The sequence below is a fragment of the Eublepharis macularius genome, chromosome 6 (assembly GCF_028583425.1).
Source record: "Eublepharis macularius isolate TG4126 chromosome 6, MPM_Emac_v1.0, whole genome shotgun sequence".
In the NCBI taxonomy this organism is placed as follows: domain Eukaryota; kingdom Metazoa; phylum Chordata; class Lepidosauria; order Squamata; family Eublepharidae; genus Eublepharis; species Eublepharis macularius.
The window spans coordinates 134,887,407-135,031,585 of NC_072795.1; the positions used below are offsets into that span (position 1 = coordinate 134,887,407).

Below are 144,179 nucleotides of genomic sequence, written 5' to 3' on the forward strand. Positions count from 1 at the left end.
CAGTGTGGGGTCGGCCGGCGTCGGCGGAAGACCCTGCATGTGAACCTCCTAAAGCAGTGGCACGAGCGCCCAAAAGAGGAGTGCGGCGTGGCTGAGGACCCGCTAGAGCTCCCTGACAGTGTGCTGCCTTGGACCACTGATGCCCCGGAGTTTGAGGAGCCCAAGGTGGACCCTCAGCTCGACCCAGCTCAGAGGGCCCAGCTACAAGACCTCTGGGCTCGGATTCCCGGGGTCTTCTCCCGCAGGCCGGGCAGCACGAGCCTGATCCAACATGCCATTCCAACGGACCCGGGGCAGACAGCCCGGGCTACCTGGCGCCCCATCCCCAGGAAGCGGTGGGAGGCAGTGGAGAAGGAGACCGACGAGATGCTCAGGCTTGGGGTAATCGAGCCCTCGCGAAGCGCTTGGAGGAGCCCGATAGTCTTGGTGCCCAAGCTGGATGGGACCACCCGATTCTGCATCGACTATCGCAAACTGAATAAGGTGGCCCAGTTCGATGCATACCCCATGCCCCGAGCAGATGTGTTGGTAGACCACCTAGGGTCCGCCCGCTACCTGTCGGCCCTAGACTTGACGAAGGGCTACTGGCAAGTGCCCGTGCGGCCAGCGGACCGGGAGAAGACAGCCTTTGCCACCCCACGAGGCCTCTTCCAGTTCAAGAAGATGCCGTTTGGTCTACACGGGGCAGCTGCCACGTTTCAGCGGCTGGTGGACCAAGTGCTGGGAGAGTGCCGGGCGTATGCAATGGCGTACATAGATGACATCATCATCTTCAGCCCGGACTGGCCCACCCACCTCCAAAACTTGGAAGCTGTCATGAGGGCCCTCCAGCGAGCCGGACTACGGGCTAACCCAAAGAAGAGCCACCTGGGGTTCCAGGAACTCCAGTACCTGGGCTTTGTGGTCGGGGGAGGCCGAGTTCGCCCACCACCAGACAAGGTGGCCTCAATAGCTGATGCCCCCCAGCCCCGGACCAAGAAGCAGGTCCGACGTTTCCTGGGACTACTGGGGTATTACGGGCGGTTCATCCCCCACTTTGCCTCCCGAGCCGCCCCCCCTGACAGACTGCTTAAAGAAGGGGCTGCCCAACCAAGTCCGGTGGACCCCAGCACTAGAAGCAGCTTTAAAGGACCTGCGGTCAGCCCTCTCTAATACCACAGCCCTGTGGAACCCGGACTTTGACCGACCCTTTACGCTGGCCACAGACGCTTCTGACACCGGCCTTGGGGCAGTCCTGACTCAGGAACGTGACGGAACCGACGTCCCCATCCTCTTCCTGAGTCGGAAGCTGCAGCCCGCAGAGAGGCGCTATGCAACAGTGGAGCGGGAGGCCCTAGCGGTCAAGTGGGCAGTGGGGGCCCTGCAATACTACCTGGCCAATAATCCCTTTGTCCTACTAACGGACCATGCGCCCCTGCAGTGGCTCCACCACATGAAGGCACACAACCCCCGTGTGCTGCGGTGGTACCTCTCCCTCCTCCCCTTCCGGTTCACCATCAAGTACCGCAAGGGGGCGCAGCATGTGGATGCGGACTTCATGTCCCGCATGTTTGAGTCTGACCCTGACCCCCACAACTCAAAGCTAAGCGGGGGGGTGTGTCCGGGGTCTGGGTCCCAGCCCCCAGACTTGGTAGGAGGGAACAGCGGGTCAGCCGGGCTGACCGGCAAACAGAGGGGGCAGCCAGCAGACAGCAGGTCAACTGGTCAGCCAGCTGACAGCAGGTCAACCGGTCTGACTGGCAGGCAGAGGGGGCAGCTGGGGGACAGCAGGTCAACCCCTCCCACAGGCAAATGGAGCCAGAACCTGCCGGTGCCAGGGGCAAGGGGCAAAAGCCCAGGGCCTCAGGAGGCAGGGGGAGACGGAGAGAGGCCAGCGAGTCCCACTCCCCTAGGGAGGGAAAGGGGGCTAGGCAAGGCGGAAGGGGGCAAGGGCAGAGGGATTGGGAGCCCAGCAGTCACCCACCCAAAGACCTTACCTGAGGAGGAGAAGCAGCAGCAGCCCCAACAACCCAAAGCCATGCCCCAGCTAGAAAATAGTAGCCTGGCCCAGGAGTTGCCAAAAGCCAAGCCACTCCAGGTGGGGCTATTGGAGGCACTCTGCAGGAAGCCCTGGGCAACCAGCCAAGGAGCCGCAGCTGGACCCACCTTCAGCCATCAGCTCTGCCAGGGAGGCTGGGCTGCTAGCCAGGGGACTGCAGCTGGACATGCCTTCAGCAATCAGCCAAGGCAGGGAGGCTGGGCAGCCAGGGAACAAGGCACAGCTGGTGCTGGTCAGTGGGGCCAGATCAGCTACCCCAGCTGCAACTGCTTGGTGCAGCCCAAGGCCAGGCTGGAAGAGGGGTGGGGCAGTAGAAGGAAGCCCTATAAAAGCTGGCTGGGAAGAGCCCTGTGGTGGTGGGTGTGAGTGAGGAGTGATGATGTGGAGTGAGAGCAGTAAGATGCAAGGGTGGAGGTTTGGAGGAGAGTTCTGGAAGGAGGAGATGAAGGAGGACGCAGAGGGTAAGCAGGCCAGGTTGAGCAGGCCAGCGAGTAGACTGAGAGGGAGTCTGGGTGAGGTATACCGCCCCTCCTTCCACAGAGCAGGGTCCTGCAGAATCCCTGGCCCCCCTGTGACGTCAAGAGCAGACCGCCCAGTGCCATGCCCAGCGGCAGCGGCGGCAAGCCCTGACACTCCTTACCATCAAGCCTGGGTTGACACACAAGCGGATATCTGTACCTTAGAAATAGTCTCACAAAGCTATTCCATACAATTTGAAAGCTACCCTCCAGAACATTTTGTCATCTCTCCCTTATGCGAAATCTTAACTCAAACTGTAATCCAACACCTGGACATTCAAGCTGTGGAGCATGTTCCCCACAACAAAAGAGGACGGGGGAGTCTACTCAGCCTTCTTCATAGTCCCTAAAAAGAATGGGGACTGGAGGGCATTGTTAGACCTCAACTTTTTGAACAAGTTTATCAAGTTGCATCACTTCTGAATGGAAACTCTGCGCTAAGTTGCAGAGGCCATTCAAGCAGAAGAATACGACATCTACAGATCTCACAGACGCATACCTCCATGTACCGATTCTGACAGCCCATCAACATTACCTAAGATTTTGCACAGAAAAAAAAGTCAATTGGCAGTTCTGAGCCATCTCTTTCGGCCTGTCCACCGCACCAAGAATGTTCACAAAGCTCCTGGTCAACCCCATCGTATGTCTCAGAGAGAGTGGTATTCATATTCATTTGCACCCAGATGATCTCCTGATCAGATCACATTCAAAAGAAAAATCTCATCACAACACTCAGTTCACCATTCAGTTCCTACAAGCTGGAACACCTGGGTATGATCATCAAAAGAGTGTTGTCTGTCCCTCACCAAAGAAGAGGTCAGGAAGACCAAACAGCTGGCCGAGACTGTCATCAGAGTGAAAATCACTTCTCACGACACTACTCAAACTGATGGGTTTGCTAGTGGCCAGCAACAAGGCGATACCTTGGGGTCATCTACATGCAAGACCGCTTCAGACCTTTCTTATATCTTACTAGCAACAGATCATGGAGAAGACAGATCTTCCCATTCAGGTACCACTTCAGATCAAAAGATCCATGACCCTTTGAGAACAACAAATACAGATGCAAGCATCACAGGTTAGACACGTCTTCCTATCAATGTCTTGGAAATGTGAGCGATTTGTCTGGCCTTGTTCCAGTTCAGAGATCAGATAGTGAACTCACACATTCTGATCTGTATGGACAAGGTCGCAGACAAGACATACATAAACAAGCAAGGGGGATATAAGACCTCGAGGTGGCACAAGGAGGTGACAAGGATACTTACCTGGGAGGAAGGTCACCTAGTCTCGATCAAAGGCATATCCAATGTCCAGGCAGACTGGCTGAGCAGGTAGACCATTCAGCAAGTGGAATAGTCCCTTAAGAAAGATCTCATCTAATGGATAACATCGCACTTCCCAACACCTTTCATGGACCTGTTTGCATCCCAACACAACCATCAACTACCAAGGTGCATGACAAGGTTTGTTCCACTCACAAGCAGATGCCCTGACATCGCAGTGGCCATTAGGCCTCCTCTATGCATTACCATCCTTACCAGTAATACCCAAATTCCTGAGAAGGATCAAGTAACGGGGAGCTAAGTGCTAGTGATTGCCTCTTGGTGGCCCCGCAGACTGTGCTTTTCCACACTTCAACAGATGGTGATATCTCCACCCCTCATCCTACCGACCTCTCCGGTCACATTACAGCAGGGAATGATTTGGTCTCGCTCTGCTTAACTGTGTGGAAATAGAAAGGAAAATCTTCCTAAGATAGGAATATTCTGGAGAGGTGGCCGACACTCTCCTAGCATCCAGAAAACAGTTCATGATCAGAATTTTCATTTCCTCTTGGAAAGCCCTCACTCAGTGGGGCAGGAGGAAAGCACTGGACATTTTATACAGCCCTGACCAAACATCCATTTGGACTGGTCAAGGATGTTCCCCTGAGAAGGTTGAGAATGAAGACCATCTTCCTTATTGTGGTCACATCTGCCAGATGAATCTCGGATCTAAGCGCACCATCAGTCAGACCTGAACTCTGTATTGTTCACAATTATAAGGTGATACTTCATACTGTCCCCACCTTTCTTCCAAAAGTCTATTCCAAATTCCATAGGTTGCAAGAGATATGGCTACCATATTTCTACCTGTACCCTAAATATACTAGGGAGAGGTTCTGACACAACCTAGACGTCAGAAGGAAGCTCAAGGCCTATCTGCCCCAAACAGTACAAATCAGAAAGTCGGACTTACTGTTAATCAGTATATCTCCCCTCAATTTGGGGAAGAAAATGCCTTCAGCAGCCGTAGGTGCCAATAACAAAACGTACACTATTGAAGTTCACAACGCTCTCATCGTAGAGGTTCCTAATGGAATAACAGCTCACTCTGTGAGGAATGCTGCTACCAATGCAGCATTACAGAGGAACACTTCTGTAGAAGTCTGCAAGGCAGCAACATGGCTGTCGATCTCGACCTTGGTGAGATGCTACAACTTAAATCTATATTATTCTGCGGACACCACCTGCAGTAGAAAAGTACTGTAGCGCATGATCTTGGACGAAGACCACATCCCACTCAGAAAGTAGAAACTGCTTTTGGAAGCACCCAAGATGTCCTCCGCCTCAGAGGGAGAACAGACCTTTGGACACTTACCGTGAAGGGTCCTTCTCTTCTGAGGAAAGGAGGACATCTTGCCCTCCCTGGGTCTTCATCCTTCTCTACTCTGCTACCTCATTCTTCTACCTCCTGCGGGTTATGCTTTATTTACAGTACATATTAACACAACAATAGTTTTTTCTCTCAGTATTGACAGTTGCTGAATGATAAATTCAATGTTACTACTTTGTGGAGTCACCTGAACTGAAGAGAGAGGGTGTCCCACATGCCAGACAGGAAGAGGAAGAAAATTAGTTCCTGCCTCCTTGATTGGACGGTGGGAATCACCCAAGATGTCCTCCTTTCCTCAGAGGAGAAGGACCCTTCACGGTGTCCAAAGGTCCATTCTGCTCCAATAAATATTTCTATTATTACAGAACTCCAAAACCTAGGAAAAATTTGGAGCCACTACTGAATTTGTATGAATTGACTTAACTTGCAAGCTAATATACTGTCTAGTGTGAAGTACTGCTAGTGTCAGATCTGGGAGACCCAAGTTGGAATCTCCCCTCTGCTATGGAAGCTCACTGGGCGATGTTGGGCTAATCACACACTCTCAGCCTAGCCTTCCTCATAGGGTTGTTGTACAGATAAAATGAAAGAAAGGAGAAATACATCTGCTGCTTAGGTCTTCATTGTGGAGAAATGCGGTGTATAAATTACATAAACAAATAGATAACCATACATTTGCAGTCATAGGGGCTTGCTGAATACACTTTTTTTTTTAAAAAAAAGCTTGTGATTGGGATGTTTAGCTGTTGTTGGGGAGAAGTCAGCTGAAATTGTAGAGCAAGTCTGATTGTTGAGAGCTTTGAACTAATGATGCATGGCCTAATCTATTGTGAACTATCTGCTTTCCCAAAATTAATATTGTAATGCTTGACCTTGACTTTGTTGTGTTTTTGTTGCTGGTACCCATCCTTTGCGTTTTGCAGCATGGTACGTCTTGTGATTTGTTCATCTCTTATTAAAGAAATTGGGACTCCTAAGTGAACTGAGTTTCTTTTAACAAATGTAGCTGGAAGCAAATGTTCCTGAAATAGTCTGCTACAGAAGAGCTCTTTTATCATTCATGCCGTGTTCTGTTGTGGGATTAATTACAACTTTGATGCAAAGGCTCTTTGACGTGTCCCCTCTCATTGAGAGAGAGAGGGAGAACAAGACACTGTGTTGTTCCACGTTAATCAAAAGTAAATTACAGGATGTGCAAGAATCAGAGAGTATTTCTGTCACTATTCATCAGCAAATAAATATCCAGAGTTATTTAGGCTTCTCCAGTATCTGGGCAGGGGTGAACTGAACTCAGCCTAACTAGTTTATTTTAACACCCTAGGTTGACAAAAGTATTTAAAAAATTTCTCTATATGTAGGTGCAAAATAACTCTCTGGAGGGACATTCTGTGTGTGTGTGTGTGTGTGTGAGAGAGAGAGAGAGAGAGAGAGAGAGAGAGAGAGAGGAAACCACGATGGTCGATATTATTTTAGCTGAGGCCATGCTAAGGTGTATACGATGAGAACTGAAGCTCACTTTCTGACTTAATTGACTTACTACTTAGGAGATCTATCCAGGATTGCTTCCAAAACAATCAGTTCTGTACCCTTTAATCTTTTAGCGATCTGTACTTCCAACCTTATAAGGGAAACACATGGGGGCTCCTTGGGCAATTATCTTCAGGACCATTTCAATTTTCCACTCTGCCATTCATTCACACTTCCAATGCTGTAGTTGGAAGGAGGCAGTCGTAGACTCATCCTCACACACATTGTGATGAGTTGCTGCTTTAACCAGGGCCGGCGCGCCCATAGAGGCCAGGTAGGCGGTGGCCTCAGGCACGGGGTGCCGGAGGGAGCGCCGGAGGAGGTGCGGGGGGTGGGAGCGCGCGCCACAAAGCAGCAGCCTCCTATCCCTCCCGCCCCGCGCCGCCGCCGCCACCGCTGCCATCACAAGCCCTTGGCCGAGTGCAGCCGCCGCGGGCAGGCATCTGCGGCGGCGCAGGCAACCGAGCAGGAGATCTTGGAGGCCGCCCGCTGCAGCGATCGGGCCAGTGGCGGCGGATTGCAGGTGTACAGGGGGGGCACCCGGCCAGCCGGCTGCGAGCACCGCAAACCCTTGCACCGCCCCTGGCTTCAACCCTCCCCTCCCTCACCCCCTCAGTCAGAGCAACTCTTGCAACTGGAGTTGAGAGATCCTACCTCCAGCACATCATCCCTGGGCAACAGTTGGCTTTTGTTACTCGCCAGTGCTACAGAATTCCCCCCTCCCCCAGCTTCCAGAACCACCGTGGGTACTTAGCCTGCCAGGTACCTTGTGCCCTTGGCCTCATCTCTCCACTTGGGTTGTCATGGGCCATGCTATCAGCCAGAAGCAGCAGATGGGATGTTAGCAATCTGCTCCGAACGCCCAGGCCGCCTCCATCCCCCTTCTTTTAAACATGCAATGCAGACCGAATGGGAGCCTGACAATCTGGTCTGCGGGCTCCACCCCATCCATGATGTGTAGCTGGTGAAATGGGGGGCGGGGGGAGGAAGCAGAAAGCCCACGGACAGAGCCGTTGCTGGGCACAATTGCCCACGGCCTCCTGCTCCTTAACCCTCTCTCCACCTGGAAACGGTTTAGGCTGTGAGCTGGCCTTCTAGTGTGCGTAAGACAGACATGAAACGGGGACTGCAGATGGTATTCCAGCTGAGGCCGTGCTGTAGGTTTATGTGATGACATCATGGTCCTTGCCGTTTTACTGTCAACCCATTTCATATTTAACTTCTTTGAGGTTGCCTTTTTAAGACTGAAATGAGTAGACGGTTTTCAGCTCTGTTCTGCCTACTGATCAAAATCAAATTTGTTAAATTTGACACTTTCCGTTTTGAGTTGCCTGGCATTTTCCCATCTTGGAGCGATCTTGAGTAAGCCTGTCAGTTGAATGTTTCCTTTAGCTGTAGTTTAAGTTCTGATTCTCCCTTCTTGAAATCCATGTTGTCATGCCAAAAATTGAAACTGAGTAAAATGTGGTACAACCAGGGCTTTTTTTCAGCTGGAACACGGCGGAACAGAGTTCTGGAACCTCTTGAAAATGGTCACATGGCCGGTGGCTCCGCCCCCTGATCTCCAGACAGAGGGGAGTTCAGATTGCCCTCTGTGCCGGGGCCTCCAGCCATGTGACCATTTTCTCCAAGGGCAACCCACTGAGTTCCACCAGCTCTTTCCCCAGAAAAAAAGCCCTGGGTACAACACTATAGGGGAAAACCTACAACTTCACACATCTGCTGATAGGCTACAAATTTGGTTCTCTTGTAAAGAAAATTGTAGTGGAAAAGACTGTAGGTCGCCATGTTGGGGGGGGGCAGCGATAAAGTTACCCAACTTTTATTAGTGGATCAGCCAAATTATCATGAAAGAACACGAGAACTCATTGAAAAGAATCAGTTGCATTTAGCCAGTGATTCTCAAACTTTTTGAAATAAGATACACTTCTAATGATATTGTTTGTATCTACTTGCATAGTATCTTCATGCAACTTTCCCCAACTTACACAGAATGCATAGGAATCTCAGATCAGCCTGTGGGAGTAAGCAATGGCTAATGGGCAAAAAAGAGAAGAAACCCCTGCAAGAAAGCAGCAAGGGCTGGTCAGATGGGAATGTGAGGTCAGCACTACTTTTCCTGATAAGTGTCCTTCCTTGTCTGTTACTCTCAGGGCAATATCCTCCTAGGAAGAGTATAGAACTCTCTCAGCTAGCAAGGAGGAAACCAGTTTAATATTCTATTTTCCATCCTTAGTGTTTTTTAATAATACCACTCCTGAGCTACAGGCACTACATCACCGCCATTTTGCATATTATCTAAAAGAAAATCCCAACAGCTGCTGGGTAGGATTGCTCAGGCAGGGCTGCCAACTCTGGACTGGGAAATGTTTAGAGATTTGGGGGTGGAGCCCAGGGAGGGCAGTGTTTGGAAAGGGACCTCAGTGGGATATAATGACAGAGTCCACCCTTTAAAGCAGCCATTTTCTCCAGAGGAGCTGATCTCTGTAATCTGGAAATCAACTGTAATTCCCAGAGCTCTCCAGGCCCCACCTGTAGGTTGGCAACTCTGTGCTGTGTGGGCACAGGAGTGGGTTCTGCCCAACTAAATGGACTGCTGCCAAGTGGCCTATAGCAGCAAGTCTGAGACTTCTCTCTTTAATGAGCTGCTGCTTCTTCTGGTACAGAATCCTGCTATTCAAAAGAAGTGGTGTTGCTAGGGCAGCAAACAGACAGATGGTTGGTACCTTACAGTTGCAATGCCCTCCTCTCCAAGTAAGTGAATACTTCTTTGTGATGATGATGAAAATGAAATCCTGCCCTCAAGTCATACCTGACTTATGGCAACCCCTGGTGGGGTTTTCATGGCAAAAGACCAACAGAGATGGTTTGCCATTGCCTGGATCTGCCACCCTGCTTAGCTTCTAAGATCTGACCAGGGCTATCCATGTCAAAGGTATATTCTGAATATATTTGTGAATAAGATGTTGAAGTTTAAGGTTCAGCTTTTTGACTGTTTTTTCCTTGCCTCAGTATAAATGAGATCCATTGCTGCCTGCTTCGTGCCTGATCGAGGCTGGGTGAAGGGAGGCGGGCATTGCTGCCTACTTCAGGTTTGATCCCAGCTGGGTGAAGGGAGGGCGGGCATTGCCACCTGCTCCGCTCCTAATCCCAGCTGGGTGAAGGGGGAGGGAGGCATTGCCACCTGCTCCATGTCTGATCCTGGCTGAGTAAAGATGGGAGGCAGGCATTGCCACCAGCTCTGCTCCTGATCCCAGCTGGGTGAAGATGGGGGTGGGTGGGAATTGCCACCTGCTCCACTCCTGATCTCAGCTGGGTGAAGGTGGAGGGCGAGCATTGCCACCTGCTCCACCCCTGATCCCAGCTGAGTGAAGGTGGGGGGTATTGCCATCTGCTCCACTCCTGATCCCAGGTGGGTGAAGCTGGGGGGCAGGCATTGCCACCTGCTCTGCTTCTGACCTCATCTGGGTGAAGGTGGGGGTCGAGCATTACCATCTGTTCCACTCCTGATCCCAGGTGGGTGAAGATGGGAGGCAGGCATTGCCACCTGCTCTGCTCCTGACCTCAGCTGGGTGAAGCGGGGGCAGGCATTGCCACCTGCTCCGCTCCTGATCCCAGCTGGGTGAAGGTGGGGGTGGGCATTGCCACGTGCTCTGCTCCTGACCTCAGCTGGGTGAAGGTGGGGGTCGAGCATTGCCATCTGTTCCACTCCTGATCCCAGCTGGGTGAAGCTGGGGGGCGGGCATTGCCACCTGCTCTGCTCCTGACCTCAGCTGGGTGAAGGTGGGGGGTGAGCATTGCCACCTGCTCCACTCCTGATCCCAGCTGGGTGAAAGTGGGGGGTGGGCATTGCCACCTGCTCTGCTCCTGACCTTAGCTAGGTGAAGGTGGGGGCAAGCATTGCCACCTGCTCTGCTCCTGATCTCAGCTGGGTGAAGGTGGAGGGCGAGCATTGTCACCTGCTCCGTGCCTGACCTCAGCTGGGTGAAGGTGGGGGGCGAACATTGCCACCTGCTCCACTCCTGATCCTGTGAATGTCTGTATTAGCCAGCTTTCACCCAAATAGGACCCAGCCAGTTTACTAACCAGTCTGATCCGTGATGTCCTAATAACAGGCTGGACTCCCACAGTGATTTACAAAGTTCGTCAATACAGTTGGTTAGCTAACATAGGTGATTGGAAAGTAAATTGAATATAATGTTATATCTTTTAATATCTTGATTGCTAATGACTTCCTGTTTGGGATCCATGGAGGTCTAACACAGCTCTGGGAGCAGAGCTGACCGGGCTGCCGTTTTTAGTGACCAGCGGGGGCAAACAAGCCCGTGGTCCCCTGTTCTCAGGCGGAGAACAGGCTTTGAACGCTCAAGTACCTCAGGGTGCGTCGATCTCGGGCGAGGGGGGTTTCTGCGCAACGGATTCTCCCCCGTCCCTTGAGGTCCCACCCTAAGACAGGTCGGCCTATATCTCTGCGGCAGTTCTGGGGCCAGTGACGGCTGGCATAAGATCTACATGCCCAAGCATCAACAGGAGGAAAGAAGGTGAAAGAGAACCTGAGTTTGAAGCAGTGATTACAACCCAGAAAGACGTTTGAAAAGGTAAAGATCACTATCTCTTGAAACGGGATGAATTACTTAAAGTAAAGAAGCATTAAAGGGGACTTTTAAACTGCAACAGTTTGATTAAAAGTAGAGGAAGACTCGGCAAGAAACAGATTAGTAAAAGGACTAAGCTAAAAGAAGTAATTAGAGAAATTGGAGGATTGTTGTTCATACCTGTGGTTGTGAGGAGATAATAAGACTGTGAGAAAGCTTCTACCATCGCGAGAGCTGCTGTGAGGAGACGGGAAACAGGAAGTACGTAATTGTGATAGAGCTGCTGGAGAGAGATGGCCCTAAGGCAGACAGGAAGAGGGCAATCGCCATCTTTGAAGAGGGAAGGGCACGGGCTTCAGCAGAAGAGGAAGTATGCCATATTGGATTACAAAAATATAGAAAAACCATAGAGAAAAGACGCCCGGCATTTTGGATCTTGTAAGTGCTTTTTTTTTCCTTTTGAAACCGGGGCATTTGAATTAAATTAAATTAAAGGGACACTTAGCCAAGCGCCACGGAGTTAAGGAAACGAGCAGATTCGTGGGAGCGAGGCAAGTCAAGCCCCACGATGTCGAAAAAAGAGTGGCAGACGGCTATGGAAAATTTAGACAAAAGATTTTCGGAAATGTTAAAGGTCCAGCAGGAGCTGGTGAAAGAGATCAAAGAAGTTAAGGAGACAGTTAAAAGTGAATTGGCAGAAATGAAAAAGGGAATGGAAGCAACACAGCAAAAAGTTAATGTGGTGGAGAAGGCGATGGAGAATCTCTCAGACACGCAACAGACAGATATGAGGACGATGAGGGGCAGAATGGCTATTGCGGAGAGCAAGTATATGGAAAAGCAGCTAAGGTTTCGCGGTTTGCCGGAGATGGAGGGAAAGACAGCTCAAGAGCAAGTTGCTGAAGTGTTAGCTGGATACCTGGGGAAGGAAGAAGAAGAAATCGTGGCTATCCTAGATGTGGTGTATCGTATAAACTCAAGACTTGCGACCCAGAGGAAGTTACCAAGAGACGTGATTGTGCAATTTACAACCAGAAATATGAAAGAAATGATTGTGAGCAAGCAATTCCAAGACCCATTGGAGGCTGATGGCAAGACGGTGATTATTATGAAGGAGTTACCTAGATCGGTGTTGCTTGATCGGAAAAAATATAAAGCCAAATTTTGAAGGACATGAAAATAAGGTATAGATGGGAATTACCGGAAGGACTGGCATTTGAGTTTGGAGGAGTGAAAAAGCGCATCAGATCTGAATTTGAAATGGAAGTTTATGAGGGACAATGAAAAGGACTTACCAGCAACAAGGCTATGAATATGGAATGTAAGGTTATATCTTGGAATGTAAATGGACTTAATTCACCCAATAAGAGAAAAAGTACTTTTCACTGGCTATTAAAACAGAAATGTGACATTGTTTGTTTACAAGAGACTCATATTAGTAAACAGGATGTAAAATATCTAAAACTGAGCAAATTGGGCACTCATTTTGCAGCGGCCATAAAAAAGAAAAAAAGGGGAGTGGTCTTGTATATTAGAGAGGAGCTGCAGCCAAAGTTAGTGTTTAAGGACCCAGAAGCCAGATTTTTAGCGGTGGAATGTACATGGAATTTAAAGGAAGTGCTGGTGATTGGAATCTATGCACCTAATGGAGCAAAAGAAAGCTTCTTTGAGGATTTGAGGAAGCAATTAGATGAACTTTCTTACGACCAGATAATTCTTGCAGGAGACTTCAATGGAGTTACAAATTTGGAGCAGGACAAGAAATCAGCAACTGCACAAAAGAAAAGAGGACTACTACCAAAAACTTTTTTTGCATTAATGCAGCAGGAAACTTTGGAAGATGTATGGAGAATACAGAATCCCAAGGGCAGACAATTCACATTTTTCTCCACAAGACACTCTACTTTATCACGAATCGACATGATCTGGGCCTCAAAGGACTTAGTGTTATGGACTAAAGAGGTGGAAATAATGCCTATGGTAGGCTCAGATCACAATCCAATTATGTGGAAGTTTGGGAAAAGAACTAAGAGGAAAGGATGGAGAATAAATGAGGACTTGTTGCAAGAGGGAGAAAACTTGGAGATGTTGAGAAGGGAAACTAAGTTCTTCATACAATACAACATGAATCGAGAAGTACCAACCAACAAGGTATGGGATACCTATAAGGCAGTAATTAGAGGCATACTAATGGACTTAAACGGAAGAGTCAGGAAAAAACAAGAGGAGAAGAGACAGGAGATTACAGAGAAAATAAAAGCCAAAGAAATACTACTAAAGAAAAGACCAGGGAAGAAGAAAGTTTACCAAGACATTAAAATTTTACAAGAACAGTTGACAGCAATGAATAATAAAGAACTGGAATGGAATCTGAAGAGAATGAATCAAAAGTCGTTTGAAGGAGCAAATAAACCTGGGAAATATTTGGCATGGCAATTGAAGAAGAGAAAGGAGAAGAAGACAATAAATAAAATATGTGAGGATAATAGAGTATATCTGGAACAGACTGCCATTAGTAGAGCCTTCTACAAATTTTACGCTAAATTGTATAATAAAAAAGAGGTGAATAAAGATTCAATAGCGACATATCTGGGGAAAATGAGGCTCCCAGTGATCTCGGAAGATTGGAGAAATAAATTGAATAGTGAAGTGACAGAGGAAGAGATAAGGAAGGCAATACAGTCAACAAATCTGGGTAAGGCGCCAGGGCCTGATGGACTCACAGCTAAATTTTATAAGGTAATGGTCAATGAACTGGTGTCATTCCTAAAAGAAGTGATCAATGGTGTTATGAGAGACCAAAGAATTCCAGATACTTGGAGTGAAGCTAATATATCATTGATCCCTAAAGAAGGACAGGACTTGACTAACGTCAAAAATTACAGACCTATTTCCTTACTTAACAATGACTAGAAGATCTTTGCGAAGATCTTAGCGGAAAGAGTAAAGGGATGGCTATCCGAAGTTATTGGGGAAGAACAAGCTGGTTTTTTACCGAATAGACAAATCAGAGACAATTTAAGGACAGTTATAAATGCTATTGAATATTATGATAGGCATTGTGATAAGGAGGTTGGGTTCTTCTTTGTGGACGCTGAAAAAGCATTTGACAATTTGAACTGGGATTTTATGTTCGCCACTATGGAACAGCTACAGTTGGGAGAAAGATTTATCAGAGCAGTAAAAGAAATCTACAGAGACCAGAGTGCAGCAATTGTGGTGAATGACGAGGTGACTAAGAAATTGACTATAGGCAAAGGTACAAGACAAGGTTGCCCGTTGTCTCCACTGTTGTTTATAATGGTTTTGGAAATTTTGATGATACAGATCCGAGAAGATAATGCAATCCGTGGAATAAAGATAAAAGACTTTTCCTATAAGGTCAGAGCATTTGCAGACGATATAATGTTAATTGTGGAAGATCCAATTGAAAACATGCCAAGGGTAATAGAAAAAATCACAGAATTTGGAGATTTGGCAGGTTTTTTTGTAAACAAAAAGAAGTCAAAGATACTGTGTAAAAATATGACTAAACAAAAACAACAGCAACTTATGGAAATAACAGACTGTGAAGTAACAAATAAGGTGAAATATTTGGGAATTGAACTGACTGCAAAGAATATAGATCTATTCAAGAACAATTATGAGAAACTGTGGACTCAAATAGAGCGAGACTTGATTAAATGGAATAGATTGAATTTGTCATGGTTGGGAAGAATTGCAGCAGTCAAGATGAATGTGCTGCCAAGAGTGATGTTTTTGTTACAGACAATACCAGTTATTCGGGATTCCAAGCAGTTTGAGAAATGGCAGAGAAAGATATCGGACTTTGTTTGGGCAGGCAAAAAGCCTCGAGTGAAAATGAAAGTGTTACAGGACGCGAAAGAGAGAGGCGGAATGCAACTGCCCAACCTAAGACTTTATTATGAGGCAATCTGCTTGGTTTGGCTGAAGGACTGGATGATGCTTAAAAATCGCAAATTGCTGGCCTTAGAGGGATACAAAAAAATATTTGGATGGCATGCATACTTATGGTATGATAAAGTAAAAGCGGATTCTATGTTTTTACACCATTACATTCGGAGAAGCCTCTTCACAATATGGAAAAAGTACAGGGATTACCTACAAGAAGGAATTCCCTCCTGGGTGGTTCCTTATGAAGCGATAGATCCGAGAACTGTTGATAATGAACAACAGTGTTTAACGTATAAGGAGATAACACAAATAGAATTTTCTAAATTAAGAATAAAGACGCAAGAAGAGTTGTCACCAAACTATGACTGGTTTCAATATAGACAGCTCAGAGACCTTTATAAATCGGATTGTGCCAAGGGAGGGATAAGAATGGAAAACTCGGACTTGGAGGAAGTAATTTTACAAGAAGACAAAAAGGAAATTTCAAAGGTCTATAAAGTGTTGTTAAAATGGTATACTGAAGAAGAGGTAGTTAAGGTGCAAATGGTGAAGTGGGCTATAAATTTTAATAAAGAAATAACAATGAAGGCGTGGGAATATTTGTGGAAAAATACTTTGAAGATTACGACATGCACTAACATTAAAGAGAATGTCTATAAAATGATCTATCGTTGGTACCTGACACCAAAGAAAATTGCGCTAGGGAATGTGAACACGTCTAATAAATGCTGGAAATGTAAAAAGCATGAAGGATCTTTGTACCATATGTGGTGGACTTGTGAGGTAGTCAGGCAGTACTGGGGGGAAATAATAAGAGTAATAAGTGAGATTTTACAGTTTCAAGTTAATAAGAACCCAGAACTCCTGCTACTGAACTTGAGAATGGAAGATATTCCAGCACAACATAGGACATTGCTTTTTTACATGACAGCAGCGGCTAGACTTTTGTATGCGCAAAAGTGGAAAGTACAAGAAGTGCCAACTATCGAGGACTGGATTCACAAATTGCTGTACATGGCGGAGATGGATAAACTGACAAGAAAACTAAGAGACCTTGATCCAGGACAGTTTAACACAGATTGGGAGAAGCTGAAACAATATTTGGTGAAAAAATGGGAGGTGGGAGGAGAACTGTGGCAGTTTGAAAATTATTGAAGAAAAACAAAAGGAGAGAGAAGTGACTATACCGGGGGGGAGGAGAGTTAAAGAAGAATTACTAAGCAATTATTCTATTTGATTATTCTATACAGTATTAAGTAATAGTTATTATGTGATATATAAGAATAGAAATTAATCAACTAATTATGTTGCTGGCAGATAGGGGTGTAATTGAGAATTAACAGAATTAAAATTCATGAATACAAGAAGGGGGGGAATGAGAAGTAGCATATAGAATATAGGTTAAATTGATTGACTTATGCTGAAGGTATTTTTGGTTATAGCGACATTCAGAAATGTGCAGAACATGGGTCAAATTGATTGACTTATGTCGAACGTATATTGTGTTTATAGGTATATTTAGAAATGTGTAGAATATGAGTCAAATTGATTGACTTTATGTTATAAAGATAAGAGATATAAGAGATATAAGAGGAAGTAAAGAGTAACATATAGAGTATAAGTTAAATTGGTTGACTTATAAATGTATTCATCACTTATGAGTACTCAAGTTATGTATAGGGAGGGATAAATTGTTTGTCCCATATTGATGACATTAGAATGAATAAGTTAGAGTACAGGATATTGAGAATATTACCAGTATTATTACTATTGAATAACATGCCAGGAATGTATTAGTTAGTTGATAAGTGAAGGGAAATTGATTTAGTACTGTGTTATAATAGACTAGCTTAGAAGAGTGTGAAAGTATATGTTTAATTGACAAAATAAGTTGAAATGAGTAGGGGAAGAATAGACAAAGGGTTGGAAAACTGTTGGAAGTCAACAAACGGGGGGGGGGGAAAGGGAGGGGGTTAGAACTGGAATATTAAAGTAATCTGATTGTTATAAATGACAAAATATTTCTAATTCCAATAAAAATTTAATAATAAAAAAATATCTTGATTGCTAATATATATTATTATGCCAGTATTATTTTATGTAGGATATGTGGTTTAATTGAGGCATCCAAAGGGAAATTTATATTATAGAGTATTTTTAGTAGAGATTAAATAAGCTTAGAGAAAAGAGTATTAAATGTGTGTATAATAGGATATATGAGATATTACGTAATTAAATAATAAGATAGACTTAGGGTTGGAAAACTGTTGGAAGTCAACAAAAAGGGGGGAGGAAAGGGAGGGGGTTAGAAAAAGATCTATAAGGGGGTAATGTATGTTTTGAATAATATTATAATCTAATCCAATAAAATTTTTTGGAAAAAAAAATACAGTTGGTTAGCTAAGACTGTGGTCTTATATATTGTTTGTAACACCACTTTTCAACTAAAAATTGTCTCCCCGAGCAACTTGTGACATTTAAGAACGAATAGCAATCTCAGTTTTTAAAAAGTAATTGTCATGTTCTCAGAGAAGTTGCTGTCCAGACATGATGAGAAGGTTTGCCTGTCTGCTGCTTATCTTCCTTCTGGATTTGCATCTGGTAGCTAAGAGTGGGGGGAGGGGCGTGAGGGGCTGCTGTCATTGGGAGGTGGATTGAGACATGATGTGAGGATGCTGGAAGCAGCCTCTTGTGGCCTGAGTAATAGTAATGGGTAGTTGGGATGGGAGACCTGGTTCCAGAGTCAATGATTACTAGACAAGCTTTCTTGATTAAATGAGCTGGTATCTTTAAACTGTTGGAAGAGGAGGATTCAGCGCTGTCCCTTTCCTCAAGTTTCAGAGGGGGTTAGATAGAGTTAGATAGAGAGGTTAGGGGGCACTCTGTTTGCTTTTTATTGCTCTGACTGTCCTTTTGATATGTAGATTGCTATTCTCAGGATTTCCTCCTCCTGACTTCCTCCCTCTCGCTTCTTCTCTTCCTGGCATTGTTCCAGGCAACACCTCTCTCCTTCTCCTCCCTCCATCTCTGCAGCATGGATGCAGGCCTTGTCCTGGCATCCATGTCCATCCTTAGATTAGATAGGTAGCTAGGATCTGTCTCTCCTCCTTTCCTATCCTACAATAAAGAACTCTTATTTCCTTTCTAAATATAAAGCAAGTGTATGATTTATTATTTTCTCTCCTGCACACAACACCAGCCAGCAGAACGAGCTCACAACCGCCTATAATCACGCTTCCTATGCCAAACGATAGACTCTAATGGCCCAGACATGGAATCCTTTAATTAGGTTTCTGGGGCTTACATAAAAATTTATTTATCAAAAACAGTCCTGTAGGGTTGGCTGACATTATGTATCCTTCATTACAGATTAAGGATGAGTGCATTCTCATGCCTGAAGTTTCATCTCATTGCTAAGATCTGAACTGGAAACTTCTCATCAGTGCACTTTATCTCTACGTTTCACCCGCCTTCCAGTTGTCCCATTGTAGATGTTTGCCACTACAAGCTGTTTAACTCTTTTCTGTGGTCTACTTGCTTGCATCAGGATTTGAAAAACAAACCTGGAAAACCCGACTTTACTATCCTGTATCCAGAGTGGGGAAAGGGACAACAGAGCGAACCTAGCCAGGTTGACGCAACTTCAATTTTATTAATGCAAGTACATCGAGTCAAACACAGAATATCCTGCTTTATGGTACAGCTTTTATATGTAGCAATTTCAGCTCCAAATAACAGAACACAGACATTGAAGGAATGTATCAAATGAAGAAAAACAAAATAATAATAGGAAGCCATGTAGAAATGGCACTATTTCAAGTATATACTAGAACCAATTGACCACTGGAGGGCACATTCATGTGAAAGCTTTTTTTCTTCTTAAATATGCATACACAAAAAAGTGTTCCAGAACTGCATTTCAAATATATATCTCTGAAATTTAAAGCATCCCTTTGTAAATTTTCAAATACATTAACAAAGCTGATATACAATCCCTTTCATAGTGTTTGACAATGTTGCTAGCTAGGACATCTCCAAAAGTGCAAAAAACCCCACTGTAATAATACAGTATAAATATTCTCGTATTCTACTCCAATGCTGAAAATCAATGCTTCAGCACAGGAAAATAGCAGCAGGTCACAAATAATAAAAGCCACGAATTCTGTCTGTCTGTCTTTGGGGATTTTCTTTCTATTAATACACAGTATTTCTATTTCTGCTTTCAACTTGTATAAACTGATTCCATTGCATCTGCTTAACTTGTTTGGCCCTGGCCTTTGACCATTTTTAATGGTGGCAGCAACACGCTTTGGCGACAATTGTTTGCTTTTTCCAAAAAGATGGATGGGCATCTTCAGAGATCATCATGATACCAATCAGTAAACAAGAATGGGATGGATCAATATAATTTTTTCAGAAATACCTTTTAAAAAGTTTTCTAATGGGCAACAATCTTGCAAATACCACTTGATGTTAATGGTACAATTCTAGCCATTGCTTTAATTGCTATAGAGAAGATAACAGATGTATGATGATATAAAATTATCATCTCATTAAACAAAGTATTATTTTAGATCTAATGTTTGGCAGGCATTTATGTTGTTTTCTTTGTAGGAAGTCGAGTAGCTTCCCCCCCCCCCCCAAGCAAATGAGAAATCCAAAGCCTCAGGGAATTATCCATAACTTTGAGAACCATTAGATGTTAAAATTGGCTAGTTTCATTAATTTAGAATAGGATCCTAATTGTAGTTTGTAGGGATTATTCGATCTTCCTCTGTGAATCTGACAAAATCCTTTAAAGTTGGCTTCATCTAATGCCAGTTCTACAAAGTATGTAGCTCTGCTAATACAGGCACGATCACTTGATGGTTAAATCATCAAAAGATGATCATTTGGGTGAGCAACTCAAATGAAATATTTTTGACAAAGTCAGTTCAGACGTGCACTGCTAAGTAACCAAGTGATGCCCCATGTATGTGTGAACCAAACATAACATACTGCTGTAATTGTACTAGAAATGTGGTTCCTTCCACCCCATCAGTTCAATGACAAGGTTCAAAATTTCAACAGAAGTTGGACAATGAAAGGTGAATTCATGCTGATGTTATGATTACAGGCAGGCCTTTTTTTCTGGGAAAAGAGGTGGTGGAACTCAGTGGGTTGCCCTCGGAGAAAATGGTCACATGGCTGGTGGCCCCGCCCCCTGATCTCCAGACAGAGGAGAGTTTAGATTGCCCTCCACGCCGCCAAGCAGCGCGGAAGGCAATCTCAACTCCCCTCTGTCTGGAGATCAGGGGGTGGGGCCACCAGCCATGTGACCATTTTCAAGAGGTTCCGGAACTCCGTTCCACCATGTTCCCGCTGAAAAAAAGCCCTGATTACTGGTATCAGTGACGGGACTGGGGAAAAGTACAGTTGATAACTCCGACAGTTAACATGCTCACCAAGGAGAGCTTCCTAAACATGTTGTTGTAGAATGGTTATTATTAAATAAAAATCTATTTTCCTAAAAAAAAAAAATCTATTTTCCTAAACATTACCCATGCTTATATGATGGTATTATCTTCAACCTGAATTCACCCTGTCAGAGAGTCTTCTTTAAAAATTCCACCTTTAAACATTAGCTGGGTTATTAACACATTATCTTTTGCCACCAATATCAGTATTTATTATCCAGAGCTAGTTTTTAAAACACAAACCATTGCCAATTTTGACAAGATTGTAATGATTGTATGCATTGATTCTCCTCCCCCCGAAAATCCCTGATAAACAAAATGTAAACTAAGTAGTTCTCAGAAGTAGTAAAAGTGGGGGCTGAGGAAAAAGAGAGATCGAGCCATTTTCCCATTTTTCCTTGTAAACAAAAATAAATCTTGCTGCACCGTTATTATGTAGACAGGTATACTCTTGTTGATGTGCTGTTATCTTCCAGTTTATTTACAAAGATCTAGCTGGTTTTCTTCTTCTTTTCAAAAAAAGACATCCATATCTTTATTTTGCTTGTTTCCCACCAAAGCTGTAAAGGAAGGTACGCTAAACAACTTCAGTACCTTGTAAGGCACTATTATCTGATGTAAGAGGGAAGCAGCTCTGCAGCTGCAGTGGTTTAAGGCCAGGCTAATGGAGACAAGGAGTCCCTGTGCCGAACTGTTTCCTTGCAGCCGCGGGTAAATAGAGACCATTGCCAAGAGCAGCTGGGTAAAGCTGGGCCCAGTCTTGTCACCTGCAGCCTAAAGAGGTATGAGGCTGTATCTTTGAATGCTCCTGATGAAAATAAATTTGCTGCATATAAAGCTGAAATATTGAGGAGAAAAGTTTAGCTTTGCCTTCTCTCTCTTACGTGATTTTTCTATCTGAACATAGAGCCCCCACTCTAGGACAACCATACCACTTGATTCTGCTGCCGTGTATCTACGGACCCTAAGAACACTGTTTTGAGTTGCTCCATAAAATGAGGCAAGAAGGGAAGCATCCCCAAGGGAAAGAATGGAAAGCGAAGAGGGGCAGTCCCACGGCTGTGGGGATCTATTTCAGAAGGGCTGTGGCATTAAATCTCTGGCAGTAAAAATGACAGATTCTTGCTGCACTACAAGCTAACGTATTCACAGACAATAGTTTCATCAGATGCCACAAGGAAATAATGGGAGGGGACTTGGGCTCCCCTCCCAAAAGGCTGGGAACGGGGCAGGCTTCAAGTTTGACAAGGCCTCTGTGCTTATAGCTGATTTAGCATAATGGTTCAGCCTACGTGTGTGTGTGTGTGTGGTGCCCTTAAGTCAGAGTTGACTTATGGCAACCCCTGGTGGGGTTTTCATGGCAAGAGACTAACAGAGGTGGTTGGCCATTGCCTGCCTCTGCAACCCTGGTCTTCATTGAAGGTCTTCCATCCAATTACCAACCAAGACTGACCCTGCTTAGCTTCTGAGATCTGACAAGATCAGGTTCACCTGGGCTATCCAGGTCAGGGCACCACACACCTATGGTAGTGGTGGGGAATTACCTGATACCTCTTTAGGTCTGTGGAAACCTTGTTGATTCCAAGCTCTTCAGCCTGCATTATGACATTTATCTTCTGATTCAAGGCGGACTGGAGCACTGAGCTTGTATGTGTTGGATCCCTTTGAGAGTGTGCGTGTATTAGGTGTGGAAGTGAGCAAACATGAAAATAAAGATCTGGATGTCATTTGAACGAGACGTCTCCATGGACACTCCCCCCTCTCCCCGTTATCCAATTCATCTCTGAGAACAGGGCCCGGCCCTTGATTTTTTTTTAAATAGTTTAAAAAACAAAATCCTTCATTTTTAAGTGCCTTAAAGTCGATGCGAAATATTGAGCACGTCTTTTCTTTTGTAAGCCAAAAGGTATCGTATGTACAAAACAGACCCCAACCAGTGAGGCCTTCCTTGTCTCGAACTGAGTCATTCAGGATTTAAAAATAATGTCCTTAGTGTGTGCTTCAGAATCTGGAGCAAAGTCCAAAACTTCAGGCTCTGTTGAGCAGAGTTGTTCTAAAGATGAAAAGAGAAAGATCAAATCAGTAAATTATCGTTTTTGCCACGAATAAATATACCCATCTTAAGTCAAAGAAGGCAGCTACATGAAGGTAATCATGTCCAATCAAGACCATGCTTAGGGTTTGTTCCTTTTGTCGCTTATTGTAGAGCCAAGCTGTGAGACTGTCTTCCTCTTTAACCTTGACTAGCAATTCCTGCCTGGTGAACGAAGTTCCTTGTTCTCGCTGCCTTGACCAAGGTTGTCCTGCGTACTCGTTTCCTTCAGACTGCTTTGCCAACCCTCAGCCTAGATGATGAAAACTAACCACAGATCAGAGCTCTGCTCTTACCTCAAGTAGCTGAAAAGCCAGAATGATTCTGACTGTATTAACTAGGGTTACTACTAGTCCCCCGCTCGAGGCGTGGGATTGTCCTGTACCCACCCTCCACCCCCTGCCACTGCTTACCCAGTTAGTGGGGGGGGGGGCGGGAAAGGCGGAGGAACATGCCTCTTATGCATTCTCCTGGGTGGTGGCGAATGCAGGAACGCACCATGGCGGGCCAATTCGGGCCCATTTGGGGCTGAAATCAGCCTGCTGCAAAGTGCAGAAATACTCCAGGGTCCTGCACGATGATGTCACACTGCCCTGGCAGCGCTCCCGCGCTCTGCAGTAGGCTGATTTCAGCCTCAAACAGACCCAATTTGGCACATTGCAGAGCTCTAGCGCTTCACAGGGGGCCAATTTAGGCCCCAAACGGGCCGACAGCAGCCTGCTGCGGAGTGCGGGAGTGTTTCCAGGGGCAGCAAGATGCCCTGCGCGATGATGTCACTTCCTGCAAGCAATGTCATTGCTCAGCTCAGCTGAGGATTGCCACAAGAACAGTAAATGCAGGTCTCCCACCTCTCGCCGGGAGGGTAACGGGACCTGGCAACCCTTGAACTAACAGTGGTCCTTTTCCGCATTGTCAGTTTACAGTGATTCGGATTCCATTCTGCTTCTCTCACTCTGCAGAGTTCCACAGAAGAAAAGGAGGCATGTAGAACTGAACTTTCCCTGGTTTTTCTCCAACTTCTTTCCCTGTGCACATACAGTGACTTTTTTTAAACCACTGTTAAATCACCATTAAAGGAGCAATCCAGAATTCTTCTACCTTACTGTACTGTCTCGTTCTGCATAATATGTAGCTCGCTCTTGTTTTGTATTTTGTAAGCCCACTGATATATGCAATAGTTCATTATATGTACAGAAACAAGAGGTTAAAAAAAGGATATTATTACCTGAGCGTCTTCCAGCTATCTTTCTCCATGTGATTTTCTGGACCCTCACTTTCAAAGGACGCAATAAACAAAGCTGAGGGAGGAAGCCAGACAGACATTTAATAGCTTTCTTTTTATTATGACAATGCTCTTGATTCTTGAAGCTAGTTCTTCATGCAATTACAATTTTGCTCTAAGTAGCCAGTATGATGCAGTGGTCAAGGGTGTTGGACTAGGGTCAGAGACATGGATTCAAATCCCTACTCTTCCATAATATGCGCTGGGTAGGCTTGAGTCCATAACACCCTCAGCCTTCCCTACCTCTAAAGATGTGAAGGCATGGAAAATCTGGAGGGGACCACCCCCCATATTCCCCCCAAAGATTTTCCTTCAGTTTTTCCAACAGGAAAAACCCCTAGAAATTTTGGAGACTACTATTTTTTTTCTTTTTAAATTAGTAAAATTCTTTTTCTGACACATTGTTCCTTAAAATGTTTACTGTGAAGATTTTATTTTAAAAAATCTGTGTCATTAGAAAATGATTCCTGTATATACTGTAGACATACATAATATTTTCATTGATAAGCTTGTTAAATGGACCTAATTCTCTCCAGACAGATCAAGATGGGTAGCCGTGTTAGTCTATCTGTAGCAGTGGAAGAGAGCCAGAGTCCAGTAGCACCTATAAGACTAACCAAATTAGTGGTAGGGTATGAGATTTCGTGAGCCACAGCTTCTTCAGAGCTCACGAAAGCTCATGTCCTACCACTAATTTTGTTAGTCTTACAGGTGCTACTGGACTCTGGCTCTCTTCCACTAATTCTCTCCAGTGAACTCTCTCTCAGAGTTCAATGTTTCTAATGTTCATACATTTCAATTCTATATCTAAACCACTAGTCCTGTTTTGACTGTTTGAAACTATCCAAATCATATACCTCCTTTTGTTTTCAGTTTTTAATTTTTTCACAGTTTCAAAACAGCAAGACTAAGATATAAGTGCTAAGTTGCCATAAGGTGTGGGCATTAGTAGCATTTTCTGAAGTGTTGGGTGAATTTACAGTTTTGCTTGTAGAAAACCACAGCTTTTAAATTCTGTAAATATTCCAAATAGTACAATGTTATACACAAATAGTTATCAATTAGGTATTTAGGTTGTTAAAGCAGTAAAAGGTTTACGTTTGAGAAGCAAGTAAGATTTTTCCAAAATTTGTCCCCCCCCCCCCCCAATCCCAAGGATCAATAATATATCTTCCCGCAAAGGGCTTCAAGATTACCAGAGATTTTACATATCTAACTCTTATGGGATTGTGAAATAAAATGTGGAAGGAAGAACCATATACACCACCCCTGAGCTGCTTGAAGGAAACGTGTGATTTTTTTAAAAAAATGCTCATTATTAAGGTTTGGACCCAGAAGAGAAAAACAAATTCAGAGATACCATTTTTCCATCTGTGTGTGCATAAGTCTGCCTATTTCAGATCAGAGTCCCAGTTGTGGAAGATTATACACTGGACTGGAATCTTAGAATATTGTCAGGTTACTGCTTTAATTGGCCTGTCCAGGTTGCAAGTAACTCTTTTGATTTCATGTTTTATCCAACATAAATAACACTTACTGGTGACACAATCCAGAGAACAGAACCAAAGGTTTCTGAGTAGAAAATGGTCACATTTCGCAATGACTGGGGAGAAGGGTCTTACCTTCCTCACTATAAATAGGTGCTGTGAGTAGATAACTCTGAATTTTCTTATCCTTCTCAAAAGGACACTCAACCTGCTTCCATGTCATGAAGTCATGAATTTGCCTTGAGATTTCCCAGAACTTCTGTATGAGAGAAACAACAAATGGCACCATTTTATATGCAATCACTGAATTAAACCTGTATCACTGGATGTCAAACTTACATTTCTTCAGGTGCCAGCCCCAAATGTTATCTTTGAGGGTTTTACCTGAGTGTTTCCATCTTTAAGCACCGGAGGACTGTGTTATGACTGAGTATCATATTTTAGGCTGCTGGATGTTTTTGTTTTTTAATACCTCTGATTTGTTTTTACGGCTTTTTAATTATAATTTTGTGGTTGTTTTTATTTATTATTTTGTGAACTGGCTCAGGTGGGCCTCTGTTGAGAAGGCACACTTAAAAAAAATTATATATATATATATATAAAAAACCCAGCTCTTTCCTGTACCGGGGATGGAAACATAACACCTCCCCCGCTGCTTCCTCCCTGAGAAAAATCTTCTCAAGCCCTCTATGTTTGATGACATCAATTGAATGCCAATTAGCTCCATCTTAGCATATTTTATGATCCTTTTTGTTCAAATAATCAAAGCAGACAATAATGGCAAGAGTCAAGTTTATTTTCTCGCCCATTTCTTTCACGTTTGTGTGATGTGTTGGTTTTGATCTATGCTAGGATAGACTGAGGGCCAAGCTAGAAATGACAAATTACACTTGAATGGCAAGTGAACAGACTCACATGTATTCCTCCCTGTTCACTTGCGCTCCACTTGCACTTCACTCGATCAGTGGAGTGCAAGTGAAGCGCAAGTGAACAGGGAGGAATACATGTGAATCTGTTCACTTGCCGTTCAAGTGTAATTCATCACTTCTAGCTTGGCCCTGAGAGATAAGCAGGTATAGAGATACCTCACCTCCATTACCAACACGTTGTGCAGTAGCTGCTTTTAATGTCTCATAATAGGAATGTTGCAGAAATAGATTTTCTGTATAATAGGCCTGACTTTTAAGTCCTGTTAAAATGCAAGCTAATTCGAGGATAATTGTTTTAATCAGTTGCCTGCTCTAACTTGTGATGAGCACCCCATGATAGGTGGAGACACACTTGTCGTGAAAGCACGCAAAGCAAACAGACTGGTTTTAAAATGCTGCAGTGCCTAGACTTCCTCCTTCTGTTTTACTGGGATAATTTTTTTTAAAATACTTGCAACACCCAACACTTAATGGCATGTAACTTCATTCTATGCTGACAGAAGCTTGCTTACTTTGAAGTTTATCTGGCCATTGGGCAAGTGGTTGGTGTGTATTTTGTGCAGGAAGTAGATATCTTTAATAAACAGGTTGAAAACGGGGATGACTATCTTCTCCCGGCTGCTGTGTGCTGTCTGGGATCTTTGTGCAGCTCCTTGAAGGGCTGTTCGATAGTTACAGAAGTTGCTGGATGGGTCCATGTGATGCTGTTGAATAAAACACAAAAATTGTCATCTGTGAGGATACAGAGGCCTGGTTTGAGATACTTTTTGCCATCCCACACAAGGTACACCTATCCCCTCCTGCATCTACCTCACTGCTGGACGGGTCCAAGCCGTTCTGTGATTCACACTTTCTCCAATCCTATGTCTTTTCAACTGCAACGTTTTCCAAAAAGCCATGGTGCACCACCAGAACTGATGAGCCAAATTGGTTTGTTGCATATTGCTCGCTCTCTCATACTCTCTGAAGAATCTAGGTTTGCTGTGTATACCCTTGGAGGGGAAGAGTGGTGGATATTGGTGCTATGGTCAGAAACCTATACCTGCACAGTTTTTTCAGTGGGTTCATAGCAGTGTACTTGTCAGTTCCTGGCAGGTAGATCCCTCAGCCCCTCTCCAGTGAACACACATTGGTTCCAGTAGAAAAGCTTTATTTAGGATTTGACAGTTCAGGTCTGAACTCCATCACGGAGCTTGGTAGAAGTGAGAAGGCAAGGCAAGCAGTTCTATGTTATACTTGATTTTCCTGCGCCCAAATAACTGTTAAGGTTTTGGCGCGCAATCTACACGGGTCCTGTGAGAACCCTTTTAGTTATGGCTAGACATTCAGTATACAATCATACATTCCCAGCATCTGGGCAAAGTAGCAAGAGCTAGCATCTGGATGCTCCAAGGTCAGTGCTAGCTTAGAGGAGCATATTTCTATTAGATAACAGGAGAGGCCCATTCTGGGTCTCAAAAAGAAACACTTGTACTAAGGAGAGAATACATCAGGTTAATAATGAGCATTGTGGTCACAACATACAGACAATCATGGCATGACTGAACACAGACATGACATTCTGCCCCCTCAAAGATCTTCTCCTCTCACAGGGGCCCAGGTTTGTCAGGATACAGTTCGTGGAATTTCTTGATGAGTCTAGGGGCCTTCATGTCAGAGTTTTTAATCCATTCCTGGTAACTAGGGTTAAAATATTTCCACCTTACCAGGTAATACAGTTGATTGTGCTTGAGCTTAGAGTCTAGAATGCTTTCTATTTCATGATGAACTTGGCTATCCACCAGGATGCAGTGAGGGGCTCCCTGTTCAGGATGCCACTTGTCAGAAGGGGGAGCTTTCCTTAGAAGACTGAAGTGAAAGACTGGATGGGTTTGATGTAAGTTCTTTGGTAATTCCATCTCTACTGTCACTTCATTGATAAGTCTTCACAGGAAAGGATCCTAAGAATTTCCACCCCAGTTTTTTACTAGGCTGCTCCACCCTCAGGTTTTTTGTGGAGATATATACAAAGTCTCCTGGTTGAAGCTTCCAGAGGGTAGAGCATTTTCTGTCAGCAATTTTTTTATAATCCTCTTTGGCTTTGTTTAGAGTTTTTTGAATAAGTTCCCATTAGGATGTTAGAGCAGTCCACCATTCTCCCAGATCTGGTTGTTGAGATGGTGGGGTTTGAGCAAAAGGCATCGCTGTTCCTTCATAGCCTTGTGCTATTTTGAAGGGGGAGCCAAAAAATCACTCCAATTATCCTGCTGATAATTAATGTAACATCTTGGGAATTGTTCCAACACTTGTTTGGTTTTTTCTGTTTGTCCATCAGTCTCTGGATGATGGGCGGAGCGAAGTCCTTGTTCAATTCCTGTTGATTGGAGTAGCTCCCGCCAGAAGTTGGAAATGAATTGTACTCCACGGTCGGATATGACCTTATTAGGAAATGAGTGCAGCTGGATGACGTGCTGCATAAACAAAGCTTCAAGCTTCTTTGCTGTGGGGATGGTGGTGCAGGGTATGAAATGAGCTTGTTTGGAAAACAAATCCACCACCACCCAGATTACCGAATTCTCCTTTGGAGGGGGTAGGTCAGTGATAAAGTCAATCGAGATTACTGACCAGGGTCTAGCGGGGGGTTTTTTGCGCCAGGTGCAATGTTTTCAAATATCTGAAATGCCCAGCCAATGGAGAATCGTGGCATTGTTTCAGTACTTCTCCTCTAAGGCTGGCTGGGATGTATAATTTGTTGTTTTTGTACCAGTTGCCATCTTCCCCTTCTTTCAGATTGGCTTTTGGCACATTCTCCCCCTCTTTCTCCACTTCTGCCTTAATTCCCCCCCCCCACTCGGAGAGGTCAGGCATTTGAGGGGTTTTGCTTTGCACTTGGCTGCGGGTAGTTACTGCCCCTCCCAATTGAGTGGGCAAAAACAGTGTCGATCACCTCCTTCCTTTTGCTTTCATGTTGAGGCATGCGCGAAAGCACGTCTGCTAGGAAATTTGTTTTGCCGGGGAGGTGTTTCAACGTAAAGTTGAACTTGGAGAAGAACGCCGACTGCAGTTGCTTAGCACCCAGTCTGTGGAGGTTGTGCAAAGCTTCTAAGTTTTTGTGATAGGTCCACACTTCATACGGCACTTTTGCTCCTTCTAGCCAGTGCCTCCATGTAGACAGCAATAATTTAATAGCTCCTGCCTCTTTGTCCCAGACTGCCCAATGGCGTTCAGTTTCAGAGAACTTTTTGGACACAAAAGCACAGGGGTGGAGTTTCCCTGCGTCATCTGCTTGTAACAAGACTCCTCCCATCCACTTGCACAATGAATTTACAGTTCGCATTGGGGTGCTATAAAGCCGGTTCAGAAGTGAATGCTTTTTTTACCTGGTCGAATGCATCCTGGCATTCTTGTGACCAATTCTACTTTGCACTCAGTTTTGTCCCCTGTAGCCCTTTTCCTTTGGTTTTGAGCAAGTTAGTTAGTGGCAGGGATATTTGGGCAAAGTTTTTAATAAAGGGGCAGTAGAAGTTTGCAAATCCCAGGAAGGATTGCAACTGTCTCTTGGTCTGGGGGGCTTCCCACCCCAGTACTGCTTGAATTTTTGGTGGTTCCATTTTCAACCCCTCCCCAGAGATTCTGTAGCCTAAAAAGTCCAATTCCTCTTTACGGAATTCACACTTGGACAGCTTCACAGGCAAATGATTGTCTTTTAGGACTTTTAACACCTTCCTGACCAGTTCGACAAGTGATTTTTTTATCGGGAGAATAGATCAACACGTCTTCTAGGTAAACAACCACACCTTTGTACAGGTGTTCATGCAGTACTTCATTAATTACATTCATAAAAACACCAGGAGCCCTTGAAGTCTGAACGGCATGACCCGGTAGTCAAATTGCCCCAAAGGGGTGTTGAAAGCAGTTTTCCATTCTTAGCTGGAAGTAAGCATCTTTCAAGTCCAATTTAGAGAAGATTTGGGTGACCATGCTTAGCAAATCTTTGATGAGGGGTAGGGGGTATGTGTTTGACACGGAAACAGCATTTATTCCTCTGTAGTCTGTACAGAGTTTCAGACCCCCATCCTTTTTCTTGTGGAACAAGACTGGAGCAGCATGGGGGGAGCTGGCTAGGTGGATGAATCCTCACGCCAGGTTTTTGTTAATGAACTCTCTGAGCTCTTTCCGCTCTTCTCTGTTTGTTGAGTATAGTTTTCCTTTTGGAAGTTTTTCCCCTGGGATGAGTTTGATAGTGCAATCTGTTGCACAGTGGGGAGGGAGCTCATTGGTCTCTTTCTCTTCGAACACTTGTTTCAGATCCCGATACTCTGGGGGGATTTGTTCCATCTGCTCCTGTGTCAGCAACACTGGTTCTAAGGGGGGGAGCGTTTTGGCCCCATTCCGGAGCCCATCTGTGTGCTTGACAGTCCCCTTTTTTGAACATTAACAATCCTGTCTTCCAGTTGATTTAGGGATCATGATCCCACAGCCTTCTGATCCCTAGTACCAAAGGATAGGTAGTGGCTGGGCTTACTATGAAAGTCCTGGATTCCCAGTGATTTCCCATGCCCATGGGTGTGGGTTCTGTTTGATAGTTAGCAGGCCCCCCTTTCATTTAGGACCCGTCCATTTGCTCAAACACAATAGGTTGCTCTAGTTCTGTTGTGTTTAGTCCCAGGCCTGTCACCAGAGCAGGGGCTATTAAATCTCAGCCGCAGCCCAAGTCTATTAATGCTTGTGCATGTATGTGAGTTCCCCTTTTTGGGTTTACTAAAGTCACTGGCATAAAAAGTAGGACCCCTTTATGTCTCACCTTTGGTGTTAGTGGGGTTGGGACCTGCCGTCGGGGCCTCTTTATGGCAGGCCGTGGGTGTTTCCCAGTTGTGAGGTGGTTTGCCCTTCCTCCTCCTCAAAGGGTTGCCTTGGTGCCCTCCTCTGCGACTTCCAGGCCCAGTTCAGGTTTGGTTCACTTCTGGGAAGCCTTCTTTGGCGCCGGCTTAGTAGATGGCGGCGTCTTTCATGGAGGTTGGGGCTTTCTAGGGGGACCTCTCCTGCTTGGGCATTCTGCTGTGAAATGTCCAACCCCCCCACATTGTACACATTGCCCTCTCTGCCTGCACAGACTCCTTTCTCCAACTGGAGGGTTTGGGGAACTAGGCAGTGGTTTGTCTCTAACTCCTATGGTTGGGCGCGCCGGTTTAAGTCCTCCTTATTGTCGTGATCTTGAGTTTCACTATCTGGTCCCGGTTTTCAACTTCACATGCCAGTTGAATCCACCCCAGTAGCATGTCGGGGTCATCTTGCACTAAGGCTTTTGCAACCAATTCGGTGCTTAGTTTATCCTGGAAAAACTCTACCTTCATTTCTTTGGTCCTTCCATGTACTTTGGCGGCATACCGTCTGAATTTGGCTGCATATTTGCGCACTGGCCTATGTCCTGGTCAGATCATTTTAATTTTGGTTCTGGCCCTCTCTTCCTCGAGGGGGTCTTCAAATTGTGCTCTCAACGCTTGCTCAAAGGCATCAAGGGTCTCTAGTTCAGGCGTCTCAACTTCATAAAGGGTCACATACCAATCAGCCGATAACCCAGTCATTTGCGACGCCAAGAGACTTACATGACTGTATTAGTTGGGGAACAGGTGGCTCCAGTTCTGGAAGAATTCCTAAGTCTGTACCATGAAAAATGCCAATTTCTCTGGGGCCTCTTTGAAACTTGCTTCTAGTTTCAGTCAACTGGGATTGATTCTCTGCGTGACCAGCACTGAGTAACCTGGTGCTTGTGCATCTTGGGGTCCCAGTGGCGGAAGGACTGGCCACCCATTGGCTGGTGGTAATACAGGCCCCCCCTGTTGTGGTCCTATGTGAGGTTGATATGGAGATAACCCTACAAGGGGTTGTAGGGGAGGGATGTACCATGGCAGTGGAGCATCCGGGGGCTGTCTTGGCCTTCCTGGGGCTGGAGCTTTTGGTGGTGGGAGGAAATGATGTTGGCCCACTTGAGTTCTGACATTCCTGGGTTATATGGGTCTGGCACCCATTCTCTGATCCTGGGGTCTTCCCAAAGCTCCCTGGTTCCTTGGATCCTGCAGTGATGCTCACCTGGGAGCACTCACAGGTGGCCCTTGGGTGCGTCTTGGTTTCCATGGTGGCACCGCCGCAGCGGCTCCTAGCATAGAGCTAGTCAGTTGGGTTGTCAGGGCGAATCTTTGGTCTCCTCACTGGGATATATCCTTTGGTGCCCTCCCAATTGGAGGTACTTGTATTCCGCTCTGCTGTGAGGTAGCAGCACCCATTTGTAATCCAATCTGCTGTGTGGTAGCAGGTCCCATTTGTAATCCACTTGTTTGGGTGGTTTGTGTCGGCATGTTGATGCCTCCCTGTTGGGTAATAGCAGGGAACATCTGTAGTCCTGTGGTCCAACAGACTTGGGAAGATACTGGCTGCCGTGCTATGGTAAAACTTGCAGGGGGCCTGACTTGTTGCAGGTGGATAGGGAGCGGGACACTTCTTTGAGGGTTTAGCTCTTCCTCCCCCATTGTCTGTGCTGGTTCTAATCCCGTTGCGCCTGTGACTGGGTGGGTTTCACTTCCCATCACCATTTTCCGCGGGTCCTGCACTAAGGTCTCCATATCTCGCCTGAATTCATCCAATTCAGCTCTCATAATTTGCAATTCTCTTGTCTCTGGTGTTTCTTCCTCTATGATATCGTATGGTGACTCCGACTCACCGGACTCCTCATCCGTGGTTTCCTCATCCTCGGTGATCCCTGTCGTACCATAGTGTCTCAAGATGAGGCTCCATCGAGGAAGTACCAACTCGGTGACCAGTGCACCAATCTTACTTGTGCTCCCGGTGTACTCCCCAACCAGAACCCATGTTCCATCAAGCCTGTTGGGACAGCAGGGGCTCCGAAGTTACTCGACACAGGGTGAAACAGCGTTCCCTGCCACCTTAGTCTTTTGTCTTTAGTCTCTAGGGTTATTGACCATTGCGGCATCCACTCTTATGAAGTTGCTTGGGTCCATTTTCGATGAGTGGTGCTTTGCTTTGGTCTTGCTCCCCATTCTTCATAGGTTGACAGTGTCCCGGCTGCTCCGAAATTCTCCATCACATTGGGGTTTGCATTGAACATGGTAGTTGAGTAATCAGTAGGGTCCCCAGCCACCCAGTCCACTGAGGTGAGAGCCAGCTGGGGCTCAGAAATTGGTGGGAGCCCTTCAGGCTCTGTCTCCTCTGAGTCTACATCATACGGCATGATGCTGGTATGTAGTTCTCAGAAGTGGCGAGTCAAGAAGGGGAAAAAAACGAAGGGACTTCTACCAAAATGTCAGTTCCTGGAAGATAGATCCCTCAGCCCCTCTCCAGTGAACACACATTGGTTCCAGTAGAAAAGCTTTATATAGGATTTGACAGTTCAGGTCTGAACTCCATCACGGAGCTTGGTAGAAGTGATAAGGCAAGGCAAGCAGTTCTATGTTATACTTGATTTTCCCGTGCTCTAATAACTGTTAAGGTTTTGGCGCGCAATCTACACGGGTCCTGTGAGAACCCTTTTTAGTTATGGCTAGACATTCAGTATACAATCATACATTCCCAGCATCTGGGTGAAGCACCAAGAGTTGGCATCTGGATGCTCCAAGGTCAGGGCTAGCTTAGAGGAGCATATTTCTATTAGATAACAGGAGAGGCCCATTCTGGGTCTCAAAAAGTAACATTTGTACTAAGGAGAGAATACATCAGGTTAATAATGAGCATTGTGGTTACAACATACAGTCAATCATGGCATGACTGAATACAGATATGACAGTACTGCTTTGTGGTTTGAAATGTACATGCTCTTCTCAGGCTTGGTAGAACATAACCCATACAGGGCAGGACAAACCTTACAATCCAATTTCTCACACAAAGTTAGGAAGTCCAGCAGCCCATGCTCCTCTGTCCTTCCCCCAATAGCCTTAACAGTGCTGAACACTTTTAACCAGCATCTGCTTCAAACCCTAGTAAAGGTAGGAACTTTGGTCAGAGTTACCCATGGGGAAGGCAGTGTAAATTTTATCTTGACCATGGCTTAAGCCTTTGGGGGAATTAATCTGAGAGATGTGAAGGGCTGTAATAGGGGAGAAAGAGGCGTAGCGATCTTAAAGCCTGATCTTGAACTTTTAGCTGGAATTAATATTCTGTCTGTACCAACCCATTAAGGTGATGAAGTTCTCAAACCGCATAGTAAACGTGATGCAATGATTAGAGCAGCATACACAATCCACAGCCAAACTTTTCCTAAATGCAGAGAACTCAATTGAACTGATAGGTTTGAATTTGCTTTGCATAAAACCTGTTCATATATACTGAAAGGGAATAAACATTGCCTGCACCAAATGATCCCCTCTTCCAGTTTTCAGGGGTGTGTAAACTATTGCACTAAAAAACTTTCTTTGAGTCTTGTAGCCATGCAGTGACCATTGTGGTGACTAGAATTGCCAGATGCCAGCAAGGACCAACAAATTCCCCACTAGCATTCCCCATTCCCCCACCAGTGCTCAATGAAATAGTGATGGTACAAATGGGGGGGGGGCATCATCTAGAAACCCAGAAGCAACATTGCTATGCCATGTGGCGCTCTGGGGATTTCCCCAATTTTTATGGGTTTTACCATAGAGATTTTGAGAAATCCTAGAGCACTGTGTGATGCGGTGAGGTCACTTCCAGTTATGCTGCTGGAAGTGATGCCATGATGATGCATGACAGCATTTTGCCAGGTCTCTCCCACCTCCATCTCCTACTGGTTGCCAGTAGTCATCTGGCAACTTTAATTGGTGTCACAATACTATGTAGCCAATCAAATCTGGCTGTATAATTCCATCACTGAGGGCAGCTGAGAATACAGGCAATGCTTCTTGCATCAGTCACATAGACAATCCTGTACAATATCCCCAGTAGCCCTCATTCTGAAATGGTGAAGCTATTTGCAGTTTTTGTTTTTTTGTTTTTCTTTTTACAATCCCTGAAAAATCACTAAAATGGCAAAGGTGCTTTTCAACATTCCTGAAGTGTTTAAGAAAAGTATTCTTATTCCCTTTCAAATAAGCTATTGCTGTACATTACTAAGCGCCTGAGCCTAGATAGACATTTTTTTTTTTACTGTGGCATACCAAGAGGAGTTGGTGTTGTCAAATATGGATTATTCTTCTCCACCAGATGGCAGGCTTTAATTAGGAATGAAGAGAAAGGGTTTCCAAAAATTCTCCACCTATCAATCCTTTATCTGTGAAGAGGAGACTGCCTGGCTGGAGCCATTACATGGGCAGAGACTGTGAGGCCCCCATCTGTTTCAGGGACGTTCCAAGTCCCTCCCTTGAACGTTCAGCTTCTAATTTTTTAAAAAATAATAATCTATTAAGTAGCTATTAGTGATGGGGAAAACGTGCAGGCACTTGTATGCGCAATTGCTCGGTAAAAAAGTGCTTCCACCTTCTAGAGCTCTGGCCAGTGAGCCCCAAACTACTGACTGATAAGCAAAAATCATTCTAAGATTCAAAGAGGATTAAAATTAGTGTATTATACATCTTAACGTGGAATGCCTTATTTGTTTATAGGTTTCTTTGCTTTCTTTCAGTGCCCTCACTCTCACAATACAGGGCAGAAAGCGATTACTGAATGTATACTGCTATATACTCTGCATTGTAGCAGTTCACAAAAATATTTACCTCCAAAACATCAAATTTGGCTGTTTTGACTTTGGACCAGGTTTTCTTTAGCCGTGCCACAGGGCTTAAATTCATACCAGCTGTAAAACAAAGTGAAAACAAATGGAAAAATTTAAGCAAATGATCTAAAATATTCTTGCATGATTTCTTAAGAGGTTTCTAGCAATGTTGGTAGTAAATAAATTCTCATTCCAGACTTCTGCAGAAAATACATTGTTAAAAATGCGGCAATGGTCTTTCCTTTTTCATGTTGTGCAAGATATGCAGTCGCCTGCATTACCATCAACAATGAACCAATTTTATTTGTTTTGTATTACCAAACTACACAGATCTAACATGGGAGGTCCAGGCTGCCGGATCAAGTGTTTCTTCCTACCAGACCAAATTCCTCTTGGACCAACAACTTCACTTAAACATTACATCAGTACTGGCATTAAGCCTACCTTTGATTCCCCGTTTAACCAGAATTCTTAACCAGCTAGAACCCTAGATAACTCTTAGTTTAACAACAGTTACAAGCTTTCCGTACACACAATATATCTGTCTACAAGGCCAACACACAAACAGGGGGAATGAACATACTGCCCCTCCCCATTCACTCTTACATGTGTTTGCCCATGTACAGGCTTGTGTCTGTTGGATCCATCCCATGATCGATACTTATCCATTTATTCCTGACAATAGGGGTAAAGGCAACAGAGGCACACTTGTATGTGCACATAGAGGGAAATGTGGAGGAGGGCTAGCATGCTTGCTGAGTCACAAGCAGGGGCAGATCCAGTATGCTTGTTTCTGTGTCCTCTCTGTTGTGCTAGCCCTGTACACAGGTAAATTGTATGTACTGGACAAATGCTAACATATCCCTTGACCATGGCTGCGTGGGAAGGAGAAAACTACTGTGGGAAATAATCTTGCAATGTGTTTCCACGTAGATTTCTTGGTGTGGCCTGTGCCAGCCTTCATAGTTAGAAAGCCAAGAATGCTTTCATTTTTAAACAGCGTGATGATCCCTCAAAATATCATTACCTAGTCTTTGGGTTTATCCACAAGTGATTTTTTTAAGGTGTACACCTTCACTGTTTTAAATGTATGTTATAAAGTGTAACGTGTAAGCAACAGGAGAGGGCAAACTTGTTTTTGCAGATTTGTCTCTCGTGCACGCATTAGGGAGCTAGGCTTGCCTTTAGCTCACTAATCAATATACTTTAGGTGGCAAACCTGGGTTGCTGCTGCGTAATGTAGGAAACGGTCCCATCCCTATATACAGTTGCAGGCTACATTTTATTTTATTCCCCACCTCTTTATCCCCAGCCCTCTTTGTGTTGATCATTTGAAAGACACTTCCTCTTTTTTTTTGCCTTTTTCCTCAGTGAGAGTTTTCTCCATTCGGGACTAAACTAGGCATTACGGTGGACACAGGTCCAATCAGCCCGTGGTTGCTAATGCCATTTTAGAGAATTTAGCTGTTTAAAAATTGCCACAAGGCACAGTGGCACCATGCGATCTTGTTTCCTTCCCCAGAGCTTTTCAAGTGCCAAAATAACCGCTCCCCCTCCATGACTATTTCAGCACTTGATGCAGGGGAGGAAACAAGATTGCATCGTGTTCCTATGCTACGGGCTCTTGTGGCAATTTTTAAGCATCTGAAATCTCCAAACTGGGGTCGGTGGCCCTGGGTTGCTGTGACATGTCGTTTGGCTCTGATACCCCACTTCGCTGGCGCTCTCACCCTTAGGTGCTGGCTAGCAGCCTTACAGAAGAGTACTCACAGATGATAGCCATCATGGAATTAAAGTTTCCAATGTTGAAGCACTCTCTTGCCACGTCAATAAAAAACTCCACTATTCTCGTTCGCTGCTTTTTCTTCACAACCTGAAATTTGGAAAAGAGACTTTTTCAAAGAGAGGCACTTGCAAAATGAAACACCTTTAATCACTCCAAACTTGGAGCATTCATTTGGAAAGGGTATTTGTGTTTAGAAGCTTAGCAGGGAGAGCCCTAGTTAGTATTTGGAAGGGAGGCTACCAAGCAAGATCAGTGTTGCTATGCAAAGTAAGGCAATGGCAAACCACCTCTGCTCCTTTCTTGCCTTGGAAATAACAATAACAACAACATTCAATTTATATACCACCCTTCAGGATGACTTAACACCCACTCAGAGCGATTTACAAAGTATGCTATTATCTCCAGGGCTCATTTTGAGGGGGAACACGCCGGAACGCAGTTCCGGCAGTTCCCCAAAGAGGTCACATGTCAGGTGGCCCTGCCCACCTGACTCAGCCATTTTGGACCCGTTTCAGCCTACATTGGGGTTGAAACGACCTGGATCGGGCCTCTGATGGGTGGTGGATCAGTCTCCCACTCAGCAGCGGCCCGATCCTGACCATTTTGGGGCCCTTTTCAGCCATTTTCAGCTCCTATTTGCCATTTTGGGCCCAATTTTGGCCCTGAATGGCCAGGATTGGGTCCAAAACAGCCAGGATAGGTGATGTCAGGGGGTGTGGCATACGCAAATCAGTTATGCCAATGACACTTCCGGTGATGTCAAGGGGCATGGCATATGCTAATGAGTTATTCTAATGAGCTATGTTAATGAGTTCCTCCAGCTCTTTTTCTACGAAATGACCCCTGATTATCTCCAAAACAAAACACCCTGTGAGGTGGATGGGGCTGAGACAGCTAGACGCTGTGACTGACTCAAGGTCACCCAGCTGGCTTCAAGTGGAGGAGTGAGGAATCAAACCTGGTCCTCCAGATTAGAGTCCTGCGCTCTTATCCACTACACAAACTGGCTCTCATGAGGGGTTGCCATAAGTCAGCTGTGACATGATGGCACAGTTTAAGGTGTGCTTTCATAGTGCTATGAGCTGGCTGTTTTCAGAAGGAACCATCAGGCAGGGATTGAATGGGGACTGAAAATAGCCCCAGAATACGTCAAGCTGAGTGGCCCGTGTCATGCTGTGAGCCAGTGCTAGGGGCAGCTTGGCTCTAACCTGGCTGGCAATAGGTTGGCCCAGTGCAGCCATTCCCGCCTCCTGCATTGCCACGGATCAACTGAGCCGAGTTGCCCCTGCTGTGCCATCAGAACTCTTGGAGCACGGTTCCGCTTCCTCCTGACGTCCACAGGCCCTCCTGAGCAACTGCCCCGATGAAACGCCCCCTGTAAGTCTGTCCCTCCCTTCAGTTACCTGAGCTTGAGATCCACTTTTTTAAAATTAAAAAGGAGGCCCAAGTATCTTTGGGCAATTATGTCAATGTTTGTCTTTTATGGCATGCTGGAATTCCACAGCCTTATGTAAGATAACAATTGGGATGTTGGGAAGAGCTTGTCAGGAAAAACAGGGTTTGAATTCATTTCCTTGTGAGAGATGAAAAAGAATGCAGGGGGGGCGGCTCTAGCAAGCAGAATATCAAACTGGTTTAAAACATTCTGCCCTCAAAGGTTGCTTCCAGGGGGCAAAAAGTTTCTGTGTAGCTCTCATTGCTGCTGTAACTGCAAGGCATTTGTAGCAGCAGCAGCGAAAAGAGGGTCCGTATAGCAGTTCCCCCCTGCATTTTCCTTGATTCAGCCCCCCACCAGGCTTAAAAAAATGGTAATGGTAATTGCTGTAGCACTATAGCATGATAATACTATAGTAATTACTGATTTTTTTAAGCCCCCAAAAGGCTTCCAGTAGCACCAACATGGGGAGACGGCAACTGCCAAGGGCTGAAACAAGGAAAATAGCATAAATGCCCACCATCTTATTCCACACAACATGCAAAAATGCTTTCCCAAGAGATTGTGTCTAACCAGGCCTGTGAACGATTGGAGCAAAAAAGAGGGAAACCTGACAAGCGACTAATGGAAGCACAACTTTATACAGATGCCCCCCAACTTGCTCCCCTTTGGAAACTAGACTGCAGCAGAAACTCTGCGGGGCATCAGTCCAAGACGGAATGCACCAAATATGTTTTCCAGAGGAGCTCATGAATCAAGCAGACTGCAGAGTGGGGGCAAGGTTTGTCTGGTGAAGGCAATTGAAGAGCTGAGATCCAGCTTTTTAAAAACGGTCAGCCTGGTGTGGGATATTGCTGGCCTCTGCATACAGGATTAAAATCTGCTCCAAATATGCAAAGACACAAGCCCAATCAACTGAAGAGCTGACTTGGTTTCCCTGGTGAATGAAATGATTGCACGTTGTTGGCCTGTACCATGTAATTTGTATCTCCTTATTAAATTTCTCTCTCTCCTTTCCTCCAAGAAGCTTTGGGATGGTTTTAGATCCCCAAGCACCCTGAGAGAGGCAGGAGGCTAACTGCAACCATGAGCTTCAAGGCTGACCGTGGCTGTCCTTGGACAAAGTCCAACCTGCTGTCCGTACGCGAGGTGACCTTGGGCTCCCAGGCTAACCCACCTCACAGGGCTATTGTGAGGCTAAATAGTCAAGTGGGGTGGGCAGGTGGGAAGAACATGTATGCTGCTGTGAGAAGGAAACAATTAAGCAGTGGTTCATGACTATTAGCCACAATGGCTAAAAGGAACCTTTGTGTTCCTACTTCCGACCCTAGGCACACCCACAACCACCCCACACTTTCCCCTTCTTTTTCATTTCTCGGCTTTTGGGAAACAGGTACAAATGAATAATTAAATTAAATTTTGACAGTGCCACCTTTTGGAAGTAGCTTTTGCACAGCCTGCAGTGTGATTGCTATGGAAACCACAGCCACTTCACACCTCCACAGTGTGTGTTCTTGATCAGAGCTGCACTGTTTGTTACCAAGCATGGTGTGTGTTTACATCACTTTCTGTCCCTTATACATCAGCCAGTGTGGAATGGCTGCCACCCCCCCCCCCATGTCTCCTTCCCACACTGCTGGCAACAGATCAGAGAATCACACACCATTGAAACCAAATGCTCGGTTTCTTAGTGCAGACAATCCCAATTAGACCTGTCCAGCCTCAGCTTGAAATCCTGCAGTGATGGAGGCATTCCAGTGTCAGATTGCTCTCTTCATTAATAATTTTCTCCTAACATTCAACCAACATTTACCAAGCACATCAGATCTTGTTGTGTCCTTTGGACCAGCAGAAAACAAGTTTTCACCCTCTTCCATGTGATAACCTTTAAGGTAGCTGCAAAGCATAACCTTGTCTTCCTTTTGCCTTTTCTAAATGTACTCAGTTCCTTCCAAATTTCCTTATATAACTTGTTTCCAAACTCACAAATATCTTGATTGCCTTCCTCCAAGCCTATCTACAAAACTGGACTTAGTATTCCTACCCAAAACTGGACATAGTACACCTGATCAGATCTAACTACTGTGGAGGAGAGAATGAGTACTACCCATGACTGGGGTACTAAATTTCTATTAATGCAGCTAAAAATCGCATTAGATTTTTTTTTTTTGCAGCTGCATCACACTTCTGATAGCTGTTTGGCTTGTGATCGACTGCACCTTTGAGATCCTTTTCTGATGTACTGCTCCTGAGCTGGTGTTCCCTCCTTGTAATCTATGAGTTTTATGTTAATTGTTTCAATGTAGAATGTTGAGTTTATTTTTGTGAGTTTCAGCTCAGATTTCTGGCCTTTTGAAGTCATAGAATGATATCACTTGGGAAAGAGAAAACCACATAGGACTTTGCCATGCCAAGGGCTGTTGCTCCCTAGAGGGCTGCAGTGGTGGTGTAGCATGGAATGGAGCTAAATAGAAGAGGCAATCATGCTGCCAAGACAATGTCCAAATGGAGTGTTGCAGATATCCAAACAGAGGTTGACTTCTAGTGCCTACAGAAAACTCTCTGCACAGACTGTTTTAGGCTGGAGTCATGCATGCTCCTAAGTTAGGCAACAGATCAGAGGAGTTACTTTGCAGGCTGCAGCTTAGCCTTCAGCCAAGTCAACATGGAACTACTTGTTCCAGAATCTGACATGCCACATGTATGGAAGCCAGCTAATTCATGAACCCATTTCACTTGCTTGTCTGTACTTGCCTTACAAATCTCTGTGGCCACCAACATGCTGAGGCAATTAAACCAGTTGTCATAGGCTTCTAGGTTGTAGGTCTTCATAACGTCGCTTCGGCACTGGAAAAGAAAAGGTGCGGCATGAGTACTGTTGAAGCACCAATTAAAACAGGACTGCAAGTCTTTCCTGGAACACAACACACACACGAGGAAGTGATTTGTGTTTTGCAAGCACAAATATGTAATCCTTGAAATAGGTATGTTTGCTCCTGAGAAATATTCCTGGCTGTTTCTGGACATATTCAAGGACTTCAGAATCCGTACAGTCCCAAATTCCACCCCATATGTAGTTTTTCCCATATATGCTTTCTTTTACAGGGTGAATTTCTGTCCTGAGTTTAGAAAATTACATTTTAAAATAGCCCGGTCTTGGATCTTTCTAGTAATCAGAATATTTTTGGCAGTGCATGTAATGATTTTTTAAAAATATATTTTATTTTTTCAAAACAGATAAGGGGGTCCATAAAGGAAAAGGGGAAGGGGAGCAAAAGTTACAATTCAAAGAAATTGAAAGATACACATTACAGGGACTTCCAAAATTCAGTAATCACATAACATTTAAAATACGGTTTTCAGATATACAACACAACCATATTCAACCTCTCTCTATGTGTGCTGATTTTTTGACCTTCTGGGTTGTATGGAAGTACCCTAAGAACTTGGATTCCTGAGGGAGGGAATCTGAGCGACTAAAACAAGAGGAAGAAAGTAACAATATTTCCAATGGTTTTCTTTTCAAGAGGTACTCATGAAGGTGGAAAGGAATTGCATTTTGGGGATGTTAGGGGAAAAAATGTTCATATGGCTTGCTCAGACTGGGTGCAAAAGCCTGAATGCATTTTAAGAGATGGTCTGCATATTTTTTAAAAAATTATTTACTTGATTTATGCTCCACCATTCTGCCCAATGGAGACCCAAGTGGCTTACACCATTCTCCTCTCCTCTGTTTTATTGTCGCAACAACCCTTTGAGGTAGGTCAGACTGGGTGTCTCTCGCCCATGGTCTCACAGTAAGCTTCGATGGTGCAGTCGAGATTTGAACCTGAGTCTCCCAAATCCTGGTCTGACACTCGTAACAACTACACCCCACTGGTTCTTATGTGAGGACTAGAGATGGGCATGAACTGGGAAAATTCTGAACCAGGCAGTTCGTGGTTCATCGCGTTTCACGAACCACGAACTTTCATGAACTTGCCCTGGTTCATGAACCAGCTTGTTCGGTTCGTGAAAACGTAACTGCTGGGTCAGCAGAAGGTCTGCAGAGAGCCCCCCCCCTTGCCTATGAAACTGATTGATTGGCGCCAGGCTGTCTGCAGTGATGAACTGAAATACAAACCAAATGAACCAGGCTAAAATTTGTCACGGTTCATGAGAAACGAGCTCCCATGGGCCACTGGTTTGTGAACCACAAACTGGCCCAGTTTGTGATGAACTTCAGTTTGTATTTTGGTTCATGCCTGCCTGTAGTGAGGACCTTAATTACTGCCGGCGTCACCAGGAACACACAAGTATGTTATATACTCTCTTTCACTTACTTATTGCACTTATCAACTGAAAACCTGTAATTGTCTTTCACCTTGAAGGGAAGCTAAAAACTAATATTGTGTAATATTTATTGCCCAGTTGCTTAAGGATGGCAAGACATAAAGTTCAAAATAATAAGTACTTGTGTGAATTATAGTCTTTAATTTTTTCTAGTTATTATGTCTAGACAGACCAAGTCTTAAAGGAGATTTCCTTGACCATAATTGCTAAGTTGCAGAGAGGAACTGCTACTTAGGGTGCCCTTTAGCTGTTCTTTCAACCTCGAGAGGGTTGCTTGTAGAGCAAGTTGCCCTCCCCCTGCACAGCTGGGAAAACATCTGCTGGTCATGCAAGAGAGAAAGGGGAGCATGTGAGAGGCCATTGCAGGGCCCCCCAAAATAAAAAAAAAATGTGGATCCTGACACTCAAACCTTGTGAAGCATGAAAGTGGGGTTTGGTTTGGCATTCAGTAAGTCTGGGCTGTGAGTAAAAATGTAATACAGCTAGCAAAGAAGATACTGCAGCAGGCCTAGCCAGGGACTGATATGCTGCTCCGCCCCGCCAGCAATCTGCAGTTCTGTTGTTTTCCAGTCCAGAACGCATGGAAAACATTCCTGAATTAAGTGGCTAAAGCCTGTGGGCTATAATACTGCTACTTTTTTGCATTCCATTCTCAGGAGAGTAAATCACTTGACATGCACCATGCAATATTTACTCTTTGCTACTGTTTGGCTTCCTGCTGGCAAGAGCTCGGAAAAGCAAACTAATTGACATGGGAAGCCTGGCAACAAGTTCGAATTTTGAAAAAAAAAAACCACTTTTGAGCTAATGTGCCACAGCGGCTAAGAGATGGAGTTGTGAACTGGTGGACTCCCAGTGCAGACTCGTCCGCAAACTCACACCAGGTCCTGTTGTTCTCCCATCAGGAGGGGGGATTTGGTACTTACTGGGAAGTAAGTGGTTAATAGCCATTGATAAAATCACCAAACTGGCCCACTTTCCAGCCCTTGCCACTCACCCCCCATGCCAATGCAGCCTCTGATTCTCATGGGATGCAAAAGAGGGAACGGTTTTTTAAAAAGGAGTTAAAGCATTAAACTTCTTGAAAGGCTATGGAAATCAGTAACCAGTTGAAAATTGATAAACATACTGCAGCACTATCAAGATAAGCCTTTAGATTCCCTTCTGAACATTTGATCCAAATTTAGGGAGTGTACTTCCCTCTGTGGGAACACCTAAACGATAGACATCAGGGAACTCTAACACAATCCTTAGCACTCTTACAAAACAAGTTCTCAAATTTGCAGGGAGATAGGGGTAGCCACAGCAGCTAATCTCGCACTGTAGCATAGTAAGTTTGTGGTCTAAATATTCCTTGTATTTTGCACACTCTTAGATGTCTTGCACACAGGAGTGTTTTACCTGTGGCCCTGTCTATGCCCTGTTGCCATTCCATTCGCACTTGGGTACACACCTTGTGATTATCCAGAGAGTCGACATGGCTGACAATTTGCATGAGGTCCTCAGGGTAAATGTTGCTCACTCTCTCCTGAACACAGCGAGACAGAAAAGATGATAAAGGTTACAACTTTGAGCCTGTAGAAGAAAAGAGCAGAGCTGTGGATTGGCAATTTTGTGCCTGTAAAAGGCCACCTCTTCATTCAAACTCGTAGAAGAGAGCAGGCCCACGGGCATCTCCAACACTCTGAGCTTCTGAGCACCTTGGAATTCTAACACAGGGGGATGGGCGCTACCATAAAATGGCCATCGCAGGAAGGGAAGCCAACCACAGAGAAAGCCCAAATGCAGAAGAGGGGTAAATTAAAAATAAATTGGGGTGAGAGAGAATAAAACAAATACCATGGTGGCAGCTCCAAATGAAACAAGGCTATTTTAATCTCCACAGCCAGTGACCAATCTGAAGCCCAGCTGGGCAACAACCCTACCTGGCCCCACCCACTTTTCAAAAACACTTGGTGGGCACCAAGAAAGGTGTTGGCGGGCACTGTGGAGCCTGTAGGCACCACACTGGGGGCCCTGGAATGGAAAAGGTTTTGCTTTGTTCTAGAGTTTGGGTCCTTCCTGTGGGCTTGTCAGTTTTTCGTTTCAAAGACCCATACCAAGAAACCATAACCAGCTCTCCTGTGACCTGTTTCCGTAGCCACCTTTGTATCGCCTCCGTTGAATCTTGCAATGTCTCAATCGGTGCTTGTGGAAAGGGCAAGGATGGGCCAAAATGGATCAGGCAGCTGGGCAAAACTTTCCTCGACAAGACTGAAATAGCTGCGTCTTCACTTCTACACACTCCAGATTAGCTTAAGGCTCAGTGCAGGGGGATTTTTGATGTGTGGGAGAAATAGACTCTGGGAAACATTTCCACTTCTATTAGCCTCCTCTAGATGGTTGTCTTTGCCTAGCTCTGAGAGAAAGTGTCATGAAATATGAGGAGGCTGCCCCAAGACCTGTAGTGCAATGGTGGTTATAGGGAATACAAACAGGGGATGAATGAAAGCTTGAAGAGTTAGCAAATTAAAGGTATTCTACTTGAGAGACTCCCCTTTCCCTATTTTAAGGTATTCCAGGTCAGGAGTAAGAGTTCGAAATATACCAGGTGTGAGCTGGAATCTGAACAGTTCTATGTAGTTCTAGCTGAGCTGCCAACACCAGGTTAGGAAATTTCTGGGGATTTGGGGGTGGAGAAGACTGGGGGGGGCAGGGTTTGAAGAAGGGAGGACCTCAGTGGGTGTGACGCCATTGAGTCCACCCAAAGCAGCCATTTCCTCCAAGGAAAAATGATCCCTATAGTCTGAAGATGGGTTGTAATTCTGGGGTATCTCCAGGCCTCCACTGGTCTTCAGAGTGCCCAGCGCTGCGGCTGAGATGCCTTCCTCCTCCAGAGGAGCCATTATCTTTCTAGCTGCAAGTGTCCCTTTCCTCCGTTACCCTCAGAAGTTCTAGAGTTGCTTTCCTCAGACATTGGGTTGCAGTTCAGAGGAGGCCCAGTCAAAACACAGTCCGCCTTGAATCCATCAAGTCTTTGACTGAAACATTATATTTAAAAAAAGGCCATTGAAGACCCACTCACCAGTTCGATATGTGTTAGCTGCTGGGCAAGGACTAACGGATCACAGCAGATGCTCAGAATGTCCTTCTGCGATGACTGAGGCTTCGTTTTAAGGATTGGGCCTTTGTCGGTGACGGGTTGGCGGAACTTCTCTCGGATCTCCTGGTACTGATTCCGTGCAGAAAGGGTCACCAGCAGATTCTGGGTCATCTGACTGATTATTTTCTTGACTGTTCCGTTTTCCTAATCCATAAAACAGTGGGGTGGTGTTTGTTGGTGGGTTTAGTACATTCTAGATTGCCTATCAAATACAAAGAGTTGAGTAGCACCTTTGAGACTAACCAACTTTATTGTTGCATAAGCTTTTGAGAGTCACAGCTCTCTTCGTCAGATGCATCGTCAGCTTTCGAGAACCACAGCTCTCGTCAGATGCATGGTCATGCATCTGATGAAGAGAGCTGTGGTTCTCGAAAGCTGACGATGCATCTGACGAAGAGAGCTGTGGTTATTGAAAGCTGATGATGCATCTGACGAAGAGAGCTGCGGCTCTCGAAAGCTTATGCTACAATAAAGTTGGTTAGTTTTAAAGATGCAACTGGACTCTTTGCTATTTTGCTACTGCAGACTAACACGGCTAACTCCTCTGGATCTATCAAATACAAGCATTTATTTGAGGAATTTCTGACTGGTATTGCACATTCAATGTCAAGGAACTTCATATGCTGAATAATTTGTAATGTTTGTAAGCCTTTTACAGGTACAATCATTAAGCATTCTAGATTGGCCTAAGCATAACAGTTGATTTGAGGCACCCGCCCAAACCAAAACACAATGGGTAACTAGCCCATTGAGGTCTGCGGTTGCTTTCCCTGTGTAGGTCTAACTGAACTCCTCAAATCTTGAAAAGAAGCTCTAGTGTCATGATGGGGCATTAGCAGGCCTGACACCAAAGGGGAGGTGAAACCGACAGAGACTTATGGGAGGCGATATGAAATTAATCAACCTTTTGAGGAGCAATCTCTGCCCGCTGTCTTTTTAAACTACCCTCCTGTAGAGAGGTGAAATTGACAGAACCTTAGGGGAGGCAAAGATGAAATTAACAAACTCTCTGAGAAGCAATCTCCGCCAGCTCTGTCTTTTTAAACTACCCTCCTGTAGAGAGGTGAAATTGACAACGCTTTTGGCTCTGTCATTTAAAACTATGCTTCTCGGCTAATATTGTGTCTCCCTACACTTGCACATCCCCGTGTTAAGTTGTCTCGTGTAGAGAGACTCATGCGCTGGCACCATTTCTACTTGCTGTTACTAGATGTTAATTTGGTTCCTTGCTCAATGTTGACCTCAAATGCCTAGTCATGAATCCTGGCGCAACTAGTCATGCTGCTTGCATAGGCATGCATACTCTTTCATCTTCCTTCAGTCATTCTTACCGGGTTGAGACTGACAAAAACTGCCTAGGCAATATACCTGGGCGCTCCTTCCACCTGGCTCTTTTGAGCTCTGGCATACTTTACACTTTTGCTTACTCAGGCAAAATTCCTAGCCCTCTTATTGTCTCCAGATGGCTAATGCCAGCACGATTACTTCTAGCACGTATCTGCTCACTTTTTTTAAACATCAAGGACAGATTGGGCTGGCAGAAAATCTTTTTAAAAAATCTGTTTGGTATTTTATTAGAACACACAGTCCTCCTGAGCCCAAAAAGGGGACAAGTAGAACAATGCAGTGAACTGCCTTGAATTCCTCTTTAACATGGGCCAAAAGCAATATTTTGACCAGGGCTTTTTTTCAGGGGGAACACGGGGGAAGGGAGTTCCGGAACCTTTTGAAAATGGTCACATGGCTGGTGGCCCCGCCCCCTGATCTCCAGGCAGAGGGGAGTTGAGATTGCCCTCCGCGCCGCTCAGCGGCGCAGAGGGCAATCTCAACTCCCTCTGTCTGGAGATCAGGGGGCGGGGCCACCAGCCATGTGACCATTTTCTCCAAGGGCAACCCATTGAGTTCCACCACCTCTTTCCCCAGAAAAAAAAGCCCTGATTTTGACTATTGTTATGGGTGGCCGTATCTACAAATGCAGCAGAGGCCAGTGATAGACTGCAGTCAGAGGATTGCATTATTCAGTGCTGTCCCACGGGGGGGGGGGAAAGCTAAATTTCCTGCAACTAGAAATGCAGCTCCTGGAGGTGGGAAGTGTGAGCCTGACCCTCTGTCTGCTGGGCTTGCTGGCCAGCTCAAGAGAGCTCTAGGGGATATGCAGAGCTAGGGGGGAACGTTCAAACTGTGATTCCCCCTTCCTGTCACAATAGTTGCATGGCAAGTGATGACTCAGTCTATGTTTCCATGACGCTGCTAGTTAGGGATGTGGGAAGTTTTCTTTATTTCCAAAGATTCTGCCGTCTTCTGGGAAAATACATCTACACAAAAAGCAATTTTTACAAAGATGGGATTTTCCAAACAGTTACCAGTTTGCAGCCTTGTATGACTGCACAATGTTAGCTATTTAAAGGTACAACTTTTCACTCTGGAAATCAGTGGTATTGTTATATTTAATTTTTTTAAACATTTTTTCCTTGTATATAAATTTGCAGGCACATATGCACACATTCTTCCCATAGTTACGTAGTTGTACGGGACTTCAAACTCTCATGCTGGCTGTTTCTAGGCCCATTCCACTGACTGATACACATAGCCCTCCACTGAGAGAACTATTTTTTAATATTATTTTTGTCCAGGAGGTGGGATATTTCCTCTATTTTAGGGAAATCCTAATCTGAATAATTAAAGTTGAACATCAAAGAATACTGAAAAGTTTGTTTTCAATGTTGGACTCGCACATGCACGCACACACACCCCATTTGAAAAGTAACCAAATAATTTTAATCACATCCTCTTGCCCTCAGCAAGGAAGTTGTGGCGTCATAAAATGCCGGTAAACAGCGCTGCTGTCAGACTGGTACTCGGCAGACCTCTCTTGGCAACACCTTTAACATCTAAGCATTCACTGCTGCCACCTGCTACGCTGTCAGGCGTGTTGCTCTCCAGCCTTTGGCCATTATTTCACAAGCACATACCCAGTCACTCTGGAAGTTTTGTGATCAGTCTCTCAAAATATATTCAGAACTTTTGTGTGTGTGTGTGTTTTTTCTCCCCTCCACATTCCTGAGGGACTACTGGACTTAATTTCCCCAGCAGCCAGTGCTTGCCTGAGACAACAAGGTCTCATGAGATTTGTGATAGAGAACACATTTTCTGTGCAGGCATTTCAAGAAAACAGGGGATCCTGAAAAGTTGAGAGGTGACCCCTTTTGCTCCCAAGGCACCTTTTTGAGGACAAGATATGGTGCTCACAGCTTCAGCAACTTGTTGTCTAGGAAACACGTATCCAATAAACACTCGCCACCTGATAAGATACATTCTAGGATGCTCCCAGCAGTGGTGGCTCTTTCAGCTGCATGTGTTTTTTTACTCCCTACCTCATCGCACTGCGTGATCCTGTGAGCAATTTCCTTCAGCTCTTTCATAGATTTCTCATCCTGGAAGTCATAGGGGAATGTTTCAGTCCATTCCTTCAAGAGCTGGATAATCTTGGCAGCAAAGGACTTGAGCTTTGCCTAGGAAAGAACAGAGCGGTTAATCGGTGCCCGGAGACCTTACTTGACTCTGACTTCTCTATGAAACTGGGTGGCACTTTAAGCGCTTCCTGGCAAGCTGTTGCACTGGGCTTTTTTTTCGACAAAAGGTGTTTAAGGTGTTCAGTTCAGCATCAGCAAGGCAATGCAACTTTGCGTCATTGGATCTGTAGGGAAGCAGTTTGGTGTGTTTTCCTGGGAGTATGCCTCGCTGAGTGCGCTCGGAGTAGGATTCTGAGTGGACCAGCTTACGAGGGCACCGCACGTGTCAACTGAGTGCACGAGCACAGCAACAGAACTGGTGGAGAAATGTCTTTTGTATAAAGTTGAATACTTTTCTGACCTGGATAGCCCAGGTGAGCCTGACCTCATTGGATCTAAGAAGGGTTGGCCTTGGTTAGTAATTGGATGCGAGATCTGCAATGAAGACCAGGGCTGCAGAGACAGGCAATGGCAAACCATCTATGATGGCCTCTTGCCATGAAAACCCCGGCAGGGGTCGCCACAAGTTAGCTGTGACTTGAGGGCACCACACACATCTTGTTTTGCAGCTGCTGAGCCAGGAAGCTCCACCACCTCCTTCGACTGAGCAATGTGGTCTTTCAATTTGTTTTCTTACTGATTTGTAGACCAAAGCCTGTCACAGTGGAACGTTCTGCCTCAAACGTGTTTTATTTTTTCCATACAATTAATGGGATGTAAAAATCTCCAGATTGTTCCTCTTTATTTTTATATCTTCTAATGCTCAGTTGAAAAGTGGCTTTTCAGAATATTAACATAAATTAGGGCTGTCACGCAATTACAGAAATTTTAGTTGCTCAGTTAATTCTGCATATATTTGCATATAAAAGCAATATTTCTAGAGGTAAACAATCTTTTCTTTGCTTTTAGATCATTCACACTCATCACAGCAGACACCACAGAAGTGTTTCCTCTTGCATGTTAGAAATAGGGAAATGCCTGATATAAGATAGTGTCTACCACCAGTTTTTGTACTGTACTAATATGTACTACCACCTCAATCTACTGCCTAGTTAATCAAAGTCACCTCTTTATTTGCTCAAAAGCATGCAGAATTTAAAACTATTTAAAAACATAAAATTTGAAAATACACATAAAACAAAAGAGCAGAGAAGCAGGAAAACATGCTGCACAATTTACGCTGGAAACCCACAAAAGGACATTTTTGTCCAATTTTTAAAAACTTGCAAAACTCCCGTTAAGGCAAGCTTCTAAAGTGGTGGCATTGCCTTTCATAGGGCCTCCTCTGAAAATCTTAATCATAATGCAAAGGGGAAGAAATCCTTATTTGGATGCTCTGTGGCAAGGCCCTTTAGGATTGTAAAGGTCAAAACTAGTACTTCCCCATCCCAACTGGGGCCTGGAAACAAACTGACAACAAAAACAAATTATTTCGGTGAGGAGATACGGGCCATTTCCACTCGCTGTTCCAGGGACGGCCCACTCATGGCCATTGTCCGCCAGTGAGAGATCTGGATCTCTCACCGTGGGGAACTGCTGTCCCAGAAAAGGTGCTGAAAAAACAGAAACCAAACAGCCTGCAACTGTTTTGCAAATGGAGATGTCTGGAGTCAACGGGAAAAAGCTGCCAGTGTTCTGCGAGTGAGACGTCTCTATAAGGATGTGTGGAAACGGCCATGATCTCCTGGCAACGAACAGCTATCAAGAGCCTCATCCCTACATTAGGAACCTGTTGTTTATTCTGAGTCCATGTCATAATTCCTGCAATCCAGTGCATCTCACAGACAAGGAATAAATGCATCTTTTTGTGATGAATTTTTCACTTCTAATGGTTGGATGAATCTCATTTCAGCAGCTTGGAAAAAAAAAAGGAAGCAGCAACAATTTCCAGTGGGATGTTATTGAAGAAAGATGGGAATTGCTCTCCCCTTAATAATAAGTCATTCTGGTTCCGCTTTGGAAGGTGGGAACTTCCTAAGTACTTCTTGGTCGCAGACGATGTTTTTTGGTACTTCTAATGTCTTTTGTTGTTAAATAGTAAAGAGACCAGTAGCACCTTTAAGACTAAACAACTTTATTGTAGCATAAGCTTTCGAGATGCATACGCATCTGATGAAGAGAGCTGTGGTTCTCGAAAGCTTATGCTACAATAAAGTCGGTTAGTCTTCAAGGTGCTACTGGACTCGTTACTATTTTGTGACTACAGACTAACAGGGCTAACTCCTCTGGCTCTTTGGTTGTTGCTGCTGATACAGCCTTTCTCCCGCCCCCATATTAGTACAGACACATGACACTTAATTAGAATCTAGTTCATAGTGAGGGGAAACAGTTTCATTTTAGCTCTGAGCAGGAACTGAAATGGGGCTCTTCATGACGTTTGGAGGAGAGGCAATTTCCTTTGTCGTACTGTGTCAGCAGAAAAGAAGTGTTCTTCCCCACTCCACAGTCCCTTCAGTACGAGTCTGGGAAGGCTAATTCCTGCTGTGATTTCCCCTTTGGTCTGGAAATTTGCACTGCTCTAGGGGATTCCGTTCCAATAGTACTCTCTTTAAGGGAAAGCGGAAGAAGAATACAAAGAAAGCCATCTCTAGTTGCCTGCATAGCATTTTTAATAACCCAGCAGCTCTTGACTGATTTTTTAAAACAACTCACTAAAATGCAGTCTACTGGAGACTTAAGCAATTTGGGGGGGATGTGAATTGATGGATAAATTCCAGAAAGAAGTCACTAAAGGACATACACACGTGAACACCTGAAGCTGTCTTATACTGTATCAGGCCATCAAGGTCAGGATTGTCTGCTCAGACTGGCAGCTGCTCTCCGGGGTCTCGGGCGGAAGTCCATCCCCCACTGCTAGATCCTTTTAACAGGAGATGCCAGAGGGGGGTACCCTTAGCCTGTGTAGAAAATGCTAGCCTGCCAGTGTTTGATTTTAAAACTTGTTTTTACAAATAACTTATCAAAGTGTGTGTGGTCTTTGTGTATTAGCATCAGCTGTCATGCGCTACTGTAAGTTTTGGTCAACAACAGAAATCGATCCAGTGGAGAGTTCATGGGATCCAGTGGAGAGATCCTTCCCCACATTCTCCTGCTTCAAGCAGCCAGCTGTTTGTCCTAAAAATCTTCTCTAAGGGTTCGGAGAACCTCACAAAGAAAAAGCACCACTGTTCATACACAACAAGAAGAACGGCTGATGCATGCACACCCATGGAAAAAGGACGGGGTGGGGGTGGGGGGCAATTTTATCTGATTCCCCCTTATTACTGTAGCACTCTGCATTGTGATGCAACTTGTTTGTGAGGCACTCTTGACCCTCTGAAAGGATTTTCGGGACAATCAACAAGCTGTTGTTGTGGGTTTTCTGGGCTGTACAGCCCGGAAAACCCACAACAACCATCATTCTCCGGCCGTGAAAGCCTTCAACAATACAATCAACAAGCTGTTTGGGAAAGGCGAGGAAAGATTTGCTTCTAGAAGTTCCTCTTGTGCTGGATGTGATTCCTTAGCAATTTAGTGCCCTATTTGAAATAAGAATGGCTGTACTTGTGGGAAACATTCCCAAAATGTAAACTGCACTTCTGTAATGAAGCTTAACCTGAAAAAAAAATCCCTCTTCAACAATTGTTTCACTATATTGTGTTTAGCCAGTGCCGTTGGAAGGCTGGGAACCTCTGCGAGTGTGTGCTATGCGACTGCACTGCCCGAGGAAGAAGAGAGCTGACAGGAAACAGGCTCTGCTTTAGCTTCAGGGAGAGCTTTGACTGAAGAAAGATGGATAATGTTGTCCACAAATATGAGTTATTAATGACACTCAAAACGGGCCCTCCCCCCTCAATCAAACTGCGCCCTGTGCAACTTCCCACACAACCAAACAATGACCATTTTCAGTAAGGTCAGGTTACATAGCCTCCTCCTAGGAAAATAACAGCCTTGATACACCATCATTATGTAATAACAATAGGCAACTCCTTGTCTGACAGTGAGGCAGTCTTTTTAAAAATGTTATCTTGTAAATTCAGATGCCAGAAGAAATGGGGTGCAACCCATTCCTATTCTCTGTGACTTTCCCCATAAACAGAAGAAATGTCCTTTTTTTTTTTTTACAGGAACGCTATGGCCAATTTAAAAGCGCTTTTTGTGTTAAAGGAGGTTACATCCTGAATCTATGCAGAGATACTCCAGCTCAGGCCTTCTGATTTCAGTGGAGCAGCTCAGCATCCCAAACATGGACTAGTTTTAGGGTTGCCAACTTCCATGTAGGAAACGGAGATCTTTCAGAATTGCAATTGATCTCCAGACAACAGAGATCGGTTTACCTGGAGAAAACGGTGGCTTTGGAGGGATGGTCTCTAATGCATTACACCCTGCTGAGCTACCTGCCCTCCCCAAACCCTTCCCTCCCCAGGCTCCACCCACAAACTCTCAAGAATTTCCCAATGCGGGGTTGGCAACCCTAACTAATTTAGATTCCTTGCTTCGGCCTTCTTAATGATAAGCTGAATTTACATTAGGGCACTGCTGTGTTGAGGCAAAGGTGGCCACCTTCTGAAGATCTTATAGTTTGACTCAAACCGTAAGAACGCCCAGTACAGCCCCCCCCCCCCCCAGGCTGAAATGTACAGACTCATGTTTCGAGGAAGATTTGTGAGACCAGGTTTATAGAGATGTCGTTGTGATGCCCCAGCAGTGCTGTGTGAAGCAGCTGGCATGACTCACTCCGGCGTGCCAACAAAATTATGAGATCCAGATCTCTCACTGGCAGACAATGGCAAACCACCTCTGCTAGTCTCTTGCCATGAAAATGCCACCAGAGGTCGCCATAAGTCAGCTATGACTTGAGGGCACTCTCCACCATAGATCTCTCACTAATAGCAGTGATCTTGTGCCTGTGTGTAACTGGGTGCCAGTTACTAAGCACACGGAAAGCAAGCAAGCAAGCAAGCAAGAATGCTATCACACGGGACTGTGCCCATATTAAGCTATTATATCCATTTGTAACCACTTACATTGATTTCACTAAGGAGGATAAAAATAAATTGTGTCGCTGCTTTAAAGCAATGAGAAGCTGCAGCCATCCCGTACCTTGTCTGTTTCGACTCCAGCCTCCAGTTGCTGTTTCTGTTTAAGGCAGATTTGTCCGACTTTAGCTAGGAGCTCATGGGGGTGGATGAAGACTCGGGAGCTCAGCAGAAAGGTGAAGATGTATGTCCTCTGTGTTGGAAGGAGAAAGAGCAGAGGGAAAAGAGTGAGATGAGCTGCAGATTCTTCCCTGCCCCCAAAGATAGTGACAATACTTTGCCTGTATGCACGGAAGGGTTAGATCAAATGGTATCGTTTTGACACTGTCTGCCAATATTGACTAAGCTATGGATTATTCAAACATTTAATAAACAGACATTGCTTATTTCCTCCAGAAGCCACACACAACATTGGCTATGTTCTCAGCAATCTTTTGGGCCGATCCAAAACCATACATGACTTGAAAATATAGTCTGGCTCACACATGCATGTAGGTTGCCTGTACTACAATCCTAAACAGTTATTACCGTCCAAGGCTCTTAACTTTAATGAAGTTAAAAGGAGTTAATGGAGTTAGAAATCTCTGCTTAGGTTTGTGCTGTGGATTTCTCTGTCTTTTATTGATATATGGCAGAGTCTGATGAAAAGTATTATTGTGTGTGTGTTTGTGCGTGTGTGTGTGTGTGCACACACTTGTGATGTGGCCCATTCAGACAGGTAAGATATCACTTGATAGAGTCATTAACTGAGAAACACCCATGTATTACTCCTGGAGCCCACTGATACCAGTAAAACTACCTAATATATTTTTCTTTTGCATTTTCTACAAGGGCTAAGGGTACTCCCCTCCTCCATTTTCTCTCACAACAATCCTGTGAGGTAGGTTAGGCTAAAAAAGAATCACTTCCTAAGGTGAACTTCTGGGAATGTGCCCAGGATGGCGCAACAATGTCACTCCTGTGCATAGATCCAGAGGAGTTAGCCGTGTTAGTCTGTAGTAGCAAAATCAAAAAGAGTCCAGTAGCACCTTTAAGACTAACCAATTTTATTGTAGCATAAGCTTTCGAGACTCAAGTTCTCTTCGTCAGATGCATGATCCGAACTGGTCAAATACAGAAGAGGAGGGGAGGGGAAAGAAGGGGACATATATCACAAGAGGACAGGATGCAATTAGTGTGAAGGCAATCAAAACATTCCTTTGCTTGTAAATGTAAACATCTCCTTTTGGTGTGACTGACTCCACACCAAAAGGAGATGTTTACATTTACAAGCAAAGGAATGTTTTGATTGCCTTCACACTAATTGCATCCTGTCCTCTTGTGATATATGTCCCCTTCTTTCCCCTCCCCTCCTCTTCTGTATTTGACCAGTTCGGATCAGGCATCTGATGAAGAGAACTTGATTCTCGAAAGCTTATGCTACAATAAAATTGGTTAGTCTTAAAGGTGCTACTGGACTCTTTTTGATTTTACTCCTGTGCATGACATCATTGCACAGCCTTGGGAGCACTCCCAGCCCCTGAAAAATGATGTCACTTTCTAGAAGTGACATCATCACACCATCCCAGGAACATGCACACAAAGACATCCCCAAAGGTGAGTGCCAGGTACCTCACCCTCCCGCCAGGAGAGTAAGGGGGCCTAGCAACCCTAGTTCCCATTGGGAAGAAAAGCAGAGTATAAATACTGGAATAAATAAAAATAAATAACATAGTATATGAACAGTACAACTCCTGAGTAATTTCTCATAAATTGTGTAATAATGTGGGCCAGCACCATTGGTCATGGGAACAAAGCCACATACTCTCCAACCCCCAACTCTCATCTGCTACGACATCTCTCAGGGAATGAGGATCCTGGCCTCCTTTTATCCTTTGGTCTTCTGGCCAAAGCCACAAAACTTTCAAGGGAAATTTTGCACTGTTCTCTGTGGCCAGAAGCCTACCGTAGTTAGGATGTGGAATAGGGTCAAGGTCAGGGCTTTTTTTCGGGGAAAAGAGGTGCTGGAACTCAGTGGGTTGCCCTAGGAGAAAATGGTCACATGGCTGGTGGCCCCACCCCCTGATCTCCAGACAGAGGGGAGTTTAGATTGCCCTCCACGCCGCTCAGCGTGGATTTTTAAAATTTTTATTATTTTTAATTTTATTTTTATTTATGTAATTTATCATCTGCCTTTCTCACGGAGAGTCAAGGCAGATTACGCAGTGTGAGATTAGTAGAGTCAAAATCAAGGACATTTCCATAAACAATGCCATAAGGTAAATAAACGCAAGTTTACAAAGACGTAGCATTAGCAAGAATCTGATACAGAGTTGAAGAAATGCTGAAACAGAACACAAGCAATTCCAGGGCTGACATTTGGCCACATGAAGCACATATTTAAATCAACAGACAGTATGTAAGGCAACATAGTGGTGAAATCTATGATCCCTAACTCATTAGTGAAACATCTGAGAGCCCCTTCCTACAATATAGCTCTCCTATCAGAATAAAAAGCATTTTGTTTTCAGTATCCTTTCGTTTCATGCGCTAGGTCTTAAATATCAGTAGATCAGCTGACTTGTGGCATTTCATTAACACCCCTCCCCCCTGCATAATTTTCTGTAAATAGTACTGTGTAAACTGAAGGGTCATTTTACCCTTGTGGCACTGAAAGGGAAACTGAAATTGGCATATAGGGTAAAATTGACAAAATTGTACTTCCTTATATTTTCTCTCTGTGGCCTTTGGTGCTGTTATATTCCTCAACTGCCAAAGGGAAACATTTAATCAAGTATAGATTTAATTTTTCGCAGCTCGTATCCTGAAGGTTCTTTATTTCTGTGATTTACCTTGGGGTCTATTTGACCCCCGCATTGGATTAATAAAATACATTTTGGTTCTGCCTAGAGTTAAAAGATATGGGGCACAGGATCTTATATATTATAGCCACACACTAAGTTTTGATACCTATGCTATCGATATGTTCGGCTACAGTCTGCTGAAAGCTTGCATCGTTTTTTGCTTCTTTCTCAGAAAAAAGAGGAAGTTAATTGGCTTTTGTTAAAGAGCTACATAATGCAAACACCCCCCTCCCCGGTTGCTTTAAGCAAGTAAGAATAAGGCAGGATAATTTTTGTAAACTGTAATCATTGGCTTTTCTTTTTCATTCAGCCTGTAAGTAAAGTGATCTGCATAAACCCAAGTATTTGGATAGCGGTTTGGCTGATGCAAATCTCCACCTTTGACCAGCCCACAGCTTGTGAAGATGTTACAAGTAATATTTGTTTATTACAACGGCCTTAGGCTGCCAGAAATCTTAATATAAGAAATAACAGAAATGAAAAAAAAAATACAAAGACCACACAGAATTTAAAAACACAAGAGTCAAGCAGTTCCCAAAACATAAACATTTATGATAAAAGAACAATAATGTTTGAATTTCCTTTCCATAAAACAAATTGAACTTCAATGAACTGGGGAATTTTACTACCAGCCAGAGACAACTCTGCCCATCACCAATGCATAGAAAGAAACCATATAGATTACATCAGAGTCTATGTCAGATAATACGTAAATTATTATCTCCATCTCTGAGCATAAGTTTAAGCAGATTAAATTTATTAACGGGTAATGTTAAAAGTGCTCCTTTTTGAAAATATGCCACGTGTTGCACTTAACTTGTACATTCAATGGACAATTATATATTGGCTGTTTTTTCCCTCTCCTTTTAAGAGCAAGTCAGAATTGAATTGATCTGGTTGCCAGATCGCACCTAAAGAGTGCTAGTTAGTGGTTCCTCATCCTCTTGGAGAAGAGTGACAAGTGGAGTTCTCTGGGGATCAGTCCTGGGACCTGTTCTGTTCAAAATTTGTATAAATGATTTGGATGAAGGAATAGAAGGAATGCTTATTAAATTTGCAGATGATACTAAATTGGGAGGGTTAGCAAATATGGTTGAAGACAGAGTCAGGATACAGGATGATCTTGACAGGCTGGAAAACTGGGCTCCAACAAATAAAATGAATTTCAACAGAGATAAATGCAAAGTTCTGCATTTAGGAAGGAAAAATCAAATGCATAATTATAGGGTGGGGGAGACTTGTCTTTATTTTATTTTATTTTTATTTTATTTATCTTCGATTTTTATTCCACCCTCCCTGCACCAGCGGGCTCAGTCTTGGCAGTAGTATGTGCCATACACTTGGCAGTAGACCATACACTGAACATAAGTCAGCAGTGTGATATGGTAGCTAAAAAGGCAAATGTGGTTTTGGGTTGTAATAATATCATAAATATAACATTCAATTTATATTCCACCCTTCAGGACAACTTCATGCCCACTCAGAGCGGTTTACAAAGTATGTCATTATTATCCCCACAACAAAACACCCTGTGAGGTGGGTGGGGCTGAGAGAGCTCTGAGAGATCTGACCCAAGGTCACCCAGCTGGCTTCAAGTGGAGGAGTGGGGAATCAAACCTGGCTCTCCAGATTAGAGTCCTGCGCTCTTAACCACTACACCAAACGGAAGCACAGTGTCCAGATCTCAAGAAGTGATGGTATCGCTCTACTCTGCTGTGGTTGGACCTCACCTAGAGTATTGTGTTCAGTTTTGGGCACCACAATTTCAGAAGGATATAGACAAGCTGGAACGTGTCCAGAGGAGGGCAACAAAGATGGTGAGGAGTCTGGAGACCAAGTCCTATGAGGAAAGGTTGAAGGAGCCAGGAATGTTTAGCCTGGAGAGGAGATGACTGAGAGGTGATATAATAACCATCTTCAAGTACTTGAAGGGCTGTCATATAGAGGATGGCACAGAGTTTGAAACAGGACCAAATATGATCTAGACAACCCATTAGAGGACAGGTATCAACGTTTCTGGAACCTGTCACAGCCACTTGGAGTGGTTTCCGCTGGAGTAAATATTTCCTGGACTCTTCTCCTTTTGGATACATAGTGCTTATGACCTGTATATTATATAATTGTGTTGTGCTAAGTTTGTTTTTGTACTTTATAAGGGATGTGCAATCATATAATTAATAGGCACTTTAGCACTAGCACTTTATATTTATATTTTAAGGTCTGTAATAGTGTAGCACTTGTATGAATTATTACTCCAACTGTGGGTCTGAGTTCTTATAACGTTATTGTTGTGTATAAAGAAGCTCCACTGTGGACTTTAGTTGTTGTGAATTACGATTAAATATCACATATTTGTACCTTGATTGATATATTAATTCTTATTAGTAAATTGACATGGGATTTTCTCTGCTTTTGTTAAATCATTTGTGGCATGGATAAAACATCTACTCAGTTTGTGAGACTTCATCATTCTTCTCATGGTGAATTCACCTGCATTTAGGGTGGGGTGGGGTCCTTCTAATTTGTCTATTTGGAAATGTTAGCTTTATTTTGTGGGCATGGAGGAAGGGTCACTGGGGCAGTGGGGGGGTAGTTATGAATTTCCTGCATTGTGCAGAGGGTTGGACTAGATGACCCTAGAGGTCCCTTCCAACCCTATGATTCTATGACATTTCATATATGAAAATTCCTTTCTATATATTTGAGAACAGCCAGTAGTTCATGATTAACCCATTTAGCTAGTTGGGGAGATGGAGGGGTTGCCAGACTCCAGGTAGTGGCTGGAGATCTCCTGGAATTACAACTGATCTCCAGGCCACAGAGATAAGTTCACCTGGAGAAAAAAGCTGCTTTGGAGGGTGGACTCGATGAAATTATACAATGCTGAGGTCCTTTCCCTTCTCAAGCCCTGCCTTGTCCAGGCTTCAACCCCCCCCCCCAGATCTCCAGCTTGGAGCTGGCAACCCTAGGAAGGGGGCTGGCTGCCCACACATTAGAAGGCTATCCATTTATTGTTTTTTAACAAGTGGTTTCAAGTAAAAAATAGTTACAGCCTTTGGCCCCAGACAGGAAAAGAGTCATCCTCTGATCTGTCTGTTTGCTGAGCTACGTAGATGTGACAAGTTATCTCCACTGACCCAGCTGATGAAGATAGGAGTAGAATTCTGTGTTCGTAAGTCATCAAGGGTTTATTTCGGAGTGCTTCTCACCCTTCTTCTGCAGGCAGGCTACACGAAGGTTGCCACTGAAGATGGCAGCTTTGTGGTGTGCTCTCTCTCTCTCTCTCCCCCCGCCTTTTCCTACACTACCTTGTTGTCATGATATTATTTCAGTGGACATTCCCCCACCTACCAGTTCATATTATTGGCTGGTAAAGTGATGAAGCGCACATCATAATGACGTGGGGCATAACCAGGCACTGCAGAAAGGGTATGCAACACAAAACTGCCATTTTCAGCAGTAAAGCGATGTCCTTATGTGTGCTTCTACCCTTTACTAATCTGGCTGCAGTTTGAAAGACTTTATCCCTGAAAGCAGACGTTCCAACTTCCACTATTTCCAGGAATAGCCTCTGTTTTCTAGGTGGGTAGCCGTGTGGGTCTGCAGTAGAAAAGAAGGATTTAATTCCAGGGGTACCTTAGAAACCAACAAGATTTTCAGAGCGTAAGCTTTCGGGAGTCAGAGCTCCCTTCTTCAGACACTGAAGAAGGGAGCTCTGACTTTTGAAAGCTTACACTCTGAAAGTGCAGGCTTTTGAAAGTAAACTTGAAAGTTTACACTCTGAAAATCTTGTTGGTCTGTAAGGCTGGTCTCTATGGTTGTTGGTCTCTAAGGGATCACTGGACACGAACTCTGTTTTTAGTATCTATCAATGATAAAGCATGTTGGAGATGTCTTTCTAAAGCTGGGTTAGTATGCATGGATCCCGCAGTTGCAAAGTTTCAGCATGCACGCCCCTTGGAACTTCCTGACTCTGAACTGAAAAGTAGCCCTGGGGACTAGCAAGTTGGGCAAAAGAATAACCAGGAAAGAGGTAGAAGAATCTGTTTCGCTCTTTCCCTTCTTGTCATCTAATTGCTCAAATTCTCATTCCATGTTGATCCACTTGCCAAATCTGCTGTCTTATCACAATGTTTCATTGGCCTCTCGAAAATATTCAGGGATTTCATTTTTTTAAATTATTTTATTAAAACAGAAAATAGCATTGGACTGGTGAAAGAATATCAAAAGCAGACTATATAAAGAAAGTAACATTGGAGAGTAAACATAATATCAAAACAAAATATGTAACGAAGTATTAAAACTACATACTATGACAAAAAGTAACATTAAAGAAAAAACAATATTAAAACCAGAATGTATAGCAGATTATTAACACTACATAACATTTCTCCTCTCCATCTCTTCACTTATTTATGTTAAAATACATTATACTCGACTTTTATAGTCAGCGCATATTAAGAAAAAACTTATCTTTCAATCACATAGTCAAAAAAGACTTTCAATTTTTCCTGAAATTCTGAATATGCAGTAGGGTTGCCCGCCTCCAGGTAGTGGCTGGAGATCTCCTGGAATTACAGCTGGTCTCCAGGCCACAGGGATCAGTTCTCCCGGAGAAAATGGCTACTTTGGAGGGGTGGACTCTATGGAATTCTGCCATGCCAAGGTCCTTTCCCTCCCCAAACCCCACTTTCTCCAGGTTTCAACCCCCAGATCTCCAGGAATTTCCCAACATGGAGCTGGCAACCCTAATATGCAGGGATTTCATTGGTGATCTTCAATGACAGAATAACCTTCCCGTGAAGCTGCACAAAGCACCTTTTGCATTCTTTTTTTTTTTAATTATACAAATCAGTTCGTTGGGGAGGGGGGGGGGTTGGTCTGCCATTGCGAAATAGGTTACATTGAGAGCTTTGCTGTTGTGATGGCTATTCAGAGCGATCTGGTCTATTCAGCCAAACTCTTTCAGTTAATGTGATTTTAAATGCCTTCAAATTGTTTTTTCTTTTTTTTATTTGGAAGCCATTTTGAATGTTTAGTAAAGGGAGAGAGAAGTCTTAACACATGTACTATGTGATCTTTGGTTTGGCCTTTGAATCTCTGTCTTGGGGGGGAGAAGAAGCATCTTGAGCTTAATGCACATGGGTGTTAACACATGTACAGTAAGACAAAACGTCGGCTCTTGCTTTTCTTCTACCCCGAAACCACCATTTCTGGAGTGGGGGGCCTTGGGCAGGAATCTATGGTTTGAGAATAATACGGTGGTCCCTGTTTTTCATGTGTGACATGCTGGAAGGTGTATGGGAATGCTATATAGGTTGCTGAGGATGTATACATTCATTTTTGAGTAACAGGTCAATGGCCTGCGGCTCTGTGCCCAGGGGCGGCACCAGGGCTTCTGGCACCTGGGGCTGCTCCTACGTGCCCTGCACATAGTGCACGCCCCTGGCCTGCGTGATGACGTCACCGCGTGATGATGTCATCACGCAGCAAAGCCGGGCCCATTGGCTGGCGGGTGGCTGGGGCAGCATGCGGAGGCTGCCCGTGCTCCGCATGCCGCCCCGGACGCCTGCCGTGCCTGCCTGCAGCTGCTGTGCCCATGCCAGGGGCGTGTGGTGGCGGCGGCATTGTAGGGCTGGCCGGCTGCAGCAGTTGCGGGCCAGGCACGCCAGCTCCGTGGCATGCACCTCCGCCCCCAGGACCCCCTCCGGCACCCCAGCACCCGCAGCACCCACCTCACTGCCTCAATGGTGGTGCCGGCCCTGTCTATGCCACCTCCCAGGCCGCTCCTGAATATTAGGAATGACTTTAAAAGTTTCTCTTAAGCAACTGAATGCATTTTGGTTTCCCTCTTTTAGAAAAAAAACAAGGGACAACAGTGTTGGCATGTGTTAGATAAGAGCAGGCTGTGCTTCACATAAGCTGCTTTGCCCTGACAATGACCCTTTTGAAGCAAGCGTGGCCACATTCTTTTGAGGTCGCAGGGTACAATTTAGTCTTCTGCGCTAATTCTACTCTGTTCTATATGGCCTGTATGATGTAAGAAGTTGTTGATCTACAGTTCTGAGATAACCCAAGTCAAAATGCGGGCTCTGAAGACAAGCAAGGTTGTTAATACAGGATGACTCACCAACCGTATGTATCATGATGAGAGAGGATTCCAAAGACACAGTCCTAAACAGTTACACCCTTGTAAACCCAATGGGCTTAGAAGCCTGTTACTGTCAATAGGATTATATGGATAATGGGGAAACAAACACTGAAAACATTTTCTTCTGGTACTTTTATATGAATTGCACCATGAATTGCACCCTCATTGTGTTTGTTTCGCGCTATGCTAGGATGCGTGGAAACGGTCCCTGAAAAGCTTTCCGCAGTATGGGGTCAGAAGATCTCTCCAAATATGTAGCACATGTGGCAAGATAGGTGTCATGCTAGGATCGGGGAGATTTGGGTTGAAATCCCCACTACTATGTGAAACTTGCTGGATGGCATTAGACTGAAAGTAATTGGCCCAAACTGCTTTACAAGGGTTGTTATGAGGATTAATTGGATAAAAAGTGCAATAGTGAGACATGTCTTGGACTGAAAGACAACAGCCTGTGTTCTATCCTGAGGCCTCTGGTTTACAAAAACAGAACAGAATAGATGCCTTGGGAAACTATTCTAGCCTGACCTTCTCCTTGACACAAACATTTTCAATATGTAGAAACTTTTTGGAGGGGAGAGAACATCCCAACATATCCATCCCCCAATCTGAAAGAGCAGCGCCTGGGAACGATGCTTAAAATTAACCTGCTGTACATACAGTACAGAAGTTATTGGCTTCTGGAGTGCTGTGCTGCTGAGCCCAGTATGTTTTTGTCCCGCTCTACACATAGTTAATGGCTAGTGTTGTGTTGGCAAAGTAAAAAGCCACAAAGGCTTATGTGGTATTTTCCTAGCATTTGGAACACTTGCAGAGAAAAATGGGGAAAACCAAGACAAATCATTTATGTGTTTTAAGAGAGGGAAAGAGGAAGAGTAGCATGCAAACATCACAAACTTGTAATGAATTAGAGAAGAAGCCAAACCTGACAAAATTCAGTGCTAGCTGGAGTTCCTTAAATTCATGTGGAGCCACTTCTAGCCTGTTGAATTAGGACCTGGGAAATCCTGTTTCAAATCCCCTTAGAACTTAGAAACTCACAGGGTGGCCTTAGGAAGTCACTTGGCTAAAGCTACCAGCCAGGGTTGTTGTGAGGTTACAGAACTGCCCCACACGCCTGGAGGAAAGGCAAATGTACCAAGGAAATGATCGTGAAGGGTGACATCTGACCTGGTCTTCTCCCAGGGCTGTACAACTGCAGAATGCATGTTGGATAGCAACATCTAGAAAGTGCCCCTTTGACAAGATTAGAAGCCCTCACTTTATTTTATTCACTTCATTTATACCTTACTTTTCTCTCCAATGAGGAAGTCAAAGTGGTTTACAACATTCTTCTCTCCTCCATTTTATCCTCACAGCAACTCTGTGTAGTAAGGTAGGCTGTGTGACTGGTCCAAGAACCCCCAGCAAGCTTCCATGGCAGGTTGGGGGTTCAAACTTGGGTCTCCTAGATCCTAGCCTAGCACACTTAACCTCGACACCATACTGGCACTTGTGTTCTTTCTTCACGTGAGGAGGTTTTTCTGTGCAGTTGTCCAACGTGCACTGTGAAGCGAGGCAATCCTTTCAACCAACTAGACTACATCCTTCCAACTCCTATGTTTAAATTGGCTCTCCTGTGTAGATCCTCTTGTACCTGGGCAGACAATTTAGAAAGCTTTGCCCTGGAGCCCTACAAAACATGAAAACCAGCCAACTCCATCAGTTACTATGCCAATGCACCAATAACTGAGGCAGTCCCAAAGCTACACTTACTCATTGCAAAATATGAGACGGTGCCAGTGTTGTCTACAGACATGCTGATGCATCTGTTTAGGAAAGTGGTGTTGAAGTTTTGTGCTTAATACCTGGGATAATTCCTGCAATATTTCTCTAGAGTAGGGATAGAAAACTGGTAGCTTTCAATCCAGCCCCAGAGTTCATTGTCTAGGCCTGAGCTTAGCGCCTGATCCCAAGAACCTCACATCTTTACTATGCACTTTCAGAGATGGCCAGTGGAATATCCTCGCTGGTGTTGTCCAGCTCCCCTGCTAAGATTGGCATCTGAAGTCCTGTTTGTGTTCCCACCTGTGGAGGGAAGTTGAATGGAGGCCAGAGATAGGGCCTTTCAGTAGCAGGTCCTTTGTGTCGATTGCCATTTTCTTCGAAGCTTGCCCTATGCGTACTGTATTAACCATGTGAAAACACTTCTTTTGGCCCAGGTTTTATCTGAAAATGTTACCTCATCTTTTCCCATTTTACTGATATTGCCTTGTTTTCCACGTTTGTTGACATTTTCATGGCCTGCTTTCAGGTTCAATAATATTTTATGCTTTTTAAAATGGTCTGCTAGTTTTGATATACAGATTAGTTGTATCGAATTTTTAACTGTTTTATTGTCTGTTTTAAATTGTATTTCTTTTGTGATTGTTAGCTGCCTCAAGCAGATATTGAGAGGCAGGATACAAATGTGCTAAATATTGTCTCCAAAAAGCACGCTAGCTGCTGTCGCTAGCTGTTGTTAAGTCATTTCCATCACGCTTTACCTTGGGACCAGCCATCCAAATCTCCTTGCCTCTGTACTGTCTAGAGAAGCCATAACAGTTAACAGAGCAGGAAAAGCTCTGAGCGTCAGAGGCTGGGGTCAAATAAAAGGGGGTCCATAGGTTTTTCAGAGGTATCTGGCTGGCCACCGTTGGAAACACAATGCAGACATGAGTAACTTGGCCAAGTCATCCAACAGAATGCAAAGGCAGAGATAAGGGCCGATTCCAGACGACTAACCTGAAGGCGCTGCATGCCGCCATGTTCCGGATCGCGATGGGGAAAACGCGAAATATCGCGTTTTCCCCATTGCGATCCGGAACATGGCGGCATGCAGCGCCTTCAGGTTAGTCGTCTGGAATCGGCCAAGGTCTGAGACCCAAGGATGAAAGCATAGCTTCTCTGTGCATTTGGCAACTACAATCTATTCCCAGTTTGGAGATGACATATCTGTGAGGTGAGTGGTATGCCCCAGGCTAGACAACCAATCAATGACTACAAGACACGGGCAGATGAGACCCAGACACTGACACTCTTCAAATACTTTCCTTTTTCATTTAGTGCTGCCTCAGTTTGCTTCCCTGTCCCAGAGCCCTTGAAGTTTCATTTCACCCCCGTCCATTCTCTCTGGTGGCCCCTCTCCTATGGAACGGGCTGCCTGAGGAGGTCAGGGCAGCCCCCACTCTCCTGGCTTTCCACAAACGATGCAACTGAATTATGTATTGTAGGGAGGGGGTCTCAGGTGCTTCGCTAATGAGTTAGGGACCATAGGCTTCACCTCTATGTTGCCTTACATACTATCTGTTGTTTTAAGGATGTGCTCATGAGCTACCTGTTGCTTAAGTATGACTCTACTGGGTAGTTCTATGTTGTCTAAAGTCAGCCCTAGAATTACTTATGCTCTGTTTCAGCATTTCTTCAACTCTGTATCAGATTTTTGCTAATGTTCTGTCTTTGTAAGCGTGTATTTATGCATCCTACGGCATTGTTTATGGAAATGTCCTTGATATTGACTGTACTAATCTCACACTATATAATCCGCCTTGAGTCTGTGAGAAAGGCTAACTATAAATAAATAAATATGTCCACCATTGCTAAAGAATGGAAGCAATCACTTTTTCCTGACTCAAGCTAATATGGCAGCCTAGGGCAGCCTGTTGTCCCATTCAAAGTGCAATCCCAAGCAGAATCATACCCTTCTGATTCTATTCTATTCTATTCTATTTCTAGCCTGCCCTCCCCACAAATGGGCTCGGGGCAGGTTACATCAAGCATAAATACAATTAAAACCACAATAAAATCATACTGGCATCAATATATTTAGAAGGGGGATAACTATCAGTTTCTTGCCATGAAAACCCCACCAGGGGGTGCCAGAAGTCGACTCTGGCTTGAGGGCACTACACGCGTGCGCGCACACACACACACAGTGTAAGAAGTGGGGAGAACAGAGATGCTATAATTTTGCAAAAAGGCCCACTGAGCAATTGGCTGCCAACCTCCCACAGTTGCCTGCCAGCCTCCTCCATTCCTCCATGGTCTGTGCCTGCTGCCTACAAAGCACAGGTGTCTGTCTGCAGGGCACTCTACTCTTAATCTTTAGGGAATGGTGCATGTTTTGTGAACAAGTTGTTCAGCATGCAAATGAGATAGCTGAGGAGCTACTTGTTTCATTGGCTAGTAATTAACATAAGTGGAATGTCTTTCCCACAGAATGGCATCATACAGTGCATCTGACAACACGTGTGCTACTCCTCATTAAGTGTCTTCTCACTGTACGGGGTTCCTCTGAAAATTGTTATCCTCACAAAGGGTCAAAATTAAGTCAGGTTTCAAATAATTTTGATGGATGAAGCATAAAAAGCTGTGGGAATAATTTGGGTTCTCTTTTAAAATAGGCTATCCCACACCATTTGTTCCTTTGGAAGAGTAATAATCCCTTTTGGAAGGCTATCTCTGTAACCCTGTGACCTAGAAATGTGTTCTTTTATTTTCCAAAAGAAAAAAAAGGAATAATAACAACAAGAAACTGCAGCCTGCACAAAATCACTTCAGCAGCTGTGTGTGGGGTGCACATTGTTTGCCCTTTTAATAGTTGTATATATATATAGAAGGCAACATTCTTCTGATAGCGTTCTCCTAACAACTGAAACTAATCCAACAGCCTCGCAGATGGAGGCTGCTAGATTGTATAACTGGATTGTAGGTGGAGTCTGGTAGCTGGTGGCTCCAGGATTGTCTCTCCTCCCTCCTTCCCACCCCCCACCCCCCGCTGGTCAAGTAAGCAGGATGGGGGGGGGCTGAAAGCTGGTTGCCGAAAGCTGGGGGCAGAAAATTTCCCACCCTGCACCCACCAGGGGGTTGGTATCACTATCGCCACCATTCCTGTGGAGTGGGCCCAGGTTCGTGTCTTCTAAGGTTGCCAGCCTCCAGGTGTCCCCCCCCCCAGGAGGGGGGGACATGATTGCTCTCTTTAAATATTTGAAAGGCTGTCATTTGGAGGAGGGCAAGGAGCTGTTCCAGTTGGCAGCAGCGGGTAGGACGCGATGCAATGGGCTTAAATTACATGCACAAAGGTACCGGCTGGATATTAGAAAGAACTTTTTCACGGTCAGAGTAGTTCAAAAGTGGAATCAGCTGCCTAGGGAGGTGGTGAGCTCCCCCTCACTGGCAGTTTTCAAGAAGAGGCTGGACGAATATTGGTCAGGGATGCTTTAGGCTCATCCTGCACTGGGCAGGGGGTTGGACTAGATGGTCTGTACGGCCCCTTCCAACTCTGTGCTTCTGTGTTTCTGTATTTCTAGTATTCTCCTTGGGGAAGGCTTCTTCACAGTTAGCCTCCAGGTGGTGGCTGTAGATCTCCTGGGATTACAGCTGATCTCCAGGCCATAGAGATCAGTTCCCCTGGATAAAATGGGGCTTTGGACGGTGGACCATATGCCATTATACCCTAATGAGGCCCCTTCCCTCCCCAAACCCTACCCTCTCCAGGCTCCAACTGCAGATTGATGAAACACACCCAAATACAATGGAAACCAAGCCTCAGTATTTCTTCTGCTCTGTATTGGATTCTTGCTAATGCTATGTCTTTTAAAATTTGTATCTATTTACCTTGTGGCATTGTTTATGGAAATGTCCTTGATACTATATGGAAATGTACTTGATACTAATTGTATTAATCTCATACTGTGTAATCTGCCTTAAGCCTCAGTGAGAAAGGCGGACTATAAATAACATAATAAACAAACAAACAAATAAACAAATAAGTACCCCGCTGTCCCCCACCCCCTGCATCCACGCTCGGGCCCTGGGACCCCTGGCAACCATAGCCTGCTTTTTGTTTGCACGGAGTAGAAATAAGGGGGTGAGCGTTCATTAGGGAATCTTCCATCTGCAATTTGAAAAGGAAAAGGTTGCAACACAGGATTCTGCTGACATTACAGAGAACACAGACTGTGTCCTGTGTAATAGTGAGGTGTGGCTTGTGGATTCTCCTCAGTCCCCGTGTCTATGATGCCTGATTCAGACCAGAACAGTGGCACACATGGAGAATACTAATACTAAAATAATAACATTTGATATATATACCATCTTTCAGGACAACTTAATGCCCACTCAGAGTGGTTTATCCCCACAACAATCACCCTGTGAGGTGGGTGGGGCTGAGAGAGCTCTGAGAGAGCTGTGACCGACCCAAGGTCACCCAGGTGGCTTCAAGCGGAGGAGTGGGTTATCAAACCTGGCTCTCTACATTAGAGTCCTGCCACTTCTAACCACTACACCAAACTGGTTTCAGGTCCCTTTCCATGTCATTTTTCCAATCTGACATGGTTTGGGGAATTGTACGACTTGGCCTGCTGGGTGGAGACCCCGGTCTAGTCTGTATATTCTGTTATGTGTAGAGGCAGAAATGTTTTGACTTAGGGACAGTTCGCAGCTATGTTGTGTAAGCTATACTTCTGCCCCCTGAATGTAACATTTCATGCTTCTATCCAAGTGGGCTCTGGCACATACCAGTTCATGTGATTATATTCTTGTTAGTGTAAAGTGTCATAAAACTCTTTCTTATAGTATTTAAGCCACTCTTACTCCTGTGTGGGGCTATAAATGCAACTGCCATCAACTTCTTTTAAAATTGCTTTGACGTGAGGAGGCAGAACTGCAGGACAATTTGGGATTAAGTCAGGAAGTTTGTGTTGACACATCTCATGAAACCATACTTAGGACTAACTGATGTTAATAAACCAACTTCAGACAGATCCTGGTTGGACAAACCCTAATTAAAGAGTGGTTTATGATCAGACAATTGCACTACCAATATGCCATGGTTTCATGTTATAAAGGGTTATGCCTTTATTAAAGATTATTCCCTTTGCACCATTTGCTGTTTTTTCTTCATTCATGTCTGAACTGAGCCACAGTGACCCAAAGATGAGGTGCTCAGTATAAAATGCTATTCAGCCCCCAAATAAAAGCCTAAAATTACTTTAATTAGAAAAGTTATAGTCTCGCCCCCCACATACTTGGGCTGAGTTTTTTCAGAACAGCCACACTTTCTATCTGGCACATCAGGAAAAATTATATGGAACAAAACCAGGAAATCTTTAATTTGGGGCTCAAAAATTATGCTCTATTTAGTTTTTGATAGCTGAGAAGAATATGAGACAAGGGAGAAAAAGCCCTAGTATTCTTAGAACAGCTTAACATTCCACAAAAGGAAGTTTGGGGCATTGAAAAAAGAAAAACGAGGGGGATTCCCATCGTGCTTAAATGTGTTGCTAAGAGACATGTTCAATTACAGGGATGGGAAGCAGAGAGCAAGGAAGACTAAAATAAGAACTGCTACTTAAAGACCAAGAATGCGGTGATATCTTCTAGGGACGGCGAGAAAATATTTTCCCCCTCAGCTGGTTCTGTTCAATCTGGAACATTTTGTTTGAATATTTGCTGAAATGTTTGCTTGCAGTGGGATGGCCCTGGAGTACATTCCATTCCTAACCTCCAGAAAGCTGCTGTCTTGAACACTCACATTTCCCTCTGTGCCAAACAAACCTCTGTAGGCAAATCAGTCTCCGTGGAGTCGCATAGAACTTTGTTTTTAAAAAAAACCCACTAATGTCTCTTGCTGCCTTTTTGCTCCCATTCAGCACAGGAAAGAGAAAAAGATCTTGCTATGCTCAGAAAGAAACTTTCATTCTTTTAGCACCTGCCTGGAAACTTCAGAGTGGCTGGGGGGGCATGAGTGACAGTTTTGCAAGCTGTGCACTGGGGACTGTTAAGGATTGGTGCAGAAGGGATCCTTCGTGATGGCATGCCAGTGAGATGTGCCCAGGACTTAGGGTAGTCTACCTCCAAGTGGGGCCTGAAGCTTACAACTGATCTCCAGACTACAGAGACCCGTTCCCTTGGAGAAAATGGCAGCTGTGGTGGAGCGACTTTACGGCATCATCATCCCCCCTGAGATCGCTTCCCTCCCCAGGCTCTGGATGCCACCTAAGAGCTGGAAATCCTAGATGCAATACTTTTTCTATATGATTGGGATTTCATCTGTTGCCCAAATAGATATAGGCCATTTTCACACCGCTTACCAGCCACAGAACATCACACCGAGCACCCGGAACGACAGCGTCTTTCTGGTGCGATTTCGCGCTAGAACTGCTGTTCTCGCACAAAATCGTGCCAGGAAAACACTGTCATCCCGGGAGCTTGGCACGATGTTCCGTGGCCGGTAAGCAGTGCGAAAATGGCCAGCGTGCAAGGCAACATAGTAAAGTCTGTGGTCCCTAACTCACTAGCGAAGCATCTGAGACTTTATCCCTACAATACCGCCCTCCTATCTGAGTAAAAAGCCTTTTTGAATAATTGTTTTGCATCGTTTGTGAATCTCTCACATTCTAGTCCAATGCTCTAGCCACTGCCTCACAAAGGATCTATCACTCTCCCCCCATCAAAACATGGGGATTATATGGATAATGGGGAAACAAACACTGAAAACATTTTCTTCAGGTACTTTTATATGAATTGCACCAGGAAGACGCACTCATTGTGTTTGTTTAGCACTATGCTAGGATGCATGGAAACGGTCCCTGAAAAGCTTTCCGCAGTATGGGGTCAGAAGATCTCTCCAAATATGTAGCGCATGTGGCAAGATAGGTGTCATGCTAGGATCGGGGAGATTTGGGTTGAAATCCCCACTACTATGTGAAACTTGCTGGATGGTATTAGACTGAAGGTAATTGGTGCAAACTGCTTTACAAGGGTTGTTATGAAGATTAATTGGAAAAAAAGTGCAATAGTGAGACATGTCTTGGACTGAAAGACAACAGCCTGTGTTCTATCCTGAGACCTCTGATTTACAAAAACAGAACAAAATAGATGCCTTGGGAAACTATGCAAGACACAAACATTTTCAATATGTAGAAACTTTTTGGAGGGGAAAGAACATTCCAACATATCCATCCCCCAATGTGAAAGAGCAGAGTCTGGGAATGGCCGTTCTTGCACAAAATCACACCAGGAAGATGCTGTCGTTCCAGGAGCTTGGCACAATGTTCCATGGCTGGTAAGCAGTGTGAAAACAGCCATAATATCCAGGAAGAAAAAATGTATGTGTGTTCAGTGTTTATGTTGTGAGTAGTGATTAGAATGACTTAGTACAGATAGAGGCACAAAAATGGTTTTCCTTCTGAGGCACAGAGTCATCTACATGAGATGCCTCAGCACATGTTTGTCAAGTGTAGGGAGACGCAATTTTAGCCTGGAAGCATAGTTTAAAAATACAGAGCTGACAGAGATCATTCTTCAGAGGGCTTGTCAATTTCACCCCTCAGAGGGTTTGTCAATTTCATCTTTGCCTCCTGGAAGGCTCTGTCAATTTCACCTCTCCAGTCCAAAAGTGTGTGGTATCACAACCAGAGGGCAGTGAGGAATGGAAATGGGCTAGAGCTGCCTTCCAGAGCTGGGCTTGGACCTATAGAGGTTATAATGGGCTGAAGTTTCCCTTCTGGCATTTCACAGCCCCTACACACAGCTCCAGTGTATAGCAAAGCCTTTGCCCTGCTGCCAGCTTTGTCTTTTTAAACTACCCTTCCCGGTTACCATTGCATCTCTTGACACGTGTTCTTCGTGTGTCAGGTGTCTCATGTAGAGAGATTAATAGACAACTGGGACTAAAGGGAGGTGGAGGAACATGTTCTCAAAGAAAGGTACTGAAGCTAGAGAGTGTGGAGGAGCCTGAGCAGTTGGAAGAGAGACTGAGCAATATTTTTATTATATTTTTATCCTACCATTCCTCCATTGAACTGATACTTCTCCTCTCGCCTGGGCAATAAAATTAAGAATGCGGAAGATCAGAAACAACAACAAGAACTTCAGAAATGTTCACAGTTTGGCCCAGGTGAGTTGGAATGGATGGAATGGAATGGATGTGCATTGAGTATGTCATCTAGCTTATTTTTAAAAATCACATTTTTGACATGGCTTGCCTCCAAGGGGCTCAAAGGGGTATTTTATCTGCACAACAACCCCGTGAAGTAGTTCAGCTGGCCATGCCACTTGGTGAGCTAGGCTTGACCCTGCGAAGATACTACAGTTGCCTCCACGTTCTCTCAGAAGTCTTGAGTGGCTGGATTTGAAGGGCAGGGCAACATGGGTCAACTTGCCCTGGACACCAGTCATTCGGGATCATAGTGCCAGCAGGGCCCCTCGAGTGTCTCGAAGGAAAGAACAAACTATGCCTGTGATGTTCACTTGCATTTAACAAGCTTAGGAAATAGCACAGCCAGTGGGATTTAGCAGCATCAAACTAATGGGTGACCTTCTGAGTTTTGCAGATCCCTAGGAACGCTCTGTCTCCTGAGTGCTAGTCAATTACAGTTGAAGCAGAACTTGTTTGACAGACAGAATTCTAAGAACGTTTTCTCCTTTGCATCACAAAAGCCGAGCATATTTCTGACATTCTGCTGCTTCCAATGTTGGTGGCTGCAGCATGTGTATTGTCAAATGGGGCGGGGGGAGGATGACTTGCGTGGATGAAATTTTAAAGGGTGATGTAGCATGATTCTAAAATAAGGGCCTGTGCCAAGAAAGTGTGTGCACATGCTTGCATTACCAGACAGTTCTTTTTGCACCAGTCTGTAAGTAGCAGGCGCCATTTTAAATAAGACTTAGTAGCATGCAAACCAAGGGGCTTATCCCAAATGCCAAGCTTGATCCCAGCACGAGTACAAACTCTCCACTGTATCTCAGATGAAAATACACTCATTTATTTTAAGTTTGGGGAGATTAAATGCTCGTTGTGCAAATGGCACAAACAGATTACTTTGGGGTCTGGTGGCCAGCCTTCTCCAAAGAATGTCAGAAGCTTCGGCTGTTTTCACACTGCTTACCGGCCATGGAACATCATGCCGAGCTCCCGGAACGACAGCGTCTTCCTAGCGCGATTTCGTTCCAGTGTGAAAATAGCCTTTAATACATATATTTCCGTCACATCAGGAAAGTGCTTTAAAAAACTCCAGCTGCAACAACTCTGTGCATTGAGTATGTCATCTAGCTTATTTTTAAAAATCACATTTTTAACATGGCTTGCCTCCAAGGAGCTCAAAGGGGTATTTTATCTGCACAACAATCCTGTGAAGTAGTTCCGCGGGCCATGCCACTTGATTGCCTTCATAGCGGAGCAAGGATTTGGACAGGGGACTTTCCCCATCCCAAACCAGGAATTATAATCTTCAGCATATATGAATAAAGTTATATTTGATTACCAAATCAAGGCCACCAGCCAAATATATCTTACACTGATTTTGCTGAAGGTCTTTAGCCCTATCCCCCAAAGCTTATTTCCACGGACTCCAAGAAAAAGGGAATGATTATTCACCCTCTTAATTCAGTAATACAGATAAACTCACAGTAATCTCATGGAAGAAAATACCTTTCAAGTTATAAAACAAAGGAACAAGAATCCTTTTTCAGAGCAGAAAATTGCTGTGCTTTCTGCAAACTCCATTTAAGAAAAGGAGGGACGTCTATTGAGTACGAGTGTGTGAAGTTCCACCATCCAGCAAGAGTTGCCAACTCCATGTAGGGAAATTCCCTGAGATTTTGGGGTGGAGTCTGCAGAGGGGTGGGGTTTGGGGATAGGTTGGACATCAGCAAGGTATGATGCCGTAGACCCCCACCATCTAAAGCAGCTGCTTTCTCCAGGGGCGTTGATCTGGGCAGTCTGGAGATCAGCTGTGATTACAGGAGAGCTCCAGACCAGGCCTCACCTAATTCTAGCAACTGCAGGTGCCCTTAAGGTAAGGCCCATTTATTTGCAAAAGACAAGTCAAGACTCTAACCATTTACTTACATCAGGATAGTAGTCTGTAGTGGGTACCAGGCGCTCAATCAGGGCCTCCAGTGATCCAGAGACGAGACTCCCCTCCTGATAAATGGGATCTCCGCTTCTCTCTCCCGTATCTGGCTGTACTTGCCCACTACATCCAGAACCAAGCATGCTGGAAAATATTGGCGTCTGGGGCATAGTTTCCTGCAAAAGTAGAGGGGATGAGGGAATAGAATGAATACGAGCCATTTCAAAGGGCTTTTTAACAGCATTCTTTATGCCTTCTAAAAGCCAAACAGTCCATCTTTTATTAGGACCAAACAAAATGACACCAAATGCCATTCCCAATTAAAAAAGCAGAGCCCAGTCCTATAAAAAGTGAAGCACGCCTTAAGCCTATAGAGATCAGTTATATATAGGATCGGGTGTACATGTATTGCATATTTATTTATTGGTACTGAAGAGGAAAATTGGGTTCCTATCTACCATCAGTTAATATGGTGGCTTGGGTTTGGTTTAGAAAACAAAATCACACATTCCTCATTGCTTGATGATAGGATGACTTGCTCCACAAATAAAGGGTTTGGAAATAACTGACATAACTAGGGGAGAAATTCTTCCAGGAACAAACTGAATATGCTGTACATGTTCTAAAATTTTCTTTCCCAACTTCCTTTCATTGTTGGTGATAGAAAGTGCCTTCCAGCTATAACTGACTTATGGTGACCCCCTAATGGGGAGGAGGTTTGACATTGCCTGCCTCTGCAACCCTGGTCTTCGTTGGAGAGCTCCCATCCAAGTACTAACCAAGGCTGACCCTGCTTAGCTTCATAGATCTGATGAGATTGAGTTTGCCTGGACTACCCAGGTCAGGGTCTTCCTTTCATGACAATGGATAAAACAGTATGCAACAGTACAAATAAAATCACAACTGTAAATAATAACCTCTTTTTAAAAAAACACAAGTGCAGATAAAAAATCGGTTAAAACAACAACTATTAGACACCTTGGGAACCACTCCTAAAGGGTGAGTCTCAAAAATATACAATATATTTCTCCATACTAAAAAAACCCTTAAAATCTTAAATTTTCAAAAAAAAAAAGGTATCAAGATTACGATATAATATCAACAAACGAACAATGGAATGCAGTATGGTCTTTGAGACTATTTAACTCTTCAATAACCAATACTAAATTGTAAATGTATTGATAATAACCTGATGGCATCTCACTCCTAAAAAATTGGCTGTAATATCCTCAAGAAAATCCCCTGCTGGAAAGGCTGTGGTAGGATTGCCAGGTCGCCTTGTACTCCTGACGGGAGTTGGGGGCCCAGCACCTACCTTCTTGGTGTCTCAGTTATGTGCGTGCCCCTGGGCCTGCACAATGACATCGCTTCCAGGAAGTGATGTCATCAAGGCCATAGCCACACCACGAGTGCTTTGTGCTTCATGGGGGGCCCAATTTGGGCTCAATTCGGCCTGAATCAGGTTGAATTTGGCCCAGATTGGGCCCAAATTGGCCTGGAACAAATTGGCCAATTCGGGAAAGCACTCCCCTGCCCAGCAGTGGCCTGATCTGGGCTTTTCAGGCCCAAATTTGGCCAAATCAGCCCCCCATTGGGCTATACTGGGCCCAAATCGGCCTGGAACGGGCCACTGCCACATAGGGGAGCACTCCGTCGCCCAGCAGCAGTCTGATCTGGGCTGTTTTGGGCCTGAATTAGGCTGAATCAGGTCTGAAACAGCCTGGATCAGGCTTGAATCAGGGGAGCACTCCCCCATGCCACAGCGGCCCAAATCCAAGCTGTTTCCGGCCTACAGGAACACGCTGTGCTGCCTGAGAGCATGCTGCATGGCCCCGGGAGAGCGCCCATGAGGTCCATGTCTCCCCTGCCGGCCAAGTAAGCAGGGGTGGGCATGGAGGGTGGGAGCAAGGGATCACCCCGCCACCAGCGGGGACTGGCATTGTTGCCACATATGCCCGTTGCTGGTGGAAATGCAAGCTCATAGAAGAATTTTGGAAAGAAGTTCTGAATCATATATTTGATGGATACAAAATACCATTGAAACCAGAATTGATATTTCTTGACCAATGGCAAAACTTACCTATCCCTTAAATTAGATAGGATCTTATAACAAACTTACTAGTGGCAGCTAAAACTGATTGCTTCAAGATGGAAAACACATACACCACCCACGTTGACAAATCGCTACTTAAAAATCTGGGATCATTTTATATTTGAAAAGATCACTAATGGATGTTATCAAGCAGAAAATTATCCTAAAACAACAGGTTTTATGGAAAAATGGCTTCCATTTTTTGACTGCATCAATGTTAACATGCAGCCACCAAGGATACCATACCAAGCAATTTTAAACCTATAAAAATTGGTTCAGTATTGACTAAATCAAAACAAAGTTTTCTAATCATGATCCACTATGTTAAATCAAAGAAATTACATCAGTAAAAGTATAGAATTACATAACACCAACTTTTATGTTGAAATGTAACTAGAAAATGAAAACATATGTGAAAGGAATGTTTTATAATATGAATAGATATTGGTGTAAATAGTTCACTTTAATTAACAATTGTAATTTAGAAACATCGTTGTATTTTGAACTTGGAAAAAAGTATATTCATTCAGAAAAAAGAATTGGTTAAAACATACAGATTAGACACTTGCAAAGTTAAGAGCTGGGCAGAACAGTCTTCTTTTAAACTGATGATAAATGTAAAGATGTCAATCAGAGGGCATTGCTAAGAAGAAATGATAACACAATTCCATGTGGAGCCTCTCCTCTCCCATTGATTTTAAAAAGAGGGGAGATTTTTGGGGGGACACAGCTTTCCCAAGGAGACCCAGTCAAGGCATTTATGAGAGAGACTGAAAAGAAACTGATTCTATTCCGCTGGAAATGATGTATACCTTGACAGCAATACATCTTGTTTGCCCTGACTCTGACATATTAAAGGTTCTAGAACTAGTGGAGAGGCATCTGTGGTGAGCTTGCCACGCCATCTGCCTCTCCGAAGGCAGTCTGATGAGGCAGTTGGCTTCTGGAGCATCAAGGGCCCTGTTGCTAGGGTGACACTATCAACAGTGGTGATGGAACATTGGGCAGAAGTGACAGTTGGGCAAAGAGAACAGGAGGCCGAGCCTGGCAGCTCTCTCTGGGCATGGGCACCAAAGGCCCCTCCTTAAAAAAGTCCCATATGAGCCAGCCTACCTGCTTGTCCAACTGCTTCCTGGTGGTGTTTTCGTTACAGTGAGTGTAAACACAACCTTGCGTCATTTTTTTTGTTCTTGTTCCTGCCTCATTTCATGGAAGAACAATATAACCTCAATACAGAGCTGTTGAATTGGATCTTTTATCTCCCCTCCTCTGGCTATCAAACGAAAGCACGTGTCAAGTCAACAACTGCAAATATGTGCATTTCCAAAGCAAATTTGCATGGTAGGCGAAAACAATTGAATTGCTATGGTTTGCTTAAATCGCAGCTACTACTAAATGTGAATGTCAAAGTGATTACACTTTGGGCCCCCTCCATATGGCTTCTCAACAGCTCCTGTTCACTACCTTGAGCGCTCCAGGTTGCTAAGCTGTGTACACGGAAGGCTGCTGAGGGGAAACATGAACCTGCTGAGGGGGCATCGGCGCTCTCCCTTCAAGCTTCCATCAGATTGTTGTACAATCTTTGGCTGATCTTTACAGAATTGCTAATTCGTATGATTACTGTCTGTAAGATTAGGTTCCTAACATATATGAATGCTCAAGGCCTGAAGCCAAATATGTGTTTTTTTAAAAATTTTCAAATCATTGATTCCTCTGCAGTGTATCTCCCACTCTCTTGCACTTTAGCCCATTCTTTCTCCCAGGTCCCCCTCCCTCTTAGACCCTGTGCCATGGCTTTCTCTTTCCCTCATTTCTCTAAACCTCTCTCTTTTCCAAACCTCCTTTCCTAGCTCTGCTGTTTTCTTTGGCCCATACTCATAGTGTCAGTAGTGAACAGATATCCTCTAGCAGTACCAGATTTGCTGGCATGGATGGCCCTTGCTAGCCCAATCTAATCAGAAGCTAAGCAAGGCCAGCCCCGGTTAGTACTTGAGTGGGAAACCAGCAGGGAAGACCAGGGTTGCTAGGCAGGGGCAGGCAACTTGATGGAGCTTTACACCGCCTTTTTTCATGCCATGCCCAGCAGATCAGGAAGAGATCAATGGATTTCCCAAATCAAACTAGAAACCAAGAGGGGTGTGTTAATCTAGCATTTTCATCTCTATCCTTATTCTCACAAGCCCAGTACAGGTGACCCTCCACGATAGCTGGGTGGGGGTGGGGGGAGATAGTGGCCATGAGTTTCTCTCAGAGTATCTATAGACATCTTACACGAGTGAAGGAGACACAATGTTAGCCAGGAAATGTAGGAGACAGAGAAGAGGGCTTCGTCACTGTCACCTCTCTACAAAGAGCTGGGAGATCGCTCCTCCAAAGGTTTATCTCTTCTTTGCCTCCCCACACACAGAGAGGTGAAATTAACATAGTCTTCAGGGAGGAGAAGGGGAAAGGGGAAATTAACAAGTCCTCCCAGGAGCCATCTCCTGGCTCTTTGTAGAGAGGTGAAAGTGACAAAGCCTTCTGCTCTGTCTTCTATGTTTCCGGGCTTACATTGAGTCTCTCTTCACTCGAGCATCCTCAGGTAAGTTGTCTTGTCTATAGAGACTCTGTGTCTCTCTACATGAGGCATCTTACATGAGGATGCTCAAGTGTAAGGAAATGGAATGTTAGCCGGGAAGCGTAGTTTAAAAAGACAGAGCCGAGGGCGCTGTCATTTTCACCTCTCTACATGAGGGTAGTTTTAAAAGACAGAGCTGGCAGAGATCGCTCCTCAGAGAGTTTGTTAATTTCATCTTTGCCTCCCCTCTGAGGAGCAATCTCTGCTGCCTCTGTCTTTTTAAACTACCAGCAGAGAGGTGAAATTGACAGAGCCTTAGGATAGGCGAAGAATGAAATTAACAAACCCTCTGAGGAGCAATCTCCGGCTCTGTCTTTTTAAACTAGGCTTCCCAGCTAACACTGCATCTCCCTACACTTGAGCGTCCTCTTGTAAGATGTCCTGTGTAGCGAGACACTCTGTCTCCTGCATGATCACAGACAACGAAGCGATTGCACAGAGGCAGGGGGCAGGGTCAGCATGCTCATGGCTGCTCTCCCTCCCTGCTTAATAAATCAGTGTGTGCAGTGTGTGTGTGTGTGTTTGTACCAGGCTACACTCTGTGTCTGAACTGTGTCCCGAGCTTCAGAGCTCTGTCTTATTGGTGGCAGTCCAGTCAGTAGATGAGGACAATGACACCTCCTCCAAAGTAACAACGCCACCCATTTTGGGGCTGCCTTTGAACAGCATGCTGATAGCTTTGTGATATCCTGCGTTATCAGAAGATTATTAACTAGGATATCATACAGTCCAGGGTTTTTTTTGAAGATCTTACTAAGGATATGACACAGGCGAAGCCGTATGTGGGGTGTGTTTGCTGCAAAACGTGTAACGGGGTTCCCATCCTACACAGGCCGTACTCTCCTTTCCATACATGTCTAAGCAACACAATTGGTGGTTTTTCTCCTGACTCAGTGATAAGTACGAGTGTTTGTAGCAATACATTTTTGGTCTCAGTTGTCATCCTACAGCATTCTAGGATCAGATAGTGCAATCCTTAAAGATTTTCCCAGTCACGGCATCTCCTCCTTGCTCCTTTCTCACATAATTGAGAGAAAAGGGAATCCTCAGGGACAGTTCAATATGGCCCCCTGGTGAGGTAAACCCCTCTCCCCCTGGGCCTGCACAACTGTTGGCTGGACTGAAGCCTAGCCCCTGTGCAACAGTGCTGAGGCTTGGGTTAGTCTCGGTCGGCAGTGACCCAAGCCCAGGAGAGGAGGCAATGCCAGTCATTTCACCTGCTGTTGCTGACTGGGAGCCACCCAAACCTCTGGAGGGCCCCTTCTGTGCCCCTTCTCAACATGCTGCTTGAGTAGTGGGGCCCTGGGACTCAAACTGGGGCAATCCTTGAGGAGGGGATATGATCCCCTCCTCCACCTTCCAGGCAGCACTTAAAAGAACAATAGAGCCAGAGCGTAGGGTTACCAGTCCCCCAGTGGGAGTGGGGGAGCCCCCCACTCCCAGCCTCTGCTGCCTGCCACCATTCCCCTTTCCAGCGGGGAATGGGTCCAGGAGCTCTACAGCATGCTCCTGCATGCTTCGCAGCTCTTCCTTGTCGCGCCAGCAATGACATCATTCCCTGTGTGACAAGGAAGGAAAGGCCCCCACGTAGGGCTGATTTGATGAAAATCAAAGTCCCCCTGTGCCCCCCCAATCCCTCCGTCCCCCAGGTTGGGCTCCAGGGAACCTGGCAGCCCTACCAGAGCTAGTTCCGTCACTGTCCTCCCTTCTTGCCCAGTGCAATATTAAACGGGAGCCAAATGTTAAGTTCCCTTTTAAAGAAAGCTCTTACAAAACCATCCTTAACATTTGGCGATGCATTTGGGAAACTTGTCTGAGTTGCCTCCCCCAGCCCCTCAGTACCAGTAACTTGTCCTTTCTTTTCTGTTTTTAAATTGTTCTTACCAGAGCCTCAAGTAGGACAGAATCCTGTCCAGCTGTTTACGAGTCAGAATGTGGAATGTCCTTAATAGTAAACAGGCCACTGTTTGTCATTTTAAATGTTTTGGAGTGACTCATATTGAATTGGGAGAGGAGACAAAATGTACAGCATCTAATTGGCATCTAATTGAGAAATGAGACATGGCCATTCAATGCAAAAAGAGCTTCCTCGGTGATCCTCTGTGGAATTTCACCAGTTTAGTCACAAGGTGTCATTTTGGGAGTGCGTGACAGTTTGACAAATGAGCTGTTCCTTTGGGAAGGGAGGAAGTGATAGAGAAGGCCGCCTTGCTGTGTTTTTTTACACAAGTTCTCTCTGTTTCTTCCTTTTAAGGTAGATGACGGTAGTTCTTAATGAGCCACTAAATGGACAGTACATGCCACCTGGCTGTTCATCGAAATGCATTACCCAAACTGCAGACTACAGGAAGGGGGAAGACAATTTCTCTGTTTCTCTCTCTTGTAATGTTAGAACAATGTGTCATGATAGTTTGAGGGGGGTAGCTGTATTATCTTGTATCTGATGAAGGGAGCTTTGACTTTTGAAAGCTTATACTGTGGAAATCTTGTTGGTCTTTAAGGTGCTACTGTACTCGAATATTTCTAGTTTCCATATGATATTCACTGATACTAGATGTGGAGAAGATCAGTAGCAGAGACACTTTTTCTAAAAACATCAGGCAAATTAATAGACCACAGGTCTAGCAAGGGCCATAAGCCATTTTAAGTGCAACTTCCATGTTTAGAGGCAGCACCCCTCTGCATTCCAGATACTAGGACTTGTAGCTTCTGTGTGTTTCCCAGGGACATCTGATGGGAGGTTGATGGAAAGAAAATTCTGGACTAGTGGATCCAACAGTCAGCACAGTGTGCGACTGCCATAAAAAAAGCTAATGCTATGCTAGGGGTTATTAGGAAAGGGATTGAAAACAAATCAGCCGGTATCATAATGCCTCTGTATAAATCGATGGTGAGGCCTCATTTGGAGTACTGTGTACAGTTCTGGTCGCCACACCTTAAAAAAGATATCATAGCACTGGAAAAAGTACAGAGAAGGGCAACTAAAATGATTAAAGGGTTGGAACACTTTCCCTATGAGGAAAGATTGAGGCGCTTGGGGCTCTTTAGCCTGGAGAAAAGACGACTGAGGGGAGACATGATAGAGGTTTACAAGATAATGCACGGGTTAGAGAAGGTAGAGAAAGATGTGTTTTTCTCCCTTTCTCACAATACAAGAACTCGTGGGCACTCTATGAAATTATTGAGCAGTCGGGTTAGAACAGATAGAAGAAAATACTACTTTACACAAAGGGTGATAAACACATGGAATTCGTTGCCACAGGAGGTGGTGGCAGCTACAAGCATTGCCAGCTTCAAGAGGGGACTGGACAAATATATGGAGCAGAGGTCCATCAGTGGCTATTAGCCACAGGAGATAGATGGTATTCTCTTTGTGGGGAGGTGGTGCTCTGTTGTCTTGGTGCTGGAAGGAAGGCAGTGGGAGGGCTTCTGGTGTCCTGGCCTCACTGACAGTCCTTTAGATGGCACTGGATTTCTAGCCACTGTGTGTGACAGAATGTTGGACTGGATGGGCCACTGGCCTGATCCAACATGGCTTTGCTTATGTTCTTATGTTCTTAACAGAGCAACTGTTAGATTCATACAATTCCTTTTTAGACATTATCTGTACTTTTTATATATTTTTTGTAGATGGAAGAGTTAAAAACAAAATCCCAAACACTGGTGCTCCAGCAAGCTAGGCAGGGTTATGAGTGGTTAGGTACAAGGTCTGAGAGCCGACTGCTGTCTTCTAATGACATGGGAACAAAATATTCCTGCAACTGCATGAGTCAGGGTGAACTGTCAAAACCGTCCCCCTGCTTCCTGTGTTTTCACTTTACGATGAAGATAAACCTCCGTGGCCGGCATCAGTTTTTTTTCACTAGGAACTCTGTGTCAATCCAACCAGTTTTTTCCCTTATCAAAGTTTGTCAGCTCTTTCCCTATTTAGGGGAAAAAATCTTGTAAAATGACCAATGAGGAGACTGATTGGCATCAAAGTAAAATCAACAGTACCTGGATTGTGGCAGTTTAACAAATTTTTTCAGCTTACTGTATTTATTTCCATCTCACCTTTCCCAGATCAACTTGGGAAAAGTGTATGTAGGATTATCCAATTTTCTTCCTGCCATAATCTTCCAATGTGTGAGCGACCATGTTTTTGTACTCTAGGGATGTAGTAGGTTCTCCCTTACTGGCGGTCTTCAAGGAGCGGCTGTGACAATACTTGTCGGGGATGCTTTAGGCTGTTCCTGCATTGGGCAGGAGGTTGGACTAGATGGTCTGTAAGGCCCCTTCCAACTCGATGATTCTATGATTTTATGACACTCTCAATACCGACAGTGACTTGCCCAGAAACTGCTCTATAAGCTTCATGGCCTGATTGGGACTTGAATCTGAATTTTCCCAGTTGAATACTAAATCCGTTTCTCCACACTTGTGGCTTCAAAGCCATTGGGGCTGACACTTGACAGAGCCGCATAAGCAACAGGCCTGCCTCCTGGCCCCTTAAAGCTCAGTATGTCTTAAGTGTCAAGTGTGTGTGGGCAAGAGTGAATGGACAGCGCACAACCAGACCTTACACGAGAGAGTTACAGTTCTGTTGCAGTTCCCTGTAACATCCAGTATAACATAACACATTGTGTGACATAACTCCTCTTCCCCATCTCGCACCACTGGCTGGTGAGAGCAGAGAAATAGCCCAGTTCAATGATCTCTTCACTTGCACGAGTATCTTTTTTTTTGGTTTAGTCTGTTAAGAGATGGTTGTTTAAAATCCGCACCGCTCCCCCAAGTCAAGGCTAAAAGCCTCCCGCGTTTATTTGGTCTGTCTCCTGGCAAACGCTGGAATGCAGCCGAAGAAATGCAACGGCTGATATCTTATTTCTAAACGAAACAAATCTGAGGGAATACTTTTCACCAGCAGTCTCTAAAGCATTGGATATTCCTGACGCGGGTCCAATTATATTTATGCCACAGCAGCCAAATGCTCAATCTAACCACAATCCATGTTTACTTTTTAAAAAAAATATGTCATCAAGAATTTATTTTGACCAAATCCCAGGAAGACAAGAAGTGCTCCGCCAGCTTTGAAGGCGAGCCATAATTTCCCCACCCCACAGCAGAAACCTTTGATGACATCCACCGCCTATGCCTACATCTCGTGGGACCGCACAGTTCCATCGCAATGGAGCAGCCACAGCCGCCCTTCAGGTGCCTTGGCCAGGATATTGCTATGCGCGAAGAAATACAATGTTTCCAAGAGAAAGGATGAGAGGCTCGTTCTTACCCTCATTGTTTTCTGGAGTATGTACATAAGCTTGCGGCGAGTGGAGATCCCGGTCGCGTTCGCAAACGGCTCTCTTTGCTAGCCAGGCATTGCCGTTGCAGAGGAGAGGCGGCCGAGAACTCCGCTCCGGCTTCAGCGCCTCTTCCCGCCAGCTCGGCTCTAAACAAACAACTCCGGTTCGTCGGAGCAACGCCAGCACGCCCGCGAGCTGCCCAGGCTGGCTCTGACGTCAGCTGCTGGCTCGGCTGGCTGTTGGATAGCAGAAAGCTTGTCTGGTTTCAAAAGGAGCGCTGGTGAAGTTTACTACCGCTGCCTTTTGTGCCTTTTGTGCGTGCAGCAGGCCAACTTTGGGAGGAAAGACCCGCCCTCGCCTTTCCTTCATGGCAAGCTTTGCAACAGGTTTGAGCTGGGGGAGAATGGTTCCCCACCCCGCCGTTGCCACTGCCTCGGTAATCGAAGTGCAGGGAAGCAAAGATGACCAGTTCGTCGGAATGGTCGAGGTTTGTTGCTTTTTTCAAAGAACAGATCGGGCGAGGAGGGCTCAGGGGATTTCCATAATAAAAACAAAAATAACCCATCCACTTCTCCACAGAACTGACCCCGTTGCTCCGAACTGGTTCCCTCTTGCTTGGAACAATGGCTTTGGGGACTGCTTCTCAGGGCCCAGCTGACAACAGCACATTTTGCACGAGGGTGAAACCACAGTGGGTATACCCGTGACTTTGTCCATGCTGTTAATCTATTTATACAGCACCATCGTGGCTTGTGGTGTGGCTAAACTTCTGGAAGCAAAAACTGGATCAGTTCTGGACTCCAAAGAGCTTACAATTTAAGTGAAGCAATGGGTCCTCTGAACATAACTGCAAATTTACCCCCCTCCCCGCATAACGTTCATGTCATGCAATGCTGCCCCATAAGGAAAAGGTCTACATATTCTACTAACTGAAGTTGTGTCTCATCCCCGCCCCAAACCAAGCAATTCCTCCTTTCCTTTTGCCCTGCCTTCTCTCTGTTTGTCTTTGAATACATTCCAATCGGAGGCTCCTTAGGAGCAGGCACTGCCTTTTTCTTGCTTAAATGTGACTATGTAGCACTGAAGGATATATAAATAATGCCAGTGTATTAGACATGGGTATACTGTGGTTGCAATAAGCTGCCAAGCACCTGGCTCAAAGAGAATGGCCTTTCTTTGTGGATATTCTACCCTGAGGTATGTTGCCAGGTGACGTTCATCGTTCCTTTTGGTCTTGAGCTCATCCCTTCAGAATGCAGAGAAGGGGGAACAAAATTAGAAAAGGACCTGTTTAAAAGGGAATGTACTTCCTAGCCCACGTAAATTTCACAATTGACTTGCATGTGCAGGAAATGCAAAGAAAAATTTAAGCATCACCTGAGAGAATGGTCCTAAAAGCACTATTCCATCCCCCAATTAGAGCTCCTATTCCTACTGCTACCTTGGCAAATGTGGAGAGAGTTTTTTGGGAGGGGTGCTTGGGGAGGGTGGAGATTGGGGAGGATGTGATGTCACTTCCAGGTGATGCTCTAGGATGCCCCCCCCCCCGGGCCCAGTCTTTATGATCTTTACCATACAGTCTAGGGGGAATTCCTTTTTTGGAGGTACTTTTGTGTTCTCGCATGTGTGCATTAGTGCACCGCACAGTGACATCACAACTGATGTAACTGGAGGTCCTGTCATCACACAGGGTGCAGGAGCACATGCCTGGCCATTGGCTTGGGCTGCCTATTTAGGTGTTTGGTTGTGGGATAACTAGCACTGACACTCGCAAAGGATGGAGAGGGCACAGTTCAGAAGAGAATTTTTACCCGGTTCCACTGAAATCAATGGGACTTAACTGTGGCCATTTCCAGACGGCTTACCTTCTGCCGCTCCATGCCACAACGCCGTGGCTTGTGCTGGGGCAAACGCGAAATATCGTGTTTTCTCACGTGAGTTTTGCGCAATCTTGTGCAAAACTCGCGCAAGAAAACATGCTATTTTGCGTTTTCTCTGGCACGAGCCGCGACATTGCGGCACAGAGCGGCAGAAGGTAAGCCGTCTGGAAACGGCCTGACTCACAAGTTCAGTGCTGGTGTTTTTTCAGTGGAACCTGAAGCCCAGTCTTTTGTGAGTTTATTCAGGAATAAGTTCATGGAGTTCACTCTGCCAATTCAAATGGCTGGAAGTGGTCTATCCTGAAAAATCTTTTCTATATCCTTCTCAGCAGGGCTTTTTTTCAGCTGGAACGCGGTGGAATGGAGTTCCGGAACCTCTTGAAAATTGGTCACATGGCTGGTGCCCCCGCCCCCTGATCTCCAGACAGAGGGGAGTTTAGATCGCCCTCCGCACCACCGAGCGGCGCGGAGGGCAATCTCAACTCCCCTCTGTCTGGAGATCAGGGGGCGGGGCCACCAGCCATGTGACCATTTTCTCCGAGGGCAACCCACTGAGTTCCACCACCTCTTTTCCCAGAAAAAAAAGCCCTGCTTCTCAGGCTTCTTTGTTCACCTCCTGTTCCTTTCAACAGGCATTTACAGTAGACTTTCTTGAGGCATTGTGGCAGAGACCTTTTATTTAAAGTGGAATTCCTAGAAATTTATTTATTTAATTTATAGTCCACTCTCCTCAGGAATCAGAAATTTAAAACAATTTAAGACATTGGTAGCAACCATAAAATACAGCATAAACATAAGCAGGCAGCTCATATTTGCATTCTACATAGCACCTCAGGCCCACGGGCAGGGCGGTTAAAAACTCGGCCAATGTAGAGTTGGCACATATCTCCCCCTCCCACCGGGGGGATATTTATTTTTAAGGTAGCCAGTTTTCGAAGGAAATTTATGATGTCAAATTACTTAATACAACTACAAGAATACTTCCCCCAAAAGAAAATGTTGCAGCAAAATAGCCAAACTTAATAGCCAAAATAAAGCAAATTCTAACTATTCACAGTGTAAACCAGAGGTGTTTAGTACTTTATTTTTCCATGGAATTTTTCCATTTCTAAAGATTAATTGTTTCATAAAATCACAAAGAATGGATGCCATTATAAATATAGCATTAGGCAAGTTTGACGGTTTCAAGGTTATAGCATTTTTTTTAAAGGTAATGATCCCTAGGAATTGGATGTGAGAATATGGGAGCAATCCTAAACTGGTCTGCTGTAAATACCATTTTCTTCAATGCGATTAGGTGTTTTAAAGATTGCTGTCATAGAATCATAGAATCATAGAGTTGGAAGGGGCCATACAGACCATCTAGTCCAACCCCCTGCCCAGTGCAGGATCAGCCTAAAGTATCTCTGACAAGTATTCATCCAGCCTCTTCTTGAAAACTGCCAGTGAGGGGGAGCTCACCACCTCCCTAGGCAGCTGATTCCACTTTGGAACTACTCTGACCGTGAAAAAGTTCTTCCTAATATCCAGCCAGTACCTTTGTGCATGTAATTTAAGCCCGTTGCTTTGGGTCTTACCCTCTGCTGCCAACTGGAACAGCTCCCTGCCCTCCTCCAAATGACAGCCTTTCAAATATTTAAAGAGAGCAATCATGTCCCCCCTCAACCTCCTCTTCTCCAAACTAAACATTCCCAAGGCCCTCAGCCTTTCCTCGTAGGGCTCAGTCTCCAGACCCCTGATCATCCTCGTCGCTCTCCTCTGCACCCTCTCGATTTTGTCCACATCCTGTCTAATAGGTCTACACACACACACACTCAAAATCACACAAACACACAGAGCCATCATGTCTTCACAGCTTCATTGCATATCCCTTCAGTCCAGGATTTTCTCTATTTTTTCCTCCGCTCTTTTTGAAGTCTGTTTTCTTCCGATTTCAGTGGCCCTGGGCTACAATCCTGTGCACACACTGACTTGGAATAAGACGCACTGAAAGTGAGACTTATTTCTAGAGTAAACATGTTGGGTCAGGCTGTACCAGCCACTGTACTCCCATGCTATTGTATATGTGCAGGGTTTTTTTTCTGGGAAACGAGGTGATGGAACTCAGTGGGTTGCCCTAAGAGAAAATGGTCACATGGCTGGTGGCCCTGCCCCCCTGATCTCCAGACAGAGGGGAGTTGAGATTGCCCTCTGCGCCGCTCAGCGGCGCGGAGGGCTATCTAGACTCCCCTCTGTCTGGAGATCAGGGGGCGGGGCCACCAGCCATGTGACCATTTTCAAGAGGTGCCGGAACTCTGTTCCCCCACGTTCCCGCTGAAAAAAAGCCCTGTATATGTGTGTGTACATAACTCTTCAAATAGCAATCACTTTGACAAATACACACACAATACTGGGAATAGAGAGATTACTCAATGCATTTTGAGAGATGGGCGATGGTAGTACTACAACCAATTTACTTAAAGGCAATGTTATAAATTGCATACCTTAATTCTACAGGAGTGGAACAGGTAATTACAAAAGCATCAATTTACATTCTTTAAACCTTAACTGCCGCCTTCATTACAAGGGGAAGTGGCTCTGACATGTAAAGTTTACATCCTTTTATTAAGTTCTTCTAGTAATTCTTGGGCATGTTACGTGCAGACTTGTCTTGCAAAGTGTGATTTCATAAAATATCACTAGTGTGTGCTTTAAGCACTGTTTTGGAAAAAAATGGGTTTGGTGGACTAGAGATAAGGATATGCCATAGGAAAAATATTATTTTCTTACCCTATATATGGCTTTAGGATTGCCAGCTCCGGGCTGAGAAATTCCTGGAGATTTAGGGCTGGATCCCGAGGAAGGTAGAGTTTGTGGAGAGACCTCAGCAAGGTAAAATGTCAGAGATTCCATTCTCTGAAGCTGTCATTTTCTCCAGGGGAACTGATTACTGTCTGGAAATCAGTTGCAATTCTGGGAAATCTCCAGTCCTCAGCTAGAGGCTGGAAACCTTAGCTTATGATAACCTTCACAATGCAATATTCACTTTTTTGTTGTCACTAACAGTGTGGGGAACAGCTGAGAGCACCATTATCTTCTACTCAGGGCTTTCTTTCTGGGAAAAGAAGTGGTGGAACTCTGTGGGTTGCCCTCAGAGAAAATGGTCACATGGCTGGTGGCCCCGCCCCCTGATCTCCAGGCAGAGGGGAGTTGAGATCGCCCTCCGCGCCACCGAGCGGTGCGGAGGGCAATCTCAACTCCCCTCTGTCTGGAGATCAGGGGGCGGGGCCACCGGCCATGTGACCAATTTTCAAGAGGTTCCGGAACTCCGTTCCACTGCGTTCCTGCTGAAAAAAAGCCCTGCTTCTACTGCAGCAGATCTTTGGAATTTCTAGTCTGTACATCTTGAACACTGTGCTGTCAGTTGCATTGCTAAACACATGCCTCTTTGGAATGTAGCGATCAGAAAATAAAACAGTGGAGGAGGTGACATATTGCATTGTCTGTCGTGCTTATGCAACAGCACGGCCTGTCTATAAAGAGAAGCATTCTTGGAATGTTCATGATCTTCAGCAAGCTTTATAAGCTAGTATATCCTAAGGCTTCCTGGTTACGTAGGGTGTGGAGAGGTGTGGAACAGAAACCTTTGGCTCATTTCAGCATATTAGGTACCGCATTGCAGACCAAACTGGCTGCAACTGTCACCAAGCCAACTGCTACAAGTGTGACCTGGCTGCTGTTGTTTTCTGGGGTCTATGCTGCAGACAGCATCTTAATGCTGGACGGCAAGTCTAGTGTTTTCAAACTTCTTACTGTTAGAGGCCTTTTTACATCAGTCATTGAATCTGTATGTGGCATAAAATTCTGGGGAGCATTTTGATATCGGTTTCCATTCAAGGCAGGGCGCTTGAGCTGTGCAGGCCTGTTTATGGGGCTGAGCATTATTACTCTCTGCAAATTGGGATTGTGGCTGAGCTAGGGTTGCCTACTCTGGGTTGGAAAATTCCTAGAGATTTGGATATGGAGCCTGAGGAAGGCAAGGTTTGGGGAGGGGAGAGAGCAGGGTATAATACTATGGAGCCCACCTTCTAAAGCAGCCATTTTCTCCAGGGAAATTGATCTCTAGGCTTTCCAGGTGCCTGCCCGTGGCAGGCAAACTCTGAACAAAATGTCTTTTTGCCCAGCAATCACTGGCAATTGGCGGGGGAGGCAGGCCACCCACCATCAATAGGAAGCCAGACTTTGCAGGGCTCGTATGTGGGGGCAGCATGGTATAAATCTAATAAAATAAATAAATGAATGAATAAAGCTCAGGCAAATGGTCATGCACACACTCCTGCGTGATGACCTCACTTGCAATTTTCACTGTTTGCAATGCTGTCACTTCTGTTGTAAACTGTTGTAAACTGAAGCAATGTCATTGCATGGGCGCATGCATGTATGAAGAGAAAAAGGATACGTATCTGTGCCCCCATGCCCCCCAAACCTCCCACCGGTTGCCAGGAGGGACATGGCAACCCTATTGATCTCTGCTGTCTGTAGATCATTTGTAATTCTGGGGGATCTTCAGGCCCCACCTGGGTGCTGGAAACCCTGCACTGAGCTAGTGAGAAATGCTCAACCTAACCTACTTCCACAGAGCGGAGGTGAGGACGAAATTAAAGATAGTAGAATGATATAAGCCACTTCGGGTTCTCCTTGGAGAGAATGGTGGGCCATAAGTGAAATAAAATAGTAAGAAATAAATAATACCCTCACTGACCCTCAATAGCTGAAGACTGGTAGTATCTGTCAGAGTAGGAGGTTTCTCTGCTTCCTCTGATGGAACCCTGGGCCCCTAGGAATGCAGTGTGAAAATCACCAGCCTTCTAAGGCTTATTCAAATCTTTTTGAATAAGTTCTGCTGTAACTTAAGCTAGGAATAACAACAATAACAACAACAATACTTGTGGGGCTTTGATTTTTGCTGTTGTCACAAATCAGGGTTCATAGCCAAAACATTAAGATGGGGTTGAGGTGAAACAACACTGAAAGGTCACGTGAAACTGCAAAACTTAAAATTCAAGTAGTTTGATAAGTCTGAATAATACAGAACTTTAAAATCAAACTAAGTGCAAAGTTCTTGCCATTCATCCCAGTTCCTTTGTGCAATCTGGCCAGAATCCCAGAAGGTGAGAACAGGTTTATTTCATGCTTTTTGAGAGCAAAATAATTCGGTGGTTGTGTATGTCTGTGTTGGAAAAATTCTTTATGATTTTGGCTTTGGAGACAGCCCCTTAATATCTGATTTTTAATTTTTAGATGTTGCAGATTGCCACCTTGTTTTATAATGATTGGCTTTACCCAAAGCTCTTTTCTTTCCTCCTAATGGGCCTCAGCACTCCCGACGCTGTGTTGGGTTGTGACCTTTGAGAATGCCGGCATAGTGATAAACAAGTTTACTCAGCCCTGGGTTGGTTTCAAGCTGAGGCTTTAGTTCTTGGTGTACTTCTTAATCACAACTTTGGAAGGGCAGGGCCCAAACAAGTCATTACCAACAGAAGTATGTAGAATGAGGTGGCAGGATGGAATGTGGAGAACTTTAATCTGAAATGCCCTTTAAGCAACAAACTATTAATAGCAGGTAGTTAGGTCTGAGGCCTCACAAGAATGCCTAGCTTTATGTAAATACCATGTATACGTGCTTCACTATTCGACACCAAGTTATGTATAGCAAGTCCCCAACGTGCTCATGAGCACCACGTCACCCACCAACAGCTTTCCTGGTGCTCACCAATTTTTTGGAAAGTGGGCAGGGCCAGATGGAGATTTTGTCCCGCAGGACTTCTGATTGGCCATTGGAGAGCGAATTAGCTATGCAGATTTTTCAAAAGTTGGTTCAGCAGCAGCTGCCACCGTATCACAAGTCTTCTTTGCATGACTTATGGTTGCCAGCTCTGAATTGGGAAATTCCTGGAGCTTTGGGGGGTAAAGCCTGCGGAGGGCAGCGTTTGGGAAGAGACCTCAGTTGCATACTGTGTCATAGAGTTGACTTAGCAAGGCAGCCATTTTCTCCAAGAGAACTGATCTCTGTTTCCTGGAGAGTCATTGTGATTCTGGGAGATCCCCAACCACCACCTGGAAGTTGGGAACCCTAGCCGACTGAAGGCAAGCTTCCTGTATGCAAGAAAACATTTCTAAACAGTACGTTAAAAGACATCCTGTTAAATAGAAAACCTGCCTGAAATGTTGAAGAGTTACTTTTAGAGTTATGCATAACCTCACTCCATGACATTTTGTGGTTATCTCCGCCTCATGCAACAGCCATTCTGTGGTTGCAGCTTGGGGATGCCAGACCCCCGGTGGGGGCGGGGGATCCCCCACCCCCGCCCCCACTTACCTGGCCAGCGGGGGGGGCGCACCTTTCATGCATGCCCCCCTGCGGTGCTGCATGCTCCCGCGCACAGCAGCCACCAGGATCGGGCCTGTTTTGGCCTGGATTGGGGCCACTGCGGAGCGCGGGAGCGCTCCTGCGCTGCACAGGAGCCCAAAATGGGCCCAATCTGCGTCAAAATGGGCCCGATCCATGCCAAAATGGGCATGGATCGGGCCCGTTTTGGCACAGATTGGGCCAGTTTGGGGCCACTGCGGAGCGCTCTGCAGTGGCTCAAAACAGGCCCATTTGGGGCTGCTGCGAAGTGCAGGAGCGTTCCTGCGCTCCGCAGCAGCCCCCAATGGTGCAATCCAGGGGCTGCGTGATGACCTCACTTCCTAAAAGTGATGTCATCACGCTTGCAGGAGCGTGCACGTGCGCTTCGCGTGCACACACACACACACCCTCAGGTAAGAGCCAGGCCCCAATCTCCCGCTGGGAGATTGAGGGGTCCTGGCAACCCTATTGCACCTACACCTTGGTCAGAGTTCCAAATGTGCCTGCATGCTCAAAAAGTTGGGGATTCCTGATCTATAATAATACATTTTATCCATACTTCCTGGAAATAACTTTATCCAACACAGAGCTTGACTGCAAGTGTCACAACTGGGTTGGCCTTCCCTAGCATCCTTTTTAGACTCTCTTGCTCTGTAAGCCAAAAACTGCCCAGGAAATTGAATGTGCAAATTACTTCTTGGCATAAACACATTAGCAAATCAGGAGAAGGAATATGCATGTCTTCTGGTGCTAGTCTTTAGAAGTAGTTTTTTTTATATGCTTCCTCTTATTCAACAACAACATTATTTTTGAAATCTTTCCAAGCCGCAAGTAACCAGAAACATCAACACACAAAAATGAAGAGGAGCAAGTCAATTTGCACTGTGTGTGACAGGCAATTAGTGGCACCTGTCTGTGCTACGAGAAGCTGGACTCCAGTTAATTCTTTTATATAAGTCTGGAGAAGAACTGCATTTGTGAAAGTGATAATGAGAGAAACAGAATTAATAAAACTTGGCCACGTTAGCCTTGTGTTTATTATCTCAACAGTTTCAGTGCAAACATCAGCAATAAAAATTTCCAAGACAAGGTTCCATTCTGAGTCATGCCTCAGTCCGGGCCTGCAGAAAATCTCCCCCGGGGGTGGTGAAGCAGTTTGTTCTCTGTGCATGGACAGAGCCAAGCACATTCATGCAGTAACATCAATAAAGATATTTTTTCCAATGGACCCCCTGTTTCGACTGGCCAAATTCATATGCTGGAAGCAGCTTCGTTTTTTTGTTCTCCTCGGTCTTGTGTTATCTGGCATTACAGTTGTTGTTGTCATGTCTCTTTCTCCCTCATTTATCTCCAGGATATAAGGACAGATGGACTCGCATGCTGGCTGTACCTGAAGAAGTGAGCTGTGACACACGACAGCTCACATCCTACCACAAATTTTGTTAGTCTTATAGGTGCTAATGGACTCTTGCTCTTTTCTTTCTCTCCCTGTTAGAGATCACATTAGGAAAGTTGTGGCCTAGGCTGGGAGCCGAAGGAGCTACTTGGGCCTACGTTGAGCTGCTCCCTCTTCAGGTACAGAAGAGAGAAGGTCTACACTGTGAGTTTTGCAGCCTGGCACCTAAACTAACCAAAATTACATGCCCACCAACTTTTATTAGGTCACTCATTCATATACCCCCTAATGTAAGTACCACCCTTTGCTGTTTATGATTTAGGTTGTAAAAACAACAAGAAGTAAAGAAAGAACCACCTTTCGTCCAGCTATTCTGGCTGTTTTCCTGTAGAAGATTGTGACTTGCCACTGGTAGGGTCACCAGCCTCCAGGTGTTGACTGGTGATCTCTTGGAATTATAACTGATTTCCAGGCCATAGAGATTGGTTCCACAGTTTAGGGAACTTTTAGATGACCCCAACCTCGACTTGTAAATAGCCAATCATCTGTTTACTAGTGTCATGTCTGTCCCCCATCCATGCCATTGCTTGATGCTGACCTGTTGTTCTGAACCAATGTTTCATGCTATAACTTGATGTCATATTGCCAGTGCCATAACTGTTTTTCTTTCACAGTCTTATTGAAGCTGCAGGTGTCTTATCTAATGGGCTGTAGAAGCTCTCAGTGGTTCTGACCTTGTACACTGCTCACTCCCATGCACTGCTATGTTTCAGCTTTGATCTCCTGCTTTCTCAGTGTCTAGACTTGATAGTACAAATATGTGAGATATTCTCAGGATGTGTTCACGCCAAAAGTCCTGTTTTGCTGATGGGAGGGGGAAGGAGCAAACGTGTATTAAGAAGAAGGATTTTCCCACATGTTGCCATTCCTGTCAACTTGTTCTTACTACTTAGTTGCTTACCTTGCTTCTAAGTAATTCTATGGACATACCTGTGGAAATGATCTGATTCCTGAATAAAACCTTCTAACCAAGAGCCTGGATTCTTGCTGTGATGGTACAGGCTATGGTCTGCCATAGCCTGTCATCCATAGCCTGACAACTAGTGGTAAGTCACAGTGGAGGAGGAGAGTGAAGTCAAGTCATAGCTGACTTATGGTGACCCCTGGTGCTAGTTCTCAAGGCAAGAGGCTAACAGAGTTGATTTGCCATTGCCTGCCTCTGCACAGCAACCCTGGTCTTCTTTGGAGGTCTCCCATCCAATTACTAACCAAGGCTGACTGCTTAGTTTCCAAGATCTGATGAGGTCAGGCTTCCCTGGTCAAGGCGCCAATAATATTATCATAACCTTAATCATTGCTTGCACTGTGTCTTCCAGAATTTTTTAGTCTAGTTCCAATACTTGTAATGTGTCTCTTTTGCAACAATATCAAACCAGGCTGCAGGGCCACTGTGTAGCCATCTTAATACAATTTTCCTAGAGAACAAAACAGTGGAAAATCTTTTTAGCGTTCCCGGTTTGCAAATAATGGTTGGATAGAATTATGCAAGACTGATCAGTGACTTCTCTTGTGGCATGGAAGATGACAGAAGTAAATGGATTTGCATCTATTCCCCCCTCCCCTCACCACCTATATTTTCTCCGCCCAGTTTCTTCTTACCCTCCATGCATCTGATGAAGAGAGCTGTGGTTCTTGAAAGTTTATGCTACAGTAAAGTTGGTTAGTCTTAAAGGTGCTACTGGACTCTTTCCTATTTTGCAACTACAAATGAACACGGCTAACTCCTGTGGATCAAAGAGCTGTGTGTTAACCTTCTTCATCTCCACACAAGGACTGATGCTATCAGATATCTGTAGATGTTGTCATTGTGGCAATGATGATTGTACATTTGGTCTCTGCAGGAAACCTTCCTTTGTATGGCCTGCACTGATAATGAGTGGTGGAAATACAAGACTGAGCTCAGCGCATGGGGCCAAAGCCGAAGGAAGTCTTAGCCAGATGCATCCTTCTTGCTGTTCCAATCAATCAGGACCCCCTTCCTGTTCTGGATCCTAGCCTTTTCCACAAAAATATGGACAGTCCCACTAGCCCTAGTAATACAGGATGGTAACGTCCTTTCTCGCTTAGAGATCAGTGTGTCTTGAAACGTGGCCACTTGAGATAATCAATCTTTGGCCATTTCCACACATCCTAAAAAGAGCAGCCCACTCACCGAACGCTGGCAGCTTTTGTGCGGGATTTCCGATGTCTCCATTTCCAAAGCAGATGCAGGCAGTTTTGCTTCCACTTTTGTGGCACCACGAAAACTGCCTGCATCCATTCTGCAAACGGAGACATCAGAAATCCCGCGCAAGAGCCACCAGCGTTTGATGAGTGGAGTGCCCTTTTTCAGACGTGTAAAACAGCCTTCTTGCACTTAAGGAGGGCAATCTCACTCCCCTTGTTTTTGGGCCACACAGCACACATGTAGACACCCCAGAGTCCTTGATACCTGTTTACGAGGTACAGAAATGCTCCCCAAATGTCCTGTTTTTTGTAGTTTAATAGTCAGTGTATCCAGGAGGAGACCTCTGACTTGGCTAAGTGTAAGATTGCCAGGCTGGAATGGAGAGACGGCCCGGGTTATTGACACAATTGCCACCAAGCCCCCTTTCTCCGAGACAGGCAAGCAGTCTCCATGGCTCACGGGGGAACTGAGGGTGATGAAATGGGAAGGACGACAGCTAGGGCGCCTCCGTTGGAAATCCTGAAGTCAGACTGAGAGATCACAGCATAGAGTTCCTATTGGAGTTCTGTGGAGGTGACAGCCGCCTACTCCTGTCACAGAAGCGATGATGTCACTTCTACAAGTGACATCATTGCACGGGCAGTGGGCATACTCTTCCATTTCTTGCGGGGCAAATTCAGCCCCTTTGGGGGCAAAAACTGGCCCCTCTGAAGCGTGGGAACATGCCCACCACCAGCACAATTATGTCACTTGAAGAAGTGACATAGTTGCATCCTGCTAGGAGTGTGCTTGTAGCCCTAGAGGTATTTTGCCTCCCATTCCCATTCCCTGCACCTTCCCTTCCCGCTGGCCAGGTGACAGGTAGTGGGGGGGGGCGGGGAGGCAGACATCTGGGAACAAGGGATCCCCTGCCCCCACTGGGGGAATGGGATCCCTAGCTGAACTGTATCTAAAGGCAAGTATACATTTTCTGCTTCTAAAACGAAAATGATCATACTTTTGTTTTACCAGTTCCACTGTGTTAGAACCCCTGGAAATAGTCTAGATGTTACCATATGGAAACATCTCACAGTTGGTGGAACTAGAGATATGTGGCCATATTTTGTCCTCAAGGCAACTTACACCTAACCCACCCACCCACCCTGGCCTTTGCTCTCATTTCTTCTAACAACAGTTGGGATACAACAGTTATATAGATACCACCCTTTGGGGTGACATTGATGTGAAAGGCATAGTAACTGACTCATTAAAAGGTGGTCATCAGGGCGTTTTCTGGGAAAAGAGGTGGTGGAACTCAGTGGGTTGCCCTCGGAGAAAATGGTCACATGGCTGGTGGCCCCCGCCCCTTGATCTCCAGACAGAGGGGAGTTGAGATTGCCCTCCGCATGGGAGTGTGGAGTGCAATCTCAACTCCCTTCTGTCTGGAGATCAGGGGGCGGGGCCACCAGCCATGTGACCATTTTCAAGAGGTTCCGGAACTCCGTTCCATCGCGTTCCCACAGAAAAAAAGCCCTGGTGGTAATGTTTGGTAGAAGAGAGTAGGGAGAGAAAAATAAGAGTATTGTATATGCAATAAGCCAGTGTAGTATTGTGGTTAGAGTGTCAGGCTAGGATCTTGGAGTCCCAGGTTCAAATCTCCACTCTGCTAATAGAAGCTCGCTGAGTGACTTTGGGCCTGCCACACACTCTCAGCCTAACCTACCTCACAGGGTTGTTGTGAGGATAAACTGGAGGGTAGGAGAATGATGTAAGCTGTTTTGGGTCTCTGCTGGGAAGAAAAGCAGGGGTATAAATGATGTAGGTATGCAAATAAAGCTAAAAATTCTAAATTAAAAAAAAATTATGAGTGGGTTACATTTTACATGTTACGGATACGGGTGAATCCTGGATCTAAGAAAGATCAGAGGCTACTTATTTAGAGTTCCTGTTGCGCAGATTCGAGTTCAACATTTTCTCGGGCAATTTTCATTGGACAAGGCATTGGACATTCATTTTCTGTCCCTCACAGAGCTGCATCACAAGATGTCATTTGCATCAAGAGAATGGGGAATGTAACTTGTACATGTGTGGCAAACAATTTTCCTCTCTCCCATATACAAAGCAGACCCCCCCCCTCCCAAATTTCTTTCATCCATATTCTGCTTGGCACCAGGGTTTATGCAAAGAGCTAATCCCTTATTCACCAAAAATTTGGGCCTAAAATCCAAATTAGAGATAATTGGAATCTTTTCCCATTGTTTATGTCCACACATCAAGGATCAGCCACTTAGTTTGATGTGCTTTGTGTGTTTTGAAGCTACGCTAATTCCCACCCCCCACCCCTCAGAAGTGGTTTCCATAATGGGATTGCTGCATTTTGGCTTCCAGCCACCACCTGAAACTCAGCATTAGCGGAGAGAGTGGGAAACCCCATTGACTTCAATGGCATTTGTATCCACTCCTTCACAGGTCAGCATTGGATGCTGCAAACCAGCGATGAGCATGATGGCACCCGAGAGAGGCATCGGTTTATCTGACCATGAACATTTGTAGGCAAGGGTCTAGTTGATCAAATGGAGCAAGGCCATACTTTGTATATATTTAATTAATTGTGTTGTGTGTATCTTGTTCTGTCTCCTTTTGGGACGTCTCATTTCCCCCTCCCCACCATGTCCTCTTCCCCTTCCCTGCCCCCCACAGCCTCTCTCCTTTTCCTGCTTCCTTTTCTCCTTCCCACCCATTTTTGTCTCCCCCCCCACCCTCGGCAACCTCTCCCCTGCGGCCCAGTTGCATGGTGAAAACTCTGCAAGGACTTGTGACGGGTACTTCACTTTCCCCTGTATCCCCTTCGCCACACTATTTCCTCTTTCCCTCCTCCTGGCAGCCTCCATGTGCTCACCTATTGTTACGTCCTTCTCTCCTTCAAACCCACTAAACACCTTTTATCTCTTCCCTCCCGCCTTAACCTATTTCTTAATTTACTTCTTTTATATGCTGCCTTGCACTACAATGGGGACCCAAAATAGCTTACATCATTCTCCTTCCCTCCATATTATCCTCACAACGATGCTGAGAGGTAGATTAGGCTGAGAGTGTGTGACTGTATCAGATTCAGCCAGTGAGCTTTCATGGCAGAGTGGTGATTTGAATCTGGGTTTCCCACACCCTACTCTGAAATTCTAACCACTGCACTACACTGGCTGCTTTGGGGTGGGTGGCTGCTGCTGCTGGTCAGTAATAAGCAGTCAGGATTGGGTGAGTCATGCAAGTCATGTGTTATCAAGTTGTCTGGTGGCTGCTTCCGGGGCCTGGCCCTAATGAATCTTCTCTCAAAGGCCAAAAGAGCCCTGGAAAGGCCCCCGCTCCCTACTCCTGCCTTTTACTGAGAGAAACCAAGCCTGGAATACTGGCTGAACTGTTATGGTTGCCTAGCAACAGCCACTAAGGGCATCTGATTAAATCTATAGGAGCTCCTTTTATCATTTTTTAAACATTTTTTTCAATTTAATATTTTTCTGCAAACCTGGGGCATTTTTCAAGTGTGTATGAAGATCTGTCTTGTCTGTCCATGGTTCTAGTCACTATTAAATAATCCACAGATCAGGGCCACTTCACTATTAGTATATACCCACAGCAACTCTGTTGAGGAAGAACCTGATGAACTTCAGGATCTCCCCAGGGAGATCACCTGAAGCTTGGGAGAGGACATTAACTCTTAAGGTACTTCCCATAGCAGAATGTGAGGTGGAGGCCTAGACTTTCAGAGGGCTAACCAAGACAACCAAACACTTTCATAAGGTTTCTTTAGATAGGGGGACAGAATTTGACATATTAGGTTATTTTTCCTGCATACAATGGTGTTCCCCTAATATGCCGTTTTCTTTCTTTTTTTCATGCATGGCCCTGCTTGCAGAGCTTCCACTATCTTCCCATGGCCAGGTCTTGGATATATTGATACATGTGGTGGTGGTAGAAGGATTATACCTACTTTCCCTGCACTTGATCTCCATACATTCACTTGAATCAGTACAGACCTCAGTTGTACAACAACTTGTACCTGTGTGATCTCTACAGACAATCCAAAAACAAACAGCGAAACAACACCATTCTTAAATTCAATGCGGTGAACAAAATGCTCAGAAGCTATAACAACAAAGCTGCTTTCTTGTCTATAAAGCTGTGCTGGATTCCTACTCCCGCCCCCCCCCCCCCATGCACAAACCACAATACCTTGCATGGATGTGCGAGGTATCTTTAGACTTAACAATGCAAAGTCATTGCCTTCTCCAAGATCATTATTAGGAGGGAGAGAGAGAGAGAGAGAGAGAGAGAGGAGGCAAATATCTTTCTGCCACCCACTCAAAACCTCTTTCCTGGAAATACAAAGACAGCCAACTCTCTCACCTCCTTTATTCCTTATTGTATCTGTGGTTAGGCAACTGCAAAAATGATAGCCATTATATTTTATAGATTTCCTCCATGCCCTGTAAAGCTGTACCGTCCTTTTCATGTAACTTTAAAAGGGGAAAAAGAACTTTGAGGGAAGAAGTCACAAAGGCCGAGAACTGTTCGTTGCAGACTGTTCTGGATTTAATCCCCCCTCCAAAAGTAGGAATGTATCGACTTCTAGTCCTGTTGGATCCTCAACAGTAAAAATTCTGCTTCAGTTTAATGTGTGCATTGTCCTTGCTCGTAGATTTCAGTGGGCTATTTCCCATTGTTTTCTATGGAAGAGCATGTTTTTAAATAAATCCCATTGATTTCAGTGGAGAAAAAAACTTAATGTTATTTACATTAGAACATTTATACTATGCTTTCCTATTTTTTTTAAAAAAATGGGCAAGGCAACCATTTGGTAGGGGTCTGCACTGTAAAAATTTCCATTTCAGTTTCGGGGAATGGATAAGCTCTGTTCCATTACTGGTTGGTTCTGGTGCTGGCCCCGATCTGATCCATTTAGGGTTTTTTTGGTCAGTTTCAGTCCATCGAGCACGTTAGTTGCAAATGTGCAGACGCATGCTGTTCTTTTCAAGGAGGTTAGGAAAACGAGGCTCTGGGGCAGCTGATTTTGCACTTAATGGCACCAAAATCTCTCAGAACGCAGTCCTCTCTCTCCAATTCATTGACTTACCCACTGAGTTTGAGCAAAAACATAACAACGGGGTTGTCACTCTGAAGAATGCTTGGGGGAAAGTGTCAAGGCAAATGTCGGGGCTACAGGCATGAATGCTGTTCTTTTCAAGAGGGGAGGGCAGAAGAGGAATACGGAGCTCATGCCTATATAATACCTTTTATTAAGAGCAACTAAAATAACACAAAACAGTGTGCAAGTTTTTGAGTTCTCTAGAACTCTTTAACAAGCTGAATCTTGAGGGAGGGGAAAGAAACACCGATGTTTCAGGCCTGACACAGCTGAACAGCATACTCAGAACTGCTACTGCACAGGCTTTGGCTGTTTTCACACGCTTCTGTAATGCTCTGGAAAATCGTGCAAAACTCACAGCATGAAGCATCCTCCTAGCGCAATGACATCAGAAATTGCACCATTAAACGGAATCATGATGGGAAATCGCACTAGGAAGAAGCTTTGTGCCGTGAGTTTTGCACTATTTTCCGGAGGTTATAGGTGTGTGAAAATGACTAACTCCAGATTTTGATGCAATGGTTCAGAGCAAGAGGTGTCAGTTATCAAAGGCTGTTAAGTGAAGGAAATACTGTAAGAATGTTTTAAGCACGTTTATATTTTGAGTTAAAAATTATATTATTCATTGGGTTTGCTTGTGTTCTTTATAAAGTTTATATCTCCGGTAGCCAGCATTAAGTTTTATGGTACACATGACCGAGCCCAACAAAGTGATCTTCTTGTCAGATCTGTCCCTTGTAACAAATGAGTTCAACACCCCTGCAATAGGATATAGGTGGCAGAAATCCGATACGGAGCTGAAATAATGTTGAAACCAACATAAGCAATTGGACACAACTATAAACACTATGGAAACAACCCAACAGGAGCATATAGTAACAAACAGAGCATAGTAGTATAGTAAACAATAGCTATCCCTTTACCAATGCTTGTCTTTGAACCATTTCCTTATAGCATAGCCCTATTAAAAGCCCTCCTGAATAAGGAACCAATGCTCTTGTTTTTTTCTCTTCCGCAATCTAAGCTGAGAGATCTCTTTACTACTTTGTCAGCAGCAAGGATACTAAGAAGAGGCTAGGAGTTTGCACACAGGCTGTACAGAACTGGCAGCATCCAGCAATATTGATCACCCTGTATTCTCCTTTCACCCGTTTCTTTACGTCATATAAGCAAAATAACATGTGGGGGAAGGCAGCCAGAGTAACCACTTTAAGAACATGTACATAACAATTGCTTACCTTTCAAGCTATATCCTGTTGCCAAATATCCACCCTACAGATGTGTCTGGAGTCACCAGCTAATGAAGTTTTCCTAACACCTATCTAGTCTTTTGGCTAACCTGCTGCTAACTTCAAGTTCTTGTAAAATGAGCAGGCAAGATTCAGGCTTTGAGTCAGGCAAGGAATTGAGCAGCTTTGCCTGCTGAGTGGGTCTGGAAAAGTGTGTGTGTGTGTGTGTGTGTGTGTACATGTGTGTGGAGGGGGTCATTAATGAGACAGGACTCTGTCCACCTTCTGAAATCCTGAAGCTTGCTATGATCTGCAAATCTCTCAAGTTTTTCCCTTCCAGGACTCCAATTTTGCATGCCCCCTCCCCCTTCAAATCAAAGGTGATAAAATGGTAAATTCTGCTACACTTTTTATGCTTCAGGAAGGTTGTCTTTTATGTTTGCTTGCCCTTTCTTTCAAAGAAGGGGGAAAATTATCTTGTGTTTCTCTGTTTTTTGTGGTGGCATGGACCTTGTGTGACTTTGCCATTTGTGGTATGTGAAAGTGCTTCAACACAACTCTTTCCTGTACCGCAAATGTAAACTCACAAGCTGCAGGTGATATCAGAGAAGTCCATGTGCAGCTCCTTATTCAATTTTTGCTCTGCAGAAAGACTGTCAGAGTTCAAATGCATGTATGCAACCAAAGAGACTCCATATTAATTCTTTCAGTATTCTAAGTGCTTCATTCACAGGTGCCAGGATGTTCCCAACAGCTATCTCACGGAAGAGGATTGTTTTGGCTAGCTTCTCCAGCCTTGGAAAACTTTCACTTTCTCAGCTTCAAAGAGATTGTTTTGAGAACTATGGGGGGAGGTTGGGTCTGCTGGATTTTGATACTTTGTACCTCATGCTTTGCCTGTCATTCGTAACAATACACGTGTACCAGCCTGGATATTGTATCTGGGCCCGTGGACTATAATGAATTCTTTCTTCAGTAAACTTTTTGAAAACAACGGACTTTTGTCTGATTGCAGAAGGTAGTCTGGAGTATAGACATTATCTAGCCACAGTTCTGACATTTTGTTACGAATTATATTTTCCAATGCCTAAGCCGGAGAAGACGGATTCCAAAGCTGTACCCGACAGGGACCCTTTGTTCGATCCATATGCCTCCCCCGGCTCTCAAGGACTGGAACCTCAAGGACCTGTTCAAAGAGGGACAGGGTCCTCTGTTACTACAATCTACACCCTCGCGCCCAGTAGGACAGATACCCGGCCTACAGCAGCCGCTGACCCGCTAATTTCCTTGCCGACGCTGACCCAGTGGGGATCGAGGCCAAGGGACGCGAGGGAGAGGAGAGCAAGCACGGTGTATGTGCAAGCCCCGATGGAAGGCCAACAGAGTCTCGAGGTGATTGCAGAGCACTCCAGTAGTCAGCCTTGGTATTATTGGAATCAAGAGTCTGACTAGCTGGAATGGGATCGAAGAGCCTCGGAGAGCACCCACACTTGGGAAATGTCGCACCACGATGTGATGAGTTGGGATTATGCAGAGGTCGTTCCATGGACGGGGCAGCAAGAATCGAATGAACATGCATGGATACAATTACAAAGCCGAACCATAGCTGTGGATGCTGGAATTTCGGTGGTTACAGGATTGGCGAAAGGAATCCTGGCGGGAAGATCGCAAGAAGAGCAAGGTGCGGGGACCCAAGGCATGGGAGAGATAAAACCTTGGGCCAGAGCAACCTGTGCAGATTACCATACGGAATACGGTGAGGCCCCGCAAGAACCCGGCGGAAATCCCAACCAGGGCACGGGAACTGAAACCACCATAGAAGACTCGAGCCGGGTGTGAGTTTTAGAAGAGAGACTGACGAGCATGGAGGAAGGTTTGGCCCATGCCATCCACTTACTCTCCGTTTTAGTGGTTGGGGGAACAGAAGGGAATCCAGCAGTCCCTGCAGATTCGCAGACTATTAGTCAAAGCCTGGCCACTCTGCAGAAAATCATTCCTCAGGCAGAGATGGCGGACGCCAACCCACCGCTTCCAACCCCTGATGATCCAAATGAACAGCCACCCAATCCCATTCCGAGTCAAGAAGAAGAAGAAGAAGAAGAAGAAGAAGAAGAAGAAGAAGAAGAAGAAGAGTGTGAGGATGATAAAGTAGAGGAACAACCCCTGGAGGAGCCTCCTACAACCTCATCCCAGTTTGGGGGTACTCTGCAGCATCCACCTCGATGGACCCCGATACTCACGCCAACCACGAATCAGCCTCAGGGGCCACCACTAGACACACCAATAACGGTCCAGCTGCAAATAGTACCGATAAACCGGACGGGAGAACGACTGTTTTTGCCGAGACTCGTGGCTCCAATACCAAGAGGCACCACTCCTCGGCACACCCCGATGTCAGGGCCGAGGATAACTCCTCTGCCCATTCAGCCAATACCTGGGGGAACCCCTCAATTACCTCCTCCACAGCGACTTCCAACTCCAAGGGGTCCGCTGCCGAGACAGCCGACGCCTACAGGACCTCCTCCACCGCTACAGCCAGGACCTAGAGGACCCCCTCCACCTCTACAACCAGTGCCAAGGGGGCCTCCCCCGTTGCAACCTCAACCGGGGCCCCATTACCCTCCGCAACCTCAACCGGGGCCCCATTACCCTCTGCAACCTCAACCGGGGCCCCATTATCCTCCGCCACAGCCCCAACTGGCACCAATTGACTATTACCCCCAACCGGCACCGGTCGCCCGAGCCCCGGAACTGCCAATGGGGTGGGTGAAACTGGAAGCCACGTTCGATGGGGATCCTTCCAAACTAGGGTTCTTCCTAGTTCAAGCCTTACAATTTTTTAACCGTTGGGGACATTTGTTCGGAGACGAAGCCAGCCAAATCAAATACTTAGGATCTCGTCTGCAAGGAAAAGCGGCGGATTGGTATGTAGGTCTTTATGATATAGGGCCCCCCGAGTTAAATACTCTTCAAGGGCTAGTAGATGCGCTACGAGCCCAATACAAAGATCCGTTAGAGGAAACGAGAGGCAGGACTGAATTGCAGGCTATTAGGCAAGGCAGCATGTCGGCTAGAGACTATGTTACAAAATTCCGACAGCTGGCCGCCAAATGTCCAAGGTGCGAGGAGTCCACCAAAATAATCCTGTTTAAACAAGGCATGAATCCCAAATTGTTGGACAGAGCCCTTATGCAAGATAATCCCCCCACCCTCTTGGGGTGGATTCAGTTGGCTTGCGAAGTAGAAAATCGCATGCAAGAAGTGCGCTTAGTCGAACAACAGCAAAATACTGGGCAAAGGCGCTCTTCAGTACTGGTGAGAGGAAGTAGGGGTACTGGGTAGGCTTCCAGAGGAGCGAGAGATGCTAGATGGCAACAAGGATTGTGCCTGCAGTGTGGACAAAGCGGTCACTTTGCGGCGCAATGTCCGTACCGGCCTGTGCAAAGAACTCCGCTCCAACTAAGGCGCCCAGCCCCCGCCGCTCTACCGGCGCCAACCCGCCCGACACCAGCCCCAAGAGGAACGAGGGGTAGAGGGACTTTCTGTAGAAATCCTCCCGAGAGAGGGTTAGAGTTAGAAGAAGTCATGGACTATGGTTCAACAGCTCTAATCGGGGAGGAGAAACCAGAGAGTCCTGCCTCGGGAAACGAAATGGATCTGTTGTAAAAGGACCCAAACGGCAGATCAAAGATCAGTCAGTTCCTACTTTGAACAGACCTCATGGGTCCATACTCTTCATACCAGTAACATTGGTCAATCCAGAAAGAAAAACACATGTCCGTGTTCAAGCTCTCATTGACTCGGGCTGCTCTAGAGACATTATTGCACCAGCCCTAGTAAACGGATTAGTACTTCCCATTAAAGAGCTGGAAACTCCGGTCATCTTTGAACAAATGGATAGCACCAACGTGAATCCTGTCACTACTGAAACAATGCCAGTCATCACAGGCATGGGACAGCATTGGGAGACAAGATCATTCGTAATTAGTGCCACCGCCAAATATCCGTTAATTTTGGGAAGCAGATGGTTGTGGGATCACAACCCCTACATAGACTGGGCAGTCGGGAGCATCACTTTTTCCCATGATACTTGTAAAAATCACCGATGGAACCAGAATTGGGGCAACAACCCAACCCTCATTGAGCAAGCCCTTCTAACTCAAGAAGAAATCAACCAAATACCTAAACAGTACAGGGCATATACCCAAGCTTTCACGGAAGAAGAAGCCAACTCTCTACCTCCCCACAGGAGGACAGACTGTGCCGTGGAGATATTACCGGGTGCATCTTTACCAAAGGGCAGACTGTATCCCATGAGTCCTAACGAATGTGAAGAGCTTCGCAAATTCATTGATACAAACCTTCAAAGAGGGTTCATCCGACCAGCTAATAGCCCGCATGCTGCTCCAGTACTTTTCGTTAAGAAGAAAGATGGAGGACTAAGACTTTGCACAGACTTTAGAGGACTAAACGCAGTGTTCTTCAGCAACGCCTACCCCATCCCACTCATCCGAGATTTACTCAACGTCGTAGCGCAAGGTAAGATCTTTACAAAATTGGATTTAAAAGATGCTTACTTCCATGTTCGTATCAGAGCAGGCGATGAATGGAAAACCGCTTTCAATATGCCCTTCGGTCAGTATGAGTACTTAGTTATGCCTTTTGGCCTGGCCGGGGCCCCTTCGGTTTTCATGTCCATGATCAATGAAGTATTGCATGAATTTTTATACAAAGGAGTAGTAGTGTACCTAGATGATGTCTTAATTTATTCAGAATCGGAAGAAGAACATATAGAGCTAGTGAAAAAAGTTCTGACTACCCTAATGTGTAACAAATTGCCCATTAAACTGTCCAAATGTGAATTTCACAAAACAGAACTCACTTATCTGGGATATTGCATCTCTAAAGATGGTCTAAAAATGGATCCAGGCAAAGTACAAGCCGTACAAAACTGGCAAACACCCGCTACCTGCAAAGAATTACAATCCTTCTTGGGGTTTGCCAACTTCTATAGAGAATTTATAGCGAACTTTGCTCAAATCACTCTCCCCCTAACCAAACTGTTAAAAACCAAAGACAAGGGGGACCAAGCCAAAAAACCAAGTGCCAAATTGTCCTTAAATCACCTTAAAACCCAATTCATTTCTGAACCCGTCCTCCAGCACCCCGATGAAAATCGTCCCTTCATAGTACAGGTTGATGCCAGCAACACTGCGATTGGAGGCGTCCTCTTGCAAAGGGGGGAGGATGATAAACTTAAACCTTGTGCCTTCCTATCTCGAAAATTTTCTGAAGCTGAAAGAAATTGGAATGTTTGGGAGAAGGAAGCTTTCGCTGTAAAAGCAGCACTTGCCGCTTGGAGACACTGGCTAGAAGGCGCCCTTCATCCTTTTGAAGTGTGGACAGACCACAAAAATTTAGAAGCCTTACGCAGTCCCAGAAGACTAAATGCCAAACAGCTGCGTTGGGCGGAATACTTCTCTAAATTCAATTTCACTTTAAATTTTTTGCCTGGCAAAACTAACTTCCTTGCCGATGCTCTATCACGCATGCCCCAACACAAAAGCAAGAGGGAGGAGACGATAGACACCGTCTTTTCGCCTACACAATTAGGGGGAGTGGTTACAACGTGCAGCCACGCAACCCAACCTCCCCAACCCGATCAAGGGTGGAGACTAAAACTGAAAGCTGAGGTGGAAAAGGAGGGGGGGAACATACCCAAAGAAAAATTGCAACAATCTGAGCAAGGGGAATGGCTTTGGGGAGACCGCTTCTATGTACCCAGCAGTTTAAGGAAAGAAGTATTACAACGCTGTCACGATGCCCCTACGGCTGGACACTACGGATACTTAAAAACACTTCATTTAGTGCAACGACAATTTTGGTGGCCGGGCATGCGCAAGGACATTTCTCAATATGTAGCGTCATGCCCCATTTGTCTTAGTGCCAAATCCCGCAAAGGCAAACCGCCGGGACTGTTACAACCTTTAGAAACGCCAAGCAGACCATGGGAGACAATATCCATGGATTTTATCACCGATCTACCCCCCTCCAAAGGTCACAATTGTGTTTTGGTCGTAGTGGATTTATTCTCCAAACAAGCTCATTTCATACCTTGCACCACTATACCTTCGGCCCGAAAACTAGCAAATATCTTTCTAAAACACATTGTAAAACTGTATTCTTTTCCATCAAAGGTGATTTCGGATCGCGGCGGACAATTCGTTGCCAACTTCTGGCGGGAGCTTTTACAAATTATGGGAATCGAACAAGGTTTAAGTTCAAGCCATCATCCTCAAATCGACGGACAGTCCGAAAAAACTAATCAAATCTTGGAACAATTCCTCCACTGTTATATCAATTTCCAGCAGGACAACTGGGCTGATTTGCTTCCCCTAGCAGAATTCTCGTATAATAACAGTGTGCATGCCTCCACCGGAGAAACTCCCTTTAAAGTCGTTTATGGCTTTCACTTCAAACCCTTCCCGTTTGAAGCGCTCCCCCCTCCTAATTCAGCAACCAAGGACGTCTCAGACTGGTGGGGGGAAGCTGCTCAACAATGGACTCTAATTAAAAAGCATCTAGACAAAGCCAAACAGGTTTACAAAAAATACGCCGACCGCCATCGTGTGGCCGAATGGGAACTACAACCAGGAGATCTCGTTTACCTCTCCACAAAAAACTTAAAAGTAACTCAAACAAGCCGCAAACTTGCTTTAAAATTTCTGGGACCCTTTCCTGTTCGTAAAGTAATCAACAAGGTAACTGTTGCCTTAGATTTACCAAAGAACTTGCACCATGTGCATGATACCTTCCATGTCAGTCTCCTAAAGAGGGCCCCACCAGCAGACCACTGGCACACTCGAGCCCCTCCTATCCCAACCTTGATCGATGATCAAACCCATTATGAAGTACAACAAATTCTAGACTCTAAGCTTAAACGAAATCAACTGTTTTATCTTATCAGATGGAAAGACTTTGACTCTGGGTTTGATGAATGGGTGCACTCTGTACATGTTCATGCTCCTAGGTTAATCAAAGCATTTCATACTCGTTATCCACATAAGCCTGGGGGGGGCGTCTTAGAGGGGGCAGAATGTCAGAGTTCAAATGTATGTATGCAACCAAAGAGACTCCATATTAATTCTTTCAGTATTCTAAGTGCTTTGTTCACAGGTGCCAGGATGTTCCCAACAGCTATCTCACAGAAGAGGATTGTTTTGGCTATCACTTCTCCAGCCTTGGGAAACTTTCGCTTTCCGAGCTTCAAAGAGATTGTTATGAGAACTATGGGGGGAGGTTTGGCCTGCTGGATTTTGATACTTTGTACCTTATGCTTTGCCTGTCATTCGTAACAATACACGTGTACCAGCCTGGATATTGTATCTGGGCCCGTGGACTATAATGAATTATTTCTTCAGTAAACTTTTTGAAAACAACGGACTTTTGTCTGATTGCAGAAGGTAGTCTGGAGTATAGACATTATCTAGCCACAGTTCTGACACAGACAGGGCTAGAATGGGGGTGCATCCACACAATAAAAACCCTCCATTTTGTAGGCGTCACCATTGCAACTGTAGTTAGATTTGGATTCACAAGACAGCTTCCATGTGGGAGTTTTCTGCACACTGTTGTCCATAAGCCACTATTCCCCCCACCCCATGTCCCCACACGCATCACCAGAGAGCTTTTAAGAACCAATAATTGTGACTGCATTATAGCAAATACTGATTTTTTTTAAAGCCCTCCCATGGGAAATGACAGCTGTGAGAAGCTGACAGGAAAAGCACCAGTCATGGGTAACGTGCATGCTTCCTTTCAGCTGTGCTTGGACTGCACTCTTCCTAAAAAGACTGGAGAAAAACTGGTTTGGGGAAAGAGTATAATGTGGACAGGGACTGGACAATTAAAGCATCACATCCTGCACTCTTTCTAGAATTTGGAAGTAGAGTCTCTCTACATGAGACATCTTACGCAGGATTCTCAAGTTTAAGGAGACGCAATGTTAGCCAGGAAGCGAAGTTTAAAAGGGCAGAGCTAGCGGAGATCACTCTTCAGAGGGTTTGTTAATTTCCTTTTTGCCTCCTGGAAGGCTCTGTCAATTTCACCTCCTCTTTGGGGAGGTGAAACTGAAATTTACAAACCCTCTGAGGTGCAATCTCCCCTGGCTCTGTCTTTTTAAACTATGTGTCAGTCCCTGGCAGGTAGACCCCTCAAGCCCATCCACAGTGAACACACATTGGTTCCAGCAGAAATAGCTTTATTAGAATCTGTGCAGTTCAGGTCTGTACTGCATCACAGAGTTTGGCAGAAATGACAATTCAAATCAAGCCGTCTTTGTTATAGTTGATTTTCCCACGCTCCAAATGACAGTTAAGGTTTTGGCGCGCAAGCCTACAAGAGTTCTGTGAGAACCTATTCAGCTATGCATCAGGTATACAATGCCTGCTTTCCAGCATCTGGGAATAGTAGTGAAGGCTGGCATCTAGACACACCAAGGTCACGGCTAGCTGAGACTCGCACATTTCTCTAAGATAACAGGAGAGGCCCTTTCTGGGTCCCAAGGAAGTAACATCTGCAACATGGTTACAGAAGATCAGAGAGAGTTACATATCAATTTAGTAATAATGCAGTATAGCTTCAGCATATTGTGGCACAAGCAATATAACAAACAGACAACCATGGCATGGCTGTACACAGACATGACACTATGCTTCCCGGCTAACATTTTGTCTCCCTACACTTGAGCATCCCAGTGTAAGAGCCAAGCTTCAAGTGATTCCTGACACAGGTTGGACACTTGTCAGATTACCTCAAGTGCTGATGGGAAATGTAGGCGTCCTGGTCTTTCAGCTTGGCTCTCCATTTAATTGAAGTTTACAGAACACCCCCCCCCCCACACACACACACACAACCAGCGGAGGGGACAGGGGCGTCCTGTGAGAGCCCGACACCTGCCCTCCCCTCCTGACTGCATGTTCTCCCTCCCATAAACTGCCGCTCTGTAAACTTCAATTAAATGGAGAGCCAAGCTGCAAGACCAGGATGCCTACATTTCCCATCAAAACTTGAGGGAAGCTGACAAGTGTCCAACCTGTGTCAGGCGTCACTTGTAGCTTGGCTCTAAGATGTCTCATGTAGAGAGACTCATAGAGAATAACCTTTACATGGAAACAGCCTAGGAAAGTGTTCCAGTGCGACCCACTCTCATGGCCTGTGGATTCTGAAGAATCTTGAAATAGTAAAGAGAGTCCAGTAGCACCTTTAAGACTAACCAACTTTATTGCAGCATAAGCTTTTGAGAACCACAGCTCTCTTTGTCAGACGCATGGAGAACTGTGGTTCTCGAAAGCTTATGCCACAATAAGATTGGCTAGTCTTAAAGGTGCTACTGGACTCTCTTTACTATTTTGCCACTACAGACTAACACGGCTCACTCCTCTGGATCTATGAAGAATCTTGGCATCAGTGGCTCCTGCACTGCAAACATAGCACAAGCCTAGACTCTGATGCGCTGGGGGACTACAAGGGTTAGGGTTGCCAGGTCCCCTTAACCCTCCTGATGGGAGGGGGGACCTGGTACTCACCTTCTTTGATGTCTTTGCCCCATTTGGGGCCCAAATCAGCCCATTGTGATGCGTGGGAGCATGCCTGGGAGGACTATCCCCCCACCTTCCCCCCCCCGCCGGCCAAGTGTGTAGTGGTGGGGGGCAGAGGGTGGGAGCGGGGCATCCCCCACCCTCACTGGGGATTGCTACTACAAGGAGTTGGGGTTTCCTTTGCTAACTTGCTACTTCTGTAACACATGAACTGGAGCTAAGAGAAAAAAGAAGACTTTCTCCCTATTTTATGTGTTTTGCCTAGTTTAACAACGTGACCAGCCAGGTTGCCAACCTATTTTTGGCACTTTTTTGGATCAGTGGCAGATCTCTAGATCGAAAGCAAGGTAAGTGTCTTTCTATCACCCCCTTTGAATAGCATGATGGATGGAGTGTATACACCTGCCTAATAAATATACAAGCAGATGCTTTTTAAAAAAACAATATCCCTGTCAAAAATTTTCACAGATCAATCAGAAGGGAAGTCTGTTTGATGTAAATTTCAGGAGTGTTGGTTTGCTTTCTCTGATTGTGAAATGTCACCAGGGCTAATGTTCTTGCTGGTATTCACACTGGCACTTGCTGTCCTTGGAAGTCTGTGTTTATACTGTGTGCATTTGGGAGATGGGAGCAGAAGGGGTTGTCTTGAAATCTAAGAAGTGGATGAGATACGCTCTTCAGTCAAGAATGGAGTCTACAGTGCAGTTCTGAGTAGAGTTATGTCAGTCTAAGCCCACCCAATGGCAGTTAATGGACTTACTCTGGAGTAGCTCTGCATTGGATTGCAGTACTAATAATGTGCTTGGTCGTGCTTATCCACTGGTGTTGATTTCAGTGGCCTGGTGCACATCAGGGGCGCAGCTGATGGCAGAACCAGCACCAGCTCTGGTACAAAGAATGCACAGCCGTTGTATCTGAAGAAGTGAGCTGTGACTCACGAAAGCTCATACCCTACCACATACTTAATAAAATTGTGTCTTGTGGTGGTGGAGAGTGCCCTCAAGACATAGCTGATTTATGGTGACTCCTGGTGGGATTTCCTGGCAAGAGACTACCAGAGATGGTTTGCCATTTGCTGCCTCTGCAACCCTGGTCTTTGCTCTCCTATCCAATTATTAACCATTATTATTAACGAGATCTCATAAGCTTAGCTTCTGAGATCTGACAAGATCAGGCTCACCTGGGCTATCCAGGTCAGATTAAAATTGTGTCTTTAAAAACCATTAAAACCAACAACAACAACAACAAACCACATTGTTGATTAAAACTAGAGCTAAGATACATATGCAAGAACATAAAAACAACAAAACATTGGGGAAAAGTATCCTCCCCCTCCATTTCTCATGGCACTTTTCTTCCTTGGAGCTCCTGTGAGTCTGAACAGCCATTGGGAGACCTCAAGAGGTGGCTGCAGGAACTGGCTTTGTAGCTGGCAAGTACCTTCTGTTGGCACTTCTTGGGATCCAAGTTGTAGCATGTTCATTTCTCTTTCAGATTGTTCAAAGAACAGTATTATGATTGGAAGTCCGTTGCTAGCCTGAGGCCACTACTGAATTTGTGGGTAAGGGCTGAACTGAGAATATCCCAGCTGATGATTCTTAATCTCTGTGTCTTGAGGCCAGCTACCACTTCAGTCCACACATTACATTGAATGCATGCACATCCTGTGTGCGCACATGCATACACGTAAGAAAAAGTCAACATGTGTTCCCTTTGCCAATATAACCAGGATCCAGTATGTAGATGAATGTGGGCAGGGCTTTTTTTCTGGGCAAAGAGGTGGTGGAACTCAGTGGGTTTCCCTTGGAGAAAATGGTCACATGGCTGGTGGCCCCGCCCCCTGATCTCCAGGCAGAGGGGAGTTGAGATTGCCCTCCGCGCCGCTGAGCGCGCGTAGGGCAATCTCAACTCCCCTCTGCCTGGAGATCAGGGGGCGGGGCCACCAGCCATGTGACCATTTTCAAGAGGTTCCGGAACTCCGTTCCACCGCATTCCCACTGGAAAAAAGCCCTGAATGTGGGGTTTCAATCACACATTCAGCTGTACATGCATTGAATGTAACATGAGAATGGCTCAATGGATGTGAAAGGTTAAGTGTACCCTCTACATGGATTGTATGTGGATTCATTGTAACTTGTAAAAAAGACGACTATATCTAAGCATGGCATATGTCACAAAACTGTGATGAGATTAACCTCGCCATATGCACCCACAAGGTCTTTGGAGCAGCAATGCAAACATGATATTTATAAAATAACCATAATATACACAGGGGTGTGTGTGTGTGTGTGTGCTAAAGGAAGATTCATGCGGATGTTGCCAGCTCGATGCTACTTGTTGCATCTGGTTTCTATGGTGACTGATTAAACTGCCTGGTGAAGAACGGTGGGAAGAAACACTTCTGGCTGAGAACAGCCGATTCTCAGAAATTCCTTGCCCTGCCTGCTTCCTGACATGGTATCATTTCTCTATCCTGTATATGAAGGAGCTGAGCTTCCCTTGCTTAGCCAGCTATTCTTTCGCACTTTTAAGATGTAATAGAAGTTAAAGTGTAAATAAATCTCATCTCCATCTTTTTGTGTTCCAGCTTTGTTTGGCTTGGAAGTGATTTTTAAAGAGATTCCTAACACCCTCTAAACCTTTATTTCTAGATTAAAGTTTTCAAAACTATTTCTTCCTCTTTCATACTATAGTTTGAAAAATAAAATCTCTCCTAAATGGGATTGCCAGTCCTCTGCTGAGGGCAAGGGATGCCTCCTCCCACCCTCCACCCCAAGTCCCTGCTTACCTGGCTGGCAATGGGGGGGGGGAATGTGCCTCCTGGGGCACAATCCCAGGGCATGCAGTGAGCTCCTGCGTGCTGCAGTGGCCCAATCCAGCCCCAAATCGGGCCAAATTGGTCCAGATTCAGGCTGAATTGGGCAGAATTCAGCCCAAATCGGGCCTCTGTGGAGCGCAGCAGTGCTCCCACATGCCTCAGCAGCCAGATTCAGCCTGATTCGGGCCCAAATCAGCCCGAATCATGCTAGATTCAGCCCGAATCAGGCTGCTACAGCACGTGGGAGCACTCCTGCACTCTGCAGCGGTCCAATTCTGGCCAAATTGGGCACAATTTGGCCCCCTGTGGAGTGTGGGAGCACTCCCAGGGTGGCCTGCGGCCTGCACGATGATATCACAGTTAAGTGCCAGGTCTCCTGCCTCTCACTGGGAGGGTAAGGGGGACTGGCAACCTTACTCATAAATGATCATCTTCAGTGTTTCCCCCTGGAAATTATTAAATGTTTGAGATTTATATCCAAAAGATAATTTGTCTTTTCAAACCTCAATCCTCCTGCATTAGCTACTTATGGGTTCTGTACCTCAGATTCTACATGTAGTGCACAGAAGTCGAATTTTCCAGTTCTACAACTGTTTTGCTTTCCTCTGAACTCTGCATCTCTCGCTTGGGGAGGCCCGATTTCAAGCTTCTGTGGTATCTTTCTATCTCTTGGCATTCTCATGAAGAGCAAACCTAACAGCCGTAACAAAAGCCCCTGAGGATGCGTGATTTGCACCATGTCAAAAGCCAATCTCCTTGAACTGTAGGGCCAGAAATATGCTCCAGCGGTTCCATGCAGCAGGTGGGTGAAGTGAGGAAGGTTATTTAAAACAGGCATTTCTGTTTCTATTTTCAAAAAGAGGAAGGCTATGTTTCTTTGCATTTTCACCTGAGACTGTATATTTATTTACATCTTTCTGTGTCTATTTTCTTTAAGAATTTGTAGTTTGCAGGGCACTTTCCTAAGATAAAGTGGTTCAGATCATGTGCTTGATTAGGGAATTGGAGCTCAATCCACCTTTCCATATTGACTCAGAAGTAAGCACCCACATTTCCATTTGGGACGGAGTTGGGAGGGCAGTGATTGAACACAGACACTGAAATCCAGTCTCCCAGATCCATTTAGTATCAGGCCTCCAGAGTTTTGACTGATCCTGAATAAATCCATTTTGGCCTGTTGTTCCTGCACTCCTGCGAACCATTCTAGTTGTCTCCCTTCCCTTTCCTACATTTCCTGCCATTCCCAGGGACTCCTCTCCTGACATTCCTGTACATGCTCATGATGAGTTGTAATACTTCCTAGGGCTCTAGGGAGCCAATTTGGTGTGGTGGTTAAGAACGGCAGGACTCTGCTCTGGAGAGCCGGGTTTGTTTCCCCACTCCTCTGCTTGAAGCCAGCTGGGTGACTGTGGGTCAGTCACAGCTCTCTTAGAGCTCTCTCAGCCCCACCCACCTCACAGGGCATTTTATTGTGAGGATAATAATAACACACTTTGTAAATCTCTCTGAGTGGGCATTAAGTTGCCTTGAAGGGTGGTACATAAATCAAATGCTGTTGCTGTTAATTATCTCTTCCTGGGAGTGCTGGCTGACCTCGTGTTGGTCCCTGAATCAGGATAGAGTGGATGCAGCCGATGCACTGTGCAATTCAAATTAGACAGGCCGTTGAAGGTATTTTCTGGGGGGGGGGGGTTGCTGCTTATGATTTGTACACTTTATCACCTTATCCTCTCCAGCAAGCAGGTTTTGTACATTCTTGAAAATGCCTGTTTGACAAAAGGTGACAGTATGACAAAAGGAACGTGTGTAGCTCTCTGAAACTAAGCTTCTTTCGAACTATTTTAACTGCTTTGTAAATAGTTGTCTGCCTTCATCTCTGGAGACCAGGGGCTTCAGTTTAAAAGCAAATTCTCCTTGTCTGCCTGGCCATCTTTTGAATTCTGCTTTGCATTGATAAGTTGTTCAGATGAGAGATCTGAAAGAATCCTTCCTATCTGCCTAATAGACTTGGGTGGGGCTAGAGGAGGACTCTGTGTCTTCCACCCTTCCTTTCTCCTGCATTTGTAGGTCTTAATGTGCCTGTGCAATTTAAAGCAAGATTGCTGTGAACATTTTTCGTATGGTTTGTTATTGTGCAGGTTAGCAGGTCAAGGGTGGGGGCATTAATCAGTGAGCACAATACAGACAAGAGATCCGGTGCCTGAAATATGAGCCTGCTGTCATGGGAACAGCAGATGAAAGGGAAGCCTTTTAAAGGAAAAGCATTCCCAAACGAGAGAGCTTAGAGCAAATATTTTGTTTTTGTTACTAGATTAGAATGAATGGTATTACTTTAAAAAGAATTAAGAGTCAATCAAGGTTCCAAACAGTTTATTGATATTAAAATAGAACCACATAGCCCCTGAATGCAGGAATGTTGTCGTTTTAGTTTAGAATCCAGGGGCAAAGCAACAAGTGGTGAGATCTCGGTGGGTATCACTTTAAAGAGCTATCAGAACAGATAATTTGAACTATACATCTTTGTTGCACTGACTGACTTCACCTTGAACATGGGCCGTTTCCACAGGTCTTATCTGTCGCCGGAACATTGCGCGAAACACCCGGAAGACAGTGTCTTCTTGCGCAAAATCGTGCCAGGAAGATGCGATTTCACGCAAAACTCCCGGTTGTCAGAGTCTTCCTGACGCGATTTAGCACGAGAAGATGCTGTCTTCCGGGCGTTTCGAGCAATGTTCCAGTGGCAGGTTGTCAGACTCTGGAGTACAGAATACAGCAGACAGATCCCTGGTTCATTATAGCAAGACACAGGTCCTTGGTTAAATGACTCTTATTCAGAAATCAGATCCTTTCCATATTCAGGTCCAAAGGTCTACTTAGGAGTAAGGTAAGCAACTAAGTAGTTCCAGCAGAAGTTTGACGAGAATGGCAACATGGGGAAAACACATCTCTTTTCTACCCAACTTTCCTTCCCCCTCCCAATGCCCAAACAACTAATTGTTCTGTGTGAGAACATTTTGCACATTTGTGCTATCACGCCATGAAGAGAGAAGACATATCATAATCCAGAGGAAAAGTTCAAAGTTGTAAACAGACAGCCGCCTGTGAACATTTGAGAATCCAGTATACTACTAGCATCAAGAAATTGAGTTACACCATGCTTATGATTACAATAACTGGCATAGTGACGAGTGTGGGAGTACCAGTCATTCCCACCGAGAATGGATTGCCGAGGAGCTCTCAGTACCAGAGAGTCCCCACTCTCCAACCCCCACACTCGACAGTGAGAGTGACTTCAGTCCCAATGGGGACAGGACCACAGACTGGCCACCCCTATCTGGGAGACCATACAGTATACCCCCCCCCAAGTAACGGGGGTCCAAGGACCACAACCTCAACCAGCCCCTTTTATTCTGCCACAAAAGGCCCCAGTTGGTCACGGGAACTATGCCACATACCAAATGGCTCCTGGGATACCGAGAGACCAAGGGCAACAGGGCCCCACAATGGTCCCAATCTCAAGACAAGCGGGAGGCCAAAGAGTTGGGGCTCTAGCAAAGGGGGAGCCACAAGGGTGGTTCAAACTGGAAGCCAGATTTGATGGAAACCCCGAGGACTTGGGGTTCTTCATTGTACAAGCCTGGAATTTTTCCAGGACTGGGGACATTTGTTCCCAAACGAACATAGCAGGGTGAGCCGCCTGGGTTACTACAACCATTGGAAACTCCTTCTAGACCATGGGCTGTGATCTCAATGGACTTTATCACTGATTATCCCCCCTCCAAGGGATGTACTGTAATCCTAGTGGTAGTAGATTTGTTTTCTAAACAAGCTCATTTTATTCCATGTGCTACCATTCCTACAGCAAAGAAGCTGGCCAGCCTCTTCATGCAACACGTGACAAGGCTTCATTCCTGTCCTGATAAGGTAATCTCCAACAAGGGAACACAGTTTGTTGCCAACTTCTGGCAGGAGCTCCTCAAAGTTGCAGGGATTGAACAAAGTATTAGCTCCGTCCATCATCCCCAGAAAGATGGACAATCGGAATGAACTAATCAGGTATTAGAACAATTCCTGAGATGCTACATCAATTATCAACAAGAAAATTGGGCAGACTTCCTGCCTTTTGCAGAATATGCGTACAACAATGCAGTACACAGTTCCACAGGTGCAGCCCCATTTAAAATAGCCCAAGGATATGAAGGAACAGCAGTACCTTTCGTTACAACCTCTGGTTCTCAACAACTAGTAGGCCTAGGGGAATGGTGGACTAACTTAATGAATCAATAGAAACTTATACAAGAGACTTTGAGCAAAGCCAAAGAGGACTATAAAAAATTTGCTGACAGAATAAGTTCTGAACAGGGGAAACTACAACCAGAGGACTTTGTGTATATCTCCACAAAAAACATTAAAACAGAACAACCTAGCAAAAAAACTGGGCTGGAAATTCTTAGGACCCTTTCCCATGAAAAAAGTAATAAACAAAGTAACTGTACTTCTACTGTATTATTACTGTAATCTATCCCATTACAGCCGCAAGGTGACTGAGCACACTTTCAGAGGCAACCGTTGCTTGTCCCGGGAGGAAGGCGCTTTAGTTTTCAAGCAGGTCAGCATTGGTGCTTGATTAGGTGACTGCGGTACAAAGCACCATCATATGAGCAATGCATGAGATCAGTATATTGGATCAGAGGAACATAAATGGCATGGAAAGGGGCAGACATGACAAGATCTCAGAAGTTGGTAATTGGATAGGAACCCTCCAACGAAGACCAGGATTGCAGAGGCAGGCAATGGCAAACCACCTTTGTTAGCCTCTTGCCGTGAAAACCCCACCAGGGGTTGCCATGAGTCTGCTATGACTTGAGGGCAGGATTTCATTGTTCACCTCCAAAAAAGCTCAGGGTGGTATGTATGGGTTTTTCCACCTCTATTTTATCCTTACAACATCCCTGTGAGGTAGGTAAGGTTGAAAGAATGACAGGTCCAAGGTCATTCAATGAGCTTCATAGCTGACCATGGATTTGACCTGTGGTGTCCCACATGCCAATCTAATGCTTAGATCATTACCCCACACTGCCTGTCAAGCTCAAAGAACAGTTGTTCTTCTGTCATACAGGGGAAAATAAAAGGCTAGCTCTGGAGTGATAGTAGAGAAACTGTGGGAAGATTTATATCAGGAAAATGGTCTGTGGGGGGTGGGGGGAATAAAAATCTCCTCCACTGCATGCCTCAGTCCCTGTCTGAAGTGGTTTATGGGCTCCTAAGGTTACATCTGGTTTGGCTTCACTTGGTGGTTCTGGACAAGCCCTTCTCCCATTCTTGCATATTTTAGATTTCTCTTTACTGGTCATAGATCCAGAGGAGTTAGCTATGTTAGTCTGTAGTTGCAAAATTGTAAAGAGTCCAGTAGCACTTTTAAAACTAACCAACTTTATTGTACTATAAACTTTCAGAACCATATCTCTCTTAATCAGTTGCATTTGGCGAAGAGGGCTGTGGTTCTTGAAAGCTTATTCTACGGTAAAGTTGGTTAGTCTTAAAGGTGGTACTGGACTCTTTACTGATGACTGTGTATATTAATTCTATACTTCCTGATTTCAATTTGTACAAAGTTTACTTTCACAAAGTACCTATGTAAGATTCCATTACAAAATAAAAATGTGCATGTTTTACCTTTGTAATCTGCTTTGGGTCCTTTGTAGAGGTGTGCACTTTGAGTATCCAATTCGGGTAAAATACCCAAATTGGGCCTGATTTAGGAAGCTTTGATATTTCCAAATCTGATTTGGAAATCCCAAATCAAAGCTTCCCAAAGCATTCGTAATGCTTCAGGAAGCTTCGGGGCCTCAGGGGTTAAATTTAAAGGGCCCGTTCGCAAGCAGCAGGGCCCTTCAAACTTCAGCTGGCAGGCAGGGGAATTTCCCCTCCTCCCAGCTGAAATTTAAAGAGTCCCGCCACTTGCAAGCAGCAGGAAAGGGCCCTCTAAACTTTCCCATTCCCTACCCTTACCCCCTCCCCCCCCCACTTACCTAGCACTGTGCTGGAGGATGCAGCCCTCCTGCCTCCCCACTGGTTTCCTGTTGCAGTGGTGGTCATCTTTGCCGTCCAGGTGGCTGTGCCAGCCACAGCTGCATGGTGGCAGTGAAGGGGAAGGCCTTCTGCCCATGTGGCCATGCTGGCAGGCCGCAGCAGCAGCAGAGAAGGCCTTCTCCCCCAGCCAGCTGGCCAGCACAGCGGCAGCTCCAGCCTTCCGCCTGGCCAGGTAAGTGGGGTGTGCGATGGGACTTAAGGGTGGGGGTGGGCCTCCCCCCTCCCAGTCACTTCAGTATGCTCTGAATCTTTATAGAGCATACCGAAGCGACTTAGAAACCCGATTTCAGGTTTTTACGTAGCTTTTTCCTGCTTTGGGTAAACCCAAAGCAGGAAAATATTTTTTGGGTGCACACCCCTAGTCCTTTGTGAAGAAATGCAGGATAACAGATAATCTAACACCCCTCATTCTCTTATGTGGTAGGAAGGGTAGTAATATTGACTTGCCCTGATCGGATGGTCCAAGGTAGCCCAATCTTGTCAGATCTGAGAAGCTAAGCAAGGGTTGGCCTTTGTTACTACTTGGATGGGAGACCACCAAGGAAGTCCAGGTTTGCTATGCAGACACAGGCAGTGGCAAACCACCTCTGCTCAGCTTTTGCCTTGAAAATCCCTTAGGCGCTGTAAGTCAGCTGTGACTTGACAGCACTTACACATCCAATGTTGACCTACCAAACAATACTGTTGAAAAGGGACACTTATATGAAGTGCTTCGGTCATTCTTAAATGATGCAGTCATACTTTTATGCTGGCCAAACAAAGCAAAATCTTTACTAACATACCCCCTTGCATTTCCTTCTGCTAGTCATTTGTGACCTACAAAATTATCTGTAATGCTTTTTGCTGGATCACTTGGAGTCTGCCTTATTCTCCACAAATAACCAGATGGGTTACAATTGACAACCCAGAGGCTGATCTCTATCATCGGGAGATTAGTTGAAATTCTGGGGGATCTCCAGGCTCCCCCTGGAGGCTGGCAACCAAAATAACCAGCCAGGTCCAGGCCCACTTGAAAGAGCCAGGCGACAATAAGGGGCTTACAGCCACTGCGGTCCTGCATCTGGATCCAGCTTCAGCCCCATATTCCATGATGTCTCAGGCAGCCCCAAGATATTAGTCCTAAATGCTTTACATGGAATTAAGCCCCACTGATTTCAACGAAATTTTGTTTTGTATAATATATATTAAGGGTTCCAGTACAAAGAAGTGGGTTTGGGAGGGAGGTGGGAGAGGAGAAGGACAAGACAAAATAGATTTATTAAACTGTTTACAGTTCTCTTTTAAAATCCAATGTATAACCCAAGTTGTGATATTGATCAGGGTTTAATTACATAAATTCAACAGCTATTTTGAGTTTGTTGTTTGGAGAACAATTTGAATATGCAAAACTTGGTTCAGCCCCTACCAGTGGATTAAGACCGCTCTTGGTTTATTTTCTGGTTGCCTTTCTAAGCAGCCACATAGTGCTTCTAATATGGTTTGTATTCACTCACTTTGTCTGCTACTAGTTCCATTTGTTGAATCTGAACAACACATTCCTCAGTTTAAGCTACCAGACTGTTTTTTGCCCTAGGGGAAGCTATTATAGCTGCCCGGTGCAGCTTTCCCGCCTATCAGTCACCCAGACTTGAATTTGAGAAGAAGCAATGGCAGTCTGTTCTTAGGGGCTCCTCTTGGAAACCTGAGTTGTGTGTTCCTCTCTTCTTTGCTGCTAAAAGGGATTAGAGAAGGGGAGGGCATTTTGGAAAATGATGCACTTGCAAGTTTTCGGAGGGTGTTTGTAACTGGTGTAGTCCCACTGACTGGGAGACAAAATTTGTCTTTTCAAGGTGAGGGCTGGTGAGAGGAATGCAGTGTGCTGTAGCAGATGGAGAATCAGACTAGGAATTGAGTTCAAATATCCTCCCTGCCATAGAAGCATGCTGAGTGATCATGGGTCAGTCATTCCCTTTAAGAGTCTCTCTACACAAGACATCTGACACGTGAACAAGATGTGTCGGGAGATGCAGTGGTAGCCGGGAAGGGTAGTGTAAAAAGACAGACCCGGTAGCAGGGCAAAGGCTTTGCTAGACACTGGAGCTGTGTGAAGGGGCTGTGAAAAGCCAGAAGGGAAACTTCAGCCCATTATAACCTCTCCAGGTCCAAGCCCGGCTCTGGAAGGCAGCTCCAGCCCATTTCCATTCTTTGCCACCCTCTGGTTGCGATCCCAAACAGTTTTAGACTGGAGAGGTGAAACTGACAGGCGGAGAGCGCTCCTCAGAGGGCTTGTTAATTTTATCTTTGCCTCCTGGAAGGCTCTGTCAATTTCACCTCTGGAGAGGTTATAATGGGCTGAAGTTTCTCTTCTGGCATTTCATAGCCCCTTCACACAGCTCCAGTGTATAGCAAAGCCTTTGCCCTGCCACCAACTCTGTCTTTTTAAACTACCCTTCCTGGGTACCACTGCATCTCCCCAGCATGTGGTCTTCACGTGTTGGATGTCTCATGTAGAGAGATTCTAAGTTTCTTAAAATCAGGAATTTGCTCACTCTCATTCTTCACCTCAACAATGAGCAGGAAGGATCCACTGCTGCTCTGGCCAGGCCAGGGCCAACTTCTTAGCTGTTTTTGCCTGGTCAGAAATCAGAGCCGATGAATCCATCCCTGCACAGAAGGCTAGCTCTACGGAGATTTTTTCTTTTCCTCCAGTGAATCTTCCCTTGGTTTGAACAAGCATTAACCTCCCCACTGCATGGTCTTGAACAGGAAGAAGGAGCGAGCCTGGGAAGGATACACCAACTTCCAGGTTACAGCAATGCAGTAAACAAGCACTGAGCAAATGAGCATACCACTCTAAGGTATGTATTTGATAAAAAATGATCTTTATCGCTCCCTGCAAAAGAGTATTTTTAGCATCGTCCTTCTATGCAGATCATCACAGGTCATGCACAAGCCAGTCCTTAGAGCTGCTAAAGGGCTGCTCCTTCAATTTGCCTTATACTCTGTAAAGTGTCATACATATTGATAATGCGATATAAATAGAAAATGGCATGCATGGGGCTGTATACTCTGTGATTCTGTGCCAGTGTAGGATGGTGGCAGAATGTGATAGTTGTCTGCAATGTGTGTGAGCAATACCCAGTAAAATCCCCACGGGGGACTGGGATTTCCAAGCAAACATATCACTTGATTACTCAGCTCCTGAAAAAATTGTTGTATTCATGGCGATCTCAGGCAGGCTGAGACCAAGCTGATTTCCTACCAGCACCAGTGGAATTTGGCTCGGCTTGTTCCCAAATCCCAACAGCCCTCTGGAGCAGTGGGTCCTGCCAGGAACTTTCCCGGTCTGTTAAAGAGCCAATTCACTCCAATTATGTTTGAAGTGGATGTGAGGTCTCAGTGTGATGTATAATCTATGGCGGCCCATTTGCACATGCAAGCCATGACTTGACTCTGCATTATCATGACTGAATGAGATATATGCATGTGTGAAGCAGCCCTTAATTCCAACATGCTTCTGTAGGATCCATTTGGTTGCTCAAGAAGGACGCTCACTTGAGCAGGTGTAGCGTAGGGACAAGATAGATTAGGCTGAGATCCAGGAGGGCTTCCATTTAACTCTTGCTGACAACATGAGCTCAATAGGTGGACTTGGCAAACCGTTCTCTCTCTGCCTTAGTCTCTCATCTGTAATACGGGGCTGATAATATTGGCGTATCTTACAGCACTGTTATGATAACTTTGAACATTGAACGTGCTATATAAATGCTTGGTGATATCATTGAGGCAGTTAGCCCATGAATTATATGGACAAATTCTATCTATCTATCTATCTATCTATCTATCTATCTATCTATCTATCTATCTATCTATCTATCTATCTATCTATCTATCTATCTATCTATCTATCTATCTATCTATCTATCTATCTATCTATCTATCTATCTATCTATCTATCTATCTATCTATCTATCTAGGGCTTTTTTTCTAGGAAAAGAGGTGGTGGAACTCAGTGGGTTGCCAGCACAGGGGGCAACTCTTGGCGGGAAGTGGTGCCCCTGGTACCACATGTGCGCACACAAAGTGCACGCATGCTCCCAGGGACAATGATGTCACTTTGAGTCAGTTGGAACAAGGGGGAGTTTTTAAAAGTTTAAATCACTCTCCACGAAAATGGTCACATGGTACTGGGCCCGCCCCCTGATCTCCAGGCAGAGGGGAGTTTAGATCGCCCTCCGCTCCACGGCGCCATGGCGCTGAGGGCAATCTAATCTCCCCACTGTCTGGAGATCAGGGGGCGGGGCCACCAGCCATGTGACCATTTTCAAGAGGTTCCGGAACTCCGTTCCACTGCGTTCCAGCTGAAAAAAAGCCCTCTGTCTGTCTGTCTGTCTGTCTGTCTGTCTGTCTGTCTGCCTGCCTGCCTGTCTGTCTGTCTGTCTGTCTGCCTGCCTGCCTGCCTGCCTGCCTGCCTGCCTGCCTGCCTGCCTGTCTGTCTGTCTGTCTGTCTGTCTGCCTGCCTGCCTGCCTGCCTGCCTGCCTGCCTGCCTGCCTGCCTGCCTGCCTGCCTGCCTGCCTGCCTGCCTGTCTGTCTGTCTGTCTGCCTGTCTGTCTGTCTGTCTGTCTGCCTGCCTGCCTGCCTGTCTGCCTGCCTGCCTGCCTGCCTGCCTGCCTGCCTGCCTGCCTGCCTGTCTGCCTGCCTGCCTGCCTGCCTGCCTGCCTGCCTGCCTGCCTGCCTGCCTGCCTGCCTGCCTGCCTGCCTGTCTGTCTGCCTGTCTGTCTGTCTGTCTGTCTGTCTGTCTGTCGTTCCACCTTGCTGCAAGGAGCTTAGGGTGGGCTTACATGCTTGCCACACATGCCGCCCATCTTATCCTCAAAACAACCATGTGAGATAAGTTAGGCTGAGCGGACGCGACTGGTCCATGGTTACCCAGCAAGAGTTATGATAGAATGGGGATTTGAACTAAGGTGTTGAAAAGAGAGAAAGAGTGCTATATTTGATTTTTATGATGGTCTGCTGTAACTCAGTGTTTATGGGATGTCTGCCAAACAGCAAGCCTGATGGATTGGTATCCCTGAACCAATTGCTGTATTTCTCTTTCCTTTTTGCAGTGAAGTCTTAAATATTACCTCTCTGATTCTTCATTAGCTAGAGACAGAAGCTAGAATTACCTTTTAAAATGAGAGAAGGGGGTGGGGGAAGAGAGGGAATATCCATCTATCAACAAGTTCCTATTACAGGCATCAGAAGTGATTACATGAGTTGAAGTGTTAAAAGACTAGTGTATCCTTACTAAACCAATTTGGCTAATAAAGTAGCAGGAAGGGGTTTAAAAGGAAAACAGCATTTACAGAGAGGGTTATTTATCTGGGCTTGAGGCAGGAGGGCAGCTATACTCTGACAAGGATCAGCTAAGCTTGGCTTCTTAAGTAATTGCTTAAATTCTGTCTCAGAAACTTAGCATTTCTCCATGCCCTATACCTTTCATTAAACAAGCAAGAGACGTATGAGGCTGTTCAACGTCAAACCAGGTTCATTAGCTGATTTTTCTGCATTTAATGGCTTGCATTTTAGGGCCCAAACAGAGTGATAATAACCACAGGCATCAGTTCATCTGTAAAAGGCAACTGGAGGTACACACAGCCCTAATTCAGATTGGGACTGCAAGGGAGGAAGGGGTTTTGTAAGATCCCAGTGCTTTTAGCATTTTAAAAGGAAAAAAGATTGGCATTCCTTTAAAAGCCTGTGAACAGAATTCAGAGCCTGGATTTGATTAGTGAAACTGAGCTGGAAATGGAGGGTTAAATCCCCCCCCACCATGCAGCCCCAAATTTTGGGGTTGTAGGGTTGCCAGGTCCCCTTACTAGTGTTGCCAGGTCCCCTGACCAGTGTTCCCGCTAATGTGAGCACGTGAGCAATCGCTCACAGATTCTGACTCCTCTGCTCACAGCTTCTCAGATGTAGCTCACAGATACTAACCCTCAGGCGGCCCCGCCCTCCCACTCAGCCAGCATCGGCAGGTGGGCCCTATAGGGATGGAGCAGGGATGGAGCCTCATCCCACTTCTCCCTTCCTGGCTGTGGCTGGTTTGGCCCCCAGGGTTTTGCCAGAGGACTCCTCCAGCCACTGCTGGCTCTCTAGCTGGGGAACAGAGCAGAGCTGAGTGATCGGGTCTGGCCTGACCCGTGCAGCCTGAAATCGCTAGGATCCCCTCAGCCCCAGAGAGCAGAGGAGAGGAGGTAGCACCTCAGCCACCACCATGGTGAAGGCATCATTTAACTTGGCCTTGGTGCAGAAGGAGGCTGAAGAAGTAAGCGCTGACTCACAAAAGCTCATCTTGAAATAAATGTGCTAGTCTTAAAGGTGCCATTGTGTGTCTGCTTTATTTTGTAGCAACAGACTAAAACAACTACCTCTTTGTAATCTGCATGGACATACCCATTTTTATACAGAAGTATACTCTGATTTTTGTGGCCCTTTCACCTAATAGCTTTTATTGTTAAATTGTTTTGATTGTAATCAAAACAATTTGATTGTATTTTTTTTAAAGGAGGTGCACTCAAAACTTTAATAAAAGTTGTTGTTTCAGGTCACAAAGTAGATTTTTAGCTCACAACACTGCAAAGCTTAGAGGGAACACTGCCCCTGACCCCCCAAGTGGGAGATCGGAGGCCCAGCACTTACCTTTTAGGTGTGCCCTCCCCACCCGTGCAATGATGTCACTTCCAGGAAATGTTAGATCTTACTTTTGTGCAGAGTTGAATACAGCTCCTCTACTTTAGGTTAGCAAAGTATGTAGGAGAGGGTGAGAATAAGCATTGGGAGTAGGGCTGACAGCTGTGGGTTGGGAAATTCTTGGAGATTTAGTGGGTGGAGCCTGGAGAGGGTGGGGTTTGGGGAAGGGAGGAGCCTCAGCAGGGTGTAATACCATAGAGTTCACCATCCAAAGCTGCCATTTTCTTCAGGGGAATTGATCTCTGTCAGGTGGAGATCAGTTGTAATTCTGGGAGATCTCCAGCCACCACCTGGAGGGTGGCAACTGTAATGGGAAGCCATAGCATCCTCGCTTAGTCCTGAACTCACATCTTTCCCCGATGTAGAAGCAGTCAACATCTGCATTGTGTGGTGCTCATCCTCGTAAACCTAAGAGGGAACACATGCTGTTGCTGTTCTGTTTTGTGTTTCTTTGGCCTTTAATGCATGAAGCAGAAAAAGCTAGAGAGCAGCGTTATGTTACACTGGAGCCTTGTGGTTCCCACGATGACACTTAGATTGCTATTGGGTCATAAGCAACACAACTGAGCACAGCAAATGTACTGCTGTTTGCTTTATGTAGATACAAATACTTGCAGCTTAACCCCGGCACCTCTTTCTGGTGCTCTACAAAGAAGAAGGGAAACCATGCAGTGAAATAACACCCACAACAGCTCCTTGTGATTTCAGAGAGGTGGGAGTTGCGTGTGGGTAGATGAGTGGGAGGCAAGGGGGCTGGCCCAGCAGGCGCTTCTGCTCACGTCCCCTTCTGCCTTACAGTTTGTGCCCACTCGCTGTAGCTCATCATCAAGAGGGACTTGGCATGGCTGGCAGGAGGGAAACGAGACTTGAATTAATTGGAACAAAATCAGAAGAAGGGAATCTCAGTTCTTCTAATGGTGGAAACCTGGGTGGCATTTAAATGTTCAGTCTAAGGCCAGAGGACCTGGGACTAGAATTTTCTGCCCTTTTTTTAAAAAAAAGGTTAAAAGCAGCCATGGGATGGGGAGGGTAATTCCACCCCCCAATTGTGGCACGCCCAGAAGAGCTAGGGGGAAAGTGGTAAGGAGGCAAAGATACCCTGATGGTACTGTAAGTTTTCTCCTGTGGGGCAAACAGTAGCTCCAGATACTGGGAGAGCATCAGGGCAATGATGTAGCAGACAGTATGAAGAAACCGTCTTCCAGCTTCAGGGTTTTAGTCCAAATCATTCACTCACCGCCCCTCTTCTAAAAACAGATAATGGATCTTAATGGGTCGTGTGAACTATGGCTATGAAACTTTTATCTTCAGGGTACTTTTCTCTCATCAATTTATCTGTGAAGGGCTCTCTATGCATCTGGCATAGAACCAAAGATTCTAGGGTGACATCTCCCTAGCACAAGGCATCGGCCACTCAGCTGAGCCAAATCCTTGAACTTTATCAACTAAGAGCACATGTTAGACCACACACAAGGCTCCCTGCCCATGCATTGGAAGGGGAGATGAATAGCTAGGCAACTATCTTTCTGGGAAACTTGTCTTGCTGTTATACTTCTTTCTACTGAAGAACCCCTGATGAGTTTTGAAGAATCCCAGGGCATCCCTAGGGCACAGTTTGAAAACAACAAATTCTAAAACCTGGATTGGAGTGTATTAATAGCTGCCAGCTGCAATGATTCAGCATTGAGTTGCATGTACTGAGATAGCTGTGTACTCAGTGGCCTGTAATCTTGACCCTATGAATGAAAAAGTCAGCAGTGGCCATTACAAGTAGGTAACACCAATATTTTGTGGACCAATTTCCAAGCCAGTGTTCCTCCCCACACTCCCTGCTGTTTCTGAATGGTTTCCTAGTCAAAACAGACTGCATACAAGCATCATATCAGAATGGAAGACCCATATGAATGTTACCAAATGGTGGTTTCACACAAGCTTTCTCAAGCAGCCTTCAGTAGCCCACTGTCTCCCATGCCTTTCATCTTCAGTGTAAGATGGGTAGTGCTGGTTTACATGATGGATCTACCATAAGGACAAAACATTCTCTCTCTCAATGCCCTTTCCTCCCAATCAGATCTCTGTCCATGATAACCCACCTTTTCCTTTGCAGTCTCTCTGCCAACTGCATGCTCAGCTCTCTCCGAAGCCCTGACTCTGGGCTCCCTTTGCCACTCAGGCCATTTATGACACCGCCACTAGTCATCCTCTGTGATATCAGCATCAACTTTCATGGCTGCTTTCCTCCACACATCCTCTTGTGGAGGACAATCCTCTATGGATTGTCTTGACCAGATCCACATGATTGTAAACCACTCAGTACTCCATGAGGGCCAGTTTTTTAGTATACTTGATTATTTAACCAACAGCACTTCATACAGCAGACAAGGTACTGAGCTGTGCATCAGTTGTGAATGAATTTATAATTTAGAGACCTTCTGTTATATTTAACGATATTAAGGAATTGAGGGCTTGCCCTAAGATCACATGACTTTAGTTCTAGAACAAGGTTTTTATGGTTGCCAGTCTCCAGATGGGGGGAGATCTCTTGTAATTACAGCTGAATTCCAGAGATCAGTTCTCCTGGAGAAAATGGATGGCATTATATATCCGTGAGCCTCATGGTGCAGAGTGGTAAGCTGCAGTACTGCAGCCCAAGCTCTGCTCATGACCTGAGTTTGATCCTGGAGGAAGCCGGGTTCAGGCAGCCGGCTCAAGGTTGACTCAGCCTTAATATAAAGAAGTTTAATACCTTTCTGGTAGTTTTTATCTGTGAACCCAGAAACTTTACAGTATCTGTTTTTTTAACAGGATGAAAAGTTGAACACAAAATAGATAAGAACTTTGTAATATACCCTGAATATTTGCAGGAAAAAAAGCAAGACCTAAGGCACATATTTTATTGGCAACAATTTATAAGCCTAAAAGGAAAGGTTTATCAATGAAAGCTAGAACATAGACATTGCTGGAGAAATGTGGCTGCCTTCAAACTCAGTAGTCCCAAACCACCCCGTAACAAAAAGTCTGCCAAGATGTGGGAGAGGGTGGGAGAGGAAAAGGGCACATGGTCACAGTTTGCCCCCAAGTATCCTTTCTGTCTAGTTCCGGCTTCATGCCAATGTGTTACGTGCCGTTAAGTCGCCTCCGACCTATGGTGACTCTATGAATTAAAGGCCTCCAAAAGGTCCTATCATTAGCAGACTGGCTCAGATCCTGCAAACTGTGGGATGTGGCTTCTTTTATTGAGGCAAGCCACCTAGTTTTTGGTCTTCCTCTTTTCCTACCGCCTTCCACTTTTCCTAGCATTATTGGCTTTTCTAGAGAGCCTTGTCTTCTTATGCTGTGATCAAAGTACAATAGCCTCAGTTTTGTCATTTTAGCTTCTGGGGAGAATTCAGGCTTGATTTGATCTAGTGTACACTTATTTATTTATTTTTGGCCATCCATGGTATCCACAAAACTCTCCTCCAGCACCACATTTCAAATGAATCAATTTTCTTCCTGTCAGCTTTCTTCAGTGTCCAACTTTCACATCCATACATATTAATGAGGAATATCATCGTTTGGATTATCTTAATCTTGGTTCCCAAAGAGACATCTTTATCTTGAAGGATCTTATCTAGTTCCCTCACAGCTGCTCTTCCAAGCCTCAATCTTCTTCTGATTTCTTCATTGCAGCTTCCCTTTTGGTTGATGATTGAGCCAAGGAATAGAAAATCTTGGATAATTTCAATTTCCTCATTGTCAACTTTAAAATTGTGTAATGCCAACGGCTTTGAGCAAAAGTGGCTATGCAATTAAAAAAATCCATATCCGTATGAGTGCAGTGTCTACAATAGCCCTGGGAGCTGCAAATCTCTTTATGGTCATAATGTCCAGGTTTTCCTTCACTCTCTGGAATTTCCCTGGAGAGCACAGCAGGTCACCAGGAGGCCAAAGATGGGCTTTTACACTAATCAACAGACTGACAAACCTAATAAAAGCGGCCCTGCCAATATGCTACTTCAGCACAGCCAGTTAGCAACATTTGTGAATAGATCTGACAGGGAGGTAGATTTGTTTTACAGGGAAGAGTAGTGAGTGTGTATCACAGCAGCTTGTGGGTACTGGTTTCCTCACAACGAGTGAAGCATCAGACATTATTACATTTCAAACGGTATCCTCATCTATGTAAAAGTGTTAGTTTTTAATGGAAGTACTGATGGCTTGTCCAGTCATTCATCTTTTAACGCATTTAGGTTCTCAAATCTGGCAATTTCTGTTTGTGACTTGGGATGGTTTCATTTCATTGCTGTATTGGCAAAGCCATTTCGTCCTGCCTGCGAGAAAAGCCTCTTTCCTGAGCCCGGGTCTTCTCCCAAATGTATAAAGAGAAGACGCCCTCAAGCCCTTCTGTAATGATTTTCTTAGTTTCATAACCTTGCCTTTAGTCCTTTAATTGAGTTTCTCCTTCAGTTACCTTAAACTTTTATCTCAGGAGAGCCCAGGTCACAACCAGCACTCCTTATATTTCCACACACAGAGAACTTCTGGAAGTGACATCATTGTGGTGAGGTGTGGAGGCGCGCTTGCCCGTTTGCTTGGGAAGCCTGCTTGTGGCAGACTATTGATGGGCAGTTTGTCACCTCTCGCCAATCACTGCGATGGGCAGAGGGACAAACCGCTGGGAGTTTGCCCACCATTGGTGAGCACTTGACAACACTAGGGCTGTGTTACGAGGTGTCAGGTGGAAGATGGTCTCTTTCAACAGTCCCAAACATGCAGCAAAGCTAGGACATCTGCTAAACTGTCAAACAGGGCTGTGTTGGCTTGGAAGTTCACCTATTTCTGCAGAACTGATGTCAAACACAGATAGTTTGCTTCATAGGATGTATTTGGGGAGGGGGGGGTGATATTTACTGGCATGCAGGAGCTTGTTCATTCAAAGACTCCAGAAGGAAGGTGTAATGTTTTGCATCTAAAACACTTGAATTTTACTTCTTATTATTAATATAGTTTATTTAAAATATTTGTTACTGTGAGTTTAAATGCAAGCATCTGAGCAAAAAGAAGAGCGAGGCCAGACAGGTGAATGAAGTCTGCTCTAACTGGACAGTAGCTGTGCCCTAGGAGGTTGAGCAAACGACAATTTTTAGTTACTATGCTGAGGAAAGTTTTTCACTCATTCTCTGTGTATCTCAGAGAGAGAGGCTATTCTGAATAAATCAGGGAAACTGTGTGGAAACCTGAAAGCTAGAGTTACCAGGTCCCCTTACTATCTTGGCGATAGGGGGTGGACTCGGCACTCACCTGTTTATTGCTCCTTGCCTATGCGCAAAGCGTGCTGGTGCAAGAGTGTGTGCTTCACAGCAGGTCAATTTGGGCCGCAAACAGGCCCGATTTGGGGCCCAAATAGGCCTGCTGCGAAATATGGGAGTGCTCTCAGGGTGGCACAATGAGTGACATTATCACACTGGCCCAAGAGCACACCCGAGAGGCCTGTTTCCTGCTCCCCCCCCCCTCCGCACTCCGTGCAAGCCAGGTGAATGGTGACAGGGGGCAAAGGGTGGGAACAAGAGATCCTCCACCCCCACAGAGGGACCTGGGATCCCTACTGAAAGCACCCCCATGGAAGAGCTGCTTTTGGCTTCTTTTGGCATATTACTTACATGTTGGCTACGTGTAGTTTTTGCAACACAGCTCATAGCAGCTCCAAGGGGCAGATGTTTTAACCTGTAGGGCCTGAATCTTTACAGTGCAGGTATTTCTAGCTCAAGGCATTTTGATGTTCCCCCCTCCACCCAACTGCCTTTTCTTCCATGCAGAAAGCAGAGCATGAAGGTTACAGTCTTTGTCTCCAGAAGCTCCTATTCAGAGGTATACTGCTTCTGAACTTGGAGGTTCCATTTAGCTATCCTGGCTCTAGCCACAGAGAATATGTTTCTTTCATATCATTTAAGACTTTAGTTCTGCATTATTTTCTAAAAATCAAGTCCCATTGAACTCAATGGAACTTGCTTCTGATTAAACATGCTCAGAATACTGTAATCCTTTTTTATGATCACAAAAGGATAATAATAATAATAATAATAAAAGTAATAAATAAAAGTAATAAATAATAAAATGAAAGTTGGTTGTCAGAACACTGTGGACATTGGAGAAATGTTTGTCAGAATGAACCACATTGGACACACATGACAACTTGGCTGCAGAACTATATCAAAAGCCTTTTAGGTAAGATTCAGCCCCCCCCCTTCTATATATCTTCAAACATTCCCAATTGTCTTCGGACAGAAAGTCAAGTAACAAAACTGCAGGAATCAGTCGGCAAAGCTGAAAAGTCAGTTGGGAGAAACTTTTCTAGATATAGTGAATTTGCAAAATCCATACTTAGAACTGTGACTATTTTCATATTGCATTTTAATGCTGTATGCTCATGTATAAGTTTGGGAGGTGATGCATTTTTCAGCTGAAAAAACAGAACTAAAATAAAGCCAGGGCTCTAAAACACCATGTGTGATATTCTGAGCATTTGTTCTTGATACAAATATTAACACATAATAGAAATGTTAATGGCTTGTTGCTTAAATCTATTGATTTGCATAGATTGGGCTGCCTGGAGATGTTAATCTTCATGCAAACATTTAGAAAGGGTCAGCTGAGGTTCATTAATTGGTGGGGGTACACAGGACTGGGTGCCTGTGGAGAAGAATGAAGCCGACTGCAAATATTCAAGCAGCAGATAAACAGAGTATCAAAATGACCTGTCTGCTTAAGGGGTAAGTACATCATATTCAGCATGAACTCTTGCAAATAACTGTGAGGGACAAAGCAGCTTTGGTGGTTGGTGCAAGCAAGGCTTCAACCGCTAAGAATACATATCACAATTCAGACTTGCCAAAGAGGCTCGTTGAGATATTTTTGTGACATTTAAGAAAATAGGCAAAATGCTATATTTCACTCTTTCTCACAACAAATGAATATAATAAGTTTGTCTAAACATCTACAGCCATGAAGAGTAATAAATCATTTTAACAGCACTGGGATTAGGTGACTAGGCCCCCTGACTTCCTAAGTGCATAGTACTTTGTTTCCAGTTCAAATAATTTTGGGTATAAATGACCCTAACTTGCCATCAGACTGAACACAGCAATGTACAACAAAAAAATACAGTGCAGGGAGATAACACACTATAACACAGTTGACCTCATTAAGGTTACCATGGAATTGTAAGAAGTAAAAACAAAATATACTCCAGCCCCATTCCTGATGTCAGGGAAGAATGCCAGAGGCAAAGGGTAGGGGGTCTAACCTGCTTTTCTGCTGGTGAGAAAAGGATGAGGCATTCCCCTTTGGCCACCAAAAAAGGCCGTGCTGGGCATCTTGGGACATGCATGGACAAAAGCCATATGGGATGGAGGCTGTAATAAAGGGGGGGGGATGGGGGCAAGCTTAAGTGAAAAAGGTGACCGAATCCTACCCAAAGACTCTGAATCTGAGGACAGGAAAGCCACGGTCCCAAATCGGCATCTTCTGTTTCTACAGTTTTTTATTCCAGCTCTATCTGGTTTTTCCAGACACAATTTGGACCAGCCATTTCACACTTGAAAGGAAGCGTCAGCTCACCCGGATTGCAGGAGACACCCACTTGAATAATAATCTCAGCACTTGCAATTTCATGTTTTTGACATTTACACTTTGCTTCAACCAAAGTTATCTATTGGAAACCTATTTGACTTATTGATGGAAGCTGTTCTTAGCAGCTGATAAAATGAAATTTCACAGACAAAACCTACTATATAGAGACGTATTGGAAGAGCTGAAATACCATCCAGTTTTTAATCAGATTGATGCTTTGGATCAGTATACACATTTGGTCTCCAGTTATTTCCCATGCTGCAGATCTTGGCATCCAAACTTTAGAGGAACTTGAACAATATAACAGCATGCTGAAAATGGCATGGGCAGAGGCAGTCTTAGTGATTCCAGGGCAGAAGTCCAGGATGGGACCCCAGAATCACAGCCACTGCCACCACCCACCACTGGCGCTATCCGAGGCTCAAGCAGGGCAGGTGAGTGGCTGCTGAGTCAGCTGGCTACTGCCCCCTAGGGCGGTTGACCACTGAGCCTGCCAGCAGCTGCCAGAAACCCAGAGTAAGTGGGTGGGCAAGCATGTCCAGCCGCCAGCCTCTGCCTGAGCCCTGGAAGGGTTGGGCATATGGTACAAGGTAGGTACATTTATTGTATATGGCCATTGGCCTTTACAAGAAAAAATGTATATAGCAAATTTACAACCATAAAAATTTAAAAATTCTAAGATAACAGACAGCATTAAAATTGTATTGTCGGAGGCTTTCACGGCCGGAGAATGATGGTTGTTGTGGGTTTTCCGGGCTGTATAGCCGTGGTCTTGGCATTGTATTTCCTGACGTTTCGCCAGCAGCTGTGGCTGGCATCTTCAGAGGTGTAGCACCAAAAGACAGAGATCTCTCAGTGTCACAGTGTGGAAAAGATGTCGGCAGGTCATTTATATCTACTCAGGAGGGGTGGGGTTGAGCTGAGTCATCCTGTAAGAGTTTCCCAGGGTGTGGAATGCTAATGGCGGGAGGCTTCACTGTATCCTGAGGAGGTTCTTTTGCATATGGATTGGTGCTTGATGTGCTAATCTTCTCTGCAGGGCTATTGTCGGGTATAGAGTGTTTTGTTAGCCTGGTGTTTTTCAGAACTGGAAACCATGCTCTGTTCATTCTTAAGGTTTCTTCTTTCCTGTTGAAGTTTTGCTTATGCTTGTGAATTTCAATGGCTTCCCTGTGCAGTCTGACAAAGTAGTTGGAAGTGTTGTCCAAACAGAGGGATACAAAAAGAAGATTAAGGAACTCCGGGACCCCTCCACCTACAAAAAACTAAAACAAGATCCCACCTGCAAAATCACCAGGCTAACAAATGTGCTGATCAAGTATTCCTCACTACATCCCGACACGCACAGAAAACTATGCAAGTTCACCAACATATGAATTTGCTAGACATCTGGCCGATCTCCTGCAGGACCACATCGGGAAAACCTCGTCTTACATCAAAGATTCAGCAGATTTCATCAACAAAATCAGTTCTCTGAAACTCAATCCACAAGACATACTTGTCAGTTTTGATGTTGTATCCCTGTTTACCAAGGTTCCAGTAAAAGACACTATTGCACTTATTAATCAGATTTTCCTAGAGGATGTAACAGCCTTATTCCATCATTGTCTGACAACCAGTTACTTCCAATGGGATAACGAATTCTATGAACAGATGGATGGGGTGGCCATGGGGAGCCCTCTCAGCCCAGTTATAGCAAACTTCTACATGGAACATTTTGAAAAAACAGCTCTAGAATCAGCACCCCACAAACCTAGTGTATGGTTCCGGTTTGTGGATGATACATTTATCATTTGGAGCCATGGGGAGGAAGAATTGATGGGGTTTTTGAATCATCTCAACAACATCCACCTGAACATACAATTCACAATGGAGAAAGAAATCGAGGGAAAACTCCCATTTCTGGATACCTTGGTCATCCGCAAAGCAAACTTTCAGTTAGGTCACAAGGTCTACAGGAAACCAACTCACACTGATCGGTACTTACACAAAAACTCCAATCACCACCCCCGACAGAAAAGAGGCATAATGAAAACATTAGTGGATCGTGCAAGACGGATATGTGAGCTGCACTTTCTCAATGAGGAAATTAATCATCTAAACCACGCACTTCAGGCAAATGGCTACTCCAGAAATGAAATCCGAAGAGCAATCAAACCCAGGATGAATCAAACAACCAAGGAAAAACAGTCTCCCACAGGAAAAGTGTTTTTGCCATATATCAAAGGAATTACTGATAAGATGGGAAAGCTTATGAAAAAGCATAACCTTCAAGCAGTATTCAGACCCACCCGAAAAATACAACAGATGCTACGATCAGCAAAAGACAGTAGAGACCCCCTCACCTCTGCAGGAGTATACCGTATACCCTGCAGCTGTGGACAAGTTTACATCGGGACCACAAAGCGTAGCATCCAGACAAGAATAAAAGAAGATGAAAGACACTGCAGACTTGGACAACCTGAAAAATCAGCAGTGGCTGAACATAGCCTAACTCAAACAGGGCACAGTATCTTATTCCAGGACACCAAAATACTGGACAACACTTCCAACTACTTTGTCAGACTGCACAGGGAAGCCATTGAAATTCACAAGCATAAGCAAAACTTCAACAGGAAAGAAGAAACCTTAAGAATGAACAGAGCATGGTTTCCAGTTCTGAAAAACACCAGGCTAACAAAATACTCTATACCCGACAATAGCCCTGCAGAGAAGATTAGCACATCAAGCACCAATCCATATGCAAAAGAACCTCCTCAGGATACAGTGAAGCCTCCCGCCATTAGCATTCCACACCCTGGGAAACTCTTACAGGATGACTCAGCTCAACCCCACCCCTCCTGAGTAGATACAAATGACCTGCCAACATCTTTTCCACACTGTGACACTGAGAGATCTCTGTCTTTTGGTGCTACATCTCTGAAGATGCCAGCCCCAGCTGCTGGCGAAACGTCAGGAACTACAATGCCAAGACCACAGCAATACAGCCTGGAAACCCCACAACAACCAGCATTAAAATTATTAAAATCACGAGCAAGACCAAAATTTACTGATCAGAATTATGAGATGCTTTCTTTAATACCACACTTGCTCTTATTTTCCTAGTGGCCAAGGTAAAAAGTGCCACTTTATAGAACACAGAAGCATCCACAGCAGATAGCAAATGAATTAATTTATCAGAGTCAGAGAAGGAATGTATAATATTTAAAATGTTGGACAAGAATTTCTTTCTGAGTTCTGCATATCAAGGACAAACCAAAACATAATGAAGAAGATCCTCTACCAAACTGCTACATAAACAAATGCATTGCTCCTTTGATTTTTTGGAGTACCAACCTAATAATATATCAGCTGGCATTGCTTGGAAATGCAATGAACTAAATGCCATTCTAAGATCATGCAAGAGGCTCTAAGATGGTTGGCTGCTTCTTTCCCTTTCCTTGGGAGGGGTGTGGGTGGTCAAGGACCCACACAGCTCAAGGCCTGGGGCAACTGCCTGTGGGCATGACAGCCATTCTCTCTTATTTTGATTCTTCTGCTCTACAAATTTAAACCAGTTTAGATATGGGTATAAAATTTGTTAAGCTGTTTTGGGTTCCCACGAAGAACATGATTTACAAATTGATCCCCAGTTTTGTACATTCATTTGAGAGTACCACTCCTTTCTTGGAACAACAATTCCCAGGGTTACTTGGCAGTTCGCTATGAACAGGGGTTTTTTTCTGGGAAAAGAGGTGGCGGAACTCTCAAGAGGGAAATGAGGAAGAAACACACGGGATTATTTTCTAGCGCTATTGTTGAGCATTTTCAAGAGGTGCCAGAACTCCGTTCCACTGTGTTCCCCCTGAAAAAAAAACCCTGGCTATGAACCTGGTTTAGTAAGAATGTGTCCCTTTTCATGTTTAACCTTTGCCAGTTTCTCTGTAAGGTAAATAGAAACCACAGTGGGATATAATTATGCATTCTTACCTGGGTCTCAAGAAACATCTCTTCCTTAATCCACATGGAGCATTTGTGTTTTAAAATCAAGCCTCTTCCTTTGAGAGATCAAACTATTCAAGTGTCATCATTGTATTTTTCTATTTATACAGTAGTGAAGTTACCGTACATGAGTAATGTGCAGGAGGAAACCGTGACGCCCACAAATTTCCCCTACGTCAGGCACATGTGCCGCAACTTGTGGCCCTGAGGAACTCTGGACTTCACTCTTTTTTGCAGCTGCAAACTGAAACGAAAACAACCGTCTGATGATAAGTACTATTAAGCTCTGCTGATTTCAGTGGGCAACAGAACCAATGGCCTTCAAACCAATGGACTTAAAGATGCTTGCTATGGCTGGATCATCCCCTTGTTTGCTCAACCAGGGATGGTCTTACTGATTCTGGGTCCTAGGGCAAAAGTCTAGCATGGGCCCCAGAATTCCTGCCAATCCCCAGCAGTGCCCCCCTGCCAGGGGCAAGGGACCACTCTTGCTGCCTGGGGCTTGGAAGAAGCAGGCGCAAGCAACTGCTGTTGAGCTGCCTGAGGCCCACATGGGGTGGACGTGAGTGGGTGGCCCACGTCACAGGAAGGATGAGTGCAAGTGGCAATGGCAGGAGCCTGCTCTTTTCTTCTCCCCTCTTCTATCAGGGGGTGGGCCTTGGGTAATCCTGTTGCCCATTGGTTAAAACCAATGCTAACCTCTTTTTCTTAATGGCAAAGAGTCACTCTACACGCTGCTTCCTTTAGGAGTTCTGCACGGAGCCAGCCCACGCTCCTCACAGACCCACGTCGCCTTTGGGATTGACTTCTATTTAAAAAGAGAGAGAGAGAGAGAGAGAGAGAGAGAGAGAGAGAGAGAGAGAGAGCAGGCAAATGGAGTAAGAAAGCTGCCACGGAGGGAGGGAGAGCTCCCGCCTTTCTCCCAAGCTTTCCCCCCTGGGCAAAAACATTGCGGAGGGGAGACATTTCCCCATTTCTGCTGCTCCAGGTGGAGGTATTTTGTGCACATGTGGCAGCAGCCGAAAGGGGAAACCTCTCCTTCCCTGCGCTGTTTTTGCATGGAGAAAAAAGCTTGGGAGACCGGCAGGGGCTATCCCTCCACCAGCGGCAGATTTCCCCATCCAAAGCCAATCCCCAAGCGGACGTGTGTCTGTGCAGAGCGCAGGCTGGCTCTGTGGAGATCTCGTAGAAGAAGTAACATGAAGAGTGATGGAAAGTGCGCATGTGTGTGAAAAAGAAACACTAGAGCTGGAGGCTCATGTCTGCGGCTGAAACCAAACACAGCACGTTATTTGGGACAACTCAGGTCTCAAACCACTGGCCATGTGGAGAAGGGGAAGGGGATCTGCACTAGAAACTTCTGGACTGAGCGGACCTCATTTCAAGCGATTGGCCTCTGAGTAGGAGGCAGGGTTACCAATCTCCAGGTTGGGCCTGGAGTTCTTCTAGAAGTGATCTCCGGGCAGCAAGTATCAGTTTCTCTGGAGGAAATGGCCCCTCTGGAGAGCTGATTTTATGGCATCATATTGCTGTTGAGCTTCTTCCCCTCCGCAAACTCTGCTTTTCTCAAGTACTGCCCCCAAAGATCCTGGAATTTCCCAGGTCACAGCTGGCACCCCTACCCTGGAGCCTACTTTCCAACCTCAGGAACCCATAGACCTCTAGGGCACTAGTGCAGGTCTTCTTGTAGGGGACATTCTCTGGAGTGTGGGGTTGTAGTGCAGCTTTCCTCCTTTTCTGCCCATGCATTTGTCCCAGGAGCATCCCACTTTGGAGCAGTTAGCACAAGAATTGGGCTTTGGAGCAGGAAGCAGTTTAAGTCCACTTGGAGGCGTATGATATGTGCTGCTCCAACCTTATTTTGAGATGCAGAGCTTTTCAGTTTTCCTCGTTACTTGTGTTTGGTTTTGCAAATAAGGAACTAGGAACTGCGGATAAGGAATAGGGAATCAACTTCAGCTTTGTTAGCACTGGTGGGTCTTTGCTGGAGTTATGTGAATAGTTTTGTTTGTTACATTTAAAGAAGACCAACAAGTTGAAAAAGATTCAGAGCAGAGCAATGATTAAAGTCTGGAATGCGTGAGGGGAAAAGCCAAGTGTACCTGGGCATGTTTAACAGAGCCAGAAGAAATTTCAGGGGAGTTGTAATAGCACTTCTCAAATATCTTAAAAGCTGCCATGAAGAAGAGGTTGAGCAAATGTTTCTTGCCTGGCGCTGAGTTGCAGCAAGCAGATTAAGTGGGATACCCCAAACAGAATGTCACTCGCCTGCCTGGGGAGGTCAGGAAAGCTCTCGCTCTTCTGGCTTTCACAAACTATTAAAAACTGAATTATTCAGGAGGACTTTTTAACTCAGGTAATAGGGCTACTCAGTAAGAAATGGCTCAAAGAGATCCTTTGGTAAAGGGACTGTAGACTATTCTACTGAGTACTTCCTGTTGATCTACACTTCCATGTCGTTCATGAAGTCGTGTGTAATTCCTTATGCTTTCTTTCAGCAATGTTTTCATCTGTTTCATCTCTGTATTTGGATTTATGATTGTTTTCAAACTTTGCTAACCCATACCCTAATGCATTTGTTCCTTGGGGCCATTTCCACACATGTTGAATAATGCACTTTCAATGCACTTTCGCAATCCTTTTGAAGTGGATTTTTTGTTCCACACATGGAAAATCAGTTTCAAATGTTGGCCGTTTCCACACACATTAAATAATCCACTTTCAATACGCTTTAGTGCACATTTGTAACAGATTTTCCATGTGTGGAACAAAAAATCCACTTCTAAAGGATAACTAAAGTGCATTGAAAGTGCATTATTCAATGTGTGTGGAAACGGCCGTTCACTAAAGAGTATTGAAAGTGGATT

At 45.0% G+C, this 144,179-nt stretch overlaps 1 protein-coding gene across 1 annotated transcript; it reads right to left on the bottom strand.

Annotated features, from left to right (window-relative positions):
• Positions 1-20,591: 20,591 nt before the first annotated feature.
• Positions 20,592-86,475, bottom strand: RASGEF1A (RasGEF domain family member 1A). The gene is made up of 13 exons (XM_054984166.1): positions 86,241-86,475; positions 76,259-76,438; positions 55,460-55,588; positions 50,240-50,377; positions 46,788-47,009; positions 45,177-45,251; positions 42,146-42,238; positions 37,941-38,043; positions 36,172-36,251; positions 27,010-27,201; positions 25,704-25,827; positions 24,025-24,097; positions 20,592-22,760 (listed from the first exon to the last, which is right to left on the bottom strand). Exons 1-13 carry the CDS (start codon positions 86,265-86,267, stop codon positions 22,736-22,738), a joined length of 1,461 nt encoding a protein of 486 aa, XP_054840141.1. The 5' UTR covers positions 86,268-86,475; the 3' UTR covers positions 20,592-22,735.
• Between the last annotated feature and the right edge of the window lie 57,704 nt (positions 86,476-144,179).

Bases quoted from the DNA above. Each gene is read 5' to 3' on its own strand.
- RASGEF1A (XM_054984166.1), bottom strand. From the start codon at position 86,267: ATGTACATACTCCAGAAAACAATGAGG. The intron at 76,439-86,240 runs GTAAGAACGAGC...CTACTTTTGCAG, and splicing joins TACTCCAGAAAACAATGAGG to GAAACTATGCCCCAGACGCC. The intron at 47,010-50,239 runs GTAGGGAGTAAA...TTTATGGATTAG, and splicing joins GGATCACGCAGTGCGATGAG to GAAAACGGAACAGTCAAGAA.